Source organism: Magnolia sinica, chromosome 2 (assembly GCF_029962835.1).
Source record: "Magnolia sinica isolate HGM2019 chromosome 2, MsV1, whole genome shotgun sequence".
Lineage (NCBI taxonomy): Eukaryota > Viridiplantae > Streptophyta > Magnoliopsida > Magnoliales > Magnoliaceae > Magnolia > Magnolia sinica.
In genome coordinates, this window is record NC_080574.1 from 41,727,591 (window position 1) to 41,871,769 (window position 144,179).

At 40.2% G+C, this 144,179-nt stretch overlaps 2 protein-coding genes across 4 annotated transcripts; both read right to left on the bottom strand.

Moving 5' to 3' along the window:
• Positions 1 to 20,955: 20,955 nt before the first annotated feature.
• Positions 20,956 to 21,876, bottom strand: LOC131225104 (uncharacterized). Its single transcript, XM_058220534.1, has 2 exons — positions 21,469 to 21,876; positions 20,956 to 21,339 (listed from the first exon to the last, which is right to left on the bottom strand). The coding sequence occupies exons 1-2, from the start codon at positions 21,874 to 21,876 to the stop codon at positions 20,956 to 20,958; spliced, it is 792 nt and encodes a 263-aa protein (XP_058076517.1).
• Positions 21,877 to 42,286: 20,410 nt separating this feature from the next.
• On the bottom strand, positions 42,287 to 88,706 carry LOC131237034 (uncharacterized). 3 transcript variants are annotated; one of them, XM_058234649.1, is made up of 6 exons: positions 88,584 to 88,690; positions 44,800 to 44,915; positions 44,554 to 44,665; positions 43,583 to 44,397; positions 43,375 to 43,458; positions 42,287 to 42,656 (listed from the first exon to the last, which is right to left on the bottom strand). In XM_058234649.1, the coding sequence occupies exons 4-6, from the start codon at positions 44,301 to 44,303 to the stop codon at positions 42,544 to 42,546; spliced, it is 918 nt and encodes a 305-aa protein (XP_058090632.1). In that variant the 5' UTR covers positions 44,304 to 44,397; positions 44,554 to 44,665; positions 44,800 to 44,915; positions 88,584 to 88,690; the 3' UTR covers positions 42,287 to 42,543. The 3 variants fall into 3 exon arrangements, with proteins under 3 accessions (XP_058090632.1, XP_058090633.1, XP_058090634.1); XM_058234650.1 differs by lacking the exons at positions 44,554 to 44,665; positions 44,800 to 44,915 and having other exon boundaries at positions 88,584 to 88,706; XM_058234651.1 differs by lacking the exons at positions 44,554 to 44,665; positions 44,800 to 44,915; positions 88,584 to 88,690 and adding an exon at positions 83,649 to 83,761.
• Positions 88,707 to 144,179: the final 55,473 nt, after the last annotated feature.

A 144,179-nucleotide genomic window follows, 5' to 3' on the forward strand; every position in this document is an offset into this window, starting at 1 on the left:
ATTCGGTCTAATATGTGTTCTGATACGATGCTCATGTCCGAGAGCTTGGGTAAAGGGACAAAGTTATGTGTGGTAGGGCACTCGACTATAAATAATCTAAAATGGGGACTTCCCTGTCGAGCGGTTCACCATGTTATTGAATGTAAACTCCGCTTGAGACAAAGTCAAATTCTACTACTTCACTTTGTCACCTGAAATACACTGAAGGAAGTTTCCCAACATGTGATTCACAACTTCAGTCTGTCAATCGGTTTGTGGGTGGTAGGCACTGTTGAACTAAAGTTGTGTACCAAATTAATTCCACAAAGTCTGTTAAAAGTGGCCAATGAACTTTGTATCACGGTCAAAAATTGAAAGATAAGCTATAAATGTCCTAAAGAGGGGGTGAATAGGACAATACCAAATTCTTCGAAATAAAGTGGAATAAATAATCTCAATTGCCTAAAGTATTGGAACTTTGATTCTAAATAATTTGTAAGACAACCTTCACCTAGTATTTTAGGCAGGACAACATTATATTATGATATCTTTGAAATCAAACTTTTAAACTAGCAAGAGAAGATAAAGTAAATAAAGTATTCACCACAAAGAATGAAATAATTATAACATTCACCGCAAATAATGAAATAAACAATCACACATACCCACAAGGGGTTATAGTAGTTCGGTGTTTAAACCTACACCTACTCCACTCCTAAAATTACTACCCTTGTAATTTTAACTTCACTTTCGCATTAACTTCTTACAGTTCTTATGATTTTCACGAGCTATCACAAATCAACCCCTTTATGATTTTCATGGGCTATCACAAATCAACCCACAGAGATTCCCAGGCTATCTTAGAAAAACCCAAATAAAGAATATAATTGACAATTTTACTTATCTTCAAATGACGATTCGAAGATATGGTTGAAGCTTGAAGTAGTGATCTTCCTTCTTGAGTGTCGAAGAGGCAGGATATACTTAACCAAAAAGAATATAGGGATCTAATGTATTTCAAAGAATATAATTCTCAAGTAGAGTATAGATTACTCACTAAAATGTATTTAAGATCAGCTTGAAAAAAGGGAATTTAATAAGCTAAATTAAATTTATAAATACCACACGAATAGCTTAATGAGGACCTGAGCTTCTTTCTTATTGCAGTACGTTTTTGAGTGAATTTCATTGTAAAATAAAATGAGAGAAGATTCATATTTATAGCCAAAGGATTTTGAAATTCGGTCAGCCTAAGAATATGTTTGATTGGCCAAATTTCAACGATTCTATTCCAACGACTATCAAATTGCGCGGGATAAGATTTATTCAAAATTCAGCTAGCCCAAGCCAAAATTTAGCTAGCCAAATTCCCAATTCGGCTGGCCGATTTCACTCAAAAAATCTGAGAATCCATTACTGGAAAATGACCCGAACTTTCTTTAGGCTGGCCGAACTTCAAGTTAGGCTGGCCAAATTTGCAACATATTTTTCAAATTTTTAAATATGAAAAATTGCCCAAACCTGAAATTAGGTTAGCCGAAGTAAGTTGGGCTGGCCAAACCTAAAGTTAGGATAATTGAAGTAAGTTGGACTAGCCGAACCTGAAGTTAGGCCGGCCGAACTTCAATGAACTTATACAGAAGTTAACCCATTTTAATCATTTTTCGAAAGCACCTAACCTAGGGTCATTCTAAGGTCATTCTAGTCAAGGGCGAAAAGGAAATAAAAAAGGAAGCCCAATTTGTATAGGCCAACCTTGGAAGATATTTGTATAGGCCAACCACCAGGTGTGCACTATATGTCTTGCTTAACCTTCAAAGTCCCTCTTCCTCCTAAACGCCTGATCCAAAACTCTAATGAGCCATTGCAAAGAGAAATGCAAATAAAGGGATGAAACTAATTCATTTTTACATGGCCCACCGGAGTTTTGTATAGGGCTAAAAGTTGGGCTTACAAGGTTTTAAGGGGTGCCGCAACACATGGGTGCTCACCTAAGAGGGTGCACATGTGGGCATTCCTCTCTCTCTCTCTCTCTCTCTCTCTCTCTCTCTCTTTGTAATGCCTCGTGTTTTCGAAACCAAAGTATATGACGCGTTTTCTAAAAACTGAAGTGTTAATCTTTAAAGATAAATCCCACGTATATTTATTTTTTTCTTATTTTCTGTTTCAGAGTAAGCACTTAGGCGGAATATGAACAAATCAAACATAAAGGAAATTGCATATACATTCAAATTATACGAGCGGTTGTCCATAATGACTTATACAAACCGATGCCTCAATGTTAACAATTATAAGAAATACACAATTTAACACATGAAAAATATTAAAATGTATATAAACTTAAGCCGCAAGATCGTGCAGCTTCTCTTGGCAGATACGGTCATGTATCCTTGACAATTGTACCCTGCTCCTCATCAGTTTGAATATGAATATCATTTAAGTCACCTGTACTACCTGTACGGTTATATATTCAATGAATGAGTAGCCAATTCATTGTGAATTTTCCTTAAGATTACACGCAACTGCATTAAGTAAGCATAGTTATAAATAAAAAGGTATCCAAAATAATACATGATGCAGTCTTATTAAATGCATGGATGCATGAGTGCACATCAGCTGGAGATGCTCATCCAGTTGGCTTTTGGGCGAAACCCATGCATGTGGCCAGTCACCAGTGAAAGTACATCGTACATGCATAGTACCAAGCTCACCGAAAGTGGGCCGATAATCGGTGGTATAGGAGCTAGCAAAATGATACCCTAACTAAATCCTACAGGCATGTGCTACAGCATTCAGGTCGCCCGTATGCTATGAATGCATGATTAGCCCATCCGTTATTATTTCATTTACAACCAGCCAGTTTAATAAAGCTCAAAGGTCACTACGGGGGGTTCATTATCCAGCGTAGGCCGACAACTCAGGCATAGTGTCCCATTCCATCATCCCTGACTCATGAGACCTCCGCCTTAGGATGTTTAATAAAAGCTCATTGACTAGTGGGCAATCATAATTCAGTATATGTGGCTTACCATCGTATGGTTGCATAAAAATAATATATCAAACCCGCATAAGAAAAATACCAAAACTAAGCCACATAGGACAAATATCAAAACTAAGCCACATAGGGCAATTATCAAAACTATGTGATAAAAGACCATCCTCAAAAATCACTTAGACACAATAATCCATGGATGGTAAGCCCACATCAATATTCCGTTTAACACATCATTCAAGTAACCACTAAGTCGAAGGCCCATTATAAACACAATTAATCAAGTTACATCCCACGTATGGGTGTACATTTATAAGTGGGGTTTTCCACTGATCGATGTACCAGTTTAAGTTCTATAAGCAATCCATAAATAATCCACAAGCATGAGAAAATATACAGGATAAGTATTGAGCATGTAATCTAGCATTCAATTCCAACAACTAGCACATGTAATTATATGATAAAGATATCAATTATTAACCAAAATTAAAATAAAAACTATCACTTAAGATAATGGAAAAATGGAAAGCTCAGGGGGAAGAATCATCACCTTACAAGTCGATTGACCAACTAATATTGCTAGGAAGTGTGCATGCCTTTAGTGTCAATTCCTACCACGAATTATGAAATTGTGCGGTTAGATCGAATTTCTACAAACCACTTTTGGTTAAGATTATAACCTAAGTTTTGGATTACTTAGGGTTAGGATCCTATCATAAAGTTTAGTTCGATGCTTATATTATAGGATTTAAATCTTAAATAATAATAATAATTATTATTATTATTATTATCATCATCATCATCATTATTATTGTACAATGGATCAAATAATATTCATAAGAGGAGTATTAATCCATCAATATTAATAATGATAATTCACAAGTTGATATTTAAATATACCAACAATATCTAATATTCTCATAATAAATAATAATCTATTAAATAATAGAGGTAATAGAAATAGAATATTTACTAACAATAATATGATGATGACTAATAATAATATTCATATTAACAATAATTATACTAATCCTATAATGAAAGTGATAATATTTTCTAGTGATAATAATAATAGCTATCAATACTGAATCTATTCATGATAAATTTAAGGATGGTAAATAAAATATAAATGTCTAATATCATAGTTTTGTTTATAATATCGAATACTAATATGAAGAATCAGCCAATGGTTAATCATGCTTAATAATTGCAATAATTATGTTAATATCGATGATAATAATAAACCAAAATAATATGCTTTGGGGAGGAAAGTTGACTTACGCTAGTCGATTCAGTAACTCGACTTAACGTGATCTAATGTGGCTTGGAGACGAACCCCGCCTCTTGACTTGAACCAAACTTAGCAACATCTCACCTCCACATTCTTCTTTCTGTTCTTTTCTCTCTTCTTCTCTACTCGTCCAGCTACCCAGCTGGTGACCCAAACCCGACTCAGACTTAATGTGTTGAGTCTACATGACTTGTGTCACGCCCCAAACTCAGAAACCGGGCTCACAAAATTTTTGATCGCCGAATCCAGCGCCGACAGCCTCCGTAGTACCCCATTCTCGACTCCCAGCGTCCATTGGCCAGGTTCCGATCCTGGGATGCTACGAGGAGGATTTTCAACATCAGTTTGATTCGTAATAAGCATAACCAAAGGCATAACCCACCAACAACAACCAAAAACTCCATCACATTTTCACTATAATCAAAAACTTTACAAGTATAATGAGCATAAAGGGAAATACAATGATAATGGACAAAAAGCTCCAAGATGATCAACTATACACTCCTACCTCAGTGCTGCTGCGGTCTAACGTCACCTGCACGCAACGATCGTGCATAAGCTTATGGAAAGCTTAGAGGGCAGTGAAAGTGTGTGCACAAGGTAGTAGTATACAGTATCAGAGTAATGCGGAATATACTGATGAATCCATGAATGCCATTAGCCGTACCAAGGCTATACGATGCAAGGCATGGATGATGTCGGCCATACCAAGGCCATGCGGTGCGAAATGTAACTCAAGCATGCGAATTCTTATCTAAGTCCACATATCAATACAGCTCAACTCTGGAATATCACCAGGGTCTAGTAAACTCCAACCAGATTGCCGCCCCATCAAGTGCAATAAGGTGAGTGGAAGAGACCTCACTATCCACCTGCCAATATCAGGCTCGGCTCGTCGATAGCGGACTCATTCCTCGAGCTGGTCAAACTAAGCCTAGCTTTATCCCCTCCTCTCAGGTGGGTAAGGCCACAACCCCTCCTAACCGACCACGACACAGTGAAAATTGGCCATCTGATAATCGACACTCGGCGCTCGACAATCTCTAGACGTTGAGCAACCTCTTGGTACCATAAGGGTTTAGGGACTTGCACCCAATTTCTATAAAATTAAACTTTTCATCCAAATAACCACGATATGCCTGGCCCGATTCGTTGGGCGTAAACCATATCACACAACGTGAATGCATGAATCACACATCCCCATGGGAATCTCTATCATGTGAGTAGGCAACATGCTTACAAAAAACAATCTACCTAAAGACATATGCTATGATCAGTCACTTTGCATATCAAGCACATATATGATGCGTATGATCATGATTATAGAACTATACTAACATGTTATATAGTGATGTATTATGTTCATCACATGGATGGGCCAGGGGGCCTACAAGTATGGGCCTAACAATAGGCCCTAAGGAGAATTATAATGCAGATATTTAACCAACATTATTCTTACAATGTGGACGTCAAACCATCATTGCTCCCAAGGCACGGCCGCCATAAACATCATTACTTAAACCATGTTAGGGTCACACATTGTAATAGACTTGAGTACATCCAATTGGGCCTTGACCCATGGGCCTTAGATACAAAAAAAAATGGGCCGCATCACATGGGCCTTATGTATATCAGGTGGGCCTCAATGGATGGGCCATAACTACATCAAGATGGGCCTAATCATATGGGCCTCATATATAGGCCATATGTACATTGCAATGGGCCACAAATAAACCAAGATGGGCCTCATACATATATCAAGGTAGGGTCTTAATGGACGGCCACAAATAACTCAAGATGGGCCCCATACATATACCAAAGTGGGGTCTCAATGGATGGTCACAAATAACTCAAGATGGGCCCCATACATATACCAAAGAGGGGTCTACTTAAACTATAGATCTGACTCATTCCTTAGCTCATGCCATAAAATGAGCTTCTAAGATGGTTGGACGGATTGGGTGCAACCCATGCATCTTGGTGGGTCCCAACGTCAGGGATGGAAGGTGGGACCCCCTGTCCTTGTGGAATGGGTGGATGGCATGTATAAAACACATACCCCATAGTGGGTTCCCGTCCCTGGGTGGTGGGAATAAAACACATGTATTGTTGGGGTCCCAAGTGGGGCCCACCACAATGTTGATGATAAATCCACGGACATGGAAGAAGAGTAAAAACAAATTTCATATTGAATCCAAAAATTCTATGACCCAAAAGGGTTTAATGGTAACATTCTGAGCGCTGGATGTGGTTGAACTTTTTTGGAGGGGGCCCACTTCAGGAAGGGGCCCACCCAATGAACAGGTTGGATGACAAATATATATCATGGTGGGCCCTCAGCTGGAGCCGTGAGTCCCTGCCTGTGGACGTCCAGCGCACCAGGACGTACCGCGTCCTTGCCAGCAGCAGCAGCAAATGCTGCTATTTGCTTTTTTTAAAAAAAATAGGTTTTTCTAAGGTTTTTTGTGCGTGGGGCCTGCATTGGAAGAATCCAACCCCGCCATTGCTTCCCATATCTCAAGACAAGCCAAACAAGCCCAATATTCAATATATTTTGAGGTATAGAAACGACGGGGGGATATTTCAACGGTAAACCCGTTGTTTGCTATGCTATGGCCCGCCCGAAAGTCGGATTGGCCCTATCTTTCAGCTCAACGCCTAAAATGAGCTTGGAAAAGGAATGGATGACATGGATTGAATACATACATCAAGGTGGGGCCTATATGAGTGGGCCACCCCATAAGCTTGGAAACAAGCTAATATTTGTGTTTTCCCTTTTTGTCCCTGGATCTTTTTGGGAAATCATTGAGGTGGGCCCTGAGATGGGATGAATGGTGTGGGTGCAACACATTTAAAGTGGGCCCCACTTATAAATGGCTTGGATAAAATACCTGCCTCATGGTGGGGTCCATCCTGATGGGCCACATGACCATAATAACATAAGAAAAGAAAAATGAAAAAGAGGGAGAGAGAAAGAGAGAGTGGGACACGCATGATGGAGGGACCCCGACATTATGGGCCCTCCCTTACAATCAATCATACATCAAGTGGGTCCCAATACATGTGGGCCCATCAAATCAAAGATCAACGGTGGGGATTCCTTTCTCCACTGAAATAGAAGGTCTAGATGACGCCTTTTCAAACTAGAAAGTAAACATCATGATAGGGTCCATGGAGAATGGCCCCATCATGGAATGATATTAAGCCATTAGCCACATCTTAGGGTCCAAAGTGAGATCCATACCATCGATCGGTATGCCTCACTTAGCCTATCATGAAAACATGAAAAACTAGCCTATAGAATCACCCACCGTTTAATCTTCTTGGTACATTGGAAAGTCGGTCTCCATATGCTTCACTTTGATGGAGGGTGATGAGTTTTGAATGGCTAGGATGATGGTTCTTAGGGTGGGAAGTGGGCCACAAAAATCACTTTCTCTCTTGGGAAGGGCTTGGACATGAGCACCTCTCTTGGCTTGGGATTGAGTTGAGAAATGAGAGAGAGGGTTGTAAAGAGAGAGAGATGTGATAGAGTGATGGATGGGAGAGAAGGGATGGGTGTGTAAGAGCCTTTTTAACTTTTGTGGTAGAGTGTGTAAGAAAGGTATGGGTGGTGTAAGAAACTTTTAACTTTGGGGTTACTTGGGGATGGGTGAGGGTGATGGTGTACTTGAAATGATGGGATTGATTGATTGATTGATTGATGTGACAAGTCGTAGAGATTCTCTCAAAATTTGCACGCGCGGTGTTTTCCTCGCACTAAACGGGGACCTACATCTCCTGATCAGGGTATCGGATCGGCGCGCGAGTCGCGGCATCCGAACTGTGGCGACGATGCGGTTGCTAAGGTACAAGTCTCAGGTTGAGTCGACTCGGGTTGACGGCATGTGACTCAGGATAGTGCGCAAATACTGGTTAAGGGTCGAAGGTTGCCGGAATTCGACCGGGAAGACCGCGGAAGTCTATGGCATAGTATAATCTAGGATACGGGGCTTACAACTTGACAATAAGTTGGACTCACACAAGAATGGACCTAACTCGGTCCATGACTGACTCAAGTCGTGTTGTCATGGCAAATAGCCCCCACATGCACTCTCCATATTTCTCTCTATCCCTATCTCTCCCTGATGGACTTCAGCAAAGCCTGGACCAGGCCCAAGCATGGCCCGACCCAGCTGGACTCAGTTCTAGTCGAGTTGACTCGGTCCCAGCAGAGTTGACTCAGCCCCCTCTGTCTCTAGTTTCTCTTCTTCTCTCTTCTTCCTTTCTCTCTTTTCTCTCACTCTTTTCCTCCTTCTATTCTTCCTTTCTTTCCTCGTCTCTCTTTTCCTTTCCTTCTATTCTCCTCCTTTCTCTTCTCTCTCTCTCTCTCTCTCTCTCTCTCTCTCTCTCTCTCTCTCTTTCTTCTTCTTCCTGATTTCTCTCTCTCTTTCCTCCCTGGGGTGAGCTGGACCAAACCAGCCTACCCCAAACTTGGTGCAAGTCCACCACCCCAACTCTTTCTCTTTTCACTCAAAACCCTACGCCAACTAGTTGCTAGACTAAACTAGACCCGACCTGACCTGTACAACCTGACCCAATGACTCGGGTAGTCGCACCAGTGACTTGGTTGCGGTGAGTTGATGACGCACACACCCACACTCTCTCTGTTTCTCTTCCTCTCTTCTCACCGCTTCTTTCTTCCTTTCTCCTTACTTCTCTCTCTGGACTTCCACATGGTCTGGACTCGATTCAAACAACCCAATTCAGCCAGTGACTCAAGGTAACTTAGTGTGGCTCAAACGGAGAAGAAGAAGACATCCATTAATGACGTCTTTGACATCTCCATTTTTTCACTAATCTAACCCTTGAAAGCGGTCCATATGGACCCTAGGAAGCTTGCAGATAAGCTTCATCGAAGCTTTGAGGAGATTGGGTCTATGGGTTCAAAGGTAGGAGGGATAGGCAGATTTTCAAGTGAAACTGCCAGAAAATGGAGGAGGTGTTCCTGCTGCTTAATCCTTACGCCTTTTATGCTTACCCTAACTCTTCCTAGACCGTTGGATTGAACCCAAACGGTCGGGATATGATTTGTTTGAAACCACTCCCAAAATCGGTCGGTAATGCAAAACCGGTCGTTGTTTTGGTTAGGCTACGGAAGAGAGCCCTAAGTTGAAGGGCGGGGATTGCTTTGGAATAAATGGTCGAGATAGAGAATGAGGGGCGCACACGGATCGCCAAGCTGGCAACAATGGTTTGGAATTTCCATTTTTGGAAAGCATTTATGCTTGCAAGTCATGTTTGCATCAAAAATCGTGTGCATGCACATGTGTTGAATCGTGCGAAACTTATCAAGTTTTGGTCGCAGGTGGATCCTCTACCAAATGGACAGTTTAGATTTCTTATTTGGATTATCATGGTCAACCACGTACATCACAAGCGGACGTTGTCCGTTCGAACTGGGCTCGGGCGTGAATACGTAACGAGAACGAGGAGTTTCCTCTACGGCACAGCCTGGTCAAATGCTCTTTGATCGGCATGGTGCATTGCCGATGTACAACTCCTGTGCACACACACAGATTGTGTGGGGCCCACAATGATGCCCTGAGAAATCCACTCCGTCCATAGAGTCTGTAGGCCTAACTGGGTCATTTGACCAAAGATGTGACAAACCCAAAGCTTAGGTGAGCCGTACTAACCGAATTACGGTCTTTAGGTGCCGATTACATCAATCCAATGGTCGAATCGACCCGGATCTAACCATCAACGATCAGAAGGTCCTAATGGGTCATTTGCATGTTCAAGACTATCCAATAATAATATTAATTTTATTTTTATTTTATTTTATTATATATATATATTGTCGTGTTGTGGTCCCACTCTGTAGATTATTCAGACTATCCATCTCATGATTTTATATTATTAAATATTTAACTATTATTATTATTTTATTACCTATACATTGTTATTTATTTTTGTTATTATTATTATTATTATTATATCTATATGTAAGATGTGGGGCTACTCGTTATGCGTCATTTAGTTACATACCCTAATACTAGGGTTAATTTGCATTAAAGTGAGCTACACCACGTGAATCTCTAATTACCAAATCACGATTTACTGAGCATTCAAACAATCCAATGATTAGATTGACTAGCATTTAATTATCAATAACCCTTAGGGTCCTAAAGAATGTTTAGGTTTGATTTGGGAGTTGGATATGAAACCAGATAATCTAATCTGTGTTTTCAAATAATGGATCACCCTACAGGACGTCGTAAACCTGATGAACGGTGGGTCTTTGGATTTAGATTCTTCAATCGATGATGAATGGTTTAATTGTTCTATCAAAGTAATTGAGATCCCAAAATAGATGTCTTAGAAGCTATGATGGACTATTTTAAAAAATCAATCGAATGGATAATTTGATGTGTGGATGGGAATTACTTTCAACGGTCATATTTATATTATAATGAGGGTGAACATTCAAATAAGCTAGGTTAGTGTTCATACTAAGTTGGGTGACACGGTAACACCCAAGTACTGAAAAATACGGGGTGTTACAATCTAACCCCCCTTAAAGAAAATCTCGTCCTCGAGATTTGATAATGCTCATCACAATCCTTAACCGTCAAGTATTTAGGTTATCCTGATGGTGTTCCTTATCTTATGTAAGTCCAAGTGTTTCATCAAAACCTAGACTTAAAGAGGCCATACCTAAGTTATCCATCCATGCTCCTTGGGTCTTTAGTCTGAAAGATCATTCAATGTATTTGTGTTCCCTTAAAGATTAAAAATCCTCATTTTTTTTGTATCTATCAAAACTGGGAATGTATTTCCATGTCTAACGACATCGCAATTCCCTATAATATTTCCTAAGATTATAAGTTCATTTAGGTGGTAACTAATAACAATATCTCATCATTCCATTTATTTTCTTTTACCTTTAGTGATAGTTCCCCATTGTCTAAGGTATGATACAATTTATCCATTTTCATTGTTCGAGCTAACACGAATGGATGGTTGCAGTAGGTTTGAGCCCGATACATGGGTCATCTGCCTACGTAGAACAGACAATCCACTAGTATCAATTCATAATCCTAATAAGTCTCGATCCTTTGCTTGATCAGGGCATTGAGATCATTGAGATTTACTAGGACTTAGTTTGAGTCAAATTGCGTGAACTTCGCTTAAACATATTTCCATCAGTTCTTGATCCCGATTGTTCTAGACTCTTGGGAAATATCAAGTAACATTATATTCTCATAAATGATAAGTCACTTTCATTGTGCACTCTGATTACATAATGTACTGCCTGGAAATTTTAGGACCAAGATTCCTACATGAAATCTGGGTTTGAATTTTTGCAACATTTATCTAGGATCCCAGTCTAATCCCGATACACTCAGTCTATGGTTGAAAATCTACCTAAAATTCTTTAACTTCACTTTAGTTAACCTTGGGTGCTAAAATTTATAAGAATTATCGTCTCTAACCAACGAGATGCATTAAGGAATTTAAATTACAATTGCTAATATGATTCTTCAAGTTTAGCGAACATTCATGTCTAATCTAACATATGATGTGGTGGGTAAGGGGTTTTCTCATAATGCCTAAGGTTGTTTCATTTACTGAATATTGCAACAACATTATTTCTAACTACAAAAATTTTAAGTAGTTCAAATTCCTATGTTTATAAAACTTGTTCACTAAGAGTCAAGTTCAAGGAATGTTCTAATGGATCTTGTTTAATCGTAGTGGGCATTTTCTCTCCCACAGTTCGTAAGTTTTGTTTTCAAGTTCAAATAGTAGTTCTAGTAATTTAATTTGGACCAAAGTTTTCATTTCTGAGTTCGAATGACTAAACCTAAAATCTTCAAGGGAACCTAAGTTCATTTCTAAGTCCTACGATTATCCAAATAATGTGCCAGGGAACCTAAAATTTTGAGTTCCTATATTCTCAATTTCTCCTACTTCTAAGGGGATTCCACATCAATTCAAATAACTATCTTAATAATTTATGAAGGAACCTAAGTTTGGGTTTCTACATCCTCAATCATTCTTCTAAGTCTAAGGGAAATTAACTTAAGTTCAAATTTCTAAATTCAAACATCCTAACTTGAGACATTTAAGGCTTGTATAAGTTCATTTCCCAAGGCCTGGTTTGTCCAAACTATGCTCTAATACCAACTGTAACGTCCCGTGTTTTCGAAACCCGAGTATATGACTCGTTTTCTAAAAACCCAAGTGTTAACTTTAAAGATAACTAAATCCCACATATATTTATTTTTTTCTTATTTCTGTTTCAGAGTAAGCATTTAGGCGGAATATGAACAAATCAAACATAAAGGAAATTGCATATACATTCAAATTATACGAACAGTTGCCCATAATGACTTATACAACCGATGCCTCAATGTTAACAATTACAAGAAATACACAATTTAATACATGAAAAATATTAAAATGCATATAAACTTAAGCCGCAAGATCGCGCAGCTTCTCTTGGCAGATACAGTCATGTATCTTAACAATTGTACCCTGCTCCTTATCAGTCTAAACATAAATATCATTTAAGCCACTTGTACTACCTGTACAGTTATATATTCGATGAATGAGTGGCCAGCTCATTGTGAATTTCACTTAAGATTACATGCCGCCGCATTAGGTAAGCATAGTTATAAACAAAAAGGCATTCAAAATAATACATGATGCAGTCTTATTAAATGCATGGATGCATGAGTGCACATCAACCAGGGATGATCATCCAGTTGGCTTTTAGGCGAAACTCATGCATGTGGCTGGTCACCAGCGAAAGTACATCGTACATACTTAGTGCCAAGCTCACCAAAAGTGGGCCGATAGTCGGTGGTCTGGGAGCTAGCGAAACAATACCCCAACTAAATTCTAGAGGCACATACTACAGCATCTAGAATTAGCCACCCGTCATCGCCCATATACTATGAATGTATGATTAGCCCATCTGATATTATTTCATTTACAACCAGCCAGTTTCATAAAGCTCAAAGGTCACTACGGGGGGTTCATCACCCAGCGTAGGCTGACATCTCAGGGATAGTGTCTCATTCCTACCATACCTGGCTCATGAGACCTCCACCTTAGGATGTTTAATGGAAGCTCATTGACTAGTGGTCAATCATAATTTAGTATATAGGGTTTACCATCACATGGTTGCACAAAAAAATACATCGAACTTGCATAGGGCAAATATCAAAACTAAGCCACATAGGACAAATATCAAAACTAAGCCACATAAGACAGTTATCAAAACTATGCGATAAATGACCATCCTCAAAAACCACTTAGACACAACAACCCATGGATGGTAGGCCCACATCAATATTCCATTTAACACATCATTTAAGTAACCACTAAGTCAAAGGTCCATTATACACACAATCAATCAAGTTACATCCCAAGTATGGGTGTACATTTATAAGTAGGGTATCTCACTGATTGATGTACCAGTTTAAGTTCTATAAGCAATCCACAAATAATCCACAAGCATGAGAAAATACGCAAGATAAAATTGAGCATGTAATCTAGCATCCAATTCTAACAACTAGCACATGTAATTATAAGATAAAGATATCAATTATCGACTGAAATTAAAATAAAAACTATCACTTAGGCTAATGAAAAAATGGAAAGCTCAAGGGGAAGAATCATCACCTTACAAGTCGATTCACCAACTAATGTCACTAGGAAGTGCGCATGCCCTTAACGTCAAATCCTACTACGAATTATAAAATTGTGCGGTTAGATCGAATTTCTACAAACCACTTTTGGTTAAGATTATAACCTAGGTTTTGGATTACTTAGGGTTAGGGTCCTATCATAAAGTTTAGTTCGATGCTTAGATTTTAGGATTTGAATCATAAATTATTATTATTATTATTGTACAAGGGATCAAATAATATTTATAATAGGAGTATTAATCCATCAATATTAATAATGATGATTCATAAGTTGATATTTAAATATACCAATAATATCTAATGTTCTTATAATAACTAATAATCTATTAAATAATAGAGATAATGGAAATAAAATATTTACTAACAATAATATAATGATGACTAATAATAATATTCATATTAATAATAACTATACTAATCCCATAATGAAAGTGATAATATCTTCTAGTGATAATAATAATGGCTATCAATACTAAATCTATTCATGATAATATTTAAGGATAGTAAATAAAATATAAATTCTAATAATCATAGTTTTGTTTATAATAACTAATACTAATATGAAGAATCAGCCAATGGTTAATCATGCTTAATAATTGCAATAATTATGTTAATATTGACGATAATAATAAACTAAAATAATATGCTTTGGGGAGGAAAGTTGACTTATGCTAGTTGATTTAGCAACTCGATCCGATGTGATCTAATGTGGCTTGGAGACGAACCCCACCTCTTGACTTGAACCAAACTTAGCAATACCTCACCTCCACACTCTTTTTTCTGTTCTTTTCTCTCTTCTTCTCTACTTGTCTAGCTACCCAACTGGTGACCCAAACCTGACTCAGACTCAATGTGTTGAGTCTACATGACTTGACAATAAGTTGGACTCACACAAGAATGGACCCAACTCGGTCCATGACTGACTCAAGTCGTGTTGTCGTGGCAAATTGCCCCACATGCAATCTCTATTTTTCTCTCTATCCCTATCTCTCTCTATGGACCTCAGCAAAGCCTGGACCAAGCCCAAGCATGGCCCGACCCAGTTGGACTCAGTTCCAGTCGAGTTGACTCAGTCCCAACAGAGTTGACTCGCCCCCTCTCTCTCTAGTTTCTCTTCTTCTCTCTTCTTCCTTTCTCTCTTTTCTCTCACTCTTTTCCTGCTTCTATTCTTCCTTTCTTTCCTGGTGGAATGTCCAGCAGGCCCCTGACTCGATCCAGCTAACTCGACAGCGACTCAGCTTATACTCCAACCCAAACTCTCCCTCTTTCTCTCTCATCTCTCTTTTCCTTTCCTTCTATTCTCCTCCTTTCTTCCTTCTCTCTCTCTCTCTCTCTCTCTCTCTTCTTTTTTTGATTTCTCTCTTTCCACCATCGCGCGCGCGCCAATATTTCTCTTCCAAAACCCTTCTTCCCTCTTTTCTCCCAAATCCACCCCAACTCTCTCTCTCTCTCTCTCTCTCTCTCTCTCTCTCTCTCTCTCTCTCTCTCTCTTTTCACTCAAAACCCTACACCAGCAGGTTGTTGGACTAAACCAGACCCAACCTGACCTGTACAACCTGACCCGGTGACTCGAGCGGTCGTACCAGTGACTTGGTTGTGCTGAGTTGATGATGCACACACCCACACTCTCTCCATTTCTCTTCCTCTCTTCTCACCGCTTCTTTCTTCCTTTCTCCTTACATCTCTCTTTAGACTTCCACATGGTCTGGACTCGATTGAAACAACTCAATTCAACCAATGACTCGAGGTGACTTGGTGCGGCTCAAACGAAGAAGAAGAAGACGGCCATTAATGGCGTCTTTGACATCTCCATTTTTCCCACCAATCTGACCCTTGAAAGCGGTCCATATGGACCCTAGGAAGCTTGCAAATAAGCTTCATCGAAGCTTTGAGGAGATTTCATCAACGGGTTCGAAGGTAGGAGGGATATGTGGATTTTCGAGTGCAATGGCCAAAAAATGGAGGAGGTGTTCCTGTTGCTCGATCCTTACGCCTTTTATGCTTACCCTAACTCTTCTTAAACCATTGGATTGAACCCAAATGGTCGAGATATGATCTGTTTGAAACCACTCCCAAAATCGGTCGGTAATCCAAAACCGGTCGTTGTTTTGGTTTGGCTACGAAAGAGAGCCCTAAGTTGAAGGGTTAGGATTGCTTTGGAATAAACGGTTGAGATAGAGGATGAGGAGCGCACGTGGATTGCCAAGCTGGTAGCAATGGTTCGAAATTTCCATTTTTGAAAAGCATTTGTGCTTGCAGGTCCTGTTTGCATCAAAAATCGTGTGCATGCACACATGCTGAATCGTGCGAAACTTATCAAGTTTTGGTCGCATGTGGATCCTCTACCAAATGGACGGTTTAGATCTCCTATTTGGATGATCATGGTGGGCCACATACGTTGCAAACGTACGCTGTCCGTTCAAACTGGGCTTGGGCATGAATCTGTAACGAGAAAGAGGAGTTTCCTCTTTGGGACAGCCCAGCCAAATGCTCTTTAACCAGCATGGTGCATTGCAGGTGTACAACTCTTGTGCACACACGCATATTGTGTGGGGCCCACAACGATGCCCTAAGAAATCCACTCTGTCCATAAGACTCCATAAGCCTAACTGGGTCATTTAACCAAAGATGCAGTAGACTCAAAGCTTAGGTGAGCTATACTAACCAAATTACGGTCTTTAAGTCCCGATTACATCGATCCGATGGCTGAATTGACCCGGATCTGACCATCAACGGTCAGAAGGTCCTAATGGGTCATTTGCATGTTCAAGACTTATTACTATCCAATAATAATATTATTTTTATTTTTATTTTATTTTATTATTATTACATGTGTGTGTCTATATATATATATATATATATATATAGAGAGAGAGAGAGACAGAGAGAGATTGTCATGTTGTGGTCCCACTCTCTAGGTTATTAGGACTATCCATCTCATGATTTTATATTATTAAATATTTAACTATTATTATTATTATTATTACCTATACATTGTTATTTATTTATTTATTATTATTATTATTACGTATACATTGTTATTTATTTATTTATTATTATTATTATACCTATATGTAAGATGTGGGGCTACTCGTTGTGCATCATTTAACGACATACCCTAATATTAGGGTTACTTTACATTAAAGTGAGCTACACCACGTGAATCTCTAATTACTAAAACACGGTTCACTGAGCATTCAAACAATCAAATGTTTGGATTGACTAGCATTTTTTTGGAATAATTTTTTTATTGCAAAAGGGCGAGGCCCCAGTCTATACAGAGGAAAATTTCGGGAGGTCCAACATACAAAAAGAAGTAGGCCCTCCTATCCTGTAAGGAAGCTAGAAAACCTATATACTAGCCTTCACGAATAGAACCCACTGCTACCCTATCGAGGAAGATGTGACCTTTAGATATAGCAGGTAGAGACTACAAATCATGAAAAAAGGAGTTAGATTGGTTCAGACTCGCCAGCCTGGCCAACCCGTCGACCACCGCATTTACCTCCCTTGGAATTTGGACAATGCACACATTTAGTCTGCTTCTCTCCACTTCAATTCTTCGTCTCTAATACCACGAAGGCCATGGGTCTGAAGCAAGACCCGATAACGCTGCAACCACCAAGCTAGAATCACTGGCACGGACTATGTTAGAGAACCCCTACCTAGCTGTCATCGAATCTCATCCAACACTGCCCTCATTTTGGCCCTAAAGTTTGTCCCAAATCCATAACCTACCGAAAATGCAAAAAGCAAATTACCCCTATGATCACAGCCCACAACTCCTCCACCCGACTGGCCTGGGTTACCTCTAACCGCTCCGTTGACGTCAATCTTAACCCACCCCTGCAGAGGTCTTGTCCATTTCACAATCTGATGGACTGGTTGTCTTGGAGTGAGGAGATTGACGCCCAGTAGACTACAGGTGAGTTGGACCGGCAACTTGAAGGTTTTAGGCCGTGGCAGCGAATTACCGACGAGGAGAACCTAGCAGTAAACCTTTTTTTTTTCTTGAACTTTTTTTTCTATTGATAATCAAACTTTACATGTAGATACTTCGGGCACCCCAGAAAGAAAAAGCAGGGGTGCCTATCATAAGGAAGCCACAAATAGCCTCCAACAGAATGATGCAAAGAAACACAAAATCTATACAACTACACACGAGCCACTCTAAATGTTCCCAATCCAACCTTATCTAGGAACAGAAGCCCACGAACCTGGGGAGAAAGAAGTGAAGACTGATCGAAAACCTGCCCCACCTACCCTTTGCTGTCGTCCCTGGCCATACCATCGGCCGGACTATTCCCTTCCCTCTGAAGAAGTGAAATCCCCAACGAAATCTTCTGCTCCAGACCCAAGGTTTCCAACGCCGGGGAATAGGAATCTTGCTGGTGAGAAGGTCTGCCACCAGCTTGGAATCAGTCTCCACTTCAATGTTTCGAAGCCCTCTTTCGAGGCATAGGATCAGACCATCGTAAATAGCCCTGAGCTCCGCTCTATTATTAGTCCTCACCCCATAAGCAGAAAAGAAAGAAAAAATGAAGCTTCCATCATCCCCTCTGTAGACACCACCCCCTCCTGATAAGCTAGGATTGCCCCTAGCTGATCCATCAACATTGAGCTTGACTCTACCTATGGCAGGCTTAGCCCATATGATGAGCTGAGAGAAGCAAGGATGACTGGGGTGGACGTGAATACACTACTCCCTGCCACTCGCTGCCTTCTCCTTGAGCAAGAGAGACGCCCACCAATTGATTCGAGCTCTGGATCTGGAAACACTCATCGGAAGATTTTCATGCCTAGCCTCATCCTAGCTCGCCAAAGCTCCCAAAGAATGAGAGTGGGGATGATTTTTCTAGTTAAGGGAAGGGAGGAACCCGGAGCTGCTGCCCTATTCCACTGCAACAATCTAGAGTCAACCGTTTAGAAGGGGAGAAAAGCAATGCCGCAGGCTGCCAAAAAGCTAACCCAGATCTCTCTAGCAATCTGCCCATCCAAAAAGAGGTGCTGGATCGATTCCTAATCAGGCCTAGAAGAATTGTTGACTGCACAGCAAGAGCACCTAGAAGCGATCTGAATCCCTTTATCCTGCACTCGAACATCAACTGGAATGGCTCCCTGCAATAGCTTCCATAGAAATAGGGACATCTTGGGTGGAATTAAACTATGCCAGATCCACGAGTACCAGCACTTGGCCGCAAACGAGACTGGATTTCTGTACATCTTCCAAGCCGATCTTGTAGTGAAAGATCCGGATGGGTCATGCGGCCAGAACCTCTCTACTCTGCTCTCAGCAGTAGCAAAACCTCCTTGAAAAATATGGTTTATAATCTCTTGAGGCAAAAATGAGTACACAGATGAAGGAGGAAGAGGGTCAGACTCACTAAGAAAATCACTCACCTTGAGCCGCTGCATGGCCGGCGGAAGGGAACTGACTGCAAACTGCTGTAGGGGCCCCAGCCTAGTCCAATTTACCATCCATAGGTTCAGATCACCTGAGCCCACCTGCCACTGAATGACGATAGCGAGCATGAGCAGCGAACTTCTGATCTCCTTCCAAAAAGGAGACGGGCTGAAGCAATGGTCACGTTCTCTTCCACATCTCTTCAGTGCTTGGCCTGAATATGGGAAACCCATGGGCCTCCTCTCTCTTCATACTTGACATTCCAGGCCATCTTCATGCACAACGCTACCAACACTTCTTTCATCTTTCTTACACCCAGACCTCCATCATCAATAAGCCTGGCTATCATGTTCCACATAAGCCAGTGGCACCTTCTTTTCCCCTCAGCCCAGCCTCAGAAAATTAGAACAAAACAACGCTCCATACTTTATACAGTTTGAGCTGGAATCTTCGTGGCAGCCATGACATGCAGCGGCATACCACCCAACACGTGTTTGATGAGAGTCAGCCTTCCTACTTGGGACAGTAATCTGGATTTCCATCCACTTACTTTGCATCTGATCTTGTCCATGAGGAGCTGAAACGAGGCTGGTTTAATTCTCCCCTTAACAAGGGGAACTCTCAGATATTGGACGTTCGATCTGGCTTTAGAAAAGCCCAACGTCCTCTCAACCGATCTGATCCTACCTAGGGTCATCTTGGAGGGGCAGAAGAAGTAACTCTTGCTACAGTTAATCTTCTGTCTAGAGGTTGCTTGAAAGGAAGATAGAAACGTCTTGACCTAGAGCAACGACTCTCAACTCCCGTTGATGAACAATAGAGTATTATCTGCAAATAGCAAGTGTGAAATGGGCAGGTAGCTTCGCTAAAGCTTAAACGGCTTGCACCAGCCTCTATCAACCAAAATCTTGAAATTCCAGGAGAAGGCTTCAACGGTGAGAATGAAAAGGCTAGGAGATAGAGGATCCCCTTGACGAAGCCTTCTAGATGATTTAAAGAATCCCGCCGCTTCCCCATTTATGAGAATCGAAAACCAGTTGTTCCCCAAACAAGTTTCCATCAGCTCGATCCATCTTTTTACAAAACCAAACCTCATCATAACCTGTTTGAGAAAGCTCCAATCCACCCTGTCATATGCTTTCTCTAAGTCTAACTTCAGAATGATATTACCTCCCCTCGCCTCCAACGCCATAGTGATATTCTCGATTATCGACCTACCTTTAACAAATGCTCCTTGTTCCATAGAGATCAGCCTTGGGAGAATCTTGCTCAGCCGAGTTGCCAGAATTTTTGCTAGAATTTTGTAGATAACGTTGCAGAGGCTAATCGGCCGGTAATCCACAAATTTTGAAGTTGCAGGGGACTTTGGGATTAGACAAATCAGAGACGCTGAATAGGCTCTAGGAACCGGGTCTCTAGCTAAGAACGAGTAGGCAGCTTTATGAATATCCTTCCCAACTATGTCCCAACATTCCGTGAAAAAGGAAGAGGGAAAGCCATCTAGGCCCAGAGCTCCGTCTTTAAGAATAGCCTTGGCCGCGCCAATAGTTTCCTGCATTGAGGGAGTGGCAAGCAGGGCTGCATTATCCTAGCTCGATAGGATAAAGGAAATGACGGAAAGAAAATCAATAGATTGGGACGCTTGCTCCGCCTGAAAAAGTTTTTCAAAAAACTGAGTCGTTTCTGATTGGATCTGGGCTTGACCCGTGACTGTATTCCCTTCTTCGCCCTTGATGGATTTGATCATGGCATGCCTGTTTCTCTCTCGGGCCGTCACAAGAAACAACTTAGTATTCCTATCCCCTTCCTCCAGCCAGGAGTTTCTGGCTTTTTGTTTCCAGAAAATCTCTTCCATCAACTCAAGCTGAGCCAGCTTTCTCCTGACTGCCATGCTCTCCTGAAACAGGTCCTTAGACATGGAATTCTGCATTCTGCTTTCTACCTGGACCAACTCGTCCTCCACTGCTTTAACCTGCATAAAGATATTGCCAAATACCTCTTTGTTCCATACTTTTTATAGTTGCTTGGTCTTTTTCAACTTCAACTGCACATTAACCATGGGCTGGATGGAGCACTCTCCCTCGCAGGCCTTCTTGATTACCTGTTTAAACAAGTCATGCAGGGTCCACATGCGAAAAAACCAGAACGGCCTAATGAAAGGCTGAATTTGGGTAGGAAAGGAAATGCGGAGCGGTGCGTGGTCCGAATTAACTCGGGGAAGATGTTCCACCCTAAAATTCGAGAATTTAGCTCCCCATCTGTCATTCACAAGAATTCTATCTAGCCAGGCCCAAATCCTAGCATTCCCAGCTCTGTTGTTGCTCCACGTGTACCTATTCCCGACAAAACCCGCATCCGATAGGCCCGCATTCTGGATAGCATCAGCAAACTCTGATAAACTCAACCTACCAGACACATTCGATCCCCATCTTTCACTAGCTTCAGCAATCGCAGTAAAATCTCCACCAACCGCCCATGGGACTGATATGTTCCTGCCTATTCTTTCCATCTCAGACCACAACACCCTTCTGAGAATGTAGGAGCAACAAGCATACACTAAGGACAGCAATACCGGGACCCTGCAATTCTGTAGAGAAATTAACAAAGAAAACATTTGATTTAAACTGGAGTGCACTAAAACATTCAAGTGATTGTGAAAGAAGACCCAAATTTTTCCCCTATGCTCAGCATTAGACAGGGAAGATTGGAACCTAAGCTTTAATCCAATAGTTGCCTACCTATCTTCTCTCGTCATAGGCTCAAGGATTGTTAGAAGCGATAGGTTAAACTTCCTAATCAATTTCTTCAGCGTTCTAATGGTAGGCTAATTTCCTACCCCTCGAGCATTCCAGACCAAGGCGTTATCCATCCATAATGAATCATGAGTTCACGGCCTTCCGTTTCAGCCTATGAAGTCTACAAAACCACTCCCCATTCTCCAACAGTCTTACCATCTTCCTGCTTGGCACATTTCTTCTTATCCTGGGAGTAACTTTCCTACCACGGATTCTCTAGCTAGAGATCACTAGACTGGAAGTTGGACGATTCAGGGCTAACTGGAGGAGCTCCTGATCCTTAGCTTGTGGCGCATCTATCTTCGCTGGATAGGACAACTCCCCCTGCTAGTCCAACAGGGAAAAGATACCTTGTTTGTTGATTGGTTGATAGCTGCCTGAACGGTCTTCTCTAGAAAAATAAGGGGATAAGTCGACCTCAATGTTACCTTCAATCCTTGGAATGCTCACACTTGAAAACTAATTAAGATAGGCCAAGCTCTCCTGGCTAACAGAGTCTCACTGGAGAGGTGAGCAACCTGCTAATCTGGCCCTTGGATTAGATGAGGAGGCACGCCATCTGAACTTAATGCCAAATCTACCAGGTTCATAGCTCTGCAAGGGCTGAAGCACTGAAGCCAGGGGAGCTTTAGAAGCTGGGGGATCTTCTGAGGAGATGGGGAAAGACTCAACTACCCTGGAAGAGTTCCCTTGATTCTGTTCCCCTTCAACCAGAGTGAGTTCTCAAAAGCACACGACTACTCCTTGGAACAAAACTCCTTCTCAGTGGAACCTAAGGAAGAGACAACATTTGCTAAGATCATAGACCTAACTATCCCAGTAGTGTTGGGCGGAAGAAACCTCTGAATGCTCCCAGCCGTAGGGGAAGCATGATCAAAGGCTCTAGAGTTGCAGGGATACCAAATTTGGAGCAGCTCACTATGGATTGGGGTGCTCATATCAGAGGATTGAGGGGGCTGGGAGAGAGTGGATTTAGGGTGGGAGGATTGGAGGGACTAATAAGGTATTAGAGGGTTTAGGGTTTGATGTTCAGGATGAAAATCAGGGCAATTAGGGATAGGGACGCAACGAACACCCTATTGGGGGGAAAGACCAGGGGAAATGGAGGAGGCTATGAGGGGGTTTGAAGGGTTGGAGGGGGAGAGTAGAGCAGTAGAGGAACCTGTAACGTCTAGGAGTTACTCTTTGAGCCATTAGTCTCAGCGACATTAAAGCAAACAGGTGGCAGACTTAATAACTGGGGGCCTCTTGAATGTGCAAAGGATCGAACGACCCATTCTTTAGTGGATTCTCTTCCTTTACTAGGGGGTACTCTTCCTTTACTCCGGCGAGGGATGGGAGCTTCTTCACCTCTCTTAATACGCGGGCTCTCCAAAAAACCTGCTATAAGGAAACACTGACCGTTCACTTTCAGAAGTCTCAAACTGTGAAGGTCCCATCCTGGTTTCAGCTTAATGTGCACTCTTGTAAACGCCTAAAAGATTCCAAGGATAGTGACACTATCAATCTGGATTACCTCTCCATAGGTTTTGGCTAAACCTTCGATGGCGGAAGGGAACCAAGCGTGGGCAGGGATGCCCACAAGGCGAATCCAAACACCATGGCTGAGCGAGGTAGCATCCACAGACCAAGATGTTACTCCAGATAATCCCAACTGCCTATGCACGACTGAGTCTGATGCAAAATCGGCCATCTCCTGACGAGATTGGAACTTGAGGAGAACTTGCAATGGAGCAATACGAGTGAAATCTACCTAGGAAGCTGAGAATCCGGATTTCCGAAATGACACAATCAAATGTGGAATAGAGGTCTCCTTTGCTGAGTAGGCTATCATCGCATAAGCTAGGGATTTCAACTAGCTTTCCAACTCTTCCTGATTCGCTTCAATGGAGAGGGGAGATGAAGTGGGACCTGTGGGAGGTGACCCTACGCTATCGAGGGGGTTCCTACCCAGAGGGACGGGTTTCCTCACAGCTTCCGTGTAAGGGATGAGGCGCTTGACAGAGGTGGGTTCGGTCAGGCAAACCTGACGATCCGGGTTAGGGGAGTTCATCTTCTCTTTTGCCCAGGCCATTGAGACTATACAGCCATCGATTCTCCTACCATTAAGGCATTATGCAACATTGAGGGCCTCCTACTCATAGAAGAACCTAATGAAAGTGAAACCACGCGACTTCTTCCAGATAGGGTCCCTTAAAACGTATACATCAGCCAGCTTCCTAAATCTCCTGAAAATCTTGGAGAGGTCCTCTTCAGAAGTATCGAAAGTCAGATTGGCAGCGAAAATGGTGTATGGGGGGCGGCAAAGTCGAGCTTTGCTAGGCGGACCTCTACCCAAGGACGATCTTCTCTCGCTCCCACTCCTCCATTTTCCTTTCTGAGTGATCAATACATAGCAGTTCTTTTTAAGCTCCACTGAGATAAGGTTACTCTCCTTGTAGACATGTGAGACTCCTAGCAGTGAACCTTAGCAATGATATTAGGCGCTTTCATATCTATGTCTTTAAATTTGGCCCTATTGCGAGCCATCCAAATCTCCCAGATTATGAAGGTAGGAATGAGCCCCTTCAATAACAGAACTGATTTGGAGGGGGAAGAATTCGTCCACCATTGATTGAGCACATCAGACGCTACAGAGGAGGTGTTATGGTTGACAATGAAGGCTTGCCCGAAGTGCTGCCACATCGAGCTAGCAGTCTCTCTCCTAGAGAAGAGGTGGTTTGTCGATTCAACGTCTGGAGACTGATTCTCAGTACAGCAATGGCACCTAGAACAGAGGGGGACGCCCTTTTTTTGAATGTTTCCATCAACAGGTAACTCACTGAACAACAGTTTCCAGACGTGCAGGGATAACTTCAGAGGGAGATTTGAGTTCCAAACCCAAATCGCTCAGCGTTTAGAGTCCGCACGAGGCCTGATGGTTTCCCAATCTTGGCCCACCCGAAACTTCCCATTGTTTATACCTTGCCAGATTTTTATGTCCTTGTTCGACAAGGTGCAGACTCCCTCTGCTCCAACGAGATCAACATTGTGCTGAGGAAGAAAAGTCGCAACCTGGGTTGGAGAAATCCAGCCCCATGGTCCAGTTACATCCTTCACTTGGAGTTGCTATAGATCAGGAGGAATTGGCAAGTCCGTAGCATCCCGAAGTAAGCCCAACCCTGTCTAGTTACAATTCCAAAAATGCAGGTTTCCTTGCCCCACTATCCACCGAGAGTGGGGGTCTACCTTGGGCAGCTCTTTGTAGACACGTTTCCATAGCGGGGAGGCCATCGCATAGTTTGATTGCCCATCAAAGGATTGCAGGTCTGCTGCATATTTCACTTTAACAAACAAGCTCCAAATGTTCTCAGCCTTGCAATCTGTCACTGCCCAGGCGAGCTTCATCTTGAAGGTCTCCATGACTGATGGAAGAGTTTGCAAGTTCAGCCCACCTTCCACAACCGAAAAAGCCATTCTCTCCCATGATACCCAGTGCCGCTTCTTCCTAGCACCGTTGAGCCCCCAGAAAAAATCAGAAAATTATTTTTGGAGACTACTTAGAACTGAGACCGGTATGTCCAGTGCTGCCATCAGATGCACCATCATGCTGGATAGAACATGGTTAACTAACGTGAGTCTCCCTGCTTGAGAAAGGATCCTGCCTTTCCACCCTTCAATGCGTTTCTATATTTTTTCAACCAAAGATAGAAAATAAGCCTTCTTTGGTCTCCCTTTGAAGATTGGAACTCCAAGATATACGAACGGGGCTACAACTTTTCTAAAACCCTGAATTAACGCTGTATCTCTATACCTAGCTTCTGAAATGGAGTCAGCAGGAATGAAGAAGCTCTTGTTACCACTGATTTTTTGCCCTGAGGCCCTCTCATATAGCTGAAGAAAAGAAGCTATGGTAGCCAGGGATTTCTTGCTACCATTAGCAAACAGAATGGTGTCACCTGCGAGCAGCAAGTGAGATACAGGGGGGCAATTTCTGGAAGTCTTGAATTGCAAGGTGAGGTCCGTAGACATGAGTTGTTTGAATCCCCTACTAAGAACCTCTGCAGCGAGGATGAAGAGGCCAGGAGAGATGGGGTCTCCCTGACGGAGACCTCTAGAGGATTTAAAGTAGCCGGCTGATTCCCTATTAATGATGATCAAGAACCAAGAATTTGACGAGCACGTTTCCACCAATGCAATTCAATCTTTATCAAACCCGAATCTCTGAAGCACCTGATTCAAGAAAGACCTTTTGAGCCTGTCATACGTCTTTTCGATATTAAGCTTCATCAAAATATTCCCTCCATGTGTTTTCCTATTAATATCATGAAAATTTTTCTAGGTTAGCGCACAATTTTCAGCTATAGATCAGCCTTGCACAAAGGCCCCTTGTTCTGGGGAAATGATAGCTAGGAGAATTTTTCCTAGTCTGGCCGTAATGCCTTTGGAAAATATTTTATACAGGCAATTGCATAAGCTAATTGGTCTAAAATCCGTAAAGGATCTAGGGGTGTTAATTTTGGGGATGAGGCATAGGAGAGAGAATGTTAAGCTTCTAGGCAAAGCTCCCCCTCTAAATAAGAATTTGATCACTTCCAGGATGTCTTCGCTAACCATGTCCCAGCTTGCTTGGAAGAAGGCCCCGGAAAATCCATCTAGGCCAAGCGCCCCATCCAGCAGAATGGCCATCACCGCCTCTCTCACCTCTTCCATGGAAGGTTCAAAAAGCAGTCCCCGATTATCCTCTTGCGTCACTAGGCGAGGGATGGATTGGAGCAAATTTTTCACCTGCGGCTGTTGCTCGTTCGTGACCTCCTGCATTAGATTTTGAAAGAAAGAGACTCCTGCATCTTTAATTTCATCGCAGCCCATAATCCTGACACCGTCGTCCCCCATGATCTCCTGAATCCTGGCTCTTCTAAGTTTAGTCGAGGCGATTGCATGAAAAAAAATTGTATTTCTATCCCCTTCTTTTAGCCAATGATTTCTCGACTTTTGTTTCCAATAGATTTCTTCACATTGTTCAAGGTGGGTCATTCTGTTTCTAGCCTCCTGTAGCACTTGGTGGTCCTTTGGATCTGACAAGACTTGTGCTACAAATTCAGTAGCGCGTAGGTTCGTATTTGCCTCCTTCAGGTTGAGGAAAAGGTCCCCAAAAACCTGTCTATTCCAGATTTTGAGGGCTGCTTTGGTACGTTTCATTTTCCCGATCAAGGCTTGAATCGGGTTACCCGGCGAATGGTCAGCCCAAGTGCTTATGATCAGGTCTTTATATCCTTCGTGGTAAATCCACATTCGCTGAAATTTAAACAGTTTGGGGACTAACTGTCGAGGACTAGGAAAGGAGATAAGTAACAGCGCATGATCCGAGTTGCGTCTAGGTAGATGGGTGACCAGGAAATTTGGAAAAGCTTGGAACCAGCGTTCGTTACGGCAGACTCAATCAAGTCTGGCCCAAACTCTCGGCTGGCCAGACTGGCTGTTACACCAAGTGAATCTACACCCAGAAAAATTAACATCCTGAAGCCCCACTCTATCCAAACTGTCAACAAAATCAGCCGCACTATTGGAGTCATACGTACTAGCCCCCAATCTTTCGGACGGAGATAAAACGATGTTGAAATCTCCACACACTGCCCACGGGACCAACATTCCCTACCCCTGGTTGACTATATCCTCCCAAAGATCTCTTCTTAATGCCCTGGAACACTTCGCATAGATGAAGGAGATTCTGATTCTATTTATATTTCCCAAGAAGCCCACTGATAGCAAGATGAGCTTATTTGAAACTGCAACCACATCTGCTTGGATCGAAGGTGCAAAGAATACCCATATCTTCCCTCGTTGGGCCCCATTAGAGGTAGATGAGTGGAATCCCAGCTTCAGCCCAATTCTGACACGTTTTTCTTCCTGGAGCATCGGTTTAAGAATGACAATCATGGTAGGATGGTGTTGCCTGATGATGGTCTTCAATGAATGGATGGTGGGAGCATTGCCCACCCCACGGGTATTCCAAACTAGAATACTATCCATGAGTATATTTTCTGAATTTCTCATCCCATCTTCTAAGGCTTGTTAGTCTACCATTCCAATCTGTATTGCTAAGCACAATGCTGGATCTAGCGGCCTTTTTTCGCCTCCACTCCACTAGTTTGGGCCTGTCTAGGTGGGGCAGAGATTCCCCTAGCTGAGAGGTAGCCCCATTCATGATGACTTGAGGTAGGGAGACTGGCAATTCCTATCCAAAAGTCTAGGCCTGGGGCACTGTTCCTTGCAAGCATATGGTCTCCTCAGTGTCCTCAAGAGAACCTTGCACCTAGGCAGGGTTATGGTGAGCATCACAGGTTGGCCCCTTATCCAGGAGGGTCATCATCAGCGAGAGGATGCCCGAATCAGATACTACTGGCTGGGTGGGAACCGAGCGTTCCTGATGAGCTGGGGACCCATCCACTAGAGGGAGGGATTCTGGGATGAAATAAGGTGATAGATCTATGGCCAGATTATCCTCAAGGAAAGGATCAGGTCTGCAGGCTGAGGGGGAGTAGGAGTTCCAGGTGGCAACCTGGGAGTCTTCCTCATCTTCCTCAAATGAATCTCCTAGCTTCAGGGGACTATGCCCTTTTGAGAGGGCCTTTCTCAGGATATTGTGGGGTGAGGGGGAATTAAGGGTAGGCACAGGGAATCGAGGCTAGGAGGGCTGGCTAGCTGGGGGGTTTGGAGCAAGGGCCTGAAGGCGAGGGGTTGAATAAGGGGCTTGTATCCCCTGCTTGTTGGGAGACCTAGGGCTTTTGCTGATAGGGACCGGCTGCAAGTTTAGGGTAGGGTCAGGCTCAGGATGGGCTAGGGGATTGGGATTTGAAATAGGGGGTGGTTGAGCAGGGATGGGGATGTTAAATGGGGCTGTGGAAGTCTAAAGGGACTCTTCAACAGTTGAGGGAGCAAGGCATTTGGGCTCTATCAACGGTTGGTGGGAGAGATTAGGTTAGGGTGGTGCTGGTATAGCTAGGACTTGATCTTGAATATCCTGCTGGAGGGGCTTGTCCTGGTTGAAGGAGTGTTCAACCCATTAACGTGTTGAGATTATACCATTCAATCTAGACTTAACTAGCATTTAATTATTAATAACCCTTGGGGTCCTAAAGAATGTTTAGGTGTGATTTGGGAGTTAGATATGAAACCAGATAATCTGATCTGTGTTTTCAAATGATGGATCGCCCTACGGGACATTGTAAAACTGATGAACGGCAAGTCTTTGGATTTAGATCCTTCAATCGATGATGAATGATTTAATTGTTCTATCAAAGTAATTGAGATCCCAAAATAGATGTCTAAGAAGCTATGATGGACTATTTTTAAAAATCGATCGAATGGATAGTTTGATATGTGGATGGGAATTACTTTCAACGGTCATATTTATATTATAATGAGGGTGAACATTCTAGTAAGGTAAGTTAGTGTTCATACTAAGTTGGGTGACACGGTAACACCCGAGTACTGAAAAGTGCGGGGTGTTACAATCTACCTCCCTTAAAGAAAATCTCGTCCTCGAGATTTGATAACGCTCATTACAATCCTTAACCGTCCAAGTATTTAAGTTATCCTGATGGTGTTTCCTATCTTATGTAAGTCGACGTGTTTCATCAAAACCTATACGTAAAGAGGCCATACCTGTGTGTGTGTGTGTGTGTGTGTGTGTGTGTGTGTAGTGCACTAGTTCTCACAAGTTATCATGAGAACTCATCACACGTGATGTGAGCCCAAAATCTGAACGGTTCAAGTGATAAAGCACCTCATGAAACCCATCAAATCCCAACTTTTTACCTTCATCCAAAACTTTGGTGGGCCCTATCAAAATAAAACAGTGTCCTACCTTAATTTGCATCTCTCTTTGCCATGGCCCACTAGAGTTTTGGATCATGTCGAAAATTGGTTATGTGAGTTTCATAAGATGTCTATCACATGGACCATTCAGATTTTAGGCCCATGACATATGCAAAGGTGCAAACATGTGCAAGTGCACAAGCCTCATATATATATATATATATATATATATATATATATATATATATATATATATATATATAGAGAGAGAGAGAGAGAGAGAGAGAGAGAGAGAGTCATGCTCCCCTGCGCACCTATGCACGTGCGCACCTTTGCACACGTGTCATGTGTGTCTAATCTGAATGGTCCATGTGATGCCGAATCCCATGAAAACCCCTGTGAAAAATTTTCACCATGATCTAAAATTCTGGTGGGCCATAGCAAAGAGAAATGCAAATCAAGGGAGGAAACTGTTTTCATTCTTCATGGCCCATCAAAGTTTTAGATCAAAGTAAAACTTGGTCCCGGGGGATTTCACGAGGTGCTGCTTCACATGAACGGTTCGGATTTTGGATCCACATCACGTATGATGGGTTCTCAAAAAAGTTCGTACGTAGTACGTACGAACTGGTTCGCAGGTGAGCGTTTTCGTGTGTGTGTGTGTGTGTGTGTGTGTGTGTGTGTTTGTGTGTATATATATATTTGCGTGTGTGCGCACATGTGCGTATGTGCATATAGCCAAATGCTCAGCTACGCACCAGTTCGCACATAACTCATGCAAACTTTTTTAAGAACTCATCATACGTAATGTGACTCTAAAATTCAAACAGTCCACATGAAGCATCACTTCATGAAACCCTCCAGGGCTAATTTTTACTTTGATCCAAAACTTTGGTGAGCCATGAAAAATGAAAATAGTTTCCTCCCTTAATTTGCATTTCTCTTTTCTATGGCCCACCAGAATTTTAGAGCAGGGTGAAAATTTGTCCCTTGAAGTTTCATAGGACTCCGCATCACATGGACCATTCAGATTAGACGCCCATGACATGTGTGCAAAGGTACGCACGTACATAGGTGCACATGTAAGCATGACTCTATATATATATATATATAGGGAAAAGGTACTGTGCACTCCACCTCACGAGTCCATCCCATGAGATCAAGCTATGTGGGCCCCACTGTGATGGGTGTCGAACATCTAACCCATCAGTCAGATGCACCATTCCATCGTGGGCCTAGGTCTCAAAAATCAAGTCAATCCGTGACTTTTGTGAGCCACACCACATACAGAAGTGGGGAGGGGCCGTGCACCATTAAAACATTCATAATCAGTTTTTTGGGCCCACAGACATGGGGTTTGCAAATCCAGCCCATCCATTATGTGTGTCCCACTTGCCAGAGGGTTCAGACCAAGTTTCAACAGCATTCAAAACTCAGGTGGGCCCCACCAAGTGCTTTTATATATTTTAACGGTGTTTCACATGATTTTAGATGGTATGGCCCACCTGAGTTCCGTATACGGCTGATTTTTGAGATATCCCATAATTTAGAGGGTACCCATCAAATGCACGGTGTTGATGGTCGACACGCATCATGGTGTTGCCCACATAGCTCGACCTCACAGGAGCTAATCGTGAGGTCGAGCACATAGTACCTTTTCCCATATATATATATATATATATATATATATATATATATATATATATATATATATATATATATATATATATATATATATATATATATATATTGGATTTTTTTTTGTCATCTAGATTTTCGTTGTCTTCTCTTTTTCATGGCATTAATGATCTATTTGACTTGAAGAATCAAAATGGGTGAAATACAGACACGTGACTATTTTTAACATGAAATCCATCACAAGAGCTGTCTTAGTATTGAAACGGATGCTTTTGGATGTATTCAAACCTCCGCGTTAAGCACACGGCGGCGTGACTTTTGCCGGATGAATGCCACGTGGTGGGAGGAAACTTATGAGAAGGGAAATACTTTCACACTATGGCACAGTGTGATGGATACTCTCTTACACGGTGGTGGAAGAACTTAAAAATCTAATAAATGGCATTTAAGTAATTCAAAGTAAACACTCTGGCACAGTGTGATGGGCACTCTCTTACACGGTGGTGGAAGAACTTACGAATCTTATAAATGACATTTAAGTAATTCAAAGTAAACTCTCCAATATCTTGGTTTCTACTTATTCCGCCCATAAGTATTTTCGGTAGCACCCATATATTTATCAACCATAAAGTTATATTAAAAAAAAAAAAAAATATATGTTTAGTTTCACACATCAATTAGCCCTCAAGTCTGTTTGGAACCCTTACATCTACCATCCATCATGTGGGGCCAACTTTTGATGTGGACCATTCATTGTGTGGGCCCCACCTTGGATGTGGGTCATTCATCATTATGGCCCTACCTTTAATGTGCACCATTTATTGTGTAGGGCCTACCTTTGATGTTAGTCATCCATCAATTGGGGTCCACCATCAATGTTATTGTCTATCATGTGGGGGCCACCTTCAATATCCACTGTGTAACGACTCTGAATTTTGGTCACGTAAGATAGATCTGAACAGGCTATTTGATCCTAAGCGCCAAAAAATACCAATGCCTAAAATTTCATATCAATCTAATTAATGGATGGGACATTTTTATTCGATTTATCATAAGAATCATGTATACGTTAGACTTTAAAATTTTGATCGGACAAATCAGATCAGATCCCCACTACGTATGTATATTCTAAAATAAATCTAAATTGTTATCTAGAGAGTATGCGTGAATCTGACCATTTGATGGGCCATAAGGATAAAAGGTTAGGATCATACCTATTATACTTTGAATCAGTTTTTTTAGAAACATAAATGGTCTGTATCTAAGCGATTTATTGACCCATTCTTAATCTAAGTGTTTGCGATGTCAATCGATGGCTTAGATTTATCCCATATAATTAGTGGATCATTTAAACATAAGGAAAAAAAAAAAAAGTTAAAAAGTTAAACTTTTGGATCATCTGAAAATAAGAATAAATGGTTTGACCGGTCGACAATACACTGAAATTTTAAGTTTTTCTAAACTTTGATATTTTAAATTTTGTGAGTTAAATTAGTGACAATCCTTAATCATCTAAAGATAACAAGACGATCAGAGCACTTGGTTAATCAAATGGACCCTACATTATAAGATGACTTACTATAAGTATGCGATCTAAGAAAATTCATAATCTAACAGTTAAATTCTGTGTGGGTTTTCCCGAGTTGAGAATTTATTAACCAAATATGAATTGATCAAATAAGTTAGATAGATGCAAATAAGGAGCTAATTAAGCTATGTAATTAGGTAATTGCTAATCGATCGATCTCAAGGTAACATATCGGAATCCTTATCACCAGATTTCATGTGAGTGATCCCAACATGTTTCCTCTCCATTGTGATTAAATTAGTCATACGATTGTTTCACTAATTGTGATTCCTTATGTTGAATTATTTGTTTTCTTAAAATTAAAATAGCATATAGTGCTATATATGCGACAATTGTTAACATGATGTATAAATCATTCTCATTCATCCATGTCATGCATCACATAATTGCGCTGAATATCTGGGGGCACTCCCTGAATGACCTATAGGTACTTACAGTACCGCATGGCCTAGGGGACCATCCCTAGATGCCCACAATTTGTGGAAGCCTACCCCAAAAAGGGAGACATGTGAATTGATGGGATCCAACTCAAGTAAGTGGATTAATCAACCCACTTGATGCATTCAAGCATCCATGCATCTCATGACATTCATGCATTTAGATTTTAATTATGATGTGCACAAATCATGATGTCTTCATTCACTAATACTGGCCAGCTGACGTTATATTGATGGAAAAACCATACAGATTTAGTGAATGATATAACAGCTGCTCAAGTTTTAGGGCAAGAAAATGAACCAGTAGATCCACAAGAGCAGCGGCCTTATCTTAAGGAGTATGAATTGAATATGTTAAATCAGTAGCTTGTTGAAATGGAGCCGATATTATATTACTTGTTTGTGCTTTGGAATTTATTTTAGTTGGAAGATTCAAACTTGTATATGTTTTGCTTTTATTAGTTGACCAGCAATTCAATAAAGCCCCAAATGGATGGGCTGTAGTACAATAATTAGCCTTTGTAAATGTTACAAACATGTAAACTAAATGTTTATTTATTAGTTGATGTATGTGAATAATGGATGGCATGGAAACTTAGAATATAGAAAATTCTTCGCCTCTAGTCAAACAAAGTGACTCATTGCTTTAAGTACATTTAGTGTACACACCCTGATCCATAGCTCAAGTGGTAGACTAAGTGAAAGATACCTCGTTTCAACACTGAGGTCTTGGTATCGATCCCTAGTGGGGGTGGCTAATAGTGAAGTGTGAACTAACAGTGGGGTGTACTAATAAGCTAACCAAAAAAAAAAAAAAGTACACTTAGTGTACGAGTCATAGACCATAACTCAGGTCCGAGGGTGCACACTCTGTATCCAATTTATGGGGCGTGACACACTGTCCATCATGTGGAGCCCACCTATAATGTGGACCATCCATAATGTGGGCCCTACCTCTGATGTTGGTCATCCATCATGTAGGGCATGCCTTAAATATAGGCCACTCATCATTAGGGTTGACCTTTGATGTGGACCGTCCATCATGTGGGGCCTAACTTGATGAGGACCATCCATCATGTGGGGCCCATCTTAATGTGGATCATCCATCATGTGCAACCCACCATTATTAATTTCCTGTCATGTGGAGCCCGCTTTTGATGTGGATTGTCCATCATGTGGACCCCACCTTCAATGCTGGTTGCCCATCATGCAGGGCTCACCTTAGATGTGGGTGATTCATCATTAGGGGCCAACCTTTTATGTGGACCGCCCATCATATGGGGCCACTTCGATATGGGTCATCCGTCATGTGAGGCCCACCTTCAATATCCATTGCCCATCATTTGAAGCCCACCTTGGATGTGAATTGTCCATCATGTAGGCCCCACCTTTGAAGTGGGTCGTCCATCATACTAGCCTGCTTTAGATGTGAGTTTGTTTTACCATTATAGGTTGACCTTCGATGTAGACCATTCATACATGGGCCCACATTAATATGAGGTCATCCATCATGTGGGACTTACCTTTTATGTGGACAGTCCACCGTGTGAGTTCCACCTTAAACGTGGATAGTTCACTACATGGGGTCTCCATTGATGATCGTGAGAGAGTCTCCTTTGACATGAACTTTGAGAGAGAAGTAGAAAAGTCATTAGTTAAAAAAACTAAAAATAATTATTTTTTAAGATAACTAACTTTTGATGTCACGCCCTAAAATCCGGGTATAGAGTGAGCACTCTCAGACCCGAGTTTCAGTTTGTAACTCGTACATAAAGTATACTAACTTAATTCTTTAATCAGTTTAATCAGAAGTGATAATTACATTCAGTCTAAGTTCCACCCCAACTCCAATTACACATACATAACACTTAGCACCGATCAACTAGGCATATATAAACCTTAACGACCCTTAAAATAATATAAATCTTAAAAATCATTCATTTATTATATCATCATACTATAAATATGTTTATTCCAAACTAACATTGTTTCAATAAGATAAATCTAAACAATTTCTTAAAACCTCAAAATCAATACCAATACGCATTATACGTTAATCAAACTATTCTAGCAAATAAATCACATAATCAGAAATGATCAAATGCCGCCACTTCATCTTAAGATAAGTATGGCCACATTTCACATGGGTCGTGTTCAGGTGCGATGAATTACTCCGGTTCTTGCACCACATTATCTGCTAATGGCTCCTCTGTACGATTTTTCCATCAATAAAAAAGTAAGCTAATCAGGCTTAGTGAAATAACCTAACATGGTTCATAATCATAACAATTAAAATAATACAAGCACTGAATGTAACCATGTACAATGATATGAATGCAAATGGTGTATGGGTGCAGCAGATGGGATAATTGTCCATCTGCTTGGGTTGGAGGTCGTCAACTAGTATCCACCCATTGGGCATAGCTCGCATCTGGTAACGCTCTACCAAGATCGATATTTCTTCTTGGGAGGGCCCCTAGGATCAACCATGCATTATGCAAATACAATGAATGATGAATGATGGATAAACGTATCATTTTCATAACTGCCATATATATTTATTTCGATAAATAAATTCAACGTACAATTATAATTTCATGCAATTTGGCACAGATTAACATATAATTTACCGCATCATATAATATAATAATAAAACACTCAAATCAATACATCAATCAATCAAACCATCACAAATAATTTATTTTAATTCCAATGAATCATGAGACACGTTATGTTACTCATCTGAGTCTGGTAGTATAGACTTGTAAGGTAATTAGGTTGGTTTGAATTCCGAGGTCCTATCAATTATATCAACAATATTATTATTCATCTAGTTTTTTTACATGGTGGGACATACCTTTGATTAACATCCAAGGTGGCTAAATCCTAAATGATCAAATAATTAAAATTTCTATTTAGATTTTTTATCTTTTATTTCCCTTTTAAGATTATAAAATTGAGTGAAAATTGTTTGATCAAGGTGGCCCATTGAATGATTAGATCATTCAGATTCTTGAGGTCTTATCATGTTCTGTCTCTACACATTAGATGAATGGTGTGGATCTAACCATACATACACCAATGGCCCATCTCGACCTTTTACGCCAAGTGATACCAACACTTGCGCGCGTAAAAATCTAAGGGCTTGTTTGATTTTCCAATGCATTGGTAAATACCATGTGAAAAAGTAATAATTACTTCTCAATGCATTTACAACATTTTCATCCATACCTGATTTGACTGCCTACTTTTTTTATAGGAAAACCAAGAATATTACAAAATATTTGTGGGTCCCACTATGATGCATTTCGCTTATCGACACCGTTCATCCATTATGCCAGTTGAATTTATAGCATGAGCAAAAAAATGAGGCATATCCAAAACTCAATTGGACCACGCCATACGAAAAGAGAATCGAATACTTACTGTTAAAAACTTCGTGGGGCCACTGTTTCTTTTGGTGTGGGCCACTTGAGTATTGGATCTGCTTCATTTTTTGTCTCATTCTTCAAAATATTGTAGTAAAATAGATGGTCGGAACGGATATATCAGATATATTATCGTACGGTTCAAAAATTAAAATTATGTCTTTTGAATCGATTTCAAAGGCACAAATTCCTGTGAATTTTCAAACACAGTGAAATTATAATAGTTACCTATTTACATTGTAGATACACTGGCTTTGAAAAAACAAACATACCCTAAGATTCCCGCATTAAACACTTCTAGATATGACTAATGCGGCTCATCCGATGGTCAAATTGATCTGAAAATTAGGGCACTTGTATATTTTGGCCTTATGGATCATATGATCCATACAGATCTAATCTAATTCGATCAGATGCACACCAATCATAATTACAGAATTTTAGACTTCCCTCACCTTTACATCGTATCTACCCATAATTCAATGCAATGAACGTGTGGCCGATCCACACCGTTCATTGCATAGATCGAATCAAATTACCTTAAATGTATAAAAATACTAAAAGAAAGACGATATATATACCTGATCTAAGCTATCCAAAATTCTCTTTCTCCCTTTCTCTATTGTCGCAGGTAACGTTTTTGTTAATATCTAATTTAGATTAGAACTCTTTTTACAATGTACATTTAAGTGTTTGAATCTCGAGAGATGCGGGGAGAGTTAGGGATATATATAAGGTAGACGGATTAATGATGTAGATAAGATAGGAGATAAGATAGAGATAAAATAAAGATAAGATTAAAAAATAAAAATAAAAATAAAAAAATCTTTTATTATTATTATTATTAAATTTTCATGGTCGTAACATTTTATACATAAATTACTTTTACTATGATGCTTACCAAACTAACTTAAAATTTTCACACACGTGGCATACAGTTAATTCAAAATTGAACGGTACAAATTATGGGTCCCATATCATAAATGAAAAATTACACTTATTTGATTACCTGACTAAGTGAGCAGTGGAGATTTATTGGATAGTTCATCATCTAATTCTTGTCACAATTACTTCATCTACCGGTTCAAAATGATAAATACTTCAAATTCTATTTGAGAAACAAGAGTCTGTGAAACAGAGGTTAGATTTTGATTTTCAAACTATTCTAATTCTGGGATTGTCACTCAATCATAGTGGGCTCCAGCATGCAATGATCTGTACCATTTGTCTAAGCTGTCTACTTTTTGTGGCCCACCGGAGCTGAATAGTTTCCATTGTGCATTAACTCAAGTGCAACTAAACCTTAACAGCTAAATTCTCATGCAATTAGAGTTGAATTGGATCAACACTTACAATTTAAAAAACGAATACATAAAATTAAACATTAACATACCAAATAACTGATTTAAGTACCAAGATCATACTAGCAATATAAAATTTATAACCAGCGTATTGACTCAAATTAGAAGATCTTGCAAATTGGATGATCTTTTGGCCCAATGGACTGTTGATCAACCCCCCACCAAGGCCAGCAACAAGACTCACTTGTCCGCAATCATTATTGCCATAATAAGCCACTGTGTCCCATAATCACGATTATCCTAACCATTGATTTTTAGAGAGAAATGCAAAGCCTTTGAAAATTTTCTAACTAGTGCTCAAAATTCATCCAAGTATGGTGGTTGTCAAAATCATCCATCCAGTGTAATTTTGTTACCGTGCCTTGCATGGTAGAGAGTACACAATATGGATGGTTCAGGTCATTAGACCAACCACTCAGTATTCGAGCCCTAGATTAACTCCAATCATGATCCTTGTTTTCAACGCATGATGGTTCGTATCATGAACTTTGTATAATATAAGAGCACATGGCATGAATGATTCTAATCATAAACCCTAATTTCCATGCATGCAATTATCTTATTTTATACCATGTATGCTAATCATGACTGCATGTAAGGCTGGGTTTGGATTGGGTCTAATTGCCTCATGTATCAGTCTAAATCCAACCCAATTTGGAAGCAGGGTAGAGGATTTTTAGCCCACGCCTAACCCAGCCGACCTGAAGTTTGGGTTGGGTCCGTCGGATTCGGGTTGACACAAGTTGCACCCATATGGGCAACTAATCAGAGAGCCCTACTAATACCATAACAAGATGGCTTCGAAAATGTTATTGTGGTTATTTGTTGCTGACTACACCCTAGATGGTGAGATCTCTGTCGAACAAATTTTTCAATGTCCATATCTGGGGGAACCTTATAGATGGGCAGGTCGGATCATGATTTGGTGAGATTGAAGAGGTGAGAAGCTTGAGCCGGCTTATTTCCCTTCTGGTGTAGAGGATATTTGGAAATGAGCCGTGAGCCGTACATGAGTCGAGTTAGCTCGGTCAGCTCACTCGACTCGACTCAGAAAAGCTCGACTCGCTTCGGCTTGAAATTGGATTCGGACCGAGTCGAGCTGGTTTTTGGAGCTCGAAAAAATTTCGAGCCGAGTTCAAGCTTGTCCGAGCTCGACCGGACCCAAATCAAACCTCGACTCGAATCAACTCAGATCGAATCCGATTCGTGACTTGGTTATTTTGATATTGATGCTGCTCCCCAAGTGTTTGATGAAATGGCTCAACAAAGTATTGTTTCAGGTGCGTACATTCTATGCAGGATCAGCTGGTGCCGGTAGCGAGGAAGGAATGAATATGAAACAAATCACTACTAAAAAAAAAAAAAACACGTTAATTATAAGACTACCCTCATATCTTGATTTTGATTTTGGAGTGTTTGATGAAATACCTATAAAGTATTGTTACTGTTTTGTGTTTTGTAAGAAATTGAAGATGCATTCTATGTGCTTGAGAAAATGTCACACAGGCTCGAACTAACTTGAGCTACTGACCAAATCGAGCCTAGCTGAGTTCAAGCTGGGTTTAGCTACTGGCCTTGCCGAGCTGTACCAAGCTCGACTTGGTTCAACTCGTGTACAGCTCTAGAACGGACAGCAAACACTGATAGCCAGTTTTAGCTATTGGCGAACCTTATCAACGGCTTGTCTTTGTTGTGGACAGCAATCGCAAGGTCCTGCTTATGGACAGCCTATCTGTTCTTGACTGGCCATGGAAACATTCACTGATATCGTGCATTAGTGTCCAATGCTCAATCAGCACCTTTGGATGTACTAAATCATTTTTATTTTTTTTTATCGCATGCATATTTCTAATCCTATCAAAAAATAAAAGGCTTTGCTGCTCATACGTGCCAGTCTTGCACTTTTGTAGCACATCAGGTGGGACCCACCATGCAGGTCATTCAGCCAAAAATCAAGGTTGCTAAACTTACCTGTAGGCCGTACATGTATGAAAACAATGGACGGTCCACAAAGATCTGCTTGTGGGTTTCAAGTGATCATCAGGCCCGGCGCCATTTGTGGATATTTGGGTCCAAAAATAACATAAATTGGACAACCGTTACTGCTGGTTCTGAGGACAAATGAAAAATCAAAGAAATCAAGCGACGCATGGCCCACACTTCGTGCTCAATGGACCGGTTAGGATTATTAGAACAGGTCATATACACAATGAGGCCACCTAATGAGCGGTGTGGATCTCCTATTCACACAGGACGGATGTGCAGGGGTCATGCATGTAGGATAAACCTGCTACCCAATTTGTTTCCTTACATTGCATGAACATTTGATCTTCAGATGGGGTGGAGATGAAACCTGGCCGGAATAAAGGCCCACCTATGATCGCGGTGAATCATATGATAGGCGCATTGCATTTGAACCCATCATCACTCTGGTTTGATGATCACGGCCATTTGAATAAACACTACAAATGGAAGGTCAGGGCATTTTTACTCTTACCTTCCATTTGTAGGCCCTCATTCAAATGGCTGTTAGAGCTGGGCATGGGACGACTCAACTCAACTAACTCGACTTGTCCGACTCGTTCGGACCCAACTCAATCCAAACCAAATGGGTGAGTTGGTCCGAATCGAGTAGGCTTCGCCCAATCCGAACTCTCGACTCGATTACACACACACACACACACACACACACACACACACACCTACCCGCCGCACCTGACCCCATCCGAACCCAAACTCTCTCTCCCTCCCTCATACTCCTCTTCCAAATCCGGCAGCCACCCACCACCCTCCTCTCTCTCTCCTCTCCACTCCCTCCCACCCTCATCTCTCGATCCGACTCGGTACTTTGACCAGTTCGGACTCAGTCCAGATCAGTCCAAGGCATATCGGACTTGGATTAGGTCAAGCATGCTAGACTCCGAGTCTGGTCGAGTTTGGGTCAAGCATACTTCAAAACCGGATCAAGTCGGGTCAACCCTAACTCGGTCCAACTCGACTCGAGGCCCATCTCTAATGGCTGTGATCACCCAAACGGCATGAGTTTTGGACCACGTTCCCATCATGAAACCCTCCTATCTAAAACGTTCATTGTGATCATAGATGTGCCTACTTGGAGATTTGCACCATCATACAGTACAAAAAGTTCTTTCTGGATAAGAGCTCATTACATCTAAATATGAAGGTTGCTAATTCCATACACGTGCAGATCTTAACCCCTCCACATGCCGTCGCATGTGCAAGATCCAAGCTGTCAACAACCTGATTAAAGAACTATTTTCAGCTGTCCATTTGTCTTCATATCCAGTGTCCCACTCGATGAGTGGGTTGGCCTAATTTCCGGGACAATGCATCTACATGGTGTGGCGCACCTCAAAGACAGCTTGGATGTTCCATAAGCAGGCCGGTTGGTAAACATGGCAGCATGTGGAGAAACAAGGACCTACAAGCCTTGTAGAATTAGCAAACCTGACAAACAGAGACATGAATAAGAATGCAGGTTCATTTCACTAAGCCCACATTCATGTAAAAGAAAGACAACCCCATGTGCCAACATGGCCCACGAATTTGAGATCCAAGATGTCCATCATATTGTCCGAAGGTGCACATGCCCATGTCCTAAAATCAGGGAAGTCCACTCAACAAACATACCACGATATTAGAAACAAATGGATGGTCTAGAACAATGTAGCTCAAGTGATCTAGAGATGGGCCTGAATTTTGGTCTAGAGCATTTGGATGATGGGACACCTTGACCCTCACATGCTTGTACCAAATTGGCACATGAGGTGACGTGTACACCGTCTCCCTTGTGCCGGTGTAGATTTAGCAAGGCTCATGAGAACGAAGGATCGAAGCTGACAGCCGAAGAATTTCCGCACAAAAGCTTTCCATGCTCAGTCATTTGAAGGAAGTGACAGTTATAAGCAGTTACAGCCTAATCTTCTCAGTGGTTGTTTCCTACTCGAACTAAAACAGGCGTAAGAAACCATACCTTGCAAGGCAGACTTCCAAAAAAGATGACAAATCCCAAACAGCTACAAAAATCTCACACACCACATCCTTGTCACAATTCCATGCTTGGCTTCTGCTTTTTCTTATACAAGTCGGAAACCTCATCTTCGTCTTCTCATTTATTGGAAAGCGACTGTAAAAAATGAGATTGAGCTGTTGCAGACCCATAATTTTTTGGGGAAGATTTACCCAAGACGTTCAGGGCTTTCACCCGTTGTATCTCTTTTCCTGTGGTTGAGAAGGCGAAAAGTAGAGGTCGGTTTTCAGGTTTTTCTTGAAGGAAAGAACTTTTACAGTGCTTTTCAAAAAGAGGCCCAATTCGCACCCCCCAAAATAAAATAAAATAAAATAAAGCCCCTTTTTGTACATCAAGGGCCCGTTAGGATGCACTTCTACAAAAGGGGTTTTCACGCCTGCTTTATTGGTCAACTCTATGAAACACATCTGACGGGGTCCATGAAAGTGCATCCAAGTGCACATCATGTAATAGGCTTCGGCTCAAAATGCCATTTAGGCGCCAAATGCCCCTTTTGAGGGTGTGCCCAAACGGGCCCCAAAAGCTGGTCAACCCCCCAATCTCCCCCACACGTCACCAGTAAACATTCGCAAGAGTCCTGTCTATGGAGCATGACCCAGAAGTCCCGTCTATGGAGCATCACCCACAAATAGGACCAGATGGACAATCGTAACTGTCTCAATGTCTGCATACAGAACACAAATCGCTAACAGTTCCCTTTCAATGACAAACATCAATTAATCAGATGACCAGGATCAGTGCTTTGTTTTGATCCATGGCCCACTAGGGTGATCCCACCATATGACTGTTTACAGACACCATACAAAGGCCACATGCACAGAGGAGATTGGTCCAGCAAAATATGCTTTTTTTCATACCAAAGAACTATATAGCAGCTAATTATCAGAAATCACCTAAAAGCTGGATTACCTTCTTCGAGTGAAAGAAGGATTGCTCTTTTCTCCAATTCGACTGCATGTCTGCTGCGGTCAATAGCAGATAAAGATCGAAGTTCTAATGCAATATGTAAAACGAAAATCAAAAGAGAACAAAATAAAAGTGGTTAGTACTATGGAAGCATAAGAAACCACAGCATAGAGTAGTGTAAAAAAGCGCGTTGGATTCAAAGTAGGCTTACGCTTAACATACTCCTCCTGACTCGACTGGTCACAGGTCTTCAAGAACGTTTGCAATCGACTAAACCGCTCTTCCCAATGTCGATTACCTGTCCTCTGACTCAGAGGGCTAACCAGATATGGGGTCCCGGTAGCAATGGTATTGTAGTTCGGTTCAGACACTGCCAACCCATTACGAAGCTTCCCAGTAGAATTCGGAACTGAAGGTCCTCCAGATGAGAATGTTGCCAGAGAAGTTGCTGGCATTGGTGCAAATGCCGGAAAGCACGCGACCTTAGGCTCCTCTCTCCTATTCTGGGGCCCATGCAGTTCCTGTTTTCCGTTGCTAGATTTTATTGGTTGTGGGGATTCAGCATTCTCAGCATTGCACGTGTTTGTGCTTCCAGGTTCTGACTCGGTTCTCCTACGGACATACACAAGATGCCCGTTTGGGCCATTATTGCATGAAGGCTGGTTGCAGGCAGGACTTAGCGGAGGATCAGGTGTGGACCGTTTGCTACCACAGACCTTTGTAGCATTGGTGAAAGTCACTTTTTCTTTGGGAAGTGACGAGTTTCCAGACGGTCTAGCAATGATGTTTCGAGTTTCGTTCTGTAGATCTCGAAGTGCCGTCTTCTTTGCCAATACGGGTTGTGGCTTGTCGCAAGTGGGCAAGCCAGTTCCGTTGTTGGATAACCCATATTCATTGACTTTAGCATCTATCATTTGTTGAACCATTTGCATGCTATTTAGATTCTCATTCCACGGTGGGCAAAAGGCATGCCTGGCAAAGCTTGAATCTGAGAAAGGAACTCAAATGATTACCACCTACAATCACCTGTTAGCAGAAAATATTAGATTGGTGTAGTACAAGGTGGTACCAAAGAATTTTAAGATGTCCAAAAATACATTTAACTACGTAAGGTTTGCTAACCCCACGTGCAGACCCTCCACATATGCATTTACACCACAGAAAATGTGTTAATGTGTTAACCTGCCAAGTGTGTGGGACATCTGAACAGTGCATAATGTGGCCCCCTTAGTAAAGATGTCAAAACGCAAAAAACCAGTCTGGTCTGCTCATCAGGTGGGACACCCACACCCCCCTATATGAAAGGAATAGACTGTTATTAAATTTAAAAATAATATATATATATATATATATATATATTATTATTATTATTATTATTATTATTAAAAATAAATAAATAAAAAGGCCAACTATCCACATTCATCATACACTTTTAGCACACCATATGAGTAGACCAGCCTGATTTTCACATATGTTCATCTTCACAGGGAGGCTGCCTTATGCATCGCTCAGATTTCCACGAACTTGGCAGGTTGGCACAGGTGCTGCATGTAAACAAGTGTGAGTAGAGGGGTGTGTCTAGGGCTAGCAAACCTTCTAATACATACACATATAGTGAAAAATTCACAATTGTGGTGCAAACAAGTTGTATGGACTTCCACCTTGACGTGTTGATGAAATCCACTTCGACCATCATGCATGCCCTCCCATTTTTTGCCAGAGGCCCAAAAATCATGCCAATCCATGACTCAAGTGGGCCACAACATAGGGAATGCTTGGGTGGGCACACCCTCCCCCCTCCAATTGTTCCTGCTCGTGCAGCCCAAGTCATGGATTGCCCTCATTCTTGGGTCCATCTCCAAGCAGGGGATGGCATGCATGATGGTCGGAGTTGACATCATGAACACATCACAGTGCAGCCCACACAACTTGTTTGCACTATAATTATAGTGAAAACATTTGCACTAGATCATGACCCATAATTAGTGTGTACAGGATATGTCAACCACGGGCACGTAACCTTTAAGCTATTTTTGTTATTGTGCCTATGTAACATTAAATCTCTATTTTTCACTTCTTTTTTATTTGAAAGGGATGAAATTTGGTAACAGGGGTTATCTTTCAAAAAAAAAAGAAAGTTGGTAACAGGGGTTGATATACTGGGCCCTAGACGGATTGAACCCATGAGTGGCAGACATTCATGGGTAAGTCAAGAGAAGATACACAAACACGCTGGTTAGTCGACCCAAGGGAATGAAAAAATGATATGGGTGGAAAGACCAGAAAACAAGAAATTTGTTGCATTTCATCCTTGGTCAGGCAATTGAAGAGAAATTTCTGCTGGGAAGATCTCAATTTTCACGGGAAAAGGCTATGGTTTGCATTAAACGTCATTTCCTAAATGGTGGTGAGTAATTAACTCTTTGAATGTACATGTGATATGCATGTACATCAATCCAGATTGTCCGAATTTGGGTCCCATTTTATATGGAACACTGATTGAACGTTTCTAACCATCCAATTGGTGCCATCAAATGGGTGGACAAAAATGAATTGTTCCACAGTCCACGTTCAACCTGCAAAATCAGACGATTATGATCGTCCAATCAGTAGGATTTCTGGGCTTTGTTGCATGCATGATGGCACCCATAATTTGGACAGTATGGATTCTGTGCATGTGTACAGTGATTAGTCACTACCTTTTAGGCTAGCTGGGAACACTATCCATGGGCTAGCCCATTTTCAGATTGGATGAATAGAGCTTAACATCCCACCAGGTTTTCACCAGGAAAAAGGGTTAGCTCGCAGCTGTGCAAGGGCTCAATTGTACTCAAGATACAACTTATTACAAAAAAAAAAAAAGCTAGAGATGCAGAAGACAATTAAATTGTTATAATGAAAATATCCCATCCTTACCCAAATCACAAAATCAAACCAACCATACAAGTGAAAATTCCTTTCAACTTAATCTAAGGATACATGAATTCCTGCAACGGGCTACCTAAGATAAACCCTTTATACTTGTTGAGGCTTACCATCTAATCCTCACTAACGTTAGAATATTCAGTCACTTATGCCTTCTATTCATCTGTCCACCTAGGTATAGTTGGAGAAGAGGGGTACTGGGCTTTCCAAGCCAGCGTAATGTCTATCTGATCAGAAGTATGTCAGTCAGCCCAAGTACTAGCTAGAACAAAGTCCCCATCTGCAAACTCTTAAATTAACCTAGAGCTATCAAGTGCTAATTTCTATGTATTTCACATAGCTGACACAACCTCTTTCAACGCAAAAACGTCAACCCCTCTTCTTTTACTTAAGAATGTAATATGGGGGCATTTTCACATGGTGTCCTGTGGGATGCAAGGGCACACTCGAGGCGGGTGGCCCGTGTGAGGCGGGTGGCTCATGTGAAGCGGAACCCATGTGAAGTGGGGCCCACGAGGGGGGTTCAGCCGAGATCCTAACCCATGGGATGTGGGGTCTGGGCTATGAGATAAAGGGATTGATTAGCCATGCTCTATCAGTTCGAGCTTTTAGAGCAAGTGATTAATTATTTTGCATCAAAGTGGTATCAGAACAAGAGGTCTCATGTTCGAGACTCCGCATCGGGGGTGATTAATGCAGGGGCATTTTTACACCAGGCTTGAGTGGGGTGGCCTGTGGGATGCAAGAGCACACTCAGGGTGGGCGGCCCGTGTGAGGCGGGTGGCTCGTGTGAAGTGGAACCCATGTGAAGTAAGGCCCACGAGGGGGGTTCGGCCGAGATCCTAACCCATGGGATGTGAGGCATGGGCTATGAGATAAAAGGGATTGATTCGCCATGCTTTATCAATTCGAGCTTTTAGAGCAAGTGATTAATTGAGATTAAAAAAGAAGAGAGCTCTCATGTGTGAAGGAATTTTTCTCATTATTTTCTAGGGTTTTTTTATAAACTCTCCCTTCCAATTGAACTATGGAAGGGTAGAAGCTTGATTGATGGTGGATTCCCTAAGGTGTATTCTTCGTCTCTCTTCTCCGACAAGGTATTCTTCTTCTCTTTCATCCTCTCCTCCCCTTCCCATACAACCTTCTCAACCCATCAAAACTCAACCCAATCCACCTCTTTCTTTCCCCTTTCCTATCCACGCGTGGACCCGCACGTGCACACACACGCACACATGTGCATCCGTACAGGCAACCACGTATGGGCCCCCATTTAGGGTTTTCCTTCTTTGATTTTCCTCCAAAACTTCCTACTCCCTAGATCATTTGAATCTCTAAAAAAACCCAAATCCTCAATATCCATCTATGAACCCAAAACCCTAATGAAAATCTGAATTTTTGTGAAACTTTTCCCAAATCAGAATTTTGATTGCATCATTGTTTATTCACATAGTTGTTGCACCACTCACGCTAGATTGGAAGTCCTTACTTCCAAGTGTGCCACTCTTAAATTATTTTATATTTTCGTGCACCTGGTATGAGATAACCTAAGACTTTCGTGTTATAAATCTGAATTTTCGAATCTATTATATGTTTATGTTTGATTTCACATGTTGATTGCTAAAATTAATGTGTAAATTGATCTCTCATCTTGCAACCTAGGGCAGTTTTTACATCAAATTGAGACTCCTCACCGAGGGTGATTAATGCAGGGGCATTTTCACACCGAGCTCGAGTGGTAGCCTGTGGGATGCAGGAGAACACTCGGGGTGAATGGTCCGTATGAGGTGGGTGGCTCGTGTGAGGTGGGTGGCTCATGTGAAGTGGAACCCATGTGAAGTGGGGCCCACAAGGGAGGTTCGACCGAGGTCCTAACCCATAAGATGCGGGGCCTGGGCTATGAGATAAAGGGATTAATTCGTCATACTCTATCAATTCGAGTTTTTAGAGCAGGTGATTAATTGTCCTACATCAGCATGCATGATCATAAATGAAAACTAAGATTTGTCAGCCCCAACCCTCGACAACTATTTACTAAGACAGCTAGATTGACCCCAAATGCTTCTCATTAACGCATTCAAATTCAAAGGATAGAAGCTAAATGTAGGTAGTGTTGTCAGTATCATACAATGTGCAACAGAATTGCATTGTGCATTGTACGATTCAAATTCCATTCCCGTATCTCAAATCACCATTTATGGTAAATGAATCACATGCCCACACGAATTGTATAATTTGTGTTCCAACACAATGGGATCCTCGAAATTCATTACTAATATGATTTTTTGTTGCTTTTCAATTGATACGTTTCCTACATTACATCATAGCCATGTAGATTGTGAAGTTCGTAATGCTAAATTGATAAGACCATAAGACAATTATCTTATATTGTAGGTCCTAGAAAGCTTTCCATGAGAAGCAAAGAAAGGGAAAAAGCGAGGGGAGTTCCAAGAGAAAGAATTCATTTCATCCTATTCTGAAGAGGATGAAGAACACAATATGTTTATCAAGACGAAGAGGAGAGGGGATACTTTTTGTTTACTTTTTGACAAAAAACACTGAAAAGGGAATGAGTGAATGATTTGAACTTTATTGTGAGTGACTATGACACATATACACCCATTGTACAGGCTCTTAATTGATAGTCATGATATGTTACTTTTCTTGGTACATGTTGATGAAAAATGGATCATTCATGTGTTTTCTTTTTTTCTGATTTATTATATTTTCAGATTTTTCTATTTTTTTAGGAAATTGACAAGAAAAATACAATTTACAATATGATGTGAGATTTAATACAACTAAACCCCAATTACAATTTGTTATACAATAACGAAATCACAAATGCAAGATTGAGATTCATGAACAGTCAACTTTAAGAAATCAAGAAACTTCCAGGAAAATTAAGATCTCACGCAAAAGAAAATGAAGAAATAGATTGTGAGCATGCTCAACAGTCCTCTAAGGTGCAACTAGAGATCAAGGTGTGCCGAAACAGTCATGTAACGATATCAGCTAGAACCGTTACGCAGTTTAGGTTTAAATCGATTGCCATTTTAAAAAAAGGTGATTGTAATGGCCATTGCCAACACCCCACCACCCCCCTAAAGTCGAAAAAAAGGTCTTAAATTTATAATTAAAAATAATAAAAATAAAAATAAAATAAAATAAAAAGAGGGGGGGTGGGGGTTCCCATTTTTTCACTTTTCGTCCAATTCTTTCAACTTCTCCTCCTTAGAGTGATCTTAGGGGTCGTTTGGCACCATGGATTTGAGGGGATTTCAAATCCCCTGGTTGTTTGGCAGCATAAAGTAATTGGGGATTTCTAATCCCCTGGTTGTTTGGCAGCATAAAGTAATTGGGGATTTCAAATCCGAGGGTTTCAAATCCCCTCAAATCCACGATGAGAGCTTGGATTACATCTAAAATCCTTCCAAGAGTTGCATGTGTAACATGTGTGTCACCGGACTATTATTCTATTGGGCACATGGCCCACTAATGATATCCCAAAACAATTAGATTATCAATTGCATCACTATAATTACTTTAATATGATGATCTGCACCGTCCAAACATTGTCCATGTAAATCAGCGGTTAAAAATAATTGGTTAGTCACTCAGACATGATCTTGTGCTTGTGGCCCATTCGAGACTTGAAATTTCATCATTTTCAAGCAAAGCATATATTTCAGTGGGCTTATTACAACCATTGTATCAAACATTACATACATCACTAATTAGAGATATTAAAGTTGATTTAGTAATTAAATTCAAACCCCTGTAAATATACCATGCGTAGCTACTTTTGGATTAAAGTTGATTCCCAATCCAAGGTGCCAAACACAAATAGGAGGATTTCAAATCCAAGAGGTTTCAAATCCAGGGGGTTCCAAATCCACGCTCCCAAACAAGCTCTTAAGGCAATTCCATCTTATCTTGTGCACAAAAGAGGGATTTAAAAATAATAAAATAAATCTTCATTAGAGCATTCTCGATGACTCAAAGCTCCATGGCCACTTGGGGAAATTTTCAAAAAAAGAGGTACATGCTCATTTATAAAAAAATTTAAAATTTTAAATTTTTAAATTTTAAAAAAAATGCTGAAAATAGTTTTATATAAAGATTAGAACAAATCGACCACGTCTTGAAAGATTGGTGGTCGATTTGATACTTTTTTATAAAAATTTTAACTTTTTATATTATTGTTGTTTTTACATAAAAACAGCAAAAATTGATTTTTTTTGTAATATATTTGAGTATTGCTCCCTAACAAATGTAGGATAATTACATATACAAATACAATACCTTAGATTTTTAATGACAACCACTTTTTTTTCAAATTTCTAACTTCGAATAATTTTAAATTCTGGATGAATAGTGAACCGTGAGGGTGGAAAAAACCCAAAAAAGTTTTTTTTTATTATGTTTAATATTGAATGTGGATGCTTCCAACAGATCTAGGATCATTAGATGTAAAATACTATGCCTTAAATCAGGAATGTTAAGCTCTTTCTTTTTTTTTTCCTTTTTTGCTGATTTTTAGATGGACGGTGACTGAGGAAAAAACCCGGAAGGATTTTATTTTTTTTTTGTTCAATATTGAATGTTGCTTCCAACAAATGTAAGATGATTAGATGTACAACGCCATGCCTTAGATTAGGAGTGTTAAGCTCATTTTAAGATTAGGAGTGTTAAGCTCATTTTATAATTTTTAATGATTTTCAGATGAATAGTGATTAGAGGGGGAAAAAAACTCCCCTAAAAAAGTATTTTGTGTTTAATATTGAATTCTGGTGCTTGCAACATACGTAGGATGATTTGATGTACAACACCATGCTTTAGATTAGGAATGTTAACCTCATTTTATTTTTTTTTATTTTTTTTTATTTTTGTTGATTTTCCGATGAAATGGTGATTAGAGGAAAAACTCCCAAAAAAAGTATTTTGTGTTTAATATTGAATGTGGGTGCTTCCAAGTCCAACGTATGTAGGATGATTTGATGTACAACACCATGCTTTAGATTAGGAATGCTAACCTCATTTTATTTTATTTTTTTATTTTTTGTTGATTTTCCGATGAAATAGTGATTAGAGGAAAATAAAACTCGGTGATTAGAAAAAAAAAAACTCGCAAAAAAAGTATTTTGTGTTTAATATTGAATGTAGGTGCTTCCAAGTTCCAACATGTGTAGGATGATTTGATGTACAACACCATGCTTTAGATTAGGAATGTTAACCTCGTTTTATTTTATTTTTTTATTTTTGTTGATTTTCCGATGAAATAGTAATTAGAGGAAAATAGAACTCCCAAAACAAAAAGTATTTTGTGTTTAATATTGAATATGGGTGCTTCCAACCAGTGTTCGAGTTGTCGTTATCACTACAAGTTTCGCTGTCCAGAGATAAAGAAATAATATCATTATCGCCGATAATATCGCTGATAACTGGAAATCAGGAGAAAACATGGAAAAGTGATGAAATTTTTCTGTGAAACTTTAAGACATACCTAAATACACATATTTACATATTTAGGGATATAAAAAATTGTAAAAAGAATACATGGCATCAAAGTAGGCCCCATGATTAGGGACCCACATCATTCCATCAATGGTTAAATACTAGTAAAGTGTTTGTGAGTGTGCAACACGGACAATACACATGCACTAAGAAGTTGCACACATGGCATACAATTAATCAAATTAAACCATCCAATTTATAGTACTCAGTGTAGTTATTTGAGTAGACCCAAACTTTATCATATCTTATTATTTCAGCATGAGATTGGTGGACATTTATTAGACGGTTAAAATGCATAAATCTAATGGTTGTATTATTATAAACAAGCGTTAATAGCTCATTCCATTCAATTTATTTTTTAATAAATATGTCACATGTACAATTTTGAGTGCTTGTGCATGAAGGGTTAATTGCAGGTGGAGAATACTAAAACTCCTATTTTAAATTTTTTAGTGTGTAAATAGGTCTTCTAACCCTTACATCCTCTCAGTGGGGCCCACCATGAAGTTTGTGAGAAATCCACTCCGTCCATCCATCTATCCAGACCATGTTAGGGCCTGAGCCTAAAAACGTGCATATCCAAAACTCAAGTGGACCACACGACAGGGAAAAGTGTGCAAGAAAATGCCTACCGTTGGAACCTCCCTGGTCCACCATGATGTTTATATCACATTCATACCGTTCATGGTCCTGTTCCTGCTGGGATGAATTGAAAATAATAATAATAATAATAATAATGATAGCCCCAACCGACTGACTCCCACCCACTTAGTGGTTTCGGTGGTGTAAGGGGAGCATAGTGGATTATGTGCAACCCCAGCCTGACGCAAGACAGTAGAACACTTATGGTGGGGCCCACTTGATATATTTATTGTATATCCATCCTATCCATCTATTTTTAAAAATCAATTTAGGGTATAATCTCAAAAATGAAGCAAATTCAAATCTTAGGTGGACCATTACATAAGAAACAGTGGTGATTCATCATTAAAACCTTCTCATGGGTTACAAAAGTTTTGGACCAACCTGATATTTGTTCTTTTCCCATCATAAAGGTTTAGATGACAAATAAACATTACAAAAACATTATTGTGGGCCCGAAGAAATTTTTAATGGTAGAGGTTCAACCACCACTCTTTCTTAAAATATGGTACAGCTTAGATTTTGATCGGCTTCATTTTTGGGCTAGTGTCCTATAATGATCTGGAAAAACCTATGGTCGGCATAGATAAAAAATAAATACATCAAGGTGGACCCTGCCATGAGGGCCGCACCATCATTTGTAAAGCCGAAGTCGCACCAAAAGAGTGCTTTCGTCTATAAACGGATTGGCTGGTGTACCAGATAGCTGGTGTATTGACGTTAGCAAGTTCTGTGGGTCCCATCATGAGGTATGTGTTATATCCAAACCATCCATTCATTTTACGAGCTCGTTGTAAGGCTTGAGCTGAAAAATAAAACAGATCTAAAGATCAAGTGGACCACACTGCAAAAAGCAGTGGGGGATTGAACGTATACCATTGAAACCCTTTTGGGGGTCACAGAAGTTTTGGATCAATATGATATTTGTTTTTCCTCTTAATACAAGTATTTTTGACCTTATGAACAGATTGGCTTGAAAATAAACATTATGGTGGGCCCTACAAATGTTTTAACGGTGAAAATCACTACCCCACTACTATTTCTGGTGTGGTCCATTTGAGCTTTTGATATGATTTATTTTTTGGCTCATGCTCTAAAATGATCTCGAAAAATGGATGAATGGTATGGATGTAATAAATACATCATTTTGGGGCCCATTTAACTTTGATCTCCTTTGAACCATTCGTACAACTCGGAGCTCGAGAAGCGTTAGCGCTCATCTTCGCATGACACGTACCCATACAACTACGCTGGTGTGTGGTACACCAATCAATCCGCTTCCCTTTCGTCTCATCTTCTCCGGAAAACCTCAAACGATGATTTCAATTGTTTTTTCCGTGTAAAAAAATTTAAAAAAAAATAAATAAATAAATAAATCCCTAATCTCTCCGAAATTTTTCTTTTTTTCAAATCCCCTTCAACCTCGCCGAAATTGGGTTTCTTTCAAATCTATTATTTTCAAAGAAAAAAAAAAAGGAGATTTCTTATCTCTAAAAATCCGGCGCTATCAACCGTGGTTGGCCCACCAAATCCATCCGAAAGCCACTCTCGCAAGCAGATTTTGAGAAAAAAAGGTAAGACATTTTTTTTTCTATATTTATTTTGTTTTTTTGAAATAGTAGGGAGAGTTGTCGCTGGTAAGTATTTTTTTCCGATAAAATCAAAAATATCGCCAATATTTCGTCGACAGTAGGAAGAGAAACGAATTTTTTGTATTTCAGTATCGCCGGTCCAGCGACACCGATAATATCAGCGATATTATCGATTTTTCATCGACAATGGAAACACTGCTTCCAACATATGTAGGATGATTTGATGTACAACACCATGCTTTAGACAAGAATGTTAACCTCATTTTATTTGTTTTACTTCTTTTTTTTAATGAATAGTGACGATGAGGAAAAAACCCAAAAAGTGTCTTTTTTTTTTCATCTAATATTTAGTGTGGATAATTCTAACAGATGTAGCATGATTACATGTACAAAATCATACCTTAGATTTAGGGATGTTAACCTCATTTTTATAATTTTTTTATTTTTTAATTTCAAATGAATAGTAACTGTGAAAAAAAAAATGCTTTTTTGAACTTTATCTTGATAATATTTGTAATAATTACATTTATATGCTTATGCTTTGGGTTGATGAAGATCTTGATTCGTTTTCGTCAAGAAGCTTTAGAATCAGACAACTTGGACTTTGTAACTTTGGAGTTTAGACCTTAGTTAACAATTTACATGTTAGTTTGCTTCAAACTAGTAGGGAGTAGGGAGAAAATAGTCGACCTAGAACTGGAAATGAGGATATTGGATGGCAATATTGTGAAAGGATGGGTGGTACTATCAATGAAGTGCAGCTATCGTGGTTATTGCTGGTGGAATCACACGACTAAAACAACAATTAGCACATCAAGCATAAGTCATGGGGTGCAACGGTGTGCCAAGAGAGAGAATGCACATGCAACAAAATTTGGAGTCAGAGAAAAAAGTTGACGTGCAGAAAAAGAAGCAGAATGCTCTTTATGCAACCAAACAAAAGTGTTTGCTCCTGATTATATGGCCGTTTGTAAGCACGAGAATGTTGAGTCCGGTGAGGATTCAGATCGATAGGTCACCTTGTGCTGCACATTGCATCAATCTCATGTGCAACTATCGCACATTAGAAGATATTGGAAAGAAAAGTTTCTCACATTGGTTGAAAGGGGAAGACAAGTGACGACATTCATTTACGACCATAACAATCTAGTCGCCATAATGAGGAGATTCACAAACGAGAGAGAGATATTTAGGCATGCTATGAATAGATTTGCGACAACATTATAACCCTCGACAATTTACACCAGCACAGGAGAGAGTTGAGCAAGATGTTTGCTTCCCAAGATGTGTTGAACACAAAACATGGGCCAAAGACATCAAGGACACCAGTTGAGGTTGTGACTGTAAATATTACACAAATTATTAAAATCCAACAAGATACCTAACATGAGCTTCCTCTATAATGACACGAAGAAAACAAAGTTGGCTACTCGTCATGACTATAAATATTACATAGATTATTAGAAGTTGATCGACAAGCTTTAGATGAAACAACTTCACCATGATCTTCAAGCGGTAGGTAAACTCTGTCATTATGCACTTATTGTAATACAAATACACTTCTTCTCTCTCTCTCTCTCTCTCTCTCTCTCTCTCTCTCTCTCTCATGCTCAAAGCAACTTATTAAAAAATCATGTATTATGTCATCTACATGCAACCTTAGACCTTACTTATAAGCAGTAGTTTCAAGTTTCCTTTATAGACTCCTGACAACATTGACTCAGGGGGATAGTATATGCAATGTGTCTAGTAAGGTAACAGGCACGTGTGACAATAGGGTGTGATTGCACACTCGTCACCAACTCTATGCCCTCATAAACAACCCTCTAGTTAACAAGAACTCTCTTTTAAGCCATATTGGCTCCTATAAAATATGATGAATTTTAACAGGCTCCTTCATAATTACAAATTTACAACTAAAATTCACCTAGAAGTGATTCACCAACGACTCCAAGAACGGTAAAGGAGTACGGTTGATGTCAAGAATAGAATTGACAATGATTACTCCAAATAGCCAGGACAACAATGATGATGATGATGATAGACATATGGTAGACCAGTAAGTTAGTTCAAATTGCTCCAAAGTGCAATATCCACGCCCTTCTGCTACCCAAGTTTGCACTGAGGCACATACATGTACCACCACTGGACAGAAAGTGAACGCACATGCTCAAGTAGGCTGCAAAGAATAGCAAGGACCACAAACACATATTTACCAAAAATCGCGGCATGACAACATGAACATTGCCCAACACTAAGATTCAGCCTTAACTATGTGTTTCACCCAAAAGGGTGATTGCAAACAATTAAGAAACACAAAACTACCATATGGATACCAATAGTGCTAACCATGGAACACACAATAATGACCGAAAGGGAGAAAAGGAGAGGCTTTTGTGGCAGAGCCCAGGACAATCCATGCTCAACCACATGAAGCATATAGTGGACACCATCAAATCCATTTCCTATGCTTTATAAGACCACATCCTATTCTCCCAAGGACCCACACTGAAAAAAGCCATTCAATGATCTGTTTCTAGGACCTAGAGCATAAGAGTTTTATAGATCAATCTTAACAGTCATATCAAATGAACACTGCTCTATGTTCTGTTTCTATTGCCTAATTGGCCACAACACCCATCAAAATATATCCCTTAAAAAACAGGTCTTCAAAGAGGTGTGACCAAGTGTTCATAACATCCCCAATAAAAACACAACAAAAAACTGCGGCTGAACTGAATTAATCAATAGCCATTATGGGCTTCAAGAAATGAGGCCAATCAGAGAGGCATTGAGAGCTTCAGTTGCCTTTGACTAGGCCAGGCAAGGGAGGGCCTGGGACTGGTTCAGGCCTGGATTTTGAACTAGTTGGGCCAGGCCTACTTGAAATATTGATTTTTCCTGGCCAAGCCCATTGCCAACCCTACCTTTGACAACAGAAAAATATTTGCCAAATTACAGCATAAGATCCTCATCAAACATCTCCAAAAACTATGCATGGACTTGTACCTCCAATGACCAATTGCTGACTCTCTATATACTATCCTTGGCATGCTCGACCAAATTACTGAAGATTTAACAAATGCACAGTTCATCAGATTAAAAAAATCAAAACAATCTATTGTCCTTGAGTCAAACTTCCCTCAGTGAACTTGTACTGGCCATGTCAACCTCAGGTGAAAAATCTGTGAACCAGGCCTAGGCATCAGTGGGATTTGCATGGACTAGCATAAACTAAGGTCCTGTTACGTCCCGAGAAATACTGCAGTATTGCTGCCTGCATGTTTACTCATCATTTAAGTATCTCACTTCACCAAACAGGAGACAAAAAGTCAGGAGAAAGAATGCTGAAACAGAGGGAAATATACCCAATGTTCGAGTTGTCGGTATCGCTACAAGTTTCACTGGCCAGAGATAAAGATATAATATCATTATCGCCGATAACCAGAAATGTGGGGAAAATGGGAGAAACATGGGGAAAACGGTGGAATTTTTCAGTGAAATTTCAGGGCATGCCTAAATACACATATTTGCATATTTAGGAATAAAAAATTTGCAAAAAGAATACATTACATAATAATTTTTCATTTAATGGAACCCAAAAAGCATGCCTAAATACCATGCCATAGGAAAAAGTGGTGATTGACCCACTAAAAACATTATGGTGGACCCTAGCAATTTTTTTATGGTAGGCGTTCAATGACCACTGTTTCCTATCTTGTGGTCCACCTTAAATTTGTATCTGTTTTTTTTTTTTCTTTTTTTTCTTTTTTCATCCACTAATATAAGCTGGAAAAATTGCTTCCAAGTGGGTGGGACCTGACCATGGGCCCACAACCCACTCGATGTATGCATTGTATATCTACAGGGTCCATCCTTTTTGCCAACTCATTTTAACGCATGGGCCCAAAAAATGAAGCAGATCCAAATCTCAGGTGGACCACACCACAAGAAACAGTTGTAAATGAGTTGGCTCATCTCAAGTGGTCCATCCTTTTTGCCAACTCACTAAGTTTTGGATCCACCTCATTTTTGGTCTCATGTCCTAAAATGAGTTGGCAAAATAGATGGATGGCATGGATTTATCACTAACATCATGGTGTGCCCCACCTACTCAGCACAGGATTCTTGCAGGGGCCTTTCCCAAAGGCCAGGATTGGGTACTACCTGCACCCAGTGTTCGAAATATCGGCATCGCGTTACATATCACATCCTTAGGATATGGATATGTATTGGTTATCGCATGGGATATATCGTTTGTATCAGGTAATTTATCGCACTTTTTGGGAAACATTGGGAAAACGGTTGAATTTTTCAACGAAACTTCAGGGATTGTTAAAAAAGACTTTAATACACACTTTTAAATCATAACATCTCAAAAAAGAAGTGCACATAATAGGTTTCCTTTGTATAGGGTCCTAAGTCAGGGTGTCCCAAAACGGTTACGTATCGGCCGTAACGGTAACGGTGGTACCCGTTACGCGATACGGGGCCGTATCGGCCAAGTCCCGTTTTTGTACACGTAACGGCCGTTACTGACCCGTAACGGCTGTTACGGCCTTTAAAAACTAGGAAAAAAATAATAATAAATACTTACCTTTTTTTTCTTTCTTTTCTTCTTCTTCTTCTTCTTCTTCTTCTTCTACCTCTTCTTCTTCTTCTCGGGAAGCTGAGGCTGCGGCTGCGGCCCTGCCGCGGATTGCGGCTCTGCTGCTGCTGCAACTACAGCCGCGGTGGCCTGCTGCTGATGCTGCTTCTTCTTCTTCTTGTTCTTCTCTCTCTCTCTCTCTCTCTCTCTCTCTCTCTCTCTCTCTCTCTCTCTCTCTCTTCTTTCCCTCTTTTTTCTTTTCGGTTTCCCTCTCCCTTCTTTTTTTTTTCTTTCGGAGGTGTACCGCGCACCAGCTGGAGGTACATGTCATGCTAAGATGAGCGCTGACAATCCTCGAGCTCCGAGTTGTACGAACGGTTCAAAGGAGATCAAAGTTACGTGGGCTCCACAGTGATGTATTTATTATATCTACACCGTTCATCTATTTTTAAATATCGTTTTAGAGCATTAGCCAAAAAATGAATCTTATCCAAAGATTGTCTAGACCACACCAAAAATAGCAGCGAGATGATGATTTTCACCGTAAAAAATTCGTAGGCCCACCATAACGTTTATTTTCCATCCAATCTGTTCAAAAGGTCAAAAAGACCTGAATGAAGAGGAAAAACAAATTTCATATTGATCCAAAAGTTCTGTGATCCCAAAAAGGGTTTCAATGGTAGACATTCAATCCCCAACTGCTTTTTGCAGTGTGGTCCACTTGATAATTAGATCTGTATTATTTTTCGTGTCAAGCCTTGAGACGAGCTTGTCAAATGAATGGACGGTTTAGATATAACACATACCTCGTGATCAGACCCGCAAGACTTGCTTGCATCAAATGAATGGACTGGTACGCGTTACGCAGCACACTGCACAATTTAATAAAATGTACACGTGCCACATGGGCCCCACAATGCTGTATGTATTTTATCCATGCCGTCCATCCATTTTGCCACATCATTTTAGGTTATGATTCAAAAAATTAGTAAGATCCAAATCTCAGGTGGACCACATCATAGGAAACAGTGGTTATAGAATGCTCACCATTAAAAATTTCTTAGGGTCCACTATAATGTTTATTTTCCATCTAACATGTTAATAGGGTCACACTAACGTAGATGAAGGGAAAACACACATGTCAGCTTGATCTAAAACTTTTGTAGCCCCGATAAATTTTTAATGATAGTCGTTTAATTATTATTGTTTCTTATGGTGCGGTCCACCTGAACTTTGGATCCGCCTCATTTTTGGGCTCATGCCTTAAAATTATTTGGCAAAATGGATGGACGGTGTGGATATAACACACATCACGAGTGGGGTCCAAAAAACTTTGACACTCGTGTGCTACACTTCACAATCTGAGTCCTACCTAATTCGGGCCCTTAAAAAATTGTACACGATACATGTATTAACTTAAAATTTACCAATTAAATTATGGACTGTAATTGCTAACTCAAAATGCCAAAATCAATTTGTTTGAATAGTTTTAATTGTTAATTTGAAAACACTTATTTTTTAAATTAGGGCCTTTTGATTTTTTTTCATGATTCACTATCCAATAAATGTCCACCAATTCACAAGTGGGATAATGCCAATAAATTGCATGAATTTGGGGCTGATTTGGGGCATGGATTGGTCCTCCAAGTCTGCCCCAAATTGGCAACGCGATCTACCTGAATTTAATTTCATTTTTTAAAAGAACTATTGGGAGAAATGATATCAAATTGTTAAGTATATATATTAGATATTTAGAAAATTAAATATATGAATTTTGTAGTCAAATTCAGGTTATCTAGTTCATAAATTCATCAGATAGTCCGATACAACTTCTCACCAAAGAGTGGACCGTTACACCACATAAACATGTTCCAATTTATAAATGAATGCATATTTGGAATGCTTAGAATATTCCGGATTTAATCCATATTTTTTCGGCCAAAAAAAATTTGCGCCGTTACGGGCCGTTACGCCCCCGTATCCGTATCGGTTTCGGAGGGCACCATTACGCCAACCGATACCGATACGGGACACCTTGTCGTAAGCTATGCGTTGTCTAACTGAACTAATGCAACGATATTCAAATTGAATGCATAACATTTACAATGTATGTGATGATCGTTTCATCAAATACTCCTAAATACTTCAAAATTAGTCTCAATTGACAGCTAGCTGAAGGAAAATTTCGAAAAAATAATAATATTTTAATAATTTTTAATTAAAAATGATTTTTTATTTTTGAAAATTGACAAGGACTTAACAAATCAGTAGATCAGCACTCATACATGCTTGATTTCACGTTTGGAGTGCTACATTGCAAGCAATTTGGGAGAAATTGGGAAATTTTTAAATTTTCGCTAATTTTTCCCAAATCAGACCACCTAAACTCAAATTTCGAAACAAGAGTATATGTGATGATCATTTCATCAAATACTCCTAAATATTTCGAAATTAGTCTCAATCAATAGCTGGTTGAAGGAAAATTTCGAATAAAACACGGAGAAGAACTAGTGGATATCGAAATCAAAGCTCCAACTCCATGATTTTCATGCAAAACATGAAGAACCAATAGATTTATAACCATTTGACACTGATTTAGCATAATTTCAACATAAAAAAGGGATCTGAAATTGAAAATGCTCACCGGATCGAACATATGGGATATATCGACACTGCTTGTGCATTTCGTATCGCACAGGTGGGATACAAGATATATCGTGGGATATATCGTCCGATATCATCAATATTTAAAACATTGCATAACGGTAGTCCCAAGTACGTTGTTGGAAAAGAAGCTTCCCTACACCTAAAAACGTCTGCAAAAGCCCGCACTCTCTTTGGAAATGCCTACCACTAAGATCTCACTCTTGGAATTATTGACTTTCAAATTGGAAACCACCTCAAAGCTTACTATAATCGAACGGAGATTTTCCACAAAAAAAGTCATCCACCTTACAAATATCATCCAATATGACTCAGCTTTGGTTGGAATCGGTCCAGGTCACATCCCTGCTATAGGATTACCCCCAATTCAGTCCCGCCTCATCCTTTATTGGGATAAGTCCTGATGAGTTGCAATGAGTTGGGGCCAATTTGTATTATTTTTCTAAAAGAGGGAAAAGTAAACACGTCTGTGATGTAAGGGGAGTTATTGGATACCCATGGCAAAGTGTGATGCTTGATAGGCATATACTCACATCTACTCATATTACATTGTTCAAATTGTCCAGGATAGGTCATCAGCCTAATATCGGATCAAATGAATTATCTTAATTGTGACTAATGCACTTTTTCTTCTATTGAAGTTGAGCCATTGCTACTTTTAATTTCAACCGTCCAGTTAATGTCCACCAATAAACCAATTAGGATATTGAATCAATGTGATGTTTTGCATATGATCAATCTAATTTAGATACCACAATCTGGACAGTTTAATTTGAGTTACATATATGCCATGTGTACAATTTCTTAGTGCCTCTCTGTATCAACCGTCACGTAGGGGAATGAGGTTTGCCAGTTTCAAGTGTGTGAGAGGGGCGGAATGGGTCCCACTAACCCTGCCTATTTAATAAGATGAAGTATCAAACTTCTCCCTTTAAGGGAATGAGATTTGCTAATTCCACACAGGAAGCCAGACGTGGCAATGGGTCCGGCGGACCATACCTACTTAACAAGACAAGCGTATGGGCAATGGGATATTTCAGCAGAGCACAAGAGAGTAGAGAGGAGAGAAGAAAAGGGAGATGCGTGTATGTTGTTTCCTATTTTTCTGATTTTTTATTTTGTTTAATTTTTCTGATTTTTATCTTTGTATCAGCTAGGTGACTTGTCTGGTTTACGATACCCATTTTAGTGTCTCACACCGGTTCTTGAACCAGATGAGTCACACTCCAAAAGGACATGTAAAATCTTGTATCAGAACAAGAAAGCAGAAATACTGTGGTATTCTGCTTCCCACAAAAAAGGACACTAAAAAAGATCAGCCTATATAGCTTCACACACCCCAAGGAAAAGTTCAAAATATTCATCTAAAGTTTCCAAATGCAAATATATCAAAGGTAAAGAGATGAATTATACCTCAACTAGATAGTGACACTTTGTCGCAGTCATGAGGTTGCAGGTTTGATCCCCCTATAAAAAGGTGATTGAAGAAAGAGGGGAAAGTAATGAGCGCCAAAGGCCGGGTGTGCCCTTCTAAAGCCCAATTATGGAAGATTAGTATGCATTTATGTTACACGACCACATGTATGGGTCTCAAGTACTCCATATGCATGCATGGGTACAGCTCAGATTATTTGTTTTCTAGGCAATATTTGCTAGGTTTAAAAGTCAAATATGAGTAGTTTTTAAACAATAAAACATATGAATGCTTTTCTTTTCCTACTAACTAGATATATCAAATGATGCTATTCATTCTAAAATCCAAAAATTCAGCGTTCCTATAAAATGGACATGAATACTAGCGAATATTGTATAAGACAGTATAAAACAACCATGGGTTCATAACCATTTAAGAAACCAATGGCGTGGGTGGATTAAGGTCTGCCAATCCACAGCTTCTTTCTCCATATTTGTCAAAAGATCCCCAAGGGGGTTCTTCTGCCTATCCCCTTTCCCCTTTGCTCTTTGTCAATGCAGCTGACAGCTTAAGTCACATGCTTTCCAAAGGGGAAAATTTTGGCTACTTTAAAGGGTTTAATGTGGCCATCTCCTCACCCCGTCTTTCATATCCAATTTGCAGACGACAGTTGTTGTTCAATGATGCTTCAGAACAAGCCATGACTGTTGAAGTGATAAAGTCCCTTGATATACATTGATACACCACACTCTGACAGCTTAAGCTTTTAGAGTAAATGATTGTTTGACAAGGTATCAGAGCAGAAGGTCCTATGTTCGAATCTCCAGAGTAGCAAATATGCCTCGCTAATATATTATTCTCCCACGGGGGGTCAGGAAAATCAGGTCCGGCCCAGGGACCGGGAAATTAAGCCCGGCCTATTTATGGAGTGAGTGTCCTTATACCTTCGTCAATATGTTCCTGTGCAGAGTTCCCACCTCGCACGTGCGGGGGGGTGTTGAAGTGATAAAGTCCCTTGATATACATTGATACACCACACTCTGACAGCTTAAGCTTTTGGAGTAAATGGTTGTTTGACAGTGACTAGTCTGAGAATGATTATTACTTGCTTTGAAGCCATTTCAGGTCTTGAGATCAATCTATATAAAAGTGAATTGCTGGGTATTAACATTTCTCACGACCTTTTGTTCTCTCTTGTAGTTGTCTTCGGCTGCAAAACAGGAGCGTTCCCTTCTAAATATCTAGGCCTTCCGCTATCCATTGGCAAGCCTACTAGTCACTTTTGGGAAGATGTCATTGAGAGAATGGAAAGGAAACTCACCCCTTGGAAGTGAAATACCTTTCGCTTGGGGGCTCTCTTACTCTCATTAAATCTGCTCTTTCTAACCTGCCCACTTACTTCCTGTCTTTGTTCTGCTGCCCTAAGCCCATTATCCTCAAAATTGAAAAGCTCCATAGAGATTTCCTATGGAATGGCAGCTCCCCCCACAATAAATTTCACCTTCTTAGTTGGTCGGAAGTCTGTAGACCCTATACAGAGGGAGGGGTTGGAATCAGAACACTCACTGATGTTAACTCGGCCCTTTCAGGGAAATGGCTTTGGCACTTCGGAATGGAGCTTGGAAGATTGTGGAGGAGATTCGTCACAACTAAATATGGCGTTGACATAGGGGGCTGGTTTACTAAACCAACCTCCCTCTACATAGCTTCCAATGTATTGAAAGCCATTTCCGAGACTATGGTTCCCTTCTTGGAAGGTGTCACCTTTAGTATAGGCAATGGACAAAGGATCAAATTCTGGCTGGATAGATGGATTTTAGACAGGCCCCTTGTTGATCCCTACCCTAATCTTGCAGGGATCTCCTCCAACCCATCCTCTTCCATTTCTGATTGCTTTTCTCATGTAGGATCGGGAGTTTGGTGCCCTCCGTGCAGGAAAGCCTTCACTGAGTCTAAATCTAAAGCCTTCCTAGACTTGCTCCACCTCCTTCAAGGGATTCAGCCTTCTCCTCTTTTCGAAGACAGCATCTCCTGGTCCTTCACTACCTCTGGAGTATTCACAACTAAGGGCTTGTTTATTAAATCTGAAATCCGAAGTCTAAATCTGAAGTCTAAATCTGAAATCTGAATCTGAAGTCGAAAAGCTAATAGTGCATCTAGAATAACTTGTTTGTTAACTAACGTCTGAAATGTTTGAAATATATTAATTTGACACATTTACCCATATGAAACAACTGTGATTGAATCCCTACCTTTAAAAACTTCATGAATTTCACTGAAATGTTTATTTGTCATCCAACCTATTGAAAATGTCACAAACAACTAGCTGAAGAGATGATACAAATATCAACATGATCCAAAGCTTTTGTGGCCCAAAAGAATTTTTAAATGGTCAATCACCACTGTTTCGTAAACAAAGGTCCATCTAAGATTTGAAGCTAATTTATTTTTTGGATCATGCCCTAAAATAAGCTTTCAATATAGATGGACAGTATGGATGTAGTCACATATATCACAGTAGGCCCCGCAGTCAGGGCCCCACCCACCTCCGTGGATCCGGGGTCACACCAAATCTGCTCCCCCAGATTGGGGAGGCAAATTGGCTAGTTACCCTGTGTCCCTGGCACTAACCAATGGCTATTGGTCTATGTTCTGTGGGCTCCACCATTATGTATTCATTTCATCCACTCTATCTATCCATGTTTATAGGTCATTTTATGGCATGATCCAAAAAACGAGGTATATCCAAATCTCAAGTGGATCACATCATAGAAAACAGTGTTGATTGATTGCCCACCATTAAAAACTTATTGGGCCCACAAAAGTTTTGGATCAAGTTGATATTTGTTTTTCCCTTCAATCCAAGTCTGTATGACCTAATCAACAAGTTTGAGGTCAAATAAACATTACACTGGTCACTAAGAGATTTTTTATGGTGGGCGCTTAAACGCTATTGTTTTCCTTTGATGTGGTCCACCTGAGATTTATATATGCCTCATTTTTATATTAATGATCTATAAAATGATCTGAAAAAATACCCAACGAGGTTTGGGCAAATGGTCTTCACCATAGGTTTGCTCCCTATAGGTGAGGGTTTGATTCCCCTCCTTGGCTTTACCCGATACACGTGGTTGTGGGTGATTGCGTGTATCCGCAAGGATTAGTCTCACTTCAAAAAAGAGGTGGGGACACCCTATGTCTTAAAATAATAATAATAATAATAATAATAAATAATGATCTGAAAAAAATGGATGAATGGCATAGATAAAACCAGTGTTTGAAATATCGGTATCGCACCCTTGGGATACAGATACGTATCGGTTATCGCACGGGATATATTGTTTGTATCGCGTAATTTATCGCACTTTTCGGCCAACATTGGGAAAATGTTTGAATTTTTTAATGAAACTTCAGGGATTATTAAAAATGACCTTAATACACACTTTTAAATCATAAAATCTCTATAAAAAAATAAAAAAATAAAAAAGGTGCAAATAATATGTTTCCTTTGTATAGGGTCCTAAGTCATGCGCTGTCCGATTGAACTAAAACAACCATATTCAAATATGTTGCATAACATTTATAAATGCATCAAGACATGTATATCCAAACCGTCCATCTGTTTTGCCACCTTAATTTATGGCACCATACCAAAAATGAAGCATATCATTAAAACCATGCCATATTATCAAGTGGACCATGCCATATGAAACAGTATTGATTGACGGCCCTACCATTAAAACCTTCTTAGGGCACACCTTAATGTTTTCGTAGTGTTTATTTACCATCCAATCAATTGATAAGTTCACATAGGCTTGAATGAAAGGAAAAAACAAATATCAGATTGATCCAGAACTTTTGTGGCCCATTAATAGTCAAACACAACTTTTTCCTTTGGTATAGTCCACCTAACAATTGGATGTGCTTCGTTTTTGGATAATACACTAAAATGATTTGGAAAAACGGATGAACGACATGGATACGGAATACATACATTAAGGTGGACCTCGCATTAAGGGCCGCACCCTCTTGGGTGGGTATTGGGTCTCACCTAATCCACTCTCTAATTCATGACGTTGATATATTTACTTTTTGATAGGTCTTGGCTCAAAAAATGAGGTAGATTGTGTGGGCCCCATGCATTCTATCCATGCCATCCATTCATTTTATTTGGATAAATTTAAAGGCTGAGAAAAAGATGGGGCAGATCCAGATATCAAGTGGACCACATAAGATAACATACATAATATGGTGGGACCCTGGCTGTGGGGCCACCTCGACATAACATGATGTATATACACCGTCAATTCATTTTGGCATATTATTTTAGGGAATGGGCCAAAAAATGAGGCAAATCCAAAAATGAGGTGGACCGCACCACACGAAAAAGTGGTCATTGAATGGCCACCATTAAAAAAAAAAAATTTAGGGGCTACAAAAGTTTCGGATCAAGCTAATATTTATATTTTCCCTTCATCTAGGTCTGTCAGACCTTATGAACAGATTGGATGGCAAATAAACTCACCAATGGGCCCTAGGAAAGCTTCAACGGTGCATATCATTGCCATGACTTCCTATCATGTGGTCCACTTGATCCTTATATTTACCTATATTTTAGGTTTATACCCTAAAATGACGTATCAAAATGGATGGACGGTGTGGATAAAACACATATATCATGGTGGGCCCTACAGAGCCTCTGACAGTACCGTCTGTCTCCAAGGATTTCAATCCGCACCGGACGCGGATTTCCTGCAAAAGGCTTTCGCAGGATGTTCCTACCTCAGATGCTAGATGGGGCCCACTGTAATGTTCATGAGAAATCCACCCCGTCCATTCGTTTGGCAAGATCATTTTAGGAGATGCGACCGAAAATGAGGTGGATCCAAAACTCAAGTGGGCCATACGAGAGGGAAAACTGGGCAAAGAGTTTTCTACCGTTGAAACTTTCCTGTGATCCACCTAGATGTTCATATGCCATTCAAACCGTTTATAAGGTCATTCCCACTGGGATGAAGTGAAAACATAAAAACTTATCCTGATACGAAACTTTTGTGGCCATAAAAATGTTTCAACGATGGTCACTGAATCCCTACTGCTTCCTCTCGTGCGGCCCACCTGAGTTTCGAATCCACCACATTTTCAGTCACATGTCCTCAAATGAGCTTGCAAAAAAGATGGACGTGATGGATTTCTCACAAACATCACAGTGGGCCCCACCTAGCATCCCAACGCAAGAACAAAAGTCTTTCGCATGAAATCCGCATACGACCGCACGATAAAAAAGGCTCAGAAGCCCTATTTGTAAGCAGAAAGGGTTTCGGCCCCTAAAACCCTAATCTCTCTCCCAAATCTCCAGATTTCTCCGAATTTTTTTCACATTATCTTCCGAAATCAATTCCCTACAAACTTCTGAAATCAATTCCCTACGAACAACGCACTTCGATTCAAATGGCCCACTAAATGCAGCTTCCAATCAGCACAAACTCTTCTATAGGTACGGAAATCCACCTTGTTGAAGGTTTCTCTCTTCTTCTTCTTCTTCTTCTTCTTCTTCTTCTTCTTCTTTTCGGATATTTACATACGATAAAAAAAATTCTTGGTATCTTCTGACGGGTTTCGTATCGCTAGGTTGCGATACCGATAATATCGGCCGATAGTATCGATATTGCAAACACTGGATGAAACAAATACATCATTGTGGGCCCATAGAACACTGACCACTAGCCACCCGGCTAGTGGCACCATCACTGGCCAAACAATGTCCCCTAGTGTGAGCCGGATTTCATGGGAAAGCCTTTTCGAGGAAGTCCACCGCTAGAAATCTAGGTAGGGCCCACCGTGATGTTTGTTTAAAATCCACCCTGTCCATCAGTTTTGTGAGATCATTTTAGGATATAGTGCTAAAAATGAGCCGTATCCAAAACTCAAATGGGCCGAAAATGTGATGACTGGATGTCCATAATTAAAATATTCGTGGGGCCACAGAAGTTTTCAATCATGCTAATATTTGTGGTTTGAGTTCATCTCACTAGGAATGACGGTATGAACGCTATTGATGGCATGTAAACATCACTGTCGACCCCAGGGAGGTTTCAATGGTAAGAATTTTCCTACCCACCTTTTCCTTTAGTGCGGCTCACTTAAGTCTTGTATCCTCCTCATTTTTTGTCTCAAGTTTTAAAATGATCTCAAAACACGAATGGACAGATTGGATTTATTACAAACATAATGATGGGCTCCGCCTAAGATTCCAGCGCAGGAACTTCCTGCGAAAGGCATTTGCACATAATTCGCACCCCAAATCCAAGAGAGGATTGCGTACTACCCCACCAAGATCTACCTAAATACGGACAATTAAGGTCTTTGTGGGACCTACCATGATATATATGTTTTATCCAAACCGTCCATTCATTTTTTCATATTATTTTAGACATTGAGACAAAAAACAAGACAAATCTAAGGCTTAAGTGGGCTACACTACAAGAAACTATGGGAATTGGGTGCCTATCATTGAAAACTTCTTGGGGCCACATAAGGCTGTGATCAAGCTGATTTTTGTGTTTTTCCTTCATCCAGGTCTGTGTGACTAAAGAGATTTGATGGCAAATAAGCTTCACGGTGGACATCAGGAAGGTTTTAACGGTAGCCGTTCCAATCCCATTACTTTATGTGGTGCGGTTGACTTGAGCTTTGGATGTGCATCTTTTTTCGGATCATACTTTAGAATGATATAGAAAAGTTGATAGACGGTGTGGATCTAACACATAAATCATGGTGGGCTCAAAGAAGTGCCCCATGTTAAAAGTTGGGATGTGTATAACGCAATGGAGAAAATCTTTGTCACAAGACAATTTTGGATTAAATAATAATAATCACGGAGCGCGTTCTTGATTCCCCATTAAGCTAGACTCCTATCACGGAAAAATTTCGGCATAAAATGGTGGAGCGTTTTCCTTCTTCCGCTTTAACAAACACCACTAAACTTGGAACATTTTCCAAATTCGGCATTAAGTACAAAAATTCAACGTTAACAAACAAGCCCTAAGTCTCACTACTACTCCTTCTCCAGGCCTTCTCTTAATCAAGCTCTGGACTTCCCCTTCTTCTTTGGGCACCACCGGGCTCCCCCAAAGGTTGTTGCCTTCGTTTGGCTGCTAGCTAGAGGGAGAGTGCTCACCTTAGACAATCTGCAAAAGCAGGGGATGGTCCTTCCCAACATACGCCCTCTTTGTAGCAGAGACACTGAATCCACTTCTTACCTCTTCCTCCATTGCAGTTTTGTTTATGACGTCTGGGCCAACATATGCAAATTCTTCTCCATCTCTTGGACTATGCTAGGCTCTATCTGCCAATTCCTCCATGCTTCATACAGCCCCTTCTTTGATAAGGACTTTAACTCGGTTAGGCAGTTGACAGGCTTGGCAACCCTTTGGGGAATTTGGCGCGAAAGGAATCTGCATTGCTTTCAGAATGTTTCCACCTCCTCGGCCTCTATTCCGAGCGCATCTTCTGGGAGGCAAACGAATGGTCCATCTATCTCCCCCTCATAAACAGATCCATTCTCTCTCCCTCCTTGGGATAGCTTACTTGGTCTTCAGCCTCCACCCTCAGTGGTTTCCTACTTTAGTCTCGAGTTGAATGGGGGTTTCCTAGGTTTGCCTTTTTCCTTTCACCTTTGGATGTTTCTTTGTTGCTTTCTTTTAGCCTGCTCGGGCTCTTTCTTTGTTTTTTTTTCCTTTTCTTATATTATATTTTATATATATATAGAGAGAGAGAGAGCGAGAGAGAGAGTCATGGTCTCCTGCGCACCCGTCCGCAGGAGACCTTACGGTCTTAAGTTGTGCCAGCTAAAGTGGGCCCCACCATTGTGTTTAAGTGAAATCCACCCCAATCAGCATCTGTGTGATCCTATTTCAAGCATAGGGCCCAAACATTGATCTGGTCCGTGATTCAGGTGGGCCATATGAAAGGGAAACGGTTAGGAGAGGGACACCCATCCTTGATTTGTTCATGGCCCAATGATATGTATAAGAGAAATCCACTCCAACCATTAGATGTGAAATTACAAATTAAGCCTTGCCAAAAAAAATCAGGTTGAAATGTCAAAGGTGGGCGATACCAAAGGTATAAGGTTGGAGGAGAGACGTTCACACTTGATTTTTTAAGGGCCCACCGTGATGAGTATGTGAAATCCACGGGAAACATTAAGTTCCACACAAAAATTTAGGCTTGGGGGCAAAAAATCAAGCCCATCCATGAATCAAGTGAGCCACACCAAGTGAAACAGTTTGAAGGGTGGGCATCACCCTATACATTGTATCCAATCCTGTGGTCCACCTGAGTTGCATATAGGGCTGATTTTTTAGCCCTAGGCCCAAAATTAGGTATAGTTCATGGTGGGAGTGGATTTTTAAAAAACCATGAAGTTGGGCCCACTGCCACCGCCCATCTCCTACTTACGTGGTTACCTAGAAGGTTAGTGACTACTAGCCATTTACCAAAATTCACATGATGGGATATGAACCTCACCTCGGCCCCACCATCATGTATTTCCAAACTTCACTCCGACCATCATATGCCTGATTCCAAATTAGGTCTAAAAAGGCCAAACAAACAGGCTAAAACGATATTCAGGTGGGCCACACCAAAGGAAACACTTAAGGAGAGATGTGCACCCTTGTTTTTCTTCAATGCCCACCGCAATTATTATATGAAATCCACTCCAACCATTACATGAAAATTTATTTAGACCCATGGCCCAAAAATCAGTCCTATACGTGATTCAGGTGGGCGATAGAAAGGTAAACAGTTTGGGGGGTGGGCATCCCCCTTCACATTGTTTTCACTAATGTGACCCACTTGGATCATAGATAGGGCTGAATTTTGGGCCCTATACCTAATGTGGGTCAACGCATCAAATGTATAGAATGAAGCTCACAAACACATCAAGCTAGGGCCCACATGTGCAAGTCAACCTAGCTCGACCGTAAATAAGCTCTCTCTCTCTCTCTCTCTCTCTCTCTCTCTCTCTCTCTCTCTCTCTCTCTCTCTCTCTCTCTATATATATATGTGTGTGTGTGTGTGTGTGTGTGCGCGCGCGCGCGTGTGCGCGCTTACATGTATATAGGAATGCTCACCTGCGCACCAGTTCTCACGAGTTCTCGTAAGAACTTTTTCAGAACTCATCTCCCGTGATATGAGCCCTAAATCTAAACGGTCCACGTGATGCAGCACCCCATGAAACCCCCAGGGTCCAACTTTTACCCTAATCCAAAACTTTGGTGGGCCATGGCAAGAAAAAGAGACAAATCAAGGGAGGAAACTATTTCCTTTTGCCATGGCCCACTAAAATTTTGGATCAGGGTGAAAGTTGGGCCTTGGGGGTTTCATGGGGTGTCGCATCACATGGACAATTTAGATTTTGTGCTCTTATCACGGGAGATGAGTTATGAAAAAGTTCTCACGAGTTCTCGTGAGAACTGGTGCACAGGTGAGCATTCCTCTCTCTCTCTCTCTCTCTCTCTCTCTCTCTCTCTCTATATATATATATATATGTGGGAAAAGGTTCTATGCGGTCGAGCTCATGGGAACTTCCCATGAGGTCGAGTTGTGTGGGCCCCACCGTGATGTGAGTCAACCATCTACCCCATCAGTCAAATGAACCATTCCATGGTGGGCTTGGGGCTTAAAAATCAAGTCAATCCGTGACTTGTATGGGCCACACCACATACAAAAGTTGAGAGGGGTTACCCTCCATTAAAACATCCATAATCATTTGTTGGGCCCACCGAGATGTGGTTCACAAATCCAGCCCATCCATTATGTGTGTCCCACTTGGATGAGTGGTCGGACCAAGTTTCAAATGCATCCAAATTTCAGGTGGGCCCCACAAAGTGCTTTTATATGTTTTAGGCATGTCTTCACTTGATTTTAGATGGTATGGCCCACCTGAGTTTCGTATACGGCTAATTTTTGGCATATCCCAAAATTTAAAGGGGACCCATCAAATGCACGGTGTTGATGGTCGACACGCATCACGGTGGGGCCCACACAGCTCGACCTCATGGGAAGTTCCCATGAGCTCGACCGCATAGAACCTTATATATATATATATATAGGAAACAAAAGGAATAAAAAGCAAAGAAAGTACTCTACCATTAGCAAGCATTCACCAAACTGCAACTTGTAGTTTTGACCAAAGTCATCATAATCTTTATCATATTGCAAATCATAGTAGGTCATGAACGAGTTATCATAATATTTAACGTATTGCAAATCATAGTAGGTCATGAACAATTCATATCACAAATCATATCGTAAATCATAAGATTTTTTTAATTAGAAAAACTGAATAAATTATAAATGAATTAGAAAAAACTAAGAAACACGTCAATTATTCATTTTCCATCAATATGCACCAAGAAAGTAACATATCATGACATTACCTATTGGGAACCTATAACTAACTCGATGGACTTAAAAATCACGTTTTCCTCGAAGCATAAATGTTCTCATAACCCTGTGTCAGCAAAAAAATTAAATTTTCTCATGTTTTAAAGTCAAAATCACAAAGTGCAAGTTCCTAATGAGGCCTTCAAAAGAATCTTTTATAAGTTTTCATTATTATATAAAGAATCAAATAAAGCTTTGAGTTTAAACTCACATAATGAAACTCCGGAAGAAGGGGGATTGAATTTAAGGTATGTGGAAAAAATTAAATAAAATAAGTATACGTTCTAAGTTGAAGTCAAATCTAAACACCATCACTACAATAAATATGGGTAAATGTGATTGAAATGGTCCATAAAAGATTCCCAATAAGTCATAGATCAATTTGGTGTTTCGACCAGTTAAGGGGTAAGAAATCATATACATGTGTGTGTAAAGCTCCACAATTTAAGGTTAAAGATAAGATCCATCATTTTACCTTTCTAAAGAATAAAATAAAACAATTGACACGCTTTAAAAGATTCCCCCACAATTTTAAAAACATGAAATGGAAGCCAGTAAATTTTAAAAAAGAAAGGGATTCTTTCAGTAAAGTCCAACTTTGGTAAAGGGATTGGTTTTGCTCTTGGGGACAGGGAGAAGATTTGGTTTTGGGAAGACGTGTGGATTGAGGATGAAACCATGGTATTCCATAACGGTAAAAATGGTTGTAATGGCCACCACCCTTACGGCCCCCATAGCATCTCTCTCTCTCTCTCTCTCTCTCTCTCTCTCTCTCTCTCAACGGAAAAAAAAAAAGGGTATCAGCTCCGTAACGGCTGTTACGTGACCAATACAGGTGATTTTTTGTGTAACGGCCGTTATGTCCATTATAACCCCGTAACACGTAAAAGTTGGCACTGTTACCATTATTTAACGGCTGATATGGTCTCATGACGGCCATTACAGCACACCACACCTTGGATATGGCGTTGCAAACCCTATTCCCAAAGATTGCTCAACCGCCTATAGCCTACAATGTTTTGGCAGCATGATGCTTCTTAATGTGCAGCAACTAAATGGTGTGGTCCCCTTCGTGCCGTTTGTTCCTTTTGGACAAAAAGGCGATAAGAGCTGGCATCACTTTTAAACCCATTCATCTGTGTTGCCCGGATTGTGGGGAGGACTACATAATATGGCAAACGGAGAATTCAAGGAGGTTCTCATTCAAGGAGGTTCTCAGTTAGATCATTCTAGAAAATGCTACACAAGCTAGGGTGATGGGGACATCAAGCGCACGCGCACGCATGCCACCCCCCCTACGCACGTACGAAGGAGGGCCCCGCCGTCGATTTGTTTCGATGACGACGTCCAGGAAGGGCCTCCTAGTTAGAAGACGAAGTTTTGATTCAAAAGAGTGGGCCCGATAGTCAAGAAAAGCTTATCATGGGATCTCATGATTGTGGCCCACTAGTCAGATTAAGTTCATACTTTAGGTTTTGCTTATTTATATTATTTAGAACATCATGAACGCTTTAAATTTCTTTGATTGGTAGTTTACTTTATCGCCAAGTAATAGGTTGCGCACATGGCGCGAGTTTTGGGGTATAGAGTTTTCCTATAAATAGGCACCCCTTATGGTTCTTTTGATTCATTAAAGTTGAATAAAAAATTCCTACGTATTTTTCTGCTCTCTGAGTTTGAGTTGTGGAAAAATTCAAGTGGGTGCAAAGCCCTCCCTTTTCAAATGGCTAAATTCAAGTGGGTGTGAAGCCCTCCCTTTTCGAAGGACTAACTACTGTGGTGCGAAGCCACATTTATCCCTATCCGCTCCTTCATCTTATTTCCTCCATTCCTCAACCATCTTCGCTTTAAATCCGCTTGTTTTTACAACTGTTCATCTTTCTACAGCCAATTCCAGAATCTGGCCCTGCAGGAAGGCTGAAACTTTGGCGGAGCACTACGCACAGACTGCAGCTCAAATCAACGTGAAACTTTGGTGTTTTGAAGCCTAGGCCTGGCCGACCAGCCCCAAGAGGGCGATTTTTGAGTCCGTGGGCCCCGCACATATGCGGCGACCACCAGCGCTCGTGCGTCAGGCCCCAATCGTTGCCTGCACGTGAAGGTTCTCCTCTGGTTCAGGTTTCCTTCTTCTTTTACTCTCTCATGCTTGTTTTTTATAAACCCTAGCCCTAGATTGTTCTAAATCCCGAATTCCCCCTCCCCCCCCCCCCCCCCAGGGTTCCTTGATTTGAAATTGGTGAATTCCTTGGAGTAGGGATTGATTGTCATACATGTGTGGATAATTTCTATTTCCCTTTGAGTATTGTTTGGTTCATAATTTTCATTGATCCGACCCTAACGTGTGTAGGCCTAGACTCACATAGATTCCCCTTAATTGAATGTTTGGGCTTTTGTGTGGGATATGGAATTTGTGTGATTGTTTCTGAACTAACGTGATCTTAAGCCTGAAATCTTGCACATCATATCTGAATTTCATGTCCTGCATCATAGGGTCTCCTAGTTAGGTTGTTCTACAAAATGCTACACAAGTTTGGGTTGGGTAAAGCATTCAAGGATACTAAGCATGTGTGATCCTACAAGGCTCCTCTGAAGATTGCAGTTGTTAGTTAGCTAGTAAGTAGGGTAAGGATTTTGACTATGGATAATCTCTAAAAACAGGGGATAATGCTACCTAATGCTTACTTAATGTGCATCGCAAATTCCAAATCGCTCAACCACCTTTTCCTCCATTGTCCATTTGCTTCCAATGTGTAGAATAGTTTGTTATCCAAATTCAATTCCTCTTGGGTCATGCCAAGTTCAACGAGTAAATTTTTAATAGCTTGGCATGGCGTGGTGGTAGAGAAGGAGGCGAAGGCCAGTGCTCGAAATATTGGTATCATGTTACATATCGCACCCTTGGGATACAGATACGTATCGGTTATCGCATGGGATATATCGATTTTATCGGGTAATTTATCGCACTTTTTGGGAAACATGGGGAAACATTGGGGAAACGGTTGAATTTTTCAATGAAACTTCAAGGATTGTTTTAAAAAAAGACCTTAATACAGACATATAAATCATAACATCTCAAAAAAGAATTGCACATAATAGGTTTCCTTTGTATGGGGTCCTAAGCTATGCGTCATCTGACTGAACTAATGCAACTATATTCAAATTGAATGCATAACATTTAGAGTGTATGTGATGATCATTTCATCAAACACTCCTAAATACTTCGAAATTAGTCTCAATTGACAGCTAGTTGAAAAAAATAATATTTTAACAAATCAGTAGATCAACCCTAATTCATGCTTGATTTCATGTTTGGAGTGCAACATTGCAAGCAATTTGTTAGAAATTGGGAAATTTTTGAATTTTTCCCAATTTTCCCCAAATTGGATCACCTACACTCAAATTTCGAAATTAGAGTATATGTGATAATCATTTCATCAAATATCCCTAAATACTTCAAAATTAATCTCAATTGACAACTGGTTGAAGGAAATTATAAAAAATATATATATAGATAAATAAATAAATAAATAAAAACATGAAGAACATGAAGAACCAATGGATATTGACATCAAAGTACCAACTCAATAATTTTCATGCAAAACCTGAAGAACCAATGGATTTGTAATCATTTGACACTGATTTAACATAATTTCAGCAAAAAAAAAAAAAAAGATTGGAAATTAAAAATGCTCAATGGATCGAACATGTGGGATATATCGGCACTACCTGTGCGTTTCATATCGCACAGGTGGGATACAAGAAATATCGTGGGATATATTGGCCTAAATCATCGATATTTAAAATACTGGCGAAGGCATCATGGCAATTATATCTATAAGCGGGATTTTGGCGATTTGGGAGGGAAGGAACGGGAGATGCGTATGTAACGTTAGCCACAATACTGACTGGGTATGGCAAGGGCAACAGATTTTGTTGTTGAATGGTGTAATGGCGGGGAGAACGAGTGTATTTTGCTTTTGTAAAAGGCAGACCAAAGTCTTTTTCTAGTCTAGTAGTTTTTGACTCCCATAAATTCCAGTCGACAATCCAACGAGGGACCCCTGGGTGTGAGCTACTAAAGCAGTGACCAATGTTCGAAATATCGGTATTGCGTTACATATCGCACACTTGCGATACAGATACGTATTGGTTATCACATGGGATATATCGGTTGTATCGCGTAATGTATCACTGTTGTTGGAAATATGGGGAAACATTGGAAATTGGTCGAATTTTTCAACGCAATTTCAGTGATTGTTAAAAAAGACATCAATACACACTTACAAATCAAAACATTACAAAAAAACATGTGCACATAATAGGTTTTCTTTGTATGGGGTCCTAATCTATGCGTTGTCTAACTGAATTGATGCAGTATATTCAAAATCTATTCATATAATTTATAAATGTAAGAAGAGGTGTGCAAACACAAGCAACACATTCAAAAGCAAAAGTAGAATAACTAGATTATGTTGCATACTTGTTTGGGGTCCTAATCTATGTGTTGTCTAACTGAATTGATGCAAGTATATTCAAAGTTTATTCATATAATTTATAAATGTAAGAAGAAGTGTGGAAACACAAGCAATACATTCAAAAGCAAAAGAAGAATAACTAGATTAGGTTACACGTTTGATTTTGATTTTTTCAAATTTTTCGCAACTCGGTCATTCTTATCCAAATACCAAAATCAAAGTTCCCAATCCATGATTTTTCATGTTATGCAAAACATGAAAAAATCATGGATTTGTAATAATTTGACACTAATTAAACCTGATTTACAAAAAAAAAAAAAAAAAAAAGGATCGAAAATCTTTTTAAAAAAAAAATGCTCACCGGATTGAACATGTGGGATATATCCCACTACTTGTGTGTTTCGTATCGCACAGGTGGGATACATGATATATCGTGGGATATATCGGCCGATATCGTCGATATTTAAAACACTGGCAGTGACCATCTGAGGATCGGAATAAAGAGTGTCCAATTTCATTCTAGCTTCAACCCATAAAAGACAAAAGCCACCAACCCTCGCATGCGCCAGGACACAAAGGGGGGAATGTTTGTTTTGCTTTCTTTATATAGTGTGGGCACGATCTCAGCACTTTACTAACAAACTTATATTTACCTTTCAAAATCTCTCTCTCTCTCTCTCTCTCTCTCTCTCTCTCTCTCTCTCTCTCTCTATATATATATATATATATATAAAATCGTAAATCATAGGATTCAAATCATAGAATCGTAGGATTCATCTAAAAATAGATTCAAAGTGGGATTCAAATCACTTTGTTTCATATTTGACTAAAATCGTAAAACGTAAATTGTAAATCGTAGGATTTTGACAACAATGGCTTTGACACAGAGAAATAGAATGGAGAAAAAAGAAAGACAAATAAAGAATCACCAAAAAAAGTTTAGTACCCAAACTTTTGTGAAGGTCAATGTAAAATTTAGGGTCCGTTTGGTTACCATCAAACTTGTGTTCATATAGAACTTTTTTAACACATCTGTCCAACCAAGGGTGTTTGAACATGCTTATATTAATGGATTATTTTGTTTTATCGTTCGTTGTTTGTCAAACACTTTGTATGGGCAAGCATGCATGGCTCTTGTATACATTAGGCAAATTGGAACATGTGGACATGCGGCACACACTTGTAAATTAATAATGGTGTATGTAACATGTATGAGACACTAGACAATGCGTGATAGCACATGTCGATCTCTTGAACATGCACAATGGCAAATGTGGCATATGGCGTATGTACACATGGGTATTGGCACATGTGGTACATTGAGCACATGTGAGGCACTTGAAGGTCAAATGAGGGATATGTGGGGTGGTTGAAGATGAGAGGTCTCACTTATGGCACATTCACATGTGTGGCTTATGTGGCAAATGTGGTATGTGCCTAATGCAGGGGCATTTTCACACTGGGCTCGAGTGGGGTTGCCTGTTGGATGCAGGGGCACATACAGGGTGGGTGACCCATGCGATATGGGGCCCACAGGGGATGTCTCGTGTTCGAGACTCCTTACCAGGGGTGATTAATGCGCATTTCACACCGGGCTCGAATGGGGTAGCCCGTGGGATGCAAGGACACACTTGAGGTGGGTGGCCCATGTGATTTGGGGCCCACGAAGGGGGTTTGGCCGAGGTCCTAACCCATGAGATGTGGGGCTTGGGCTATGAGATAAAGGAATTAATTTGTCATACTCTAACAATTCGAGCTTTTAGAGCAAGTGGTTAATTGTCCTGCATCAAATTTGGTATCAGAGCCTAGGGTTCTTGTAGGAGAATTCATTACATGTTTAAGGTTTGGTTGTTTATGTCCATTACGCATCAATTCTCATCATATATGGCTGTTTAGAGGTCCATAAACCCTAACATAAGCTACTGAAATTTTCTGTTATCCCCTTATTTGAATTATTTTAGAAATTAACTTAGTTTTCTATTTCTAGGTTTAGAAACTTTCCTTTTCTACTTTTTAGAAACTAATTTTTTAGAAACTTTCTTAATCTGTTTTTAGAAACTAATTTCCTTTCCTTTTTTTTTTTTTAGAAACTAGTTTACTTTCCTTTTTCTTTTTTAGAAACTTACTTTCTATTTTTAGAAACTTTTCTTTTTCTTTTTCTTTAGAAACTAGGTTGTTTTTTTTTTTTTAAAGAAACTTTTTAATTTATTTTTTTTTTAGAAGCTTTCCTAATTTTATTTTTTTTAGAAGCTTTCCTAATTTGTTTTTAGAAACTTTCCTTTTTCGTTTTTAGAAACTAGGTTACTTTTCTTTAGAAACTTTCCTAATTTGTTTTTTTTTAGAAACTTTCCTAATTTGTTTTTTAGAAACTTTCCTTTTTCGTTTTTTAGAAACTAGGTCGTTTCTTATAATAAAATATTTAAAAAAATTTAAAAAAAAATTTTTTAAAAAAATCTTTCCTTTTTCGTTTTTAGAAACTAGGTTGCTTTTTTTTAGAAACTTTCCTAACTTGTTAGGAAACTTTCCTTTTTTGCTTTTAGAAACTAGGTTGTTTCTTTTAAAAAAAAAAAATTTAAAAATTCTTATATTTTGACAACTATATTGCTGAATTTTGGTTGGCACCCTGCACTAAACATGGAACAATTGCAAGAGTCACTAAACAAGTTGTCCCAAAAGTTGGAGTTTATGATTAAGCGCTTGGAAATGGACCAATACATAGAACAACTTGATGTACGCATTACCCGACTAAAGACCATCGCCAGGACAAACCCCACCATTGGGGTAGATGTCTCATCTCAGGCAAGTGGCCTGGTGGATAGACCAATGAATGAAGTTGGTGAAGGAATCAATTATGGGTGTGCACCCGTGCACCCACCTCATGAGAGACATCAAGACCACTATTTTAAGGGGTACGACATGTGCGGCAGTGTGGCTGGAGAGAGTGCACCAGACGCTAGTGTAGAGTTATCCACTGAGGTCATTCCGATAATGGATGAGTTACGTGATGTCTTTCCTGATGATCTACCGGATGAGTCTCCTCCTAGGAAGGATATAGAACACACCAGAACATGGGACACCGTAATACCTACAGTCGAGTTTGCGTTTAATAGTTCTGTCGATAGGTCCACAGGTCTCAGTCCTTATGAAGTCGTTACTATTTATAAACTTGGGAAACCTATTGATCTTGTTCCTATATCACTGTCTCATACGGTGTCAGAGCCTGTAGAGTCTTTTGCGCATCACATTCATTCATGGCATCAAGAAATCAGGCAGAAGATCACTACTAGTAATGAACATTACAAATTTTCTGCAAACTAACCTAAACGTTTCAAAAAATTCAATATTGGGGACTGTGATGGTCCGTATCTGGCCCGAGCGGTACCCTCCGGGAGCCGTCCGTAAGTTACACGCGCGTAGCGCTGGACCCTTTAAAATTATAAAACGAAACGATCTCAATGTGTATGAGGTAGATCTTCCACCTTCCATGGGAATTAGTTTCACATTCGATGTGGAGGATCTACTTACTTTTCAGGATACCACTGATACTTTGTCCGGCCCTTCGCCCACCCATCTTGATTTCCCATATTTATCCTTTGAACTATGGCCCCTTCCCAACCCATTTTCTCAGCCTTTACATCCCATACCTACCCGTCCTGACCCATTTTCTCAGCCTCTACCTTCCATACCTACCCGTCCCGCCTCTACCTCCCATACCTACTATTCCTGACATTTCTTCTCAGTCTCTGCCTCTCATACCTAACCTTCACACACCCAGAGAGGAAATAGAGGATATCCTGGACCATCAGATAGTTTCAACGTCGGACGGTGGGTTTCAAAAGTACCTAGTCAAGTGGAAGTCACATCCAACTTTAACCAATATGTGGCTCGCTGAGGAGCTTCAGAGACTTAATCCTTACATCTCGGAGCAGTTCAGGAGTTTTATTTCGCCAGTGGCGAAATCTTCGCAGTTGGGGAAAATTGATGGGGACAACCCGCGCACGCCGTCCACACGTACACGCACACCACCCCCCCATGCTCGTACGCCAGAAGGAGGAAGGCCCCACCCCACCGTCGATCTGGATCGATGACGACATCCAGGGAGGGCCTCCTAGCTAGAAGACGAAGTTTTGATTCAAAAGAGTGGACCCTTTAGTCAAGAAAAGCCCATCCCTTTAGTCAAGAAAAGCCCATCATGGGATCTCATGATCATGGCCCACTAGTTAGATTAATTTTATATTTTAGGTTTTGTTTATTAATGTTATTTAGAACATCATGAACACTTTAGATTTATTTAATTAGTTTTTATTTTGGTTTACTTCATCGCCAAGTAATAGGTTGCGCACATGGCGCGAGTTTTAGGGTATAGGGTTTTCTTAAAAATAGACTTCCCTTGTAGCTTTTTTCATTAATTGAATATTAATAAAAATTCTGCGTTTTCCTACTCTCTGAGTTGTGAAGCCTAATTGGGTGCGAAGCCCTCCCTTCATCGAAGGGTTAACTACCGTGGTGCGAAGCCACATCTATCCCGATTCACTCCCATCCATCGTCATCTCTACTATCTCTATCTTCTACCATCCCTTCTTTTCATCTCACCCCATCATCTACACTTCGAATCAATCATCTATTGCAGCAATTCTCCTCCCCACAGCAAAATTTCAGAATCTGACCCTACAAGAGGGCTGAAACTTCGGCGGAGCACCATGTACAAACCGTACATCGGATCGAGCTGAGATTTGGGAGTTTTGGAGTCCATCCCTGGCAGACCTGGGCCAAGGTGGCCTTTTTCTGAATAGTGGACCCCACACACGTGCCGCCGAGATCACACGCATGTGCGTCTGGGCCATTGTTGTTGTCCACGTGCGGTACTTCTCTGACTGATTATTATGCATGTGTGGATGATTATTTCTTATCTGTGAGTATCGTTTGGTTCATAATTTTTATTGATACAGCCCTATCATGTGTAGGCCTGGACCCGCATAGATTCCCCTTAATTGAATGTTTGGACTTTCATGTGGGATATGGAATTTATGTAATTGTTTCTGAACTAACGTGATCTTAAGCCTGAAATCTCGCATCTCATATTTAATTTTCATGTCCTGCATCAAATTTGGTATCAGAGCGGAAGGTCTCGTGTTCGAGACTCCTCACCGGGGGTGATTAATGGAGGGGCATTTTCACACTGGGCTCGAGTGAGGTCGCTTGTTGGATGTAGGGGCACACACGGGGTGGGTGACCCATGCGATTTGGGGCCCACGGGAGAGGTCTCGTGTTCGAGACTCCTTACCAGGGGTGATTAATGTGCATTTCACACCGGGCTCGAAAGGGGTAGCCCGTGGGATGAGGGGACACACTTGATGTGGGTGGCCCATGTGATTTGGGGCCCACGAAGGGGGTTCGGCCGAGGTCCTAACCCATGAGATGTGGGGCCTGAGCTATGAGATAAAGGGATTAATTCGCCATACTTTTAACAGTTCGAGCTTTTAGAGCAAGTGGTTAATTATCCTACATCAATGTCATACATGTGTACAAAAGATCGCTGCTCCTTCATATATTTTATGAAAAAATGGCCAAAACCAACTTTCTCTCCTGATTGCCCAATCCACCAGAACGGCTCCTTTTTTGGGCGTCTTTGGTTTTATTGAAAATAGTGCCACATCGGAATAAGTTGACAAACAATGGACATATGCCCCATCTGAACAAGGTTGTCCAAATGGAACTTTTCCAGTAGCCAAACGCCCCCAGTTGAAAGAACAGAACATCCATATTGGATAACATATCTTCAATGCTGTGTACAAGCATTCTATAGACGTTAAACTTAGATGCATACTTACGATGATTGGCGAGCTATAGAATAGAAGTCCACAACAGTTCCAACTATTTCAAATCAGAATATGGTGGTTAATATTTTACTAACCAATACATCCCCCAAAGAAACATAATCATTTTACTTCTTTAACAGCTCAACCACATCAACATCACAAAACAGAAAACATCAGATCTTCACTTACCTAAATACAACTTGAACCTTTAATAATTTGTGAGTAAACAGTCCCATACTCCCTTGAATAAAGCCTAATAAATAAAGAACTCCCCAAAGATACTAATATATGGGCTTTCACTACCTGGAAATAGAACTTCAAATCAGACATGGATTTTCTAATCAACTGGATCTGATGCCAAGACCAAAATGGACTTGGAGAGTTATAGACTTAAGTCCATACAAAAAGAGGTAGTTGATGACTGACAAAAAGGGACTTGTAGAGTCCTTATGCATCAGATGTCTAGTGTCTTAATGTACTTGTCCGTACAAGTGGGGACCAGTTTAATGATCCAGATTCCAGACCATGGTTCTGATTGGACTCACCGCAGATGTGAATGGCCGAAAAAGATCCCAGATAGACAGTAAAGGAGACATGCAGCAGTGGTCAGGAGAAACGGCCGAGAATTGAGTCACTAGGATCCTCCAATCTGGAACATTTCTATGGCATAACCAATCCATTGTGGAGTCATTACAGCAATGGTCTGGGCACCAAATTGTGGGCCCCACTTGTACAGACTACGGGAATTAGGACACTATATGCACCATCATGCATCAAGATCCTGCAATCACACTTTAACATAACACCTAGTAGAGAGGCAACTTTAATAACCTGTTCTCTTAAATTTTTTGAACTGGAAAGACAGAGAACATGAACCATATAAATGCACAGCTCTTGGAAATGCCATTGCAACCCAAAACATTGCTTCTCACCTAAAATAACAAACAACGTTGTGTGCTAGTCAGCTACCTCCCAAGATGGGAGATACAGTAACCTAAGAACACTACAAAGACTCGAAAGTCAGAAACATTCTAACCGCCTGTCCCACCCATAAAGGATGTAGATGGTGTTTCCCTACATGACTTTTTGTGGACCATCTCCACACTAAAAATGTACACAGTGTATTCCTATATACCTCTTGTTGATGTCTTTGCTTGAATTTTGCACAATTACACGGCATCCAACTGTATGCTTTTCGTCAAAAATCCTTTTTTTCTTAACAGAAAATAAGCTCTATACTAACAAAGAAAAGAAATTACAGCAACTATACAAACGAACCCACTCAGCTAAGGCAGCTCCTACACCTACAGGAGCAAAGCCTTTATCTCTTCCAATTTACGGCCCTTGAAACAGGAATCCCAGACACCCGTTCCACCATGAGACTTTTGACTCCATGGACCATCCTTTCTACTGAATCCTACTTATCAGAAGAAAAAAAATCTGTTGTTTCTTTCTTTCCAAATAGCCCACATAGATGCCAGAAAACCCAATCTCCAAAGTGTCGTCCTTTTTCTGTCAAAAGATTGACCCTTCCATGCATGAAGGAGCTCATGAACTGACTCCAGCATCACCCACAACACCCCAAACACCTTCAGCATGCACACCAAATTATGGCTGAAAAGAACAGTGTATAAGGAGGTGAATACATGACTCCTCACCTCCAAATTCTGCATGAGCCTTCAAAAGACTGTTGATCATCTTTGCTGGTAATATTGCATAATTCTAGACCAATGCAATAGCAGTGTAACTTTTAACTTCAATTTTACGTTATCTATCATTATTGGGATGCCAGTGGCACAGGATAATGGGCCATAATTGTTACAGTATTTACATATCAAAATACTCCAGCTACGGGCTACCTACCCACAAGTCACAATACAAAAGAAAGTACCAGTTCTTCAGTAACTGGGACAGCAATTTAAAATTTTAGTAGTTGCATGGCCTTAAACATCAGTTTTGGAGCACGAATTGCCTAGGGACCAAAACCGGTACAGCTCGTACCAACTCTCTGGAATCTTTGCATGTTTGGGGAGCACTTGTTTCATTGTCCACTGCAACCAATTCAACTCAGTGCTGGATGATAGATACTTAAAAGCCTAATGTCATGTGAGTGAATGATCTCAAACTATTGTGATTAGTGCCAAACAATTGTAGAACCAAAAGACCTTTTTCTTTTATTTTCTTTCCTTTTTTTCATTTTTGAATGGTAAAAAACCCAAATAATAAGTTTTCCCCATTTTAATTATTTATTGCAACGGAAACCAAAACCACACCGGTTAGAAGGGGTGAGTTGGTACGATTTGAAGGCTCTACAAGGGCAAGGAGAAGGCCCCAAAAGGATGTGGATGGAGGTAGTAAGAAAAGACTTGATGGCCTATGGTCTAACTGAAGGTCTGGCCCTTGACAGAGTGGAATGGCAAAACAGGATTCATGTAGCTGACCCCAATTAACTGCAATAAGGCTTAGATGATGATGATGATGATGATTTTAAGTTAAAGATGCCAAAAATGGATATCAACACCTAGCAATAGAATTTTCAATTGGTCCTGGATTTCTCAGCAGAAGGATCCAATGCCAAACTAAAATGAACTAGAGAAACAGAAATTAGTTCAAGAAAAAGAAAGAAAGAAAAAATAGGCACTTAATGAAACACATAATGACATTAGTTGAGAGATTGTCTTGTTAATGGATTTGTCAGCATCCACTGACAATCACTCAAAAAATGCCTGCTATCACTTGCTCAAATACTCTTTTTTATGGATCATTACACTGAAGTGTTAACACTGCAAAGGGCTCGTCTAGATCATTGATGGAACTAGTTAACTGGTAGCACCTAACAATTACACACCCATGCTAGTCAAACTCATTTGAAGTTCTGTATGGGAACACAAGTAAGGATGAGACTGGCATTTCCAGGAAAGCGTTGACAATGATGCAAACACAGGTATCCAACTGAACAAGCTATTTGCATTTCCATTTTGGTAGGCAAGCTGGCATTGCCCTCACAACTGTTGCATCCAATCATTGGTGTACAAGGGTCTATCTCAATAAATGGATGACTGACAACATGATATGGGGCTCGAACAGATACTTGGCTACTGGCATCAAACTATAGAAGATACATCCAAATAAGTATCAGATCATCGTCATCTAAGCCTTTTTTCCCAACTTATTGGGCTTGGCTACACGGATCCTATCCTGCAATTCCACTCTATCAAGGACCATATCCTCAATTAAATATACGTATCAGATAGCATCTATATTATATTGTATCCACATGAAACTTTGGCCTTACAAGAGTATAGCCAGTAAACTGGCATTGGCACCAGAATTCATCATGAACAAAGAAAGACTTGCTTTAACATTTTTTTAGCTACCAATTTACCCCTACTTTCCAGCATTATGACTAATGACCCATCAATTGAAAAGGAAGAATAATTGGAGAAATTGTATTTTAGGAAGGCAAATCTAATAGAATTGCTGGCATGCCCCTGCCTTCCCATGCGCCACTCGGTGGCATTTAAAATTGCTTCTTTTACACCATTTTATTTTCTTTCTTTATTGATATGTCACTCAGCAGCTTCAAGCAACTTCCTGAATGAGGCAAGGATGAGACGAGAATGCTCTGCAATGAATGAGATCTAATATCTGCAACTTTACTATCAACAACAGTTTGTCCTTTTAGGGGGTGCGTGGAAGATGGAAAACCATTGAAATGAAATTATTTTCTATGGAAAACCGTGTTTGCTTCCATTTGAGAAAAGAAAAAGATGGCATGGAGTATGATTTCCTTTTCCAAGGAAATCATGGAAAATGAAATCAACGTCACCCAAACATCAAATCAATTTCCAAGGCGGCGAAAGAAGCAATCTGATGATTTGGATTCCTTTCCAAGGTTTCCCACGAAAAATTACATTCCAAAACAAACAATAAAAATTAATGTTGGAATCCTCATTAGCTTTTCACATCCACATTTTAAGTTTCCTTTCTCCAAGCACCTTATATGCAATTTAAGTACCTGATTGTGGAACCAACAAAAATAATCATATTTCTACGAACAGAAGCTGCAAATCATTATAGCTACTCAGCGCTTTTGGAGCAGGAGAATCAGATAGAGCAAAAGCAAACAAGAACTCCAGACAATAGTAAGATGCTATACCAAGATTGTTGCCCTCCAACAGTAACAGGTTAAGTCAACACACATCTCTAGACATGGCGATACATTCAGCACATGAAGGAGACATCCAAACAGGTCAACTCTGCTACCATAATACATGTACCAAAATAATAGATGCTTTTAAAAGGAGTTGCCAACTGTCCACATTCAACATACAAACATGGTCTGCCTGATGAGTGGACCATCCTGAATTTTGGACCACGTTATCTCCATAGCTAGGCCGATCTGATGCACAGCTAGGATGGTTGTGTACACAACTCCAAACAGTAAATAGTAGACATGTTCAACAACATAACAAAGAAACAATGCTACTTGGAATATTCGAAAGTTGGAAGTATTTCTAATCTAATACAAGTAGACCCTTTTGAACACACAGGAATTTATCATTGTTTACAATTCCAGATGAATAAATTCAGTCCCATTGTAATTGTCCAAACCAACATAATACACAATTAAACAGTTCAAATAAGATAAACACTAAAAACCGGCAATACGTGGAATTCATAAATTCCCGCAGCCACTGCCGAATCTCAACTGATTCAAACCCAAAAAAGAAAACCCAAAAATCTTTATCATCAAAATGCATAAAAATCACAAAATCTCCTCTGAGCAACATCAAATCAACATTATCAGGGAACCAGACACTCAAACCCCAAACACCATCAAAAGCCCACAAAATCACCTAAGCAAGGAAAAGAAGAATCAATGAAAACCCACTTGGGTTCCCAAGAATCATTTTTCTGTGACTAAACACCTCAAATCATCAGAAGAAAAAAATAAATAAATAACATCACTCTATGAATAATCACCTCAACAAGAATTATCAAAGAGAAGATGAAATGGGTATTGGAGGAATATATACCAAATAAAGGGGATTTTCAAAGGAATAATGCAGCAACGTCAGAAATATAGGAGAAACCTTTTGAGGAAAAGATGAGAGAAATTACCTTTCAGGACTTTCAGCACTTCAAGCGATTGTAGAGAGAGACTTCTTTCAAAAGATGTAAGCTTTGGCTCCAACTGAATGACGAGTGTTGGTGCTGCAATTTTCTTTTTTAATACGAACAAACGTGCTGTTTTTGTTTTGTTGCATGTTTTGTATTTCGCGGACTACTGAAATAAATTCAATTTCCGATAACCGGGTCATGCGCATGAATGATCACAGCCGTTCAATGAGGATATTAAATCATTTATATTCTATGAAAATTTTACAAAAATCCTAGGCATTCAGATATGTGTTTACGCAATTATAAAGTGATCAACGGCTTTCATTAATGCCTATTTTCGGACCGTTGGGATCATCTTAAGAGAAAAGGAGAAATGGCCTATCAATGGTGGTGATTACTTACTGAAGTGGTTTTTAACTGATCAACATGGCCCACATGGTCGGACTATGATTTTGATTCAGTATTCTGAGGACTACCTTCCTTTTACCTGTTTTTGTTGTGTTTCGTTTTCTCACGAGTTCATTTTAGGTACGTCGCGACTGAGGACTACCAATAAGTTTTACTCTGTTGGGCCCACATGAATATGTGATTCCAGAATAGTAACGGTCCAAAATATTATCTTACTTTTGAATTTCCTCTTGATTCAATACTTGTGCTGAAAGAGTGATCCTAATCTTTGATCTCTTGAGTTGAATGTGATCCATTAAATTTTTTATTTTAAATAATCTACATTTAGTCATAAATATCAACCATAGAATAATCTTTTCACCTCAGCTTATTTACCATTTGGCTCACATTTGATAGCACCATGGTCCATGATCATGAGCGGTTCCAATTTCTGGACCATCCATGTTGGCCTCCATGGGCCATCTCTTTAAGAAAAAAGTTAAAATCCCATGAATGAGATTGCAACCCTACTATACATGCATGAAAATCTGGATCGTCCATGTTGTTTAACTCATGCCCGATGAAACATATCCTAAAATTCCCATTAACCGAACAGTCGGCAACCATAAAATTGACGACCATTAAATGAACGGTTCAAAAGAAAACAGTCGGTGGTACAAATTTAACACATGAAATCAGAGAGTTAAAATTGTCCAATCTGCATGATTTTCAAGCTATGTTGTGATAAAATTGGGGCCCACAATTTGAAAGGTCCAAAATTAGTGTGCATGTCTACCACGTCTACAACGCAAGGTTGCAGACTCTAGTTAAATCATGAATTTTGCTTTAAATTTCATTAGGCAGAGAAATTTGCGACTGTGACCCCACCTTTTATCCCGCAGTTTTTATGAAGCAATACAAACTTACTTTGGAAACTTAGACCTACTCGTACGGACAGTGACTTTGAGGACGACAGTGCCCGCTCCTTTCCCGGAAACGGATTGGGTATTCCCCTACCTCCCGCAAATGACGGATGGTCAGTGGTCTGTGGGCCCCGGCATGATGTATGCTTTTCATCCATGCCGTCCATATATTTTTCCACATCATTTTATGGCATGAGACCAAAAATGAGGTAAATCCAAATATCAAATGTACCACATTACACGAAACAGTGTTGAATGAGCGTCGACCATTAAAAACTTTTTCGGGGCTATAAAACTTTTTGGGGGCCCACTGTGATGTTTGTGAGAAATCCTCCCCATCTAAGTTCATTGATAGGGTCACAAAGACCTGGATGAAGAGGAAAAACAATTTCACAATGATCTAAAACTTCTATAACCCCTAAAAGGGTTTAAATGGTAGACGTTCAATTCCCCATTGCCTTTTACACCGTGGTCTACTTGATAGTTAGATCTATCTTATTTTTCGTCTCAAGCCTTAATATGAGCTCGCCAAATAGATGGACGGCTTGGATATAACACAGACCTCATGATGAGACCCACAAAAGAAATGTGAGTTCTGAAAGTTGGTGTCCCCTATTACTACGGAATATAACCATAGCCATAACCGTAGCCCCTGCTTTTTCGATATATCCTTTGATATATATTGAAGGTATTTTAATATGTATCAAAGGTCTTTCGATATGATTGAAAAAGGTCCAAAACTGTCCAACGAGTTTGCCTCAAAAATCCTGCAATTTTTAATACATATCAAAGAATATTCGATATGTATCGAAGGTGATTTTACCTATAATTATCGATTATAACAGTAGCCATAATTGTAGTCCGTGCTAATTTATACAAAAAAAATTATTTTTTATTTTATTTTTTTATTTTTATTTTTTTACATGGAGAACTTTATTCTACCTACAATTTTCTCGAATACATATTTATCTAAATATGTATATATAAGCATATAAAATTTTTTTCTCTTTTTTTCATTTCTTTCTTTATTCATTTAACAAGAATATCTTCTAAACCAAAATTAGTTACTTGACGTACCTTATATGATTTTGGAGTAGGAGAAGCTACTTTAGCCAACCAACTTGGTTATTTTTCAAGATTCCATCAGGTCGATGGTCGAAAATCCATTTCATTCACTTCGCGGTCAATTTCAATCAGTTCGCGGTCAATTTCATTCATTTCATTTACTTTGCGATCAATTCCATACATTTCGCAGTCAATCCTGGCGATTTCCTTTCACTTTATGGTCAATTCCATGCATTTCACAGTCAATTCTCTTCACTTCACGGGCAATTCCCTTCATTTCACAGTCAAACAGAAATTGAGCAGGGCAAACATGAAATTGAGCGAGGCCAATGAAAAATTGAGCGGGGTAAACATGAAATTAAGCGGGGCAAACTAGAAATTCAGCAGGATAAACATGAAATTAAGCAAGGCAAACTAAAAATTCAGCGGGACAAACATAAATTTGAGCGGGGCAAAAATGAAATTGAGCAGGGCAAACTAGAAATTCAGTGGGACAAACATGAAATTGAGCGGGGCAAACTAGAAATTCAGTGGGACAAACATGAAATTGAGCGGGGCTAACGAGAAATTCAGCGGGGCAAACATGAAGGTTGAAGGTTATCAAATAAATTTAAATTTTTGACAAAAAAATTTAGACAATTTTTAGAGTTTTCGACATATCGAAAACTTTAATTAATATGTCAACCTGATCAATCAAAGCGTTTCGACCGATTGACTCAATGGATAGATAGGTTACACAATTTTGACTGTTTTTATGCAATTTGTTTATATTTCTAATTTTAATTATATATACTGGTGTAATCGATATTAGGGTTACTGCTAGACATGCTCAAGGGTTTGAAAGGATTACACCCTGGACCATATCTCAAGTGATAGACTAAGTGAAGATATCTTGTTTTAACATTAAGGTCTTGGTATCGATTCCCTAGTGGGGGTGGCTAATAGTGGAGTGTGCAGTGGATTGTGCTAAAAAAATGAGGGTTTAAAAGGATTTTTAAAGAAAGAAAAAGATAGGGTTTTTCTCATGGGTCTTCGAATCGGGTGAAAGAAAGAGGGCTTGAGAAGACGTAAGTGAAAGAGTTCTACAATGGGTGGACTCTCTCCCATAGCCACTCCCCTATATAAAATGCAATCGGTCCCTAACACAGACCTCATGTTTGCCCCGCTTAATTTCTAGTTTACCCCACTCAATTTCATATTTCCCCCACTGAATTTCTAGTTTGCCCCGCTGAAATTCATGTTTGTCCCACTCAATTTCTAGTTTGACCTGCTCAATTTCATGTTTGTCCCGCTGAAATTCTAGTTTGCCCTGCTTAATTTTATGTTTGCTCCGTTGAATTTCATATTTGTCCCGCTGAATTTTTAATTTACCCCACTCAATTTAATGTTTGCCCCGCTGAATTTCATATTTGCCTCGCTCAATTTCCAGTTTGCCCCACTCAACTTCATGTTTGCCTCGCTCAATTTCATTTTTGCCCCTTTGAATATCCAGTTTGACTGCAAAGTGATTGAAATTGACCACGAAGTGAATGAAATGGATTTTCAACCATCGACTCGATGGAATCTTGGAAAATAACTAAGTTTGTTGGCTAAATTAGCTTCTCCTACCCTAAAATCATGTGGTACGTTAAGTAAATCATTCAAGTTTAGGAGATATGCTTGTTGAATAAATAGATAAAGAAATGAATTAAAAGAGAAAAAAAATATTTATATGCTTATATATACATATTTATATAAGTATGTATTAGAGAAAAATGTAGGTAGAATAAAGTTTTCCATGTAAAATAAAATAAAATAAAATTGCATAGATATGGCTACGGTTATAATCCGTAGCTATAGGTAAAAATACCTTCAGTACATAGCGAATATTCTTCGATATGTATAGAAAAATGCAGGATTTTTGAGGCAAACTTATTGGACAGTTCTGGATCCTTTTCGATTATATCGAAAGACCTTCGATACATATCGAAGTACACAAAGACCTTCGATAAATATCAAAGGATATATTGAAAAAGCAAGGGCTACGGTTATTGCTATAGTTATAATCTATAGCCATAGAAAACACCATAGCCATAGGTTCCCTTTTTTTTTTCCCTATTTCTTTTTTTTTTTTTTTTATAAAAATTTTTGCAGTTGTAATCCCCACCGCCTTTTGTGGGTCCCATCATGAGGTTTGTGTTATATCCAAACCGTCCATCTATTTGGCGAGCTCATATTAAGCTTGAGACAAAAAATAAGACAGATCTAACTATCAAGTGGACCACACTGTAAAAGGTAGCGGGGAATTGAACGTCTACCATTGAAACCCTTTTAGGGGTTAAGAAGTTTAGGATCATTATGATTTTTTTTTTTCCTCTTCATCCATGCCTTTGTAACCTTATGAATAGATTGGATGGAAAATAAATGTTATGGAGGGCCCTACAAAAATTTTAATGGTGAAAATCAGTTTTCCCGCTACTCTTTGTGGTGTGGTCCAGTTGATCTTTGGATATGATTTTCTTTTTTTGGATAATGCTCCAAAATGATCTTGAAATATGGATGAACGTTGTGGATATAATAATTACATAGCTGTGGGGCCATGTAACTTTGATCTCTTTTGAGCCGTTCGTACAACTCTCACTTGGAGGAGCGTCAGCGCTCGTCTTCGAAAGGAAGGGAGGGGTATTTTCGTCCTCAAAATCGCTGTCCGTACGAGCAAGTCTAAGTTCTCAAGGTAAGTTTGTATTGCTTCATAAAACTGCTGGATAAAAGGTGGGGTCCACAGTCACAAATTTCTCCCTTTTTCATCATGGGATAAATAGAAATTGAGTCATATTTATCTTATTAAGCAAGACTTTTATACTCTCTCGGAGTAGGATGGATGATACGTAGTTACTTAAAAATTGCATATGCACAGTTTATTCAAAGTTCAATCTAAATTGTCCAAATTATGGATCCCAATCTCCTGGAGTCACAGCTTACATGTATCATGAGCAAAAAAATAGCTAGTATGATCATCTAACTAAGAGATAGGTAACCATTTATTAGACGGTCAAATTTTAAAATACCCAATGATCATATTTTATTAAACAAGTGTCCATGAACCAATGGTTAGGATTGTTCAATCGATCTGATTTAGTGACTATGACTCAAAGACAGTGAGTGGGTCACAATTTAGTTCGTTTCATTCGAGTTAAAATTTAAAAAGGTGCTTGTGTATCAAGCATCATACTCTTCCACACTATTAAATAATTCCCCATGTTCTACGCACAATGTACTTCAAATTGGTATTGTAAAAGAATAGCCTCGCTCAAGTGAGGCAGGTCGTTTCTTCACTGCATACCTGGCAACATTTTATGTGTGTGTGAGGTCTAAATCTTCATCGTGAGCAGCCAACCATGAAAATGCTTGGATCAAAAGAAACCGCTCTTTCCCGTGTGCCATATATATATATATATATAAGAAAATGAACTGTTAGGATAAGTAATGTCAATAACCATTATTCATTTTGCACACGCCACCTTATTAGTATATTAGGCTACTTTCATGCAAGAGTCAAAACATGTTGCAGTGGGTCGTCTGTGTGATGTACGTAACCCATCTTAGGTTCATTGATAGAATTAGTGAAGTTTGTTGTATTATTCATGGAGACAAAACCATATATATTTATCATAGAAGAGGGTCCTTATGCATATCTATAAGATTTATAAGAAATCGCTTAAGATATCCTAATCTAATTAAGATTTTATTAATTCATGTTAAACTTTTGTACTCAAAGTAGTGTGAAAGGAGTAAGTTCGCGTTGATACTGGACAAAAGAAAGAAAAAAAAAAACACCTTTTCAAGTTGTATTAGAGTTAGGGGTCCTTTGGCATCATGGATTCCGAGGGATTTAAGGGGATTTCAAATCCCTTTATTGTTTGGCACTATAAAGTAACAGGGGTTTCAAATCCCCTCAATTAGGGGGTTTGAAATCCATAGTGAAATCTTGGATTACATCTAAAATCCTTCTAAGAGTTGTATGTGTAACATTGTGTCACTAGACTTTAATAAATTGGACACATGGCCCACTAATGATATACCAAAATAATTAGATTGTCAATTGCATCACTATAATTACTTTAATATAATGATAAGTGTCATCCAAACATTGTCCATGTAAATCAATGGTTAAATATCGTTAGTTAGTCACTCAGACATGATCTTGTGTTCGTGGCCCTTCCGAGATTTGGAATTTCATCATTTTTGGGCAAAGTATATATTTCAACGGGCTTATTACAACCATTGTGTCAAACATTACATATATTCACTAATTAGAGATATTAAAGTTAATTTAGTAATTAAATTCAAACACTTATAAATATATTATGTATAGCTACTTTTGGATTAAAGTTGATTGTGAATCGAGGGTGTCAAACACAATTAGAGGATTTCAAATCCAGGGGGTTTCAAATTCAGGGGGTTCCGAATCCAGGTGGTTCCAAATCTACACTCCCAAACGATTCCCGTACATTTTATTAAGAGTTGAAATAGATTTAATGTTACAAAAGGTAAATTTTGAATCAAATTATGCCATATCAAATCGTTTTCAATCATAGCAATCTAAAAGTCTAGGACCACTGATGTAGAGCGAGTCGTTGACAGTTTCATGGCCAAGATGGATCAGAAAAGGCGCAGTCGACGACCAAAGTGATCTGGACCGTCGGACCTAGATTGGGTGTATCTCACAATCTGGAATGAGTTATCAGGCATAAAATAAATGATTTTGGAGTAGGACGAGCTACTTTAGTCAACCAACACGGAAAAAGCCGTATTACCCACACGTAGAATTTGTGAAATTCCATCATATCGACGATTGAATTCCATATTTAATTCCGTTTTTACTATAAATAGTAAGTTTTAGTTTGATTATAACTCTTCATCCGTTGGACTTTAGGAGTTGTGTCCAACATGAAAAGTGCTTAGAATAATTAGGAGAATAATGTGGTTAAGCCACATAGGAAAATTACTATAAAAAGTAAATTTACTATTTATAGTAAGTTATGAATTTCTAGGAGTTTTAGTTATAGTTTGCTTCTGATTTCTCTCTTATTGTCTGGTATCCCTATTTAAAGGGCTATGAACTCGTTTATTTGATTCCTTAATCAATTTCGAATTTATTAGAATTTATTTCTATTTTCTTGTTTTCTTTCCTTGTAGATTTGAGTAGTCGCTTTGAGGAGTCCAGAGGAGATCCGTGGATTCGGAGTAGTTATCCTTGAGAAAGACGGTGATCAACCTCATCACGTTCATCCTTGCATCAACCACTCATGCCCGAGTTGTAGTGAAGGAGAACCAGTCCATTTACGTTAATTGCACATAGCTGACTTTGCAGATAGCATGTCTCACACCTTAAAAAAATTGAGCTCACTTTTGATAAGTAAAATACTCTCTAAATGAGGTTGTTCCAGTTCCATTTGAAAGTGTTTTTTTTTTTCTCAACAAGCTTAAGATTGCCTTAAGCATATTTGTAACAAGGAAGTTTCGTACATTTATTTGTAAAATTACCTAGTGTTGAATTGTGTATCGTAGCCACACCCAATCCGAGAGTTGCTAGGCCATTAGAGTGAAGGTGCCACTCCCAGTGTGTGACAGTTGTCACCTAATGGTTGTCTGACTTGCTCCACCACCTATGAATACCCCCAAGGGTGCTCATTTGAGGAGATGGAAAAATCATCGGAGTTTCGTATCAAAGAAATTGTGAAACCCACTCATGCACATGCATCTAATGTTGGAAACACGCATGTCAGACATACGCGCACACGTATGCATATTGGACACATACCTGACATACGGCAACTGTTGCAGAACATGCATGTTGCACACGTCCAGGAGTGGCATGTGTGCTGACACGTGTGGGAGGGCAACCCCTAGTGGGGCTCACCTAGCACATGACAGCAAAAGGGGTTATTAGCCCACAATACCCACAGCCCATTCTCTGCCTATTTAATGGCAAGGGGGTGCTGGATCAGTGATAATGCACCATAGAGAGAGAGAGGAGAGAGAAAAAAAGGGCGAGAAAAAATAAATAAATTTGTACGTGTTGCACATGGTGTTCATGGTGGGTACATGCGATACATAGTGCACGAGTTCAAATATAGAGAAGGGTCTGCTCTCGTGATTGCTCGAGGTTGAGTGTGTTGGCATATCCTCATCATCGTCGAATCAGGTAAGTGAAATATTGGCTCGTCTTCTCTTTGCGTAGTTGATTTGAGTGGGCCGTTGGTTTCTATTTATGCTTCGGCTCTCGATTTGATCATGTAATCGCGTCGTTTGATCGGCAATTATGTTAATGGACCCAACCCGCCATGCTGTCCATCTACACCCAAACGGTGGTATCAGAGCAATTATTACGTGATCCACAATTGTCCATGCTGAAAAAGTGGTCCTAATCTTTGATCTTTTGAGTTGAATTTGATCAGCTGAAAATTGTATTTTCAATGATCTGCATTTAGTCACAAATATCAACCATTAGAATCATCTTTTCACCTTAGATTATTTACCATTTGGCTCGCATTAGACAACACCATGATCATAAGCGGTTCTGATTTATTGACCATCCATGTTGGCCTCCATGGGCCATCTCTTTAAGAAAAAAGTTGAAATCCCACAACTGAGATTGCAACCCTCACATATATGCACGACAATTTGGAGTGTCCATGTTGTTTGACCCATGCCCGATGAAACATATCCTGAAATTCCCACTGATTGGCAATCATAGAAATGACAACCATCAAATGAACGATTCAAAAGAAAACAGCCAGTGGTACAAATTTAACACATGAAATAAGATTGTAATCTAGTTGGGAGATGTGGGCAGGCGTTCGAGGAAACGTCCCGCGTGCGAATCCCGAGAGAATCTCTAGGAGGTGTCTCATCAATCAATCAATCCCATCAACCCCATCATGTCAAGTACACATCAACTTTCACCCTTTCCCAAGCAACCCCCAAAGTCAAAAAGTTCTTACACCCCCATCCCTCTCTCCCATCCATCACTCCATCACCCATCACTCCCTCTCTCTCTCTCTCTCCCTTACAAGTCTCTCTCTCATTTCAATCTCTCCTAAGCAAGAGAATCTCATACGTATGAGTCCTTCCATGGTGAGAAAATTTCATTTGTGAGGCCCACCTTTCCTACCCCTTCATCTCTCACTCAACCATCCATTTCTCATCTTCCTCCATCAAAGAGAAGCATAAGGAGCTAAGGAAGCCAAGGGAGCAAGAAGATCAAGTGGTGGGTGTTTTGTTAGGGTAGATTTTGATGTTTTTAAGATTGGCCAAGTGAGGCCAACCGATCAATGGTTTGGATCTCACTTTGGACCCTAAGATGTGGCCAATGGCCCACATGGATCGTCATGATCATTCCATGATGGGGCCATTCTCCATGGACCTCATCATGATGTTTATTTCCTTGCATGCTTAGGGTCATCTAGACCATCTAGTTTAGTGGAAAAGGGATCTCCACCGTTGGATTTCGATTTCATGGATCCGCATGTAATGGGACCCACTTGATGTATGATTTAGTGCAAGGGAGGGCCCATAGTGCCGGGGTCCCTCCATCACGCGGGTCTCACTCTCTATCCCTCTCTCTTTTATTTTATTTTATTTTATTTTTATGATGATAATGAGGTTATGTGGCCCACTTGAATGGACCCCACCATGAGGTAGGTATTTTATCCAAACTATTTATAAGTGGGGCCCATCTTATATGTGTAGGACCCATGCCATCCATCACTTGGTGGCCCACCTAAGCAGGGCCCACCTCAAACATGTATGCCAAGTCCAGCATCCAGGGACGCTGGACGTCTGCTGGAAGACACACAAATATGAGCTTCTTCCCAAGCTTTGGAATGGTCCACTCATATGGGTCCCACCTTGATGTATGTATTAAATCCACACCATCCATTCCTGTTTCAAGCCCTTTTTAGGCGTTGACCTGAAAGATGGGATCAATCGGACCTTGGGCGGGCCATACCATACCAAATGGTGATTTTTACCATTGAAACCTTCTCCGATTTCCTATACGCCAAAATAGGTCCGATATTGGACTTGTTTTGCTCGTGCTGTTGAGCCATAGAATGCCATTGGACGGAGTAGATATTGGACGGTGTGGATTATCAAAATATGGACCCCACCGTATTCATAGAAAAATTGAAATAAAAAAATTAAAAACTAACGTATCGCATTCCTATTAGAGTCTAAAGAATAGAATTAATCAGCGCTACCTTTACGGTATGCTCTGGATTGACCACACTTATGTGGATGGCCCCACCTTGATGTTTATACACCATCTAATCCGTTCATAGGGTGGGCCAATCCTGCGTGGGCCCACCCCAAAAATCACCGATCCAAGACTCGGGTGGCCCACACCATAGGAAACGGTGGGATTGAGCCTCTACCTTTAAAACCTTTTTGGGCCCATGAAGTTTTAGATCAGGGTGAAATTTATTTTCACCCTTCATCTAGGCCCATGTGGCCTTATCAACGGGTTGGATGGTATAGAAACATTGTGGTGGGCCCCACATGGAGCCCAGCAATGATGTATGTGTTTTATGGTCACCGTCCAGGCGGACGGTGGGGCCAGCAACGATGTAAGTGTTTTATCCCCACCGTCCCTGGACGGTGGGCCTGTGATGGTGTGGTGCGTGCGTGTGTGGTGTGTGCATGTGTGTATTTATATATATATATATATATAATATTATATTATATGTAATGTGTATATATTATATAGTATATCATATATAATATAAAGGTGGGGGAAGGCCCATTTCAGTTCACTTATGGGCTAGGATTGAGGCCCACTTTAATGCATTCTAAGGCTCATGGGTTATGGCCCATTAAAAATGTTTTGGGGCCTATGGGTTAGTCCCATTTGAGGCCCACTTTGATGTATATGCAAAGCCCATGGGTCCAGTGCCCATTTAATGCATTAGGGGCCCATGGGTGAGGCCCATTAAGATGTAATGGGGCTAATGGGTTGAGGCCCATTTGATGCATGTATGGGGCCCAATGGCGAGGCCCATTTGATACATATAAGGCCCATGTGAGTAGGCCCATTTGATGTACATATGGGGCCCAATTGGTGAGGCCCATTTGATGTATTTAAGGCCCAATGGGATGTACCAAAGGTCCATTGCAATGTACGATCCCAATATGGGTTATATAATGATGTTTACGTCGGGCTATGCCTTGGGAGCAATGGCGGTTTGACGTCCACATTGCAAATCTAGAGTGGTTAAATGTCCGCATTATGACTTTCCCGAGGGCCCATTGTTAGGCTCATACGTCTGATGTGTAGGCCGTCTAGGCCCATCTTTGTTATGATTATCATCCATCCTATATAACATGCTTAGTTCCATGATTCACGATCATATGCATCATACGTATGCTTGATATGAGGAATGCTTGATCACATATGCCTTTGGGTAGATTGTTTAGGGGCTCTCGTACACGTGTTGCCCTACATGAGCGCACGATACGGCAGGATTATTGTTGTATGACCGGATAGTGTGATTCATGCATTCGCATTGTGTGATATGGTTCTATGTTCGCCCTAGCGACATCAGGGTAGTAGCCTCCACGGACGTATCGTGGTTGGCGGGATTGGATACGGAAATCTTGTTCTACATGGGGTGCGATAGATATCCCTGGGTGAAAGTCCCTAAACCCTTATGGTACCAGGAGGTTGCTCCAACGTCTAGACCGAGTGGATGCATGAGCGCTGAGTGCCGATTACCAGACGGTTGCGCTTTCCACTGTGTCGTGGTCGGTTGGAAGGGGGTGCAGAGAGAGAGAGGAGAGAGAAAAAAAGGGCGAGAAAAAATAAATAAATTTGTACGTGTTGCACATGGTGTTCATGGTGGGTACATGCGATACATAGTGCACGAGTTCAAATATAGAGAAGGGTCTGCTCTCGTGATTGCTCGAGGTTGAGTGTGTTGGCATATCCTCATCATCGTCGAATCAGGTAAGTGAAATATTGGCTCGTCTTCTCTTTGCGTAGTTGATTTGAGTGGGCCGTTGGTTTCTATTTATGCTTCGGCTCTCGATTTGATCATGTAATCGCGTCGTTTGATCGGCAATTATGTTAATGGACCCAACCCGCCATGCTGTCCATCTACACCCAAACGGTAGTATCAAAGCAATTATCACGTGATCCACAATTGTCCATGCTGAAAAAGTGGTCCTAATCTTTGATCTTTTGAGTTGAATTTGATCAGCTGAAAATTGTATTTTCAATGATCTACGTTTAGTCACAAATATCAACCATCAGAATCATCTTTTCACCTTAGATTATTTACCATTTGGCTCCCATTAGACAACACCATGATCATAAGCGGTTATGATTTATTGGCCATCCATGTTGGCCTCCATAGGCCATCTCTTTAAGAAAAAAGTTGAAATCCCACAACTGAGATTGCAACCCTTACATATATGCACGACAATTTGGAGTGTCCATGTTGTTTGACCCATGCCCGATGAAACATATCCTGAAATTCCCACTGATTGGCAATCATAGAAATGACAACCATCAAATGAACGATTCAAAAGAAAACAGCCAGTGGTACAAATTTAACACATGAAATAGGATTGTAAAAATTGTCCAATCTGCATGATTTTCAAGCTATACACTGTGATAAAATTAGGGGCCACAATTTGAAAGGTCCAAAATTAGCGTGCATGTCTGCCACGTATACATCGCAAGGTTGCAGACTCTGGTTAGACCATGACACTTGCTTTAAATTTCTTTTAGTAGTTTTTTTCATCTTGGGATAAATAGAAATTGAATCGTATCTATCATGTCAAGCAAAACTTCCATACTCTGTCGGAGTGGGATGGATGATACACAGGTACCTCAAAATTGTATATGCGCAGTTAATTCAAAGTTCAATCTAAATTGTCCAAATTATGGGTCCCAGTCTCCCAGAGTTACAACTTACATGTCTCATGAGCAAAAAATTTAGCTAATTTGATCATCTAACTGTGAGATAGGTGGCCATTTATTAGACCGTCAAAACTTAAAATACCCAATGATCATATTTGAATAAACAGGTTTCCATGAACCAAAGGTTAGGATTGTTCAACTGATTTGATTTAGTAACTATGACCAAGCGAGAGTGGGTCACAATTTACTTCGTTTAATTCGACTTTAAATTTTAAAAGGTGCATGTATATCAAGTGCCATAATCTTCCACACTATTAAATAATCCCCCAAGCTGTACGCACAATGGGCTCCAAGTTGGTACTGTATGAGAATAGCCTCGCACGCGTGAGGCAAGCGGTTTCTTCATTGCATACCTTGCAACATTTTATATGTGTGTGAGATCCAAGCTATTCATCATGAGTGGCCCACCATGAAAATGTTTGGATCAAAAGAGACCGCTCATTCCAGTGTGCCATATATATGTGTGTGTGTAAAAGAAAATGGATGGTTGGGATAAGTACTGTCAATATCCATTATTCATTTTGCACATGCTACCTGATTAGTACATCCAGCTACTTTCAGGCAGGACATGTTGTGGTGGGTCATCAATGTGATGTACCTAACTCATCTTAGGTTCATTGATAGAATTAGGGAAGCTTGTTGTATTATTCATGGAGACAGAAACATATATATTTATTATAGAAGATGGTCCCTATGCATATTTACAAGATTTATAAGAAATTACTTTAGAATAGAGCTAGGCATATCTGACCCGATTCGGTGGATCCGACCTGATTAGACCCGATCAGACCCGATCCAACCCATTCTGAACCGAACCGACGGCCAAGGATCGGGTAGGTCCATTCAGATCCGACATTTTTTCAGATCGAGATTGGGTTGTGGTCAATCCGGACCGATTCGATCCTAAAACCCGATCCGAATGGAACCGGACCGACCCGATCTGACCTAATCCGGGATAGTTCTTATCAATAATTCTACTTTTTCCAGTGGTATGGTCCACTTAGAGCTTTGGATATGCATCAATTTTGGGTTCAACCACTGAAATGATCTGAAAAAACGAATGGACATAGTGGATAAACCACATGCATTCACGGTGGGCCCCAACAGAGTTTACTTAGTATAATAGCAAGAGGTTTGCCGGTGTACCATACACAACTATATAGCTGCCGTAGGATAGGATAGCTAATGTAGGCTATAGGTTATAGCTGGAGGTGCGTGTCGTGTGAAGACGAGCACTGACGCTCCCTCGAGCTCTGAGTTGTACGAACGGTTCAAAGGAGATCAAAGTTAAATGGGCCCCATAGTGATGTATTTATTATATCTACACCGGTCATCTTTTTTTAGAGATCATTTTAGAACATTATCCAAAAAATGAATCATATCCAAAGATCATGTGAACCACACCACAAATAGCAGCGGAGATAATGATTTTCACCGCTAAACAATTCGTAGGGCCCGCCATAATGTTTATTTTCCATCCAATCTGTTCATAAGGTCACAAAGACCTGAATTAAGAGGTAAAACAAATTTCAAATTGATCCAAAACTTCTATGAGGCTTGTGACCCCAAAAAGGCTTTCAATGGTAGACGTTCAATCCCCACTACTTTTTTCAGTGTGGTCCACCTGATGGTTAGATCTACCTTATTTTTCATCTCAAGCCTTAAAACACGCTTGTCAAATGGATGGACGGTTTGGATATAACACATGTTCCATGATAAGACCCACATAACTTGCTAACATAAACGCAGCAATGTAGGCACTTTCATGCACGGCACGCTGCACGTTGTGTACAGCACGTAAACGCAGTTGTAGCCTGTAGCACCTCGAGCTCCGAGGTGTACGAACGGCTCAAATGGGAACGGAGTGGTTGGTGGTCTAAGGGCCCCAAAATGATGTATGTTTTTCATCCTGTAACGTCTTGGATTTTTGCCAACCTGGAGTTAGACGTCATTAGGAAATGGGTCGATCATAACACCTTATTGACTTCTCAGAACTCAATCCTAAAGCCTCAAATCCCATTTCAACCCATTTCCTTCAAAATCTAACCTTTCACCACCTTGTTCTTCAAAATTTTCTAAGTACTTTCATATTAGACACAAATCCTAAAGTTTAAATGATGAAAAACAATACTTAAAACTAAAATTTACTATAAATAGTAAATATATAAATAAAATGAGCTTTTGACCATTAACCTTATATAATCTAATAAAATAAATAGGTTATTTGGATATATCAGCTTCTCCTACCCTAATTCATATATGGCACATCGCGCAACTCATTTCGAATTAAAAGATATGCCCGTTTCAAAATTTGCGTGGCAAAATCACCACCAGGCGAGCGCGATGCCATCGCGCTAACCGCGATGCCTTGCCGGTGCACCAAAATTCGGTGGACCCTCGCTGCAGTTTTCGACTGACTTTAAAAAATCATATCTCCTTCGTTAAATTAAAATAAGTAGATTGAAGCTTGATAAGTTTAGTTTCATATAAAAATAAGTGACAAATATAATAAAAATTTTAATATAGTTAAATTTAGGTTGGTGTGACAACTGTCCAAAAATTATTGGTTCAGACAGTTGCTACTTCTAGAATTTTTAGAATTTTTCTATTCATGAAATCTAATGAAATTTGGTAGAGATGGAGTAGACTTGATGATAAACTACTAGAAAAATAATTAAAATAATATACTAATTAAAAGTCCCAAAAATGGGCATAGAACTACCCTAGGACCTTATTTGGTCGTAATTAGGGCAGAATTTAGTTAAGTATTAAACTAAATAATCGACGGATTTAGCTTGGACCACTTTCTATACAAACTACAAGACCCAAAACCATTGAAATCACTAACTCACATTGAAACTCCATATCGGGCCTAGACTGCATGTCGAAAGTCCGATTACCACAAAACTATAAGGTTATGACCGCCATACTGGGCTTGATAACCATCGCGAGATTCGAATCCAAACAGTATTCAGAACTGCACAACTTGAGCCTGGAGCAAAGTGTGTGAGAAATGCGAATATCTTTAGAAAATGAACTCAAACTTAAGTGAATTGAGTCGTTCGCTTGCAGGCCAAATTTAAGGTTTTAGACCAACTATACCCTAGATCAGGAAAATTTTCCTGCACATACCGGTATACTTGTGGCCCCGATCGAGTGACGATGACCGTTGAATTGATACGGGTCCTCTACGGTCGATCCACTAATCCGATTGGACCGAAATCGTAACTTGGCTTAGATCCATCGTCAGGGAACTTGCTCTGAATCGTATGCGAGCAATGGACCTCCAGATGAGCTCCGTTTGCCGAAACAAACGCCTTTTGGCTATAACCTAAGTAATGCCCTAAACCCACTCCTCTCTCATTTCATACGATTTTCTCAAACCCTAAGGTGAGAGAAGAGAGAAAAGAGGAGGAAAGAGTGAGGAGAAGAGAGAGAGATAGGGAGATCATTGTTGGGATTCACTCCCATGACTCCATACGCCGAACACCACCCCATCATCGCTACGCCGTCGATTCCAACTTCGATTTGGGTAAGAAATCCTAACCCTAATCTTAATTTAGGAATCCAAATAGAGTAATCAACGAAATAACTAACATGTTTCGTGATTTAGGTGTCCGTTGTTCTATATACGGGAGCGTAGGATTCAAACCGAGTTTGAAATGAGTTAACCGACGAAAGGTGCGGACTATAAACGTTTAGGTTATAGTTTTCAAGGCTTTCAATGTCAGCTAATGATTTATGTCTGACTTGACTGTTGCCATATGATCTTAGTTATGACGTTTTTCATGAATTATACATGTGAAAACTATGCTGATATATTATGCGTTCCACGTGTTTGTTGAAATGTCTGTATGAGCATGTAAATATGATTTGTGTTTGCTATGACTATTAAACTATGATTCATCGTTGTCTTATGCAGACCTCTCTGTGTAAGGATTTGCTAAAATAAGTGTTGTAACTAACCTAGTCTATATATTGGGTAAAAGGGTAGCCTAAGTGTTTGATAAATTGTTTGAATGAGTGTGAAATCCTGATTTGTGCTTGTCATGACTATTAATCTAGGATTCATATTTGTCGTATGTATGACAATTTCCTTGTGAAAGGATTTGCCATAATATATGCTGTAATTAATTTAGTCTATGTATAAAGTAATATGTAGTCTAAGTGTTTGATAAAATGTCTGAATGAGAAATTGCTTGATGAAATGTATTTAGTAAGGGTGTTGATATAGGATTCTCTACTACATTATCAGTATTTATAGTTTCCTTCATGTAATCTAAATTGCTACTACGTGATTTATGGATAAAATGCATATGTATAATAACATGTTCAATGTATTTGTTAAAATGCTCAAATGAGATTTATATTTGAATTGTTTGTTAAATGTTGTTATGAGTATCACATGTGAATACCTATTGTATTTGAGTATGATTGGGACTAATATGTAGTCCAGGCAATCGGTAACGGTTCCCAATTGAGTGGCTGAACTAGTTTCACTACATTGGATAAGTTCGATGAATCCGAGTTGTACGGTGATTGTCAATAGTGGTTAGGCCACGAGGAGTGCTTATGCGCTCCATGTCAATTAATTCAACGTGCGCTCGTACCAATCGAACTTGTCAAATAACCCGATTGGCCTAATGTGTGTTTACCATGTATGGATGCTACTGCTTGAATCTAAGGTACCGCTTACCAATGCAAACCCGTTTCAACCATATTATCATGATCCGCTAAGATTCATGAGCCGGGCATGGTGGTGTATGAGACAACGTGGTCGAGTTGTCGGCCTACGCTGGGTGACGAGCCTCCCCGTAGTGACCAGTGAGTAACCCAAACTCATGAGCCGAATATATTGGTGTATGGGACACCGTATTCGAGCTATCGGCTTACGATTAGGTGACAAGCATCTCGTAGTGACCTCGAGTATAAATTAGGCCTACGTTGAGGTGACGAGTCTCCCGTAGTGACCTGAACTTGCTTATCCACTACTTTTCAATCAAGAGTGATGTTGCCTTATAACTTGCCCATCGTATGTGATTAACTAGGATTGACGACCCTAGATGGATCATTGTTTGGGTAAATGATATAAAGGGAGGTACTTTAGCTTCCCGAATCTGCTGTATGAAAGCCCAATCAAGAACTCGGCTAACACGTGCATGCATCGCATTGCATGTGCTTTGGCGATAAAGGCACAGTGGGAGTAGCATGTGCGACCGTGAGATGGTGTTGCCGAGGGAGTGCAGGCGAGGGCATGCATCATCATAACATATCATTCCTGCATTAACAAGAGTACTTATGACATGATTGTTGTACTTCTTTATCATTACTGCTTGACTGAATTGATAACATGTTAACCTTTGCTTTATAGTTCCACTGAATTAGCTACTCATTCCCACCTGGGATGGTGTTTTAAAACACCAACCAGACTATAGTTTAGATGCAGGTACTGAGGAAGTCTATGTTATGGAGCAGGACTACATGAATGAGGAGGAGTTCTCATACTTTCAATTATCAGGCGGGTCGACGTAGACCTCATGTTGATACGCAGGGAACACTGAGATTTTGGCTTAGTTGAACACTTTACATTTTCTCTTTTTGTATATTTTGAAACAATACTTGTATATATTCAGCCTGATTACATACTCGTACTTTGGAGTTGGTAAAACACCCACATATTTAAGTATATATTGTTTAGTCTTCCGCTTGCTTAATTCAATTATATCCAGAGTATGATATGCTATTTTAGTACAATCCCACTCATATTTAATACACTCATATTGATAACATTTAAACATCATTATCTATGTTGCATAAGTGACACGTTGGAACTCGGGAGTTGAGCTTTGCTCGACCCCTAATTTTTGGGGCGTTACACATCCATGCCGTCCATCTATTTTTCCAGGTCATTGTATGGTGTGGGACAAAAAATGAGGTTTATCCAAATCTCAAGTGGAACACATTACAGGAAACAGTGTTGAATGAGCGTTGACCATTAAAAAACTTTTGGGTGCCATAAAAGTTTTGGATCAATCTATTCTTTATTTTTTCCATTCATCCGGACCTTTATGACCTAATCAACAGATTGGATTTCAAATAAACAATACATTGGGCATTAGGAGGATTTTAATTGTGGATATCCAATCACTATTATTTTTATGTGGTGTGGTCCACCTGAGATTTATATCCCTCTCATATTTTGGTTCAAGTGCTAAAATGATCTTTAAAAATGGATGAATGGAATGGATTAAAAACACACATCATGGTGGGTCCCATAGAGCATCGACCACCAGCCACGGGGCTGGTTGCAGGGGGAATAGCCAATCCGTTTCCGTTCAAATGAGATTAACATCACATGGGCCCCACACTAAAGTATTTATTATATCCATACCGTTTATCCATTTTTCGCGATCATTTTAGAGCATTTGGAAAAAAATGAATCATATCTAAAGCTCAAATGGACCACACCGAAAATAGCAGCAACGATAATAATTTTCACCATTAAAAAAAGTCAATCCAAATCGTACCCAACCTGATTTGACTCAGTTTCCCTGACCGAGTTGGACTCTATTCGGGTCAGGCCAACTGTGTGTCGGATCAGTTCGAGTCTTGTGTCCCGGACTCGGTCCCAGATCCGATTCGGTTTGGATCAGGCCAGCTACATTTTAGACCGAATCGAGTTGGACTGAATCCGATCCGACTCGGTCCGATGCCCAGCTCTACTTTAGATATTATAATCTAATTATGATTTTATTAATTCACGTTAACCTTTTGTACTCGAAGTAGTGTGAAGGGAGTAACTTCATATTGATATTGAAAAAAAAAAAAAAAACCTTTTCAAGTTGTATTAGAGTTAAGATTCATTCCCTTACATTTTATTAAGAGTTAAAATGGGTTTGATGTTACAGAAGGCAAATTTTGAATCAAATTATGACATATCAAATCGTTTTTTGTCATAACAATTTAAACGTCATTAGAATACTAGTTAAATTGCCTTTCTAATGAGTCTAGGACCACTTGTGCCCGAGTTGTAGTGAAGGAGAACCGGTCTATTTACGTAAATTGCACATAGCTTTGCAATTGGCATGTCTCACAACTTGAAAAAAAATTGAGTTTTTAATAAGTCAAATGCCTCTAAATGAGGTTATCCCAGTTCCATTTGAAAATATTTTTTTTCCAACAAGCTTAAGATTGCCTCAAACATACTTGTAACAAGGAAGTTACGTACATTTTTTTGTAAAATTGTCCAATGTTGGATTGTGTATCGTAGCCACACCCTATACGAGGGTTGCTAGGCCACTAGAGCAGACGTGCCACTCCCAATGTGTGACAATTGTCACCTAATGGTTGTCTGACTTGCTTTACGATATTCTTTATCATGCTCAAGCAATATTCTATAGTTAAATGTGTACCTTGAAGAGTCATGACTTCTAGAGAATAGATGACATCCTTTACTACATAAATGATGACTCATATCTGCCAAAGGACTATGAAAGCTTAACATTCTACATTTAACACCTTAGTTAGACAACCATAATGGTTATTTAAATTGATTTCTTGACACGAGTCCACTACTCACCAACGAACCCATGTGATCTATCTCAATCTTGAGGGCATATAATTAACTCAACTACATATTACTTAACATGTACACTAAATGTCCAACTTATGCTGCCTTAGTCAAGTGTTATATGTTTACCACTCGATAAGAGGTATAATCCCAGAAGTTATAACTCACTAAATAACCACATATCTATTTAAGTTTGTTGGGGATTTGAGCTGCGGAATTACATAGATCTAGATCTAGGATAGCAATTTAATGGCACCAAGCAAACACAAGAGAATACGTAGATTTAACGTGGAAAACCCTTGTGGGAAAAAATCACGGCACAAAGCGACAAAATTCCACTATAAACATAGAAATTACAAAGAGAGAGGACTTACCCGATTTGAACAACCTCGAATCTCACCCTTGCTACACCCTTTAGAAACCCTAAAACCCTTTTAGGAACCCTTAGAACCTCTTTAGAAAGCCTTAGCATGCCCTGAGACCCCTATTTATAGTTTAGGAAACTCCCTTTCCGCACTTTTGTGAAACCGCCTTAAACTTACGCAGTCTGTGCAGAATCTGTGTAACCCTCGACTAATCGAGCTAGGTCCTCGACTGGTCGAAGGGCACCCTCGATCGGTCGAGCCTGACCCTCGACTAGTCGAGCGGCCCAGACACCTAAAAGAAAAAACACGTTGGACTTCAAGTCGAGCTGTCCTCGACCAATCGAGCAGCCCCTCGACTGGTCAAGCAATGTAGGAAATACAGATTTAAGACATCCGATTATAACAATCTCCACCATGTCTTCAATCTTCAATTGTGTAGCTTCTTAATCTCTTCTCTTATCTCTGCATTACATCATAGCTTCTCGTGCATACTCTGTCTTTCTTTTCCGTCATCGCCAAGCCCAGAGAAGTTGCATAGAACTTGAACTTCTCTGCAGAATGATCTAGGTGAGCATGACTGCCGGATCAGAATTCACGTGCCCAACCACATTTGCTCCTATCTTCTCAAAAGGAAAGACGTAGTCTTCTTACCATCTCACTGCTACCTAATTTTGCTTGCCGGGGTATTTGCTCACAATACTGATAGCCTGTGAAATAATCGGTTTAATCCAGACCATCACATGCACTATCAACCGCATTCGAATAAGGCTCATGAGATATATTCTACTTTTCCTCATCTGTTTTGAGAAATGTCTTGAGGACAACTTGAGGAGAGACACGTAGGGAACATTCTCCGATATTGCCTGGTCCATCACATACTTGATCAATACTTACCCAAGGTATTTTGCCTGTGATTACTAAAACCTACTGTTCTTCCAGTCTCAATGCTAAGAACCATCTTTGCAGCCCCCGATTATTGAGGGTCAAATATTACATATTAAACCCCAGTTATTGCATGATTTTACGTACATGATAATGCTTAATGCTCTATTTTAATCGTGTTTGTGTTGCAAGGTGAATTTAAGAGCTTGAACTGAAAAAGGGTACTAAAGGCATGGATTTGATGCTCAAGAATCACTAAGGCAAGGGACAGATCTTAGGGCATCGCGATTAAAGAATTCACATGCCAAAGATCCGAGAAAATCAAGTGATTGACGATAAGAGGCCTGAAAGTCATCCCAAACGCAAGATCATAGGGTTCCCACCATCCGTTTGGCTTAAAACTTTATATCTGGCCTGAGGACCCTAAATTAACCGTACACGTCAAATTTCAGCCATTGGATCATTGTGAAAGTGGCCCAACAGACAGATCATCCCATAAATCACTGATCTGGGGCTGACCTGATATCTGGATATACTTCAAATTTTAGACTCATCCACTTTAAATTAGATGGGAAACCAGATGGCTGGAGTAGATTTCATGTAGGCATCACAAGTGGACCCCACTTACAGTGCACGCGCACCACTCACGTGCACCAGCTGTGCACCGAGTCAGCCAGACTGGTCAAAGACCGTTGACCCACTAAAACACGAGTTCGAGTGGGACGCTTTCTTCTCTCTCTTGCGTCCGTGCGAACGAGCTCCCGCTAAGAGGAATTGTGGCCCACCTTCATCATTCGGACGAATGATCCGAGCCATCCAACGTGCTCGGGAGGAAATTCTGACCAAATCCCAATTAGTTCCGTGCATCCATGCATATATTCAAGGTCACAACAACAAGGAACATGTTGCCACGTTAATTAGTGGTGTGGCTTACCCAAAACTTAGATCCACTTCAAATATAGAATAGTGGCCTAAATTGACCCTGCGAATCCAATGGACGAAATGGATTTCCCTGCCTGCATCAATCAGGGGCCCACCAACCATCACAGCGTAGGATGTGCAGGCTCTGTTTTGCGAAAGTGACTTGCGGACGTTCCTTGTGGGCCACCATTTTGAATCATCAATCCAATCCGGATTGTCCATTAGACTCCAACGGACCTTCTTTCCCAGACCTATATGAGGAAATCGGAGCTGAATAGCGGGAACGACGTCCCTGTGTTCAAAACGCAAGATGGTCGGTACGAACAGGGACCTGCAGTCCATCTCTGTGGGCCTTGATTTCGATCTGCAAACTGTCCATCCCACCAAAATTTCACCGCGAATCCGATGGAAGGAACGAATTCCTCCAACTCCAGACAATATAGGGCCCACCATTAACGTGCGGCAGATTCCTGCATTCGGTTCTGCTGCAAACTGAACTACTTAAACAGGGTAGGTGACCGACCTATCTACCTCCACCGACACAGCCTTTATCGATAAAAGGAGGAGAGGAGGGAGGGGAAAATCATCAGATCAGTCATGAATAACAAGAGGAGAGAGAGAGAGAGAACGTGGGTCGGTTACAAAGAGTTTCTTTCTTCCTTCTTTTTCTTAGTTGATTTTGTTCATGCTTTTCTTAAGGAGATTTTAGATCAATTATGTCAGTGATTGGCTAAACCTCTTAGCTAGGGCCAAGAGGTGAAGCTTGTAGCGTGATGGGTTATTTTTTATAGTTGTGATTGATGTTTAAGTTGAACTAACTTTGATTCTAGTTTGATTATAAGGAATACTCGTAGTTTTTAATGGTTTATTGTGACTTAAATTACAATGGATCTGTGATAGCTTTGAGTATGTTTTTTTCATTATTATTGTGAAGTTAGGAAGCCCTATTGTTCATCATCGTCTCATGGACATGGTTGGATGATGGAATCCTTCCTAACATTCATAACTCTTTCAGATTGGTTGTGGATTGGTTAAATTCTGTTGTTTGCTTTGTCTCATCGGCATGGTTTTATGATGGAATCCATTCCAGTTCTCATACCTCTCTTCCATTGAAAACTAAATCAAAGGAAGTTCAGATTTGGATTTTAATGGATTATCTTCCAGTTGGATGAAGATGGGACTTTGATTCCAGTTGTGTTTATGAATTAAGCATAGATCTCCCTGATCTCTACAAGTGGATCCTTGGAAACCCTAGCTTCCCACCTTTGAATTTTACAACTTTTAGTTTAATAATTCACAATTATTCTCTTAAATTCTTTTGATTTAGATACATCTTCTTCTAGTTCTAGTTCTAGTTACTTTCAGATTGCGTACAAGGTTCAGTCCTAGAGGATTTGACCTCGGTCTTACCGAGATTATTACTACATCGTAACCCTATACTTGGGGGTAGTGAACACTGATCCTTCATCCTGAATGTCCCACTTAACCGAGTCTTCAGTACATTGATCTCAAACATGTCATAATTGGCGATCTACATGTCATCGACATACAATTCCTGACTCACCATGAAGGAATCAAACTACTGCCTAGGCGACAGGTCATACCACGACCTCCAGCAAACTTTTTTCTCAGCCCCTTTAACTTCGAACCACTCTAATTGCTTCATGTAAATCTGCTCTTCTAATTTCCCTTGCAAAAGTGCAAACTCCACACTCCACATCCATCCTTTCAGCTCAAGATTGCATTGGCCAACCAGCGCCAATCACGGATCTAATGGACACCTGTTATACCATCGGTGCGAATATCTCTGAGAAGCCGATCCATTCTCTCTGAGTATAACCCTTCGCTACTAACCTCACTTTGTATTTATGTTGTATCCTCCTTAAGATCCACCTACATCTAACCACTTCCCGGCCCATTGAAAGCTCCACCAGCTCCTATGTGTCGATTTGGTACAACGAGTCCATCACATCGCCTGTAGTCACCTTCTACTTCTCAGCACCAAGCACACCTAGAGCCGTCTGAATAAAAGACGAATCCCCTGCGATATTGGAGTCGTCCATGTACCTCACTGATATCTTATAATTATGCTATGTGATTCTTCTCACAGGTGGCTACTCCACCTGCTATATATCCCTGTCCGCGTGTCTCAGCTTTCCTGCCCTGCTCGCTCATGTGGCTATGCCCAACATGCCACACACGTGCAGAGGTGGAATCCGCTACATCCACTGTAGCTCCACCTTTTTAAGTGCTCCCGATCAACCTATAAACATTATCGAGTCGTTGTGCTTTCATGATTACCCGTGCCCCCTTAGATACTTTAAGAGCACCATTAATACTTGTGAACTTGCAGCCCATTGCCTCAAGTATACCAAGAGAAATTAGATTCTTCTTCATGTCAGGAACATGCCTCACCCCAGTCAGGGTACGCTCTACCCCATCAAACATCTTGATACACACCGTACCAACAGCCACAACATTACAGGCACTATCATTGCCCATAAACACCTGTCCACCATCGCACCCCCTGTAGCTGGTGAACTAACTTCGATGAGGAGTCATGTGAAAAGATGCCCCTATGTCTAGCATCCACTCGTCCTTACGATCATCGTATGGTCGTCTGATCGTAGACACAGACAAAACATCACCATCGCATCCACTTGATCCATCTGACGTGGCAGCATTGATCTCCTTGTATGAAGCCTCAGAATCTTCTCTCTTAGATTTAGGATTTGTACAATCCTTCTTCACATGTTCTTCCATCCCAGAATTCCAGCACTTTAACTTTCCTTTGCCCTTGCCCTTGGATTTGGATCTAGAACCTGAAGAACCTGTACCTTATTCGAAATTCCTACCTCTTGTAAACAGTGCATCAGAATATATCCCTATGTCGACTTTAAGCTTTCTATAGCATTCCCTTGAAGGGTTGAGATAACAGTGTCAACACTCAGGGTTTTATTCGTGGAGCACATTATGTCCTTGGATGACTTATAAGACACCGGAAGAGAATTCAGCAACATACATGCTTGTTCTTCATCTTTCATCACTTCTTCCATATCCAACAATTTGCAAACCAATTTATTAAAGTTGCTGATGTGAGGCTCCAGATCTCCACTCTCTGCCATCTTGAAGTTATACTACTGCCGCTTCAAGTGTTGGCGATTTTCAGATGATTTTTTCGCATAGATATCCTCTAACTTTGCCCATAACTTAGCCGTAGTTTTCTCCCTCATGACATTGTAGAGAACCTCATCCGTGAGACATAAACGGATCGATGATAAAGCCTTCTTATCAAGAGTATTCCATTCATCATTAATCATAGTAGACTTTCGCTCCTCAAGAGCACCATCTTCGCCTTGCTTGATCAAGGAACTAATCATCTTGATCTTCCATAACTCAAAATTATTTTTCCTTGAGTACTTTTCAATATCATATCTAGTGCTTCCCATATTACTAATCCCTCAGATTCAGATCTGTGCCCCAACGATTGCTCTGATACCACTTGTTGGGGATTTGAGCTGCGGAATCACACAGATCCAGATTTAGGATAGCAATTCAATGGCACCAAGCAAACACAAGAGAACATGCAGATTTAACGTGAAAAACCCTTGCGAGAAAAAACCATGGTACAAAACGACAGAATTCCACTATGAAAATAGAAATCACAAAGAGAGAAGATTTACCAATTCGAACAACCTCAAATCTCACCATTGCTACATCCTTTAGAAACCCTAAAACTCTTGTAGGAACCCTTGGAACCCCTTTAGAAAGCCTTAGCATGCCCTAGAATAGCCCTAGGGACCCCTATTTATAGTTTAGGAAACTCCCCTTCCGCACCTCTGCGAAACCGCCTCAAATTTACGCAGTTTGTGCAGAATCTGCGTAACTCTTGACTAGTTAAGCCAGGTCCTCGATTGGTGGAAGGGCACCCTCAATCGGTTGAGCCTGACCCTTGACTGGTCGAGCAACTTGGACACCTAAAAGAAAAAACACGCTAGACTTTGAGTCAAGTAGCCCTCGACTGGTCGAGCAGACCCTCGACTGGTCGAGCAGCCCGGGAAATATAGATTTAAGACATACGATTATAACAAAGTTAATTTATATACTTTCTCAAACGATCCTTTAAGGTTCAGTATTTAGAAAGCTACGACCTTGAATAGGCAAATACATTGACTCACTATCATATGACCCCGTGCTATTTAGGAGGATACAACCACATGTTTCATGTCCAGTGAGCTGACAAAGTCATGTGCTAACCCTCTAGACAGGTATAGTGATATGCCGCCCATGCCAATGCTACTTAAGTTAAACTAAGTATTACCTCATACTACTTAGTTATGAGGGAAGTCATACATGACTCTTTAGTATTCAATAAAGTTATTACTAATTTTTTGGGTTATACCTGATGTCCCTTTCCCAAATAGCATGCATATTTTAGCTAATTTGGAGATATATGTTCACCACCCCAAGTATAGGGTTCCGATGTAGTAATAATCTCGGTAAGACCGAGGTAGAATCCACAGGATTGTACCTTGTACGTAATTTGAAAGTAACTTGAACTAGAACTAGAAGAAGATGTAATCTAAACCAGGAAAAATTAAAGGAATAATTGTGAATTTAATTAACTAAAATTTGGAAAATTCAAAGGTGGGAAACTAGGGTTTCCAAGGATCCACTTGTAGAGATCAGGGAGATCTACGCAAAATTAAACCAATCAACATCCAATCTGAGAAAGTTATGAACATAGGGAAGGGTTCCGTCATCCAACCATGCCCGTGAGATGATGATGAACAACAGGGTCCCAACGACCATAACCTCCATACATGCATGGAAAATACTCAAAGATATCGCAGATCCATTGTAATTTAAGTCACAACAAACCATTAAAAACTATGAATATTCCATATAATCAAACTATAATCAAAGAGAGTTCCTAAACATGAATCAAAGCCATAGAAAATACCCCATCACACTACAGGCTTCACCTCTTAGCCCTAACCAACCATAACCATGATCATCTAAACTTGAAGGAAAGAAAAAGAAAAAAGAAGAAACAATGGATAGGAAGGATTAAACCCAAGGTCGTCCACGGTCGGCCCATGCTTTCTCGCTCTCTCTTTTCTCTTCCACGTCTAGAGATGCCTTCCCACATTCTTCTCCCTCTCTTTTATAGGCCCTAGGGGCAGTTTAGAGGGTTGGAAGTTGGTGGAATCTATTTTCACAGTTAGTAGTTGCAAAAATGCAAACATGTTGCGCTTGGACCGAGTTCTCCACCAATCGACATCCAAGAAATCAATTTGGAGTCCATGGTTGGGGTAAAGACCCCCCTTCTGAAGGTTCTGAATGGTTTGGATCACCCATCTGACCACAAATAGTGGCCCACAACTCCCCGCAATGTCCGAAAAATCGGACATGCGTATAGTGCGAACGGACCTGCGCTGACGTGTTTGGTGGGCTCCACGGTGATGTTTTCGGTGAAATCCACCCTGTTCATTGGATTCCTGGTGAAATTTCAGTTGGAAAGGAGTGGTTTTGGTCGAGTTTCGGTGCGGTCCACTATATTAAATTAACTCGCTGTTCATCCTGCGTTTTTCAATGATCCACGTGTGTATATGTGCATGGGGCCAAAAGGCGACCATGGCTAGGGTCACCCTACCCTAAGGACGCAATGGACGTCCCAAATCATCCATTTGGATGATGGGTGGGGCCCACCCAAAACCGGCAAGTATGTCGCTGGACGTTTTTTGGAAAATTGAGGAGATGAGTCGGTCAGCGTGCGCTGACCGACTTTAGGTATATTAGTGCATGTCCGGTGCACTTGTGCACCGTGCACACGCGTTGTACATGTAGGTCCTATAGAGATGTTCTTGAGAAATCTGCTCTGTCCATCCATTTTTTCACTTAATTTGAAGGGTTGAGACCCAATTTGAAACACATCTAGATATCAGGTGGCCCTAGATTAATGATTTATGCACTGATCTACCCGTTGGGCCACTTCCACAAGGATCCAATGGCTGAAATTTGACGTGTACGATTAATTTATGGTCCTTAGGCCAGATATAAAGTTTTGAGCTGAACGGATAGTGGGAACCCTGTGATCTTGCATTCTGGAGGACTTTCAGGTTCCTTTAGCATTAATTTCTTGATTTTCTCGGATCTCTGGCGTATAAATCCTTCGATCTTGGTCCCCTGGGGTTCGTCCCTTGCCTTGGTAATTTATAAGCATTAAATCCATACTTTTAGTACTCTTTTTTAGTCCAAGCTCCTAAATACACCTTGTAACACAAACACGATTAAAATAGGCCGTTAAACAGTAAATATAATGTCTCGAAAAAATTCGTACAAAGACTCAAGTACTACCTCAGGCAGAAATCACTAAGGACCAAATCCTTTAGAAATTAGACGAAAATTAATTAAGTACTAAACTAAATTAAACCACTTTCTATACGAACTGCAAGACCTAAAACTAGTAGAATCGCTAACCCAACATTACTTAAAATCATACGATCAATCTCATAACTCGGTTGCTCTCGGGAGCATCTTTAAACTTCGTATCGGACCTAGACTGCGCGTCGAAAGTCCGATTACCATGAAACTATATGGTTATGACCACCTTACTGGGCTTAACAACTATCTCGGAAACTAGGTCCAAATAGTATCTAGAAATGAATAACTTGAGCCTGGAACGAAGTGTGTGAGAAACGTGAATATCTTTAGGAAATAAACTCAAACTTAAGTGATTTGGGCCGTTCGCTTACAGGCTAAATTTAAAGTTTCAGACCGTCAGATTCTGACCCAACAACACCCTTGGATTAGGAAAATTTCCTTACACAGGTCAGTGCATTGGTGACCTGATCGAGTGACGATGGCCGTTAAACTAAAACTGGTCCTCCACGGTCGATCCATAAATCCGATCGGACCGAAAACTTAACCCGATATAGATTCATTGTCAGGGAACTTTCTCTGGACCGTATGCAGAAAATGGGCCTCCAGATGAGCTCCATTGGCCCGAAACAGACGCCCTTTGGCTATATCCTAAGTATACCATGGCCTTGGGGCCATTGACACCAATTTTGGGCGTATATAAGGGCCTTAACCCACCCATCTCTCATTCCATACGAATTTCCAAACCCTAAGAGAGAAGAGAGAAAAAGAGAAGGAAAGAGTGAGGAGAAAGAGAGACTGAGAGATAATTGTCGGGATTCGATCCTATCACTCCACGTGCCGAATCATCCCTCCTGTATCACTATACTAGCGATTTCAATTCCATTTTTGGGTAAGAAACCGTAACCCTAATCTGTTTTAGGTATCCAAGTAGGTGAATTGATGAAATAGCTAACCTATTTCGTGATTCAGGTAGCCGTTGTGCCGTAGACGAAGGCATAGTATTCGAACTGAGTTCGATACAAGTTTACCGACGGAAGGTGCGGACTATAAACGTTTAGGTTATGGTTTTCAAGGCTTTCAATGTCAGTTAATGATTTATGACTGACTTGATTGCTATCACATGTGCTTAGATACGATATTTTTCGTATATTACACATATATGTAAACTATGTTAATTTTAATGCATTCCATGTGTTTGTTGAAATATTTGAATGAATATGGAATTAGGATTTGTGCTTGCTGTGATTTTCGGTTGAGAATATATGATTGTTGTACGTGTGGCGAATCCTTTGTGAAAGGATTTGCTATAATGCTTGTTATAACTACTTTATTACATGTATGTTGATATGAGTAGTCTAAGTGTTTGATAAAATGCCTGAATGAGAAAATGCTTGCTGAAATGTATTTAATTAGGGTGTTGAGATATGATTCTCAATCCCCTTATCTATAGTTACAGTTTTCTTCATGTAACTTATCTTACTACTACGTGATTTATGGATGGAATGCCTATGTATAAAAACATATGCATTATGTGTTTGTTGAAATGCTCAAATGAGATTTATATTTAGATTGGTTGTCACATGCTGTCTTTAACTATCACATGGGAATGTTATTGTTTTGGAGTGTGATTGGGGCTATGATGTAGTCCAGGCAATTGATAGCGACTTCCGAATTAGTGGCCGCGGTCATTTTGCCACACAAGACACGTTCGATGAATTCGAGTCGTACGCTTTTTGTTAACAGTGGTTAGGTCACGCGAGTGCTTATGCGCTCCTTGTCAATTAATTCAATGTGCGCTCGTACCAGTCGAGCTTGTCAAGTAACTTGATCGGCCTAATGTATGTTCACCATGTATGGACGCTACTGCTTGAATCTAAGGTACCAGCTTACCAGTGAAAAGCTCGTTTAACCTTGGTACCACAATCTGCTAAGACTCATGAGCCGGGCATGGTGGTATGGGACACCGTGGTCGAGCTGTCGGCCTACGCTGGGGTGACGAGCTTCCCCGTAGTGTTCAGTGAGTAAATCAAACTCGTGAGCCGAATACAGTGGTATGAGACACTGTATTCGAGCTGTCGGCCTACGATCAGGTGACGAGCCTCTCGTAGTGGCCTCGAGTATACACTAGGACTACGCTAAGGTGACGAACCTTTCTATAGTGACTTCGAGTATAAACTAAGCCTGCGCTGAGGTGACGAGCCTCTCCTTAGGGACCTGGAACTGCCATCGTATGTGATTAACTAGGATTGACAACCTTAGATGGATCATTGTTTGGGTAAATGATATAAAGGGAGGTACCTTAGATTCCCAAAGCTGCTGTATGAATAGGTCTAATTAAGAACTTGGCTAATCACGTACATGCACCGCATTGCATGTGCCTTTGGCGTTGGAGTTGAGCACAGCGAGAGTGTTGTATGCGCGACTGTGAGATGATGTCGTAGAGAAAGTGTAGCGAGGGCATACATCATTAATACATATCATCATTGCATTAACCAGAGTACTTAGGAATGCTTGTTGTATTGCTTTATCATTACTGCTTGACTGAATTGATAACACGTTAACCTTTGTCTTATAACTCCACTGAGTTGATCACTCAGTCCTACTTTGGGACGGTGTTTTAAAACACTAACCAAGCTCTGTTGTAGTTTCAGGTGATGTCGAGGCTTACGAGACGGAGCTTGCCTTATACGACGAGAAGGAGTTCTCCTACCTGCAACTCTCTGGCGGGTCTATGTAGACCTGGAGTTACGTCACCGGGGCTACAAGGATATGGATTAGATGACATTACACTTCATCATTTTGTATATTTTAGAACTAAATATGTAATTATTTAACCTGGTATCATGTTCATACTCTTGGGATCTACAACTACTTATATGCTTTATATACTTATCACAGTCTTCCGCTTACGTAATTCAATTGTCTCTAGAGTATGATATGCTGTTTTGGTATAATCCCATTCATGTTTAATGCACTAGTATGGACAACATTTAATCATCATCATCTATGTTGCATAAGTGATGCGTTAGAACTCGGGAGTTGGGCATCAGCTCGACCCTCGATTTTCAAGGTGTTACAAGTTGGTATCAGATCATGATTTGGATTAAACTGGACCTGGGTTATGGATACACGATGCACAGTGACGCATTTTGACTTAGGAGGGAGCGATAAAATGTAGAAATGATCATAGGAGCCCAAGTTTTGCCCGTCGGTGATCATATGACCGTTGAAGCGAAACCGATCGTTGAAACAGAACCCGTACTCATCTGTGATCATGTGAGGTGATCCCAGTTCCTTTCTAGACCATCAATCGATGGGTTTAGAAGATAATTTAATATATCCCACGCTCAAATAACCCGAAAAACATGAATGTGCGCAAGATCGGACCCGAAATGCCTCAAACGGACTCGGGGTCCTAAACGGTACAAATCGGGGGGATCCAAAGTGGACCTCGCACACATATGGCACCCCGGGGGGATGCCATCACCCCACTGTCCAGTGAACGACCATGCCATCGCCCCATCGGAGAGGCCTCGTCGTCCGTGGACAGCGGGCTGGTCGGGCCGCGCTGGGCTGGTCGGGCCGATGAGTGTGCACACTAGTGGGGCCCACGAAAATGTGTGGGACCCCTTATATCCATTCCATTTGCTTCCTTTCCTTCATTTTCACCCCTCCAAGCTTTCTAATCTTCCAAAAATTTTATTTTTCTCTCTCAAATCCTTCCTCCATTCTCATATCTTCTTCATTTTCTTCATCCCATACACACCTCCCACCTTTCCTTTCAAACTCACCTCCTATCTCCCTCATTTCCTCCCATTTGAGCACACAAACCCTCTTTTGTGTCTCAAAAATCTCAAAGTCTACCAACCCATCCTATCTCTCTATTTTATTTCACTAAAATGGCTCTTTTTGAGCCCATGGCGGCGATTTTCTCCATTTTCACACTTCTTTCTCTCATGGGGAAGAAGAGGGCTTCCACGGATGAAGCTGGGCCTAGCCGCCTTACCCGTTCGAGGAGGCAGAAAGGCGCCGAAGCAAGTTCAAGTGTCGATCGAGAGATCAGGACGAAGCGGGATCTTGATCCTCAGCTTCCTCTCGAGAGAGCTCTACTAGCGGATATGACACATGAAAGATTTCAAGGCCATGGGGTCCTCTTTAAAACACACGTGGATGAGAAATTATTTGTGCTTTATCCGGCGATGGATCTTCTATTGGACGCCAGATGAGGTCCCATATTTGAGGGCAAGTCTTGTATGAATGAGAGCACTGTCCGAGCTTTCTATGCTTATATACGAGAGCCACTGTTGGAGCCTCTACAGTTCTTTATCCTCATGGGATGGCGGGAAGCCATTGTCAATGTAGGCTTGATAGCCCAAATCATGGGGATGCCACTTGGTGAGGTTTATGCTAGCAAGAAGAACCTCAGGAGTGAGCGTGAAAGGGATCACCGCATGCAATTTCTTTGTGGCTGACTGGTCCACTAGAATCGAGGTAATTGCCTTCTGGCATCCAAGATGACTCCTGACTTCCGCCTACTCCACCATATCTTCACACATAACATATATCTTAAGTGGAGCAATCGCAGCGAATGCACACGTCTGATGGTAGACTTCCTTTACCGAGCTGGGTAAGGAGACAAATTATGCCTGCCTACGTATGTACTACTACAGGTAGTTTAGACTGCGCGCTCTCCTAGGACAAGCATTTCACTCCCATTCGGCCGACTTATATGCAAGCTTGCTCGTGAATTTGGCTACAGTCTTGGCTCAGAAAGGCTTGTGCCGATCCATTTCATTAACGATACCACTCTCAACAACATGAATATTGGGCCATGACAACGTCGAGGCCCACTTGATGAGAGTGAGGATGAGACGGAAAGTGAAGAGGAAGAGAGTGAAGAAGGGGGAGAGGGAGATGAGATAGAGGAAGAAGGTGAAGAAGAGGAAGAGCAAGAAGAGGAAGAAGAGGAGGCCCAAGACACTGATGAGGGCTCTCCTCCTGTTACACATGAGCACCACCGCGATCGGGCTGTTATAGAAGCTCGCTTGGCTTAGATTGAGGAGGGCCGAAATTTAAGAAGGTGTCTCGCACCTTAAAGCTATCCTGTGTTGTCTGCAGGACAAGGGTGCTCCTCCTCCATCACCAGATTCTGACGGCTAGCCCTATATTTTAGTTGTCTTTTGATTTTCTTTAGTTTACTGTTCCCTGTGTTATAGCCATGATAGGCTTAGTAGTAGGGTAGGTTTGATGGTGTGTTTGGTGTTTAAGGCTTTGATTAGGTTAGCTCACATGCGTTTCCTATCATGATTCATATAAAGCTATATCTCATGTATTGTGACAAATTTTATTAAATGAAATGCATGCAGCTCCTTTTGCTATGAAATGTGTAGAATGCTTGAGAAATCGAGTGTTGTTATGCAAAATCTTATACGTGTTGCACCCTATGTTGTATATAGGGAATGCCACCTAAGGCTACACGGAGTACAATGCATCTTACACTTGACGACTTGGTTGACGGGGCACCTCCCCTAAGCGATAGCCATATGGACCCTAATTTGGGCCCGAATCACGAGACTATGCCGGATTCTCAGCCAGCCACTGGCCCCACATATGGGCCGACACCTGTTGCATCACCGATTCCTGAGCAGAACCGTGCGTCTACTTCGACGCCTCACATGCCTCAAGCGGTTTCTCCCTCTGATAGGCTGGAGCAAATGATGCTCCTTATGCAGCAGCAGTAGCAGATATGGACCACCATCGCAGGGGCCCTCGCCCAGAACATGAGCGCGATTCCACCTGTACCACCTGTGCACCCTGCTGGAAACGTGGGTTTTAGTGGCTTGTTTGAGTGAATTCAGTGCTTCCAACCTCCCACTTTTGCGGGTACTCACAGACCCGAGGAAGCTGAGTATTGGCTTGACTGCATCTCTAAGATGCTGAAGCAGCTGCACTGCACTAAGGCAGAGTAGGTCAAGTTAGTCACGTACATGTTTGAGAAGGAGACCAGTCTCTGGTGGGACAACGTCCTTAGGACAATTGCTCTTGGTTACGTATGGTCATGGGAGGCCTTTGAGACGCGCTTCTAAGGGAAGTATTTCCCTCTCACCTACTGTAATGAGGAGGGAGAGTTTCTTCACCTCCAACAAGGAGGGATGACAGTGGTAGAGTATGAGAACCGGTGCACGGAGCTGGCCAAATATGCTCCCTTGATATTAGCAGACCAGCCGATGCGAATGCGGTGATTTTCTGAGGGTCTGCAACTTGAGATACGCTCAAAGATGTGTTACGCTAGCATACTCAAATATGCTGAGCTACTGGACATGTCTTTGCGAGCTGAGCAGGACGGGGACAGGCTATCCCGCACACGTGTACCTTTGGTTCTTAAGCCTCGACCAAATTTGTCGAGCAGGACGTTCCTCTGCAAGAGGCCGCGTGCAGATTCTCCTCCTCGGCTTACGGTGCCACAGACACAGCCGAGGTGACCAGATATATGGTGCACCTACTACAAGAGGTCGGGTCATGCTGACACCTACTGTTTCACCAGGATGAGGGACAACGACTTTATGCCTCCTCAGAGGATCAACCGGCAGATCCCACTAACCATCTCAGCTCCACCTCTACGTTCAGTACTACCTGTAAAGCCTTCTTACCGGCCACCTGCACCTCGATTTAGGCCGCCTTAGCGACCTATGGAACGACAACTGAACCGTTCTCAACAGGCTCGTGTGCACTTACTTGTAGTTGAGGCGTCCGAGACAGCACTTACAGCGCCGATGGCTTTCGAAGTCACAGCACATGTTCAAGGTACACTAGTCTTCTTATCGATGGACACCGGGTCCACTATTTCGATCATATCATGCGCAGCAGTCAAGCGACTAGTGTTGGAGACAGCTCATACGAAGGGGGTGAGAATCTTTACCACCACAAGGACCTTTTCAAACGTTACCAAGATTTGTAGGGATTACTCTATAAACTTAGGGAGCAGGATAATACTCGTTAACCTGATCGTTGCCCCACTATACCATTACGATGTTATCCTCGGTATGGATTGGCTTACCGAGATGAAGGCGGAGATCGATTGCGATACCAGAGTGGTGACAGCCCGTATACCTAAGGGCACGACCTTTACTTTTCCAGTTCAGGTCAGTTTGCCCTGCCGCATGAGTTTTTATGCCACCTTGCTAGGGAATGTTAATGGTTCGGCACTTGGGAAAACGCCTGTAGTTTGGGATTTCATGGACGTGTTCAGGAAGATACCTGGACCACCTCCTCAGCAAAAGATCGATTTTACCATTGACCTTGTGCCTGGTGCGACTCCCATTTCACTACCGACTTATCACATGCCTCCATGTGAAATGGAGGAATTAAGGAGACAGATTGATGACCTGTTGGAGTCATGTTCATATGGCCTAACGTGTCTCCTTGGGGAGCACCCGTGTTGTTTGTAAAGAAGAAAGATGGTTCGCTGTGATTGTGTATTGATTATCGCAGGTTAAACCAGGTGACAGTGAAGAACAAGTATCCTTTGCCCAGGATAGATGATCTGTTCGACCAGTTGAAAGGGGTATAGTATTTCTCGAAGATTGACTTATTGTCAGGGTATCACCGGTTGCGCGTCAGAGATGAGGACATGCAGAAGACAGCATTCAGAACCAGTTTTGGGCACTACAAGTTCCTTGTGATGTCATTTGGACTCACAAATACATCAACCGTGTTCATGGATTTGATGAACCGAGTGTTTCGGCCGTATCTGTACCAATTCGTCATCATATTTATAGATGACATCTTGATATGCTCTAAGAGTCGGGAGGATCACAAGGAACACCTATGAGTAGTCTTTAATACTCTAAAGAAGAACCAGTTGTTCGCTCAGTACAAGAAGTGTGACTTTTGAAAAAAAGAAGTGAAGTTCCTGTGACATGTGGGGTCCAAGGAAGGAATAACTGTAGACCTTGTTAAGGTGACTGCAGTTTAGGACTGGGAGCAGCCCGGTTCGGTTACAGAAGTGAGGAGTTTCCTCGGCCTAGCAGGCTACTACCGTCGATTCATTAGAGACTTTTCCAAGATAGCCAGACCGTTGTCTCAGCTAACTCAGAAGGATCTTGAATTTGCCTGGAATGAGAAGACAGAGGCAGCCTTTCAAGAACTGAAGGACAAGTTGACCGCCACCCTTGTGCTTGTATTGCTAGAGCAAGGGGTCAAATATACGATATACACCGACGCATCTCGTGTTGGTTTGGGTTGTGTTCTGATGCAGAAGGACATGGTTATTGCCTATGTATCGCGACAATTAAGGAAACACAGGAAAACTACCCTACACATGACCTAGAGTTAGCAGCCGTCATCTTTGTATTAAAGCTTTGGAGACATTACCTCTATGGAGAGGAGTACGAGCTCTTTTGCGACCATAAGAGCTCAGATACATATTCACATAGAGAGACTTGAATATGAGGCAGCGACGGTGGATGGAAACCTTGAAGGACTTCAAGTTTGAGGTCTCCTTCCATCCTGGCAAGGCTAACCTTGTGGCAGACACGTTGAGCCGCAAGAAGACGATAGCATTTGTGGCTTCGCTGATGATCGATGAATGGAATATGGTAGGGTTTGTGCGAGACTTTAAGCAGAAGCTTACGGTAGAGGAACTGTTTGAGAGCGTCGCACATATTCATGTATAGCCACTTATCGATGACCGAATCATAGTGGTTCAGGGGGAAGATGAATGGTTAACAGAGTTAAGAAAGCGAGTTAGTGACGATGAGGACTCTGAATGGAGAGTTGGTACGGATGGGGGTTTACATTATCGTCGCCGCCTATGCGTCCCAAACCTTCATGACTTAAGAAGGGAAGTTCTCGAAGCTGCTCACAATTCGAAGATGGCGATGTATCCTGGTAGTACAAAGATGTATCGAGACATGAAGAGGTCATATTGGTGGAACAACATGAAGGCCCACATAACGGATTATGTATCCCGTTGTCTCACATGCCAGCAGGTCAGGGCAGAGCATCGCTGACCTCCTAGATTGCTTCAGCTCATGCCCATAGCTGAATGGAAATGGGATTTCATTTTAGGGTTACCGAAGACGAGGAAGGGGCATGACTCCCTTTGGGTGATCATGGACCGGTTGACGAAATCGGATCATTTCCTCCCTATTCGAGTCTCAAACTCAGCAGACGAGTTGGCCAGGCTGTACATCAAGGAGATAGTACGTTTGCATGGAGTTCCTATGGAGATCGTGTCGGATCGTGACACACGGTTCATATCTACCTTCTGGACTTGTATCCAGGAAGCAATGGGTGTGAAATTAAAGTTTAGTACCGCGTTCCACCCACAGACGAATGGGCAGATGGAACGGGTGAATCAGGTGTTAGAAGATATGCCGTGAGCTTGTGTGCTTGATTTCAAGGACAGTTGGAATGACTGTGTTCCTTATGCTGAATTCGCTAATAACAACAGTTTTCAAGCTAGTATTGGCATGACCCCCTACGAAGCATTATATGGGTGCCCCTGTAGAGCAGCGCATTGCTGGGTAGAGGTTGGTGGGAAGAGTTTGATTGGCCCAGAAATAGTACAGGCAACCTTAGAGAAGATCGACAATATCAGGCGTCGACTTCTTGCAGCACAGAGCAGACATAAGAGCTACGTCGATACGAGACGGCAACTGCTAGAGTTTGAGGTTGGGGACCATGTATTCTTGAAGGTTTCCCCCATGAAGGGAGTCCTTCGGTTTGGCAAGAAGGGGAAGCTCACGCCACGATTCATTGGCCCATTCCAGATACTAGACCAAGTGGGTGTGGTTGCGTACCACCTTACATTGACCACACCACTTGCAGGCATGCACAACGTATTTCATATATCAATGCTGAAGAAATACGTTCCTGACCTTTCCCACATTATCAAATGGGAGCAGGTATAGTTGAGTGAAGATGTTACTTATGTATTGCGACCGACGCGGATTCTAGATAGGAAGGAACAAGTGCTGCGCAGTAAGGTTATTCCACTTGTGAAGGTACTGTAGACGCACCACACTAAGGAAGAGGCTACTTGGGAAACAAAGGCCGATGTCCACAAAAACTACTCTCAAATTCTCGAGGAGTACGAAAAAGTACTAATTTCAAGGATGAAATTTTTCTTTAAGGGGGTAGATTGTAACGTATCAAAAAAATTCGTACAAAGACCTAAGTACCACCTAAGGCAGAAATCACTAAGGACCGAATCCTTTCGAAATTAGACGAAAATTAATTAAGTACTAAACTGAATTAATCGGTAGATTAGCTTGAACCGCTTTTTATACTAACTGCAAGACCCAAAACTAGTAGAATTGCTAACCCAACATTACCTAAAAACTTAGGATCAATCTCAAAACCCAGTTGCTCTCGGGAGCATCTTGAAACTCTGTACGGACCTGGACCGCGCGTCAAAAGTTCGATTACCTCAAAACTATACGGTTATAACCGCCTTACTGAGCTTGACAACTATCTCGGAAACCCAGTCCAAATAGTATCCAAAAACGTACAACTTGAGCCTGGAGCGAAGTGTGTGAGAAACGCAAATATCTTTAGGAAATGAATTTAAACTTAAGTGATTTGGGCCATTTGCTTGTAGGCCAAATTTAAGGTTTTAGACTGTCAGATTCTGACCCAACTAAACCCTTGGATCAGAAAAATTTTCCTACACAGGTCAGTACACTTGTGGCCCTGATCGAGTGACGATGGCCGTTGAATTGAAACTGGTCTTATGCGGTCGATCCGTAAATCCGATCAGACTGAAAACTTAACCTTACATAGATCCATTATTAGGAAACTTTCTCTGGACCGTATGCAGAAAATGGGCCTCCATATGAGCTCCTTTGACCCGAAATAGACGCCCTTTGGCTATATCCTAAGTATATCATGGCCTTGGGGCCATTGACACCAGTTCTGGGCCTATATAAGGGCCTTAACCCACCCCTCTCTCATTCCATACGAATTTTCAAACCCTAAGAGGGAGAAGATAGAAAAAGAGAAGTAAAGAGTGAGGAGAAGAGAGAGAGAGAGTGAGTGAGAGATAGTTGCCAGGATTCGATCCCATCGCTCCATGTGCCGAATCATCCCTCTTGTATCACTATACCAGTGATTTCGATTCCATTTTTGGGTAAAAAACCGTAACCCTAATCTGTTTTAGGTATCCAAGTAGGTGAATCTACGAAATAGCTAACCTATTTCATGATTCAGGTAGTCGTTGTGCCGTAGACGAAAGCATAGTGATCGAACTAAGTTCAATACGAGTTTACCGATGGAAGGTATGGACTATAAACGTTTAGGTTATGGTTTTCAAGGCTTTCAATGTCAGTTAATGATTTATGACTGACTTGACTACTATCACATGTGCTTAGATACGATGTTTTCCGTATATTACACATATATGTAAACTATATTGATTTTAATGCATTCCATGTGTTTGTTGAAATGTTTGAATGAATATGGAATTAGGATTTGTGCTTGCTGTGATTTTCGGTTGAGAATACATGATTGTTGTACGTGTGGCGAATCCTTTGTGAAAGAATTTTCTATAATGCCTGTCATAACTATTTTATTATATGTATGTTGATATGTGTAGTCTAAGTGTTTGATAAAATGCCTGAATGAGGAAATGCTTGCTGAAATATATTTAATTAGGGTGTTGAGATATGATTCTCAATCCCCTTATCTATAGTTACAATTTTCTTCATATAACTTATCTTACCACTAAGTGATTTATGGATGAAATGCCTATGTATAATAACATGTGCACTATGTGTTTGTTGAAATGCTCAAATGAGATTTATTTTTAGATTGGTTATCACATGCTGTCTTTGACTATCAAATGTAAATGCTATTATTTTGGAGTGTGATTGGGGCTACGATGTAGTCCAGGCAATCGGTAATGACTTCTTAATTAGTGGCCGAGGTCATTTCACCACACAAGACACGTTCGATGAATCTGAGTCATACGCTGTTTGTCGACAATCGTTAAGCCACGCGGAGTGGTTACGTGCTCCATGTCGATTAATTTAATGTGCGCTTGTACCAGTCGAGCTTGTCAAGTAACCCGATTGGCCTAATATATGTTCACCATGTATGGATGCTACTACTTGAATCTAAGGTACCAACTTACCAGTAAAAAGCTCATTTAACCTTGGTACCATGATTCGCTAAGACTTATGAGCCGGGCATGGTGGTATGGGACACCGTGGTCGAGCTGTTGGCCTATGCTAGGGTGACGAGCCTCCCCGTAGTGTCCAGTGAGCAAACCAAATTTGTGAGGCGAATACAGTATGGTATGAGACACTATATTCGAGCTGTCGGCCAACGATCAGGTGACGAGCCTCTCGTTGTGACCTCGAGTATACAACTAAGGTGACGAGCCTTTCCGTAGTGACTTCGAGTATAAACTACGCCTGCGCTGAGGTGACGAGCCTCTCTGTAGCGACCTAAACTGCCTATCGTATGTGATTGACTGGGATTGACGACCCTAGATGGATCATCGTTTGGGTCAATGATATAAAGGGAGGTGCCTTAGCTTTCCAATCATGCTGTATGAATAGGTCTAATTAAGAACTTGGCTAATCACGTACATGCACCGCATTGCATGTGCCTTTGGCGTTGGAGTTGAGCATAGCGGGAGTATTGCATGCGCGACCGTAAGATGATGTTGTAGAGGGAGTGCAGGCGAGGGCATACATCATTAATACATATCATCCTTGCATTAATCAGAGTACTTAGGAATGCTTGTTGTATTGTTTTATCATTACTGCTTGACTGAATTGATTACATGTTAATCTTTGCCTTATAGTTCCACTGCGTTGATCACTCACTCCCACTCTGGGACGGTGTTTTAAAACACCAACCAAACTCTATTGTAGTTTCAGGTGATGTTTAGGCTTACAAGACGGAGCCTGCCTTCTATGACGAGGAGGAGGAGTTATCCTACTTGCAACTCTTTGACCAGTCTATGTAGACCTGGAGTTGCGTCACCGGGGCTATAAGGATATCGATTAGATGAAATTACACTTCATCATTTTATATATTTTGAAATTAAACATGTAATTATTTAAGCTGGTATCATGTTCATAATCTGGGGACCTACAGTCACTAATATGTTTTATATACTTATCACAGTCTTCTGCTTGCGTAATTCAATGGTCTCTAGAGTATGATATGCTATTTTGGTATAATCTCATTCATGTTTAATGCACTAGTACGGACAATATTTAATCATCATTATTTATGTTGCATAAGTGATGCGTTGGAACTCAGGAGTTAGGCATTTGCTTGACCCTCGATTTTCAGGGAGTTACAGTAAACTTATTTACAAAACATGCATCATTTGTACAATACATACTTCCTTTATAATTTCATAGAATTTTACTTTACAATCAAGTATATTTTTGTTAGAATGTAATTAAGGACTTGTTTGAATTGCAAATTAATTAATAATTCATTGTTAAAGTGAAATTATTACAAATTACAATACCTATCTCCTGAAAAGTATGTAATTTGACCGACAGTTCTCATGTCCAAATAGGCATGATAAAATTATAATGATGACACTTTTGCATTACTAAAATGTCAAATGAACCATAAAAATATATTAATGTACGCAATTGAATATGAGATTTTTACTAAAATAAAATATAAAATTGTAGTGATTAGAAATTACTTTATCTGTATCTTATTATATTTATATTCAGCTATTGAATTACATCTTTAAACGAACATTATAAATTTATAATGATGACACACTTCTAAATTACATTACTAATATAATTTGCAATCATGACAGGCCTTAAGGGCTTATGCCAAACTAGAGCATAGAATGTATTAAGAGCTTACATAAAGAAAAGACTTAATAAAAACCTTTAAACTATATGTGTCATTTTTTTTTCTATATGTTTTTTTGGTAATGTCTATAAATGTTATATAAACATTTGTAGATAATCAATATCAATTGAAATTAATGTAACAACTTGAGTTTGAAAGTCACTAATAAATTTATGAAAAAATTAAATATAATATAAGTGATAAAGTTAGAGTATCAATGTCAATGATGCATTGGATGGAAAAAATAAAATAAAATAAAAATCATCATAACAAAGGTTGGGCAATGACGTGTAACAAGAAATTACATTACTAGCGAGCAAATGGACGAGTAGCGATGGGTAGCATGAGTGGTAAGCAAATGGGAAGGTAGCCATGGGTAGCATAAGTGGTGAACAAGCATGATTGTAATATGAGTAAACAATTGTATCAATAAATCCATATTCATATATCAGTCATAATTGTTTAGACTATAAGGATGTACGACGATTCAGATGCATAAGCACAATGATTCGTATGTGGAAATTTGGCAATCGAATGATAACTAAATATTAGATCAAAATATAGATGCTAAAAAATGACAATATATGTGCACAAAGTTGTGAATGTACAATCAAATATTAGATCCAATTAAACTTTGGTGACAAAATAGATTAGCTATATGACAATCAGATATCAAAATCAATTGGAAATGAACACTAACAAACATGAGATCAAAATTCATACGTATGATTAAAACTCAAGAAATATTCACAGAAACATGAGAAATCTGTCTAACAAAAAAAAAACTCGATTAATAACAGGTCCAGCAATATGTTCTGAACATTGTGTCATTAATGGAGTAAATTTATTTAAAATGGCAAATGGATGTAAGTTGAAATAAGTTCAGTCAAGATGGATTATGCACACAGATTAACTACCAACGATGGAGAAAATGCAGCTATTCTGAGTGCTAGAAAAAATGACAAATGCGTGCTAATAGACGGAAGTGAGTTGTTGAGATGCCAAATATGAGAATGTGGATTTCAAAGATAGTGACAATGCTCTTAGAGGGTTGTCTAAGCAGATCCGCATGTACATTACAATAGTATGACAAATGTCAATGATAACGAGAAAGGGTTTGGTGCAAGTCACTCAGAATTGTAGCTCTAATAATATTATAAACGACTAGGCAGTATAAAGCTTATTGTATTATTCATTGAGATGTGTAATGATACACACGCATACAGAATAGATGAAGATATGTATGCATATATATAAGATACATCAAGATGTTACTTAATAAAGATTGTCCTAATTCTAAGAGTTTTAACAAGCAAGGATTTTTTCGTCATTAGAGAGATGTGGAGTAAACAGAGTCAGAAATGGATCCGTGGATGAGAGGACTCGCCGTCAATCTAGCACCCTTTATAAGGGAAGGCTCGATCTTCTCTCCGGTGACCAAATTCAATGATGCAAAACTCCTCATTGAAGGATTATGAAATAAAGTGAAATATTATGTATAGCGTTGTCTTCTTATGCGAGCTTTATAACTAGAATTCATGTCCAAATAATGTATATCGTGTAAGCCTATGGAGTTTACATTTGTCACAATGCATCTCATTTTAAAACTTTTCTTAAAATTTTATTATGGTTCAATTAGAAGTAGAATGAAGAATGATAGATGTTGGATTCAAAACATATTTGGGGAAGAAGATGGATAATTCATGGGTTGATGAGTTGTGCTTGTGTCCTTTGCAATGGGCTTGTCCTAATTGAAAATGTATTTTTTTATCAGATATGGATGCCACTAGAAATTAACAATGGACCATATGACCCTACTCTCTAGCACTGATGAATGATCAAGATTAGCATTATTTATAATAACGGTCAACAATGACCCTAATTATTAGGCCTAATGGTTGAGTGTTGGCATGGCAGAGTCATTGCTCTATTGGATTAGATTATTGGGCCTGAAAAGAACCCAAGCCTTCCCATTGTTATTAAGCTAGTCCAGTTGTAGGCCTTATGTTTGGCACTATGTTTTGATTTCTGAGCCAATACCAAAATTTGGTCGTAGATTCTAGCATGACGACATTAGATAGGGCTGAAACATGATAATAACTATGCATGAACCTTAATATTATCCAGAATAACTGATGAGTAATTTTTAGGCCACAATCCAATGTAAAGTGCAGTGAGCTCATATTTGGACTACATTAGCTCGTCATAATAACACCAAATATGAAGTTCTAATTGGCCTTTGGCTCTATTCAATCTAAACAAACAGTCCTCCTTGATAGAATGTTTATTAATGAAATGGTCTCATTGTTCATTGATAATTAGATAGAGACCATGATAAGATGCCATCTGTAAAGGTAATAATGGCATTAACATCTATTCACTATGCTGATGGGCATCTTGGATTTGACAGTTAGACATAATTACATATAAATAGCTAACAATCATAAATAATTCTCTAATAACTACGATTCTATTTAGTCTTTGTATGAAAATAAAGGAATAATTATTTCAGACACATGTGAATATAATTTATATGTATCGGTGAATATTATGGGTATCTTGAAACAGGTCGTTGAACGCTCATTATTGTTCAGCTTCAATGCATATAGATTATTGTGCATAAATGCTTTGGTATCTTATCCATATATCTACCATTAGTTGGGTCATTTATTAACTCATGTCTCTCATGGTTAAAAGAAACAATCAAATCTCCCATTTTATTAAAATGACCAGTTGATCAAACATCATTTATTTATGACAATGTAATCTAGTTTGGTTTACATGAGAACCATCTAGGTTGCGGTATGTTCAACCAATTCTTACGATAGTTATAGGGAATGTTTTAGTGGGCCTTGATCCAGTTTTTTGTCTAAATATCATTCTGCCGATGGATACTAGATTACATTGGCTAGTGCATTTGACTGCTTCCACTCATCATCGAGCGTCCAATTTCAATTTGAAATTTTGACAAGTTTTTTGCTACATTATCTATAGGTACATGATCAAGTATCATTGTTAATAAAAAAAGTACTAGTAATGGTTTTGTGTATGTATTAATTCTTACGAACTGTAAAAGGTGGCGTTAGATAAGTAATGGGGTTACTTTAGTTAAAAGGGCATTGATTATTAAAAAAAAAAATCATATAATATAACTGGTTGACTCTAAGGTGCATAAAGTATTGTTATTAAAACTCTGATAAATTATAAATTAGTACGTCTGATTAATTATTTAAACCAAATTAAGGTAATATTTCGCATTCTAAGCAGCATTCTATATATCGAAGCCTTTAAGCCATAGATCACTTAGGCATAAGTTTTGATCCTATCCAAAGGAAATGAATAAATTTATTGGTATCGTATTCATCTAGACATTAAAAGTACATGGCCTAGTAAAGTGGTTGGATAGTAAAATTGTGGTGTCCTAATTGACTAAGTTACTCGTCTCTTTGGATATTGCAGATATCCACTAGGGCATTGAATATGGTTGGATTGTAATTATAGAAATTAGTTAGTAGTTTTATTACATGCTCCACCAAAGTGACCATGATTGAGGATACATATTGGTACTTAGATTCAAGGGCATGATGTATGGATTGTGCATTAATAATGTTGCATTTATCTTTAAACATATATAATTCGAGCCAAATGAGTTTATTGTTTGATAAAAGCTAAATGAGGTAAGGTGGATGGTGTTAACAACATGAAATCAAAATAGATGGTCTTACAACAAGGGTATTAGATTGTTTCATCTTGTGTTGTTGGCATTCAATAAGCCTCATATTATGAGAACCAATTATGTGTTGTCATCTCGGTAAAAAAGAATGGGTCACAATCATGTATTAAATTTTACACCATTATTGATGTTTAGGCATGTTATCTTAGATAATCTAGTTCACTGCCCCGTTGATTAGATAACGGTTTAACATGATAAAATATTTTTCAATTCATAACTAAGGTATGGTGAGATTTTTTGCTTTTAATGTGAGCTTTTGTACATTTCTATCACGGTTATGAATATTGAATCATTTACCTCACAACTAAATAATGTTTCCTCCCTAGCTAACTCTAATTTTTAAGAATGAAAGGAAGACTAGAAATCACTTTTAAGTATAGAGATTTAGACTTTGTCTTGAGATAGGACTAGCATTCTAAACCCATTAATTTAAGCTGGGTTATCGAAATAGCCAAATATGAAAGTTGGGAACATATAAACACGCTAAGTTTAAAAATTATTAGATACTCTACTCCAAAGTCTTTCCATGTGTGTGTATACCCAAGAAAGATTGTATGAAGGATTTTCTAGATAAAATAAAAAATATTTATTAAATCTGATATGACAAAGACAATTACAATCATTAAAAAACTTACAACCTTGAAATAAAAATATAAATGAGCAAATTATAAAGATGGTTGATCTTGCTTCTAAGATGAGAATACTTCAGTTAATATACCAGATGACTTGATGGTTTATTATGTGCTTCTATCTTTTCCACCAAGCTTCAACACATTTAAGGACAATCATAATGCATAAAAGGAAAAGTGGCTCTTGATTGAGCTGATTGCACACAGTGTGAAAGATAACAATAAACTTAAACGAGAGTAACCTAAGAGTGCTAACATCGCATACTCCTCTCAAGGGAATAACTTCAAAGAAAGAAAATAAGGCTTTAGAAATAAAAGCAACCAGAAAGTAGTAGACGAATGTACATAGCGAAAGGATAAAAGTCAGAATCATTGAACTTGATATTTCTATGACAAGAATGATTACTAAAAGAAGCAGTGCTATGCATATAAGACTTTTCTTGAAAAGAAGAAAAAATAAAGAGGCATATGAGGAACCGGAGACCAAATAACATGGACTGTTACAGGATCATGGGGATGATAATAAAGTAATGCTACGCTAGTTTTAAAAATAAAATAGATACTTTGATTTTGAATTTAATTATTGGTTTAATCCACGATGCTCCAATACTATGATGATAATGTAGATGTGAATGATGTCAATATAAATAATAGACAAGAATAAAAGTAAGAAGGATGTCAATAAATGTTCAATCTCTTAAAGAGGTAATACGTAAATAATTCAGTCTAAACAAAATAGTGATATCATTTCTAAATATAGTTATATCCGTTATGACATGTAGAAAAAATAAAAATATGCATCAAGATAAAAGCTTAATCTTTAAAGGACAAGAGACATGTCGGTCTAATTAAGAGTACTTCAATAGATGTAACCTAAAAATCTTCTTGGAAAATGAAAGATGATGTTTTCAAGTTGTAAAATATGTAATTTAATCACTTAATTAATGAGAAAATAATGGAAGTTAGTTTTCAGTATGGTGAAGATTTGGAGCCTGGACTCAGCCTAACAGAAACCGTATAATAGAAATGCTTGGGATATGTTGTGAATCTAAGGGCTTGATTGTTTTTCGAGAGTGTGGTGAAAGCGCACTGAAATGGGTCATCATGACCCCGTTCGGTGTTTGGCAGGTGGTGTAAATGCACCCAATAAGGGCAGCCTGCAATTTAGATTTCTTGAAATGGGGGCTTGACAATTTTCAAGGGAAATCCCAAGCGAAATTGGCGATCTCATCGAGGGAGCGACAAGACAGAGCTCTTATCTCGGTGGTCCGCTGGAGCATGTAGATGGGTCCTACGCTTCTTATATTGCTCCATTTTCACTGTCTTGAGGCTTCCACCTGCTCCAACTCCAGCGTAGGTATAATCCTCTCATTCTCTCCCAGAAAATACTACATTCTCTATTCGTTTCACGTCGTTAAGATGGAGATAATACTAGTCTTCGCCGATAACTGATTCCTCTTCTTCCTCTTCATAGGTAAGGAAGATTTGGTAATTCAGGTGGAATATTCTGGTTCTCAGTGCGGAGTTTGGACGGGTACAAGAGGAAGAAGTCGTTCACAGGTATGCATTCTCAACCAAATGAAAGACTCCACCACCTTCCCCGTTTTGGTTATCTTCTTTGATGATGTGTAACAATGAGGATACATGCATGTGCCCTTCCTGTTGGAGGCCAATAAAAGGGTTCTGTATGCGTGTCTCTATGGGGAATCATAGTCTTCTATAGGGCTTCTGCTACCCTCCTCTTCTATTGGAACTTGAAAGAGCTGGTGGAGTTTATTGGTTCCACTGCTCCTGTTAAAAGGGATTCCCCTCAGCATAGTTTGTTCTTGTGAATTTCGGATATCCTTTTGCGCTCGCTGTGGCAGAGATTGTGTACGTTCTTCGTCTGTCTGTAGCCACAAATGAATCTCCTATAGGTGGCCGATTGTGACGTATTTTTTTCATCCACGCAGTCCATCCCATCTCTTGCATTTACCATATAAAATGATTATTATTTGGTGTGGTCCAATTGAATATTCTATCTGCCTCATGTTTTTATATGTACCTTACCACGATGGAATAGAATAATGGATGGCGTGGATATAAAGAAGCATCATGCTAGGCTATCCCACAGGAAAGTGAATTGTGTACTGAGTAACTCAGTACACTAAGCGTACTGAGCAAACTCTGTGGGGTCCACCATCATTCGTGCATTGTATCAACTCCATCCATTAGTTTTATCATATAATTTTAGGGGTTTAAATAAAAAAATTAATCATATCCAAAGCTCAGGTGGACCACACCACCAGAAATAGTGTGAATTGAAGTCTATTGATGAAAAGTTCTTGGGGCCCACAAAATTTGCTTAGATCAAGATGATATTTGTGTTTTCCCTTCATCCACATCTGTGTAATCTCATGAATAGTTTAGATGACAAATAAACAACACTGGGGCCTTAGAAAGTTTTCAAAGGTGAAAATCAAAATTTCCACTATTTCCTTTGGTATTGTCTAATTGAGATTTTATATACTTCAATTTTGGGCTCAATCCCTAAAGTAATTTGCAAAAATGGATGGGCGGCGTGGATAAACCACATGAATTCACAGCGGGCCCAACAGAGTTTACTCAGTACAATAAGAGCGTACTAAGTAACTCAGTACGCAATCCGATTTCATCCCACAGAACTGCCTGGTTTGGGGCTGGAAAGACGGATGGAAGTGGATTGCATAGTGAGTAACTCACTACTCAGCGTACTTAGTATACTCTGTGAGATCCACCATGATTTATGTATTTGATCCGCTCTGTCCATCCATTTTACCCAATATTAGACTGAAGAAAAAAATGAAGCTTCTCTAATACTCAAATAGACAACACCAAAGGAAAGTGTTGGATTGAAAAGCTATAGTAGAAAAATGGATGGGGGCCTAGAAATGTTTCAATGGTGATATTATTGACTTGATCTTTGGATGTGCTTTAATTATGGGCTCAACTCATTAAATTAGATAGAAAAATGGATGGATCGGGTAGATAGACCACTACATTCAAGATAAGAGCGTACTGAGTACCTTAGTACCCTATCCGATTACGACTCCGGTATTTTGGTACAAGTTCGTTTTGCCTAGGCGTGAAATGAGATCAACAGCCATGTATCACCTCAGTGGGGCCTACATGTACAATGGTCTGATGATCAGAGTCGCCCGTGTTCTGCGAGCTGCCTTAGATGGGTCGTGGTAAGAAACTTATGGTGGAAGGATGATCCTGGCTATTACAATTTACGGGGGAATGTGGACTGATTTTTAATGGACTGTATTCAATCCTACAATGCAATGGTCCTTTCAGCATGATTATTGAAATGAAGGTCACCATCAAGTGGGGCTCATTTGATGGATGACTCTGATCATTGTACCATATCTTCATGTGCCACCCATTCATATATACTCTGATTTGGTAGTAACCACTCTAGTACGGTGATCTCCATCCATTTTTCCAGCACATTGTAGGGCATTAGTCCAAAAATGAGACAGATCCAAATCTCAGGTGGACCACACCACTTGTCCACCGCAGGAAACAATGATGATTGAACATCAACCATTAAAAACTTCCTAGGACTCATTATGTACCCAACAGAGTACATCACTATTTCAAGGACTATGTTATATATACAGTACTATTTCTGACTCTTGTATACAGGCTACGTTATTATACAAACCGTTGTGTATTTTTTGTTGCAATAAAATGTTAGCTTGATCCACCGTCAAAACCTTACTAGAGGACACATGACATCCAAATTACTTAGAAATTTGGAGTTGGGTAGCATTAGATACCATTTATAGTGGGCCCACGTGTTGGGATGATTAGATGATTGATTGTTTCTCTTAGAAAGGAAACCACCCTTCATCCTGATATCTTGGCACACAAGTATACACTTTATCTCATCTAAATCAACCCTATTGAGTGTTCAGTGAGGCTAGTCAATGTATAGCCAGTCATCCATTAAATATAGTGTCACCGTTCTGATCAAATTCACATGCATCTTATATAGAGCGAGGTGAATTAATATGGCTGGGAGCGGCTGGACGAATGAAGAGCTAGAATTCTTTGTAGTAATTTTGGCTGCGGGATCTTCTGCAATAGCAGCAGGGGAGTATTGCCGCACTTACCTCTTTCGTAACCCTCCTAGATCTGTTAATTATGACCACACCCGTATTATTGATGGGATTATTAGGGCAAGGGAGACTGATTACGTTTCGCAACTATGGATGAAGAAGACTACGTTCTTCAATCTTTGCTTAATTTTACGAGACAAGGGTTTGTTGGCCGATGCTTGTTCACAACCCCAAGTATAGGGTCGCGATGTAGTAATAATCTTAGTGAGACTGAGGTCGAATCCACAGGGACTGAACTTGTGTGTCTTCTGAAAGTAGCTAGAACTAGAATTAGAAGAAGATGTAAACCTAAATCTGAAATCCCACAACCAATCATAAGAGAATTGTGAAGGTTAGGAAGGATTTCATCATCCTACCATGCCCAAGGGACGATGGTGAACAACAGGATTTCCTAATTTCATAATTTTAATTTAGGAAAAGAAGATATTTCAAGTTATTACAAATCTATTATAATTTGTCATAACAAACCATTAAAAACTAAAAATATTCCTTCATAATCAAATTAGAATCCAAGAGAGTTCAATAAAACATGAATAAAAACAAAGCAAACATCCCAATCACGCTACAAGCTTCACCTCTTAGCCCTATCTAAGAGGTTTAACCAACCATAAACATGATTGAACTAAAGACTCTTAAACAAAATATCAATTAAGGAAGAAGAAGAAAAACTCTAGGATGTCAGCTCCACCCTTTTGCTCCACTCCTCAAACTCTCGAAGATGCCTAGGAACATCCTAGGGACTCCTATTTATAGTTGTGCAACCAACTTTCGCACTGAGTTGAAAAAATTCAGAAACTGCCTCAAATTTACGCAGTCCGCGCAACATTTGCGTAACCCTTGACTAGTCAAGGACAGCCTTCGACTGGTCGAGGGTCACCTTCAACTGGTCAAGGGTCTCCTTTGATTGGTTAAGGATCGCGTAAAATTAAAAGTTTATGTTGCTGGAGTTCGCGTTTAGGAATCTTCGACTAATCGAGCAGGAGCCTTAGATTGGTCGAATGAGGGCTTAGACTAGTCGAAGCAGGCAGATTTTTAGGGTTCCTTTTCTTCTCTTCAAGTCTTCAATTCTCTTCATTCTTCACTTGATTTTCTTGGATGTTTGGCATGTGAATTCTTCATTTTTGGTGTCATAAGATCCATCATTACTTTGGTGATTCTAGAGCATCAAATCCATGCTTTTAGCACCATTTTCAATCTAAACTCTTAAATTCACCTTGCAACACAAACATGAGTAAAATAGGACATTAAGCAGTATCATGTTAATAAAACTAAGATATAAATGGGGTCTAATATGCAATATTTGACCATCAATAATGCAAAGCATGTAAGTATGGAAGAGCTGCTTTTCATATTCCTCCATATATTAGTGACAATGTCCAGAACCTAGTGATTGGACATCATTTCGTAAGGTCAGGTGAAACACTAAGCCGATACTTTAATCGAGTATTGGATGCAGTCGTTTCTTTATATGCAGATTTTGTTACACCACCTACACTTGAGACTGCAGTTGAGATTTCGTCAAACTCACATTGGTATGAGTACTTTCATGTATGGTATCACATATATTTTTACAGTTGTTTAGGGTCCATGGTCATCGAAATACAAAGGCTAAACTCTTTAACATTTGTCAAGTTTGACTTTGGATTGTATCGGTGCAATAGATGGGACACACGTTCTTGCTTTTGTAGCATCTATGGATAGTGTTGTCTATTGAAATAATAAAGGATTCATATCTAAAAATTTCATGGCATCTTGCAATTTTGATATGAATTTTGCTTACGTCTTAGTGAGATGGGAAGGTTCTGCATCAGATGCACACATTTTGCAAAGTTCTCTGACTCACTCACGCGATCCTTTCGTAATCCCCCATGGTAAACCCATGGACATCAAGTACTTTGAATTGTTCATAGCATCGAACGAATAAGGAATGCTATTGAAGAAAATTTGTTTTCAAAATGTAGGTAAATACTACGTAATAAATGCAGGATATGCGCAGTCTCTTAGTTTCATGGCCCCATATTGTGGTGTACGGTATCATCTCAATAAGTATCGTACAGATCGAAAACAATCCAATGCTTGGGAGTTATTCAATTATCACCATGCACAATTACAGAACGTTATAGAAAGATGCTTTCAAGTTTTAAAAGCTAGGTTCCCAATTCTAAAGACAGCTCCACAATATCCCGTACCAACTCAAGTGAAGATAATGTTAGCATGTTGTGTGTTACACAACTTCATAAGGATGTCAGGAGATGATGACATGGTTGAGTTCGAGGGGTCGTCTAGTTGTGGTGCTGATAGTGTGACCCCTTCACCTATAGAAGTATTCATCCTCGATGAAGGTCGTGTGCTTCTGAATGTTACCCCTCATGAAAGAGATGAGTGGCCAAGAACACGCGATGAAATCGCGTCTAGAATGTGGAACCAAGCTCATCCAGTGAGTCAAATAAATTAGATACCATGTAATAAGACGAACATGTTCGGACGTTCCTGAAGTAGCATTCAAGAATGATGATTACTAGATCACCCATGTTGTTATTGCATATTTTGTTTAATTATCATATCTATTTTTTTAATAGGGTATGCTTCCATTACTAATTTATTTAAAGGACGCAATATATCATCTTAATAATGACAAATTTTTCTACTTGCATTCCTAATTAATCTTCTTGTAGATTGCGGTCAACTGAAGCGGTAACATGTCACCCAACAGACGATCCATATGTTAACTCCGACAAAAAATCCCATAGGTTCACCTACTAGTACCTCATGGAGATCTCCCAGAAAGCATACCATGAACAGATCACCTGAGGAGCAGTCTTATGGGGGTGTTCTTCATTGGATGGATGATATGGACGACATTCTAATCAATGGATAGATGGAGCTGGTCCTTGCAGGACGAAAAAGTGGTGCTGGCTTTAAAAAAGAATCTTATATGGGAGTTGTTGACAACATGAGGTTGAAGTTAGGCCTCGAGATCAATAATGGCAATGTTAAAAATCGCATTCGCGTAGTGAAAAAGAATTACTTTATTGTCAAAGATCTGCGCAGTGCGTCTAGATTTGGATGGAACCCTGACCTACAAGTTGTCGTCGCTTTACAGGAAGTATGGATGTACTACATTAAGGTATAATTGAAATTAAGTTAAAATTTCATCATGCCTTTGCAATATTAAAAACTGGTTGTTTTTGTATTGTTACTAGTCCCATCCAGATAATGCTCAATTTCATCCCAAACCAATGCCAAAGTACGATGATCTTGAGTACATATTCAGAAACGAAAGGGCTACCGGTAAAGCATGTGCCACTGACAACTTTCCTCCTAACACTACCACTCCTCGATGGAGAGACACCGAGGTTTCGTTCACCCACACAGTTGATCTGAATGATGATATTAGCATTATATCTTTTGAAGATCTTGGAGACACCACACCGAAAATTCATTGGTCTTACAACAGCCGTAGATGCAACAATATTCCCAATCTGAGTCCGACACAAAATGGGAATGCCTCAGGTAACACGAATTCCACGGTTAATTCTAAGAAGAGATCAAGAGTGGAGCGACTGGTTGATATGATTGGCACTGGGATGGTCGATATTGGAGGAGCGATGAAGTCAATTGCGATTTCAATCGACAAGGGTAAGAACTTTGGTCGGATGTCATGGATTATACCAGCTTTGGAAGAGTTGGAGGGACTGACGGCTGATGAGGTACTATGGGCGACGAAATTGTTATCTAAAGAAGAATCATATGGGGCTGCATTCCTTAACTTTGTCAAAGAAAAGAG

What these genes read in the sequence shown, in the direction of transcription:
- LOC131225104 (XM_058220534.1), bottom strand. Translation starts at nt 21,876, where the DNA reads ATGGAAAGAATAGGCAGGAACATATCAGTCCCATGGGCGGTTGGTGGA. An exon ending in TGCATGACTTGTTTAAACAG is followed by an intron (nt 21,340 to 21,468) that starts GTAATCAAGAAG and finishes ATCTTTATGCAG; the next exon opens with GTTAAAGCAGTGGAGGACGA.
- LOC131237034 (XM_058234650.1), bottom strand. Translation starts at nt 44,303, where the DNA reads ATGCAAATGGTTCAACAAATGATAGATGCTAAAGTCAATGAATATGGG. An exon ending in TCAGGAGGAGTATGTTAAGC is followed by an intron (nt 43,459 to 43,582) that starts GTAAGCCTACTT and finishes ATATTGCATTAG; the next exon opens with AACTTCGATCTTTATCTGCT. An exon ending in CCTTCTTTCACTCGAAGAAG is followed by an intron (nt 42,657 to 43,374) that starts GTAATCCAGCTT and finishes TCTCAACCACAG; the next exon opens with GAAAAGAGATACAACGGGTG.